This window comes from Amblyomma maculatum, chromosome 9 (genome assembly GCF_055883805.1).
Source record: "Amblyomma maculatum isolate TAMU_Amacu chromosome 9, ASM5588380v1, whole genome shotgun sequence".
In the NCBI taxonomy this organism is placed as follows: Eukaryota; Metazoa; Arthropoda; class Arachnida; order Ixodida; family Ixodidae; genus Amblyomma; species Amblyomma maculatum.
In genome coordinates, this window is record NC_139352.1 from 30,759,022 (window position 1) to 30,903,200 (window position 144,179).

The following is a 144,179-nucleotide window of genomic DNA, read 5'->3' on the forward strand; positions in this document are numbered from 1 at the left end:
GAGCGAATCGGTGTATCAGGTGTTAGTAGGCGCCGCATGGCTGTCATGGCCGGGAACCGAACGATCAAAGGTCACGTACGGCTTAACATTACGCGACCATATGGCACGGTTGATTTGGCAGGAGCTGCAAACTAAGGATTTCCTTTCCAGACGGGAGAGCGAGATCCGAATCACCCTTCCAGGTTCCGTGCCAGACACGTCACCCGAAGGCCACGTGGGTACGTTGCTACGGCTTGGCTGAACGCAGCTTCATACCTATGTCGGGTGTCATAGGACATAAGACTTTATGCTAGATATAATAATAATAATAACAATAATAATAATAATAATAATAATAATAATAATAATAATAATAATAATAATAATAATAACAATAATAAAGGAAAAGAAGATTGTTGATTGATTTATAGGAAGGGAAAGGTGCGGTAACTGTCTCGCTTGTTTTCTATGGACACCTCAACCGCGCCGTAAGGGAAGGGAGGAAGGTGGGCGTGAAAGTAAAGTGGAAAGAGAGCAAGAGGAGCCATAGTGGAGGGCTACGGAGTAATTTCGATCCTTAACGTGCGCTGACATCAAGAATAATTGGTTCACGTGAAAGGAAAGGCGCAATATCGGTTGCATTTCTTCCGTGGACACCTGAACCTGAACGCCGTAAGGGTTGGGAAGAAAGTCGGAGTGAAAGTGGAAAAAAAAGAGGCGCCGTAGTGGAGGGCTGCGGAGTAATTTCGATCACTTGAGGATTTTTAATGTGCACTGACAAAAAGGTCCCCAGTGCAGACTATAAGTAAAGAAGAGCAAGTGTGACAGATACTGCACCTTTCCCTTCCCGTGAACCAATTATTATTATTATTAAAGTAACAAATTAAGAGATTAGTAATTAGGACAGTGGCAAAATATATGCATGCGAGAAAGAATTCGCAAGGGGAGTTGGAAAACGGCAGAATTTAACGCTTTCATGTTATACCCGTAATGACGCAGTTTAAATGTCGCCGCCCCCTACTTTTTCATCATCGTCTCCTTCTTTCAACCTTCGTTAGTTAATTACCTTTTCTTAATATTTCGCGTGACACGGCGGGTTAAAACTTTTTCAGTTTTACCAAACTGTCAAACGTGCCGTAGAACGTTATACTGCGGTGTATATCGGTAATTATGAGCATGTTACTTACAGAAGTCGCAGTTACACGAGTAGCGAAGTACGTTTCCGCTACATTTCTTCTGCGCTCTGTGCACATGCAGAGCCATCTTGGGGCAAACACAGAAGAACCCCTCCTCGCAATGTGCGGTGCTGCCCCGACACGTGGCGCGCCACTCACCCCTGACGTTTCGCCGTGCACCCTCACGGGTTGTAGAATCAAGCGCCTTTCCTTTCTTTAGATCACTATCTTCGCTCACCCGCTTCTCCCCTTCGGGCCGCGCGGGTACCGGTGCGAAGATGCCCCAATACCCTTGCGTTTAGTAAGTTTCCACGACGAGGTTCAATAACGCTATCGCGTTCCACTCTTGAAGGCGAAGCTTAAGCGTCCTCCAAATTTTTGTTTTTGTCTGTCTCTTGATGCCTTCCATCTCTTTTCTCTGTATTCGTCTGGTGAACACATTTCGAAAACGACGAGAGAGTGAAGGAAGCTTCTTGCCTTCTGCTTCTCCTTGGCATTACCTCTTGTTTATACATTTATTAACTTGGCACGTACTATTGCGCATTTTGTTTATCTGACACTCTTTTCCTGTACATAGTATAGCAATTGAAAGGGAAATAACTAGGAAGATAAGATTGGGATGGAACACATTTGGCAAGTATTCGCAGATTATGACTTGCAGCTTACCGGTATAGCTCAAGAGGAAAGTATACTACAGTTGCAACCTGTGCTAACCTATGGGGCTGAAACGTAGATAGAGACTAACGAAAAGGGTTCTACTTAAGTTGAGGACAACGCAGAGTGCCATGGAACGAAAAATGGTAGGGGTAACGTTAGGAGATAGGAAACGTGCAGAGTGGGCTTGAGAAATAACTCGAGCTAATAATATTCCAGTGGAAATCAAGAAGAATAAATGGACATGGGCAGGACATGTAGTGCGAAGAGAGGATAACCGATGGTCACTTAGGGTAACAAACTGGATTCCAAGGGAAGGAAAGCGTAGCAGGGGGCGGCCGAAAGTTAGGTGGGCGGATGAGGTTAAGAAGTTCGCAGGGGTCAAGTGAATGCAGCTAGCAAAGAACCGGGTTAATTGGAGAAATGTGGAGAGGCCTTCGCCCTGCAGTGGGTATAGTCAGGCTGATGATGATGATGATGATGATGATGATGATGATGATGATGATGATGATGATGATGATGAATTCAGAAACATAGGCCATTATCTCAATGTAATCAACACCATGTCGAAGAAGAAGAACGACAACTACTGGTCCCGCACTCACTTCTCAAGAACACTTCCTGTGTTGAATCAGCTCCGTTCATCTTTTTTTCATTCTGAATGAGCGGGTACTATCGATCATGGAGACAGAGAAAAAAAAAAACAAGACTATAGGGACGTGTTTTTCATTCTTTGTCTCCGTATTCGATAGAACCCACCTATCCATCATGAACTGCCTACAACACGCCCTACTTCCCCTTATTTTGTTCCTGAGCTTGGCAGAGGCTCCACACAAGACTCGGGTTGTGTTCGACCGCGTTGAGCACTGGATATATGATTTGAAAGCACTTTCGGGGATCACGCCACTGCACTGCGAAGCCACTGCGTCTGTCAAGCACTGCTCTCGCAGCCCACCGGGCACGGCAGATAGTCATCCCTACATCAGAAAGGGGGGACAACAAGAAATGCCGGACCCACGCTGCAAAAGCGTTAAAAAAGCGACAGGAGCAACGAAATGAATAGAGTAAACCGGTGCGTCCACAGGTTTGTGGAGCTTTTTATTGAATTTCGGATATGGCTTTTTTACCCCTCAGGAATACGAGAGAATTCACCACTATGCGCAATTGATGTTTGTTATCCGGTGGATGGCACAGATTGTCCTCTTGTGGTGGAGCTGTGCCAGCCTCACCAGTAATGATGCGGTTTAATTAAAGTGCAGTTGTTATTTTTCTATAAATCAGTTTCTTTCGGAAACATTTCAGGTTAGGTTCGTGAAATAATAAAAAAAGGGTCAAACTTCGTACATTTTACGCAAAATTATTAAGAGTTGGCGGCTAAGGTCAATTGCAATTAAGACCTCACTTTACCCTTCCAGAACACTCAAACTAGTGTTACCGTGCTCTTCATGCCACTCTTCGATACCGTAAGATTAGATGCCACCAATCGTTTTTTTTTTGTTCCGTGCGAATCAGAATCATGCCATGAGGAACAAAATTACAGGGGTGGACTTGTCTCGTTACGGGCGGAGATGCGAAAGAGTAGCACGTTCTGTACCTAGCTGCCGGCATCCAGGAACGATCTCACTCAATGTTACGCAATGCGAGTTTTTGTGCCCATTCCAAATCTTATCTCGCTATTTCAAAATCCGATTATATTTCGACGTCCACAACATCATCTGTAGACACGTCACTATGACGAAATTAGCTCGTTGCTGTCCAAGTTCTATTTGGACGTCCGCAAGTCCATGTCTAAGCAAGTTTGATACTAATCTGACGTCGTCTGTACCACAAATATCTCGACCACGTCAATATTTGGACCCAACCACATGATTGCTCAATTGCGTCATTAACTATCGCCATTTTCATTAACTATATCACTATCACAAATTAATACTATCTACTCTGATTACGTCATGTATGTTTACCGCTAATGGTAACATTCCCAATGAGGTGCATTGTCAGTTTTATCAAGCTACCTTATCATGACTATGATGCTTCTAACTAGTAATCTGCACATAAAATTGACATGGCTTATTAACATTAACCTGGCTATTGTTAGTTATTGTTGTTATCTCCAGTACACCTCCTGTGATCACACACCCCGTCCACGCCATCCATGAGCCAAGGAATGAATTGCCATTAAAACATTTAAACCACACTTGAGCTATGCCTAGAGCATGACATTTAGCAGTAAGAGACCCTGTGCTGCGGATCCTTGCACTCATCCCGCATCATCATGCAATGTGCACTTTTGCTTATGACTGTCTTTCTGAATAGTACTTCTCCTACCTCACACACAGCAGGCATAGGCATTCAGTCATAAGACGGTATGTGAAAGACGTACGCGACACGGTCTATACGGGGATCCAACAGCCATCGACACCAAGGAAAGTATTGATGAATATCTTTCTTCGCTAATAACGAGTAAATATTAGAGTAATCATTTTATAACCGAAAAGTAAACATAACTTATATGAAGAAGAAGAAGAAAAAGCATGAATTGTTGTCGGTGGTCCCTAAAACCGCGGCCGGTGCTCTATAAACTGAGCTAAATGTTCGATCTTCTAATTCCGTGTATTTCAAGGAGAAAGCCTTTAACATTTCATGAGTGGCGCCTGCAGAAACAAGGCAGAATAGCGCAAGCTACACAAGGACACGAAAGGAAGACGAGACACACACAGCGCTGACTTACAACTGAAGGTTTTATTTTTCAGACATTTCGGCAAATATACAGCATCAAGAAAATAAGAGCGACCGCGATAAACAGTGATCGCCACCAGAAATCACACATGAGAACTCAGATCATCCAGCATTCAATGAGAACCGCAATTCTTTATCTATACGGGCTATGGAGGGCTCCTCCACTCCTGAGTTGATAAACACGAGCGTACTGCACAGATGCGAAGATAAAACCACGCGAGAGATCATTCAAGCCGTAAATATCGCGCATCTTAAAGAGCGTTGCGTTATCACCCCTCCATAGCCCTTATAGATACAAAATTGCGGTTCTTATCGGAAGCTGGATAATTTGAGTTCTCCTGTGTGATTTCTGGTAGCGATGACTGTTTATCAGACTCAGTTTCTCTTCTTATTTTCTTGATGCTGCTGTATATTTACCGAAGTGTCCGAAAAATAAACCTTCAGTTGTAAGTCGGCGCTGTGTGTTTCTCGTCTTCCTTTCTTGTCTGTGTGTAGCTTGCGCTGTTCTACCTTGTAATGAACCAACTATCCCGCAGTGTGTTATTCAAGACGGAAGAAAGTGTGTGCAGAAAGTGGAAGCGAGATGTTTGCGCGAGATTCCGCGGTACTCCGCGGGATATCTGTAGGGGTCTAGTGTATAGTGACCAATAGTTATAGATAGTGAGAGGTAATGATAGTCGGTGATGAAAAGAGAGACTCTCTCTCTCTCTTTCTCTCTCTCTCTCTCTCTCTCTCTCTCTCTCTCGCTACTTTAAAGTAGTGAATGAGAAAGTATTTCTCAGTCTTTCTCTATTTCTTTCTAGAAAGAGAAAGACTCACTCCCTCTTTCTCCCTTGAGGAATCAGGAGTGTTCCAACGATAACCGCAGGGCGGCCAAAAAGCTTTCGGCTTGCTGCACGTAAGGGGACTTAAGTGCTCCTCTGAAAACAATTTCATGCAGCGTCTGACTAGCCTTGAAAGTGTACTCCAGAGCTACGCTAAAGGCTGACGTGGTACGTACTGCATTACCGCTAATTGCACGTATGTAATCGAAATGGTAGGAGCTGTGCAATGGCCTTCTTAAGCATGCCTACGCCATCAAGGCTACTATAATGAACGCACTCTTGGACTATTCAGAAAATATTGAGAAATGAGCGGCTCGTTATGGCAAGCATACGAAGGGAACCAGCAGCCACTCACACCAAGGAAAATGCATAGTGGCTTAGCTCAGCTATACCAGTATATACGTAGCGAGAGGTACGTTTCTCTTGCTGAGCTTGTTGTGGTCAATCATGTTGAGCATTGAGAGACTATGCCATAGTGGGCACTTTGGACTACGAAAGTGCGATGAAGCGAAAGCGTCTGTGGCGCGGTGGTGCGAAGCCCTCCACTACGGCGCCTCTCGCTCTTTATTTTCACTCCCTCCTGCCTCCTTTTCCTTACGACTTAGTTAAGGTGCCCTCGGAGTTTGTGTCAGAACTGCTCCTTATCTTTCCTGCAAACGCCGCTGATGCCTTCTGCACTAAGTCTGCTTCTATTTGCTGTGTGGTGCTGAGTTCGAGGAAGCACTAAATGAATGGCGCCGCACGGACGCCTGGATCGAACACCATGCGAGGTGAACTTCGTATATGCGTGAATCACCTGGGGACTTCATGACCGGTTGTGATGACGTCACAGTCGATGTCGTCACCATATGATGACGTCATAGCCAGCCATTGTCATTACTCATGGCTATTTAGTCATGATAAATGACTAATTAGTGCCACTTAGTGATGGTTAGTTATTAGTTAGTACTGGTTAGTGACTAGTTAGCCATCAGTCATAAGTACTAACCCACTGATGTAGCTCGCCAGATGTGATGTAGGAGCGGTGCGATCACGGCTGGGCCACCGCCATAGCGAAAATGCGACTTTTCGGCCAATCTAGCTCTCGCTACAAACGGCCCAAGAGCCCTGTTTCAATTAAAGCGTTGAAACATGCATGTGTGACCTAGGCGCCGCGTTTCTGAATCGAACTCTAAGGGTCTCGCGTCCTATTTCCAGCTCACCCTAAATTTGCTTATAAATCACAATTTATTCACTTTTTGTACTTGCATGTTCTACTGAAGTCATTTTGGACCTTGAAATTGCGATTTATGTAACGCTTTAATAACTTCTCGTTTCCACTGCTCCACATTCGACGTCGAAGCTTTCAGACCAAACTGGGTGTTTTCTATCCGCTGACACCATGGGGTTCTTCACTGCAAGACAGCCTTGTCCACGCTGTCACAAATGTCAAAAACAGGTCAGGCACGTGTAAAGAAATTTCTACTGCACTTCGCAGGACTCAAATCAACGTCACACAGCAATCCTTGCTGAAACGCCTCTAATATTCCTGCGCGAAAAGACGAGATGAAAACGGGTAAACTTGCGTGCTTTTTTCAACTCGGCTAAAACATTAGCAGCGGTTCCATCCCGTGCATTTCAGGTCAGTATAGAAGCGTCCATATACGCGCACGAGGGGAACCATCAGCAGCGAAGTGCACCGTCAGGTCTTAGCTGACCTCTACAAATCTTCATTAGCGTTCCCTGTACCGTGCACTCCGCACGCTGCCATCCTTGACCGAATAAGCTATATAAGCCATCTCTTCATGGCCCCAGCGCTCCCATGTGAGGCAATGTAAGTAACAAAAACCTGCTGCACCCACACTGGCATGGTGAAGGTGGTGAAGACAAAGCAAACATGAAGGGAAAAGAAGGTTCGTGGTTCGCAGGAAGATAAAAAAGCGAAGGTGAAAGGGGAGCGGAGAGAAAGCGAGAGTTCGCGCCGAAGATGCGGTCACTAATTGGACCCGACAAGTTCATAATGGAACGGGCGCAGTAACGAGTAGTTCGGGAAGTTTCGCAAGGGTCCGTCTGGGCTCGGCTTATGCCTCTACCCTCGACATCATGATACTGCGTTGCGGGCTTGGCAGGAGCGGCACCCGGCGCCTGTTCGATGTTACATCCAGATGCATAGGAACGGGAAAAAGGGGGATTAGGCATTTTGAAAAGCCTTTTGTCCCGGGGCGTTCTTGCTCGCCGCTCGGTCCCAGTGTTTTGACATTTGCTCCATCCCCGTTTCTGAGAATGCACAAATAAATGCATGCGCTGTTGTTACATAACTGCTTCTAACTTGTACAATATGTTGATTGCTGTCGATGCGGATCAACCATCTTGTGTCGAGTTCGCCGATAACAATGCCTGCTTTTAGTTCAGTTTAACTCAGGTTATTCCTGGCATGTATTACACATACTTTCATGTGAGCTTCAGCATGAAATCTGGGTAAGAAGCTTGGCGGAGCGATAGATCCACATGTATAGGCAATGGTGCATTAAAATGCAGTAACATACTACTATTTATAATGCAACTAAGAGGCAATCAAAACAACTAATCTTCTCGGTGGTCAAGTACAACCACTCAGACTGCACGGCTGTGCACAATCATGTTATGCTATAGATAGTTAAATAGGGAGGAGGAGGGAAGACAGGGATGTTAACCAGAAAGGGTTCCGGTTAGCTACCCTAGACTGGGGAAAAGGGATGAGGGAGAGGAGAAGATAAAAAGGACCTGGAGCACAGTCACAATTTGTGACTCGAACCGGTGGCTGTCAGGTAACTAAACAGTGCCCTGTGTACCTTGACGGCAGTCGACTGTTGGGGCCACGGACCGAGGATCATATGCACCGGTAAAGCAAACATTCCAATTGCATCCTCAATAAGAGAAAATTGGAAACAAAGATGCACAGGCAATCATGCAACGTAATGCGATAAATCAGCGTTATCAGTTTATTGCTGATAATTACCTTCCATAGCGATCTGTCTTCCATTTTGCTTTGTCTTTGTTTTCATCGTCGCTTTCTTGTTCGGCCGCTAGGTGGGGCCGTAATGATTAGAAGCTTCTTATGGGAGACGCTTTCTGAGTTGGAAGGGGAAGGGGATGGTGAATTGGGGCCTTTTGAGGGTGATATAAGATGAAGGCTCGTATTGTGTAGGCGCAGTCGTATTCGGTGGGTGCCTGGAGATGCACTTGCAGGGTCTGCAATTTCCGGATGTGCTCCCTGGGAGACCTGCCTGGGATGCTTCGATCCGTTCCGATCTTCTCAGAGGATTGGTGGTCACAGCCTTTGTGCGCATATAGGCCACGCAGTTCCCCCCCCCCCCCCAAAAAAAAAAAAAACTGCACTGGTAATGCAGTAGCAATCACAAGCGAGACTAAGTTCTTTACTCAGTATTACGTTGTTCACAGGAATATCCAGAAAACCTGTCTCGAATTCTTGAACTCTTGTTTTTTTGTTGTTGTTTTTAATTCCGAATATGGTCGCGACAAGCTGCTTAGCTCCACCCTGCTTTAACAAGCCAGAGGGAAAAACTTAGGGCACAACGACGCCCGCTATATTAAGCCTGATCCTTATTTTGAATGCGGAAAGAGTAAATAGTGGGAACCGCACAAACTGCAACTAAAGGCAAACATCTTACAATATATCGTACGTTTCCGTGAGCATATTGTTCGCTGCTGTTCACGTGAGGCAGCTGTGCATTTAGAACAGCTGTGTAAATACCAGCAACAATTCTTTTAAGAGTCACGGTCGCTACAATTTCTTTCAACTGCGCAGTAGAGGACAAGTGGTGGTAAATTGTAGAAAGGTAATCTGAGTCCAATATTGAATACAAACGCTTCATGGGCAATGGACGATGAACGTAGCCAGTCGGCCTGACACAAATGATAGGGTTGCGAATGATATTTTGATGTATCATGTTTTATGGCATTTTCTGTGGATCAATAATGCTGAATTAAATTCTTTCGTTGCCGCCCCAGGTACCTCCTGCGCGCTTTCTTCGGTATTGCTGAATTCAAAGCGAGGCAAATCTTCGAAATAACATACAGTACACGAAAACCGTCAAGTAAGAGTGAACACCGGCCAGCGGGATAAAATTCCTCCCCTCCTATAACCAGTGATTTTTGTTTTCATTGACAACATGAAGCCGATACTAAAGTAGTGAAAACCGTCCGAGAGGAGGAAGCACTAGCTTGAATACCTTTATTTCTTTGAAACTATCAGGGCAAAAAAAGTGTTGAGTGCAATAAAAAAGCATTCATTTCAATTTTTACGCGTCGCACATCAGGTTTCGACGTAGCCAGAAGTTTACAGATCGCTGTAATTCCCTGTGGAATGGTTTCAAATTAGAAGCGTGACGTCTTGGAATGCAATATCGATGGCTTCCATCCTGACACCTTCGCCACGATTTCCCGCAAGGCTCGTCTTTCTCTTTTCTCGAAGAAATTCAATCTGGAGTCTCATTCGCCCTTAAATGACGGGAAACGACTTCTTCTCACCGCTCCTTAACACCCCCCCCCCTCCTCCTCTTCTTTATAAGGTAAAAAAAGGCCATTCCCGAGTCGACGGGGGTGCAAAAGTCATTTTCTTGCTATACAAAAATTAGCATAAGCGAAGACTTCAAGAGAAACAAGAAAAGCGGAAGGAGAGATAAATGTTAACTAAATAAACAAACTAAATACATGAGCGCTCTCGCGGCATTGTTGAAGTGAGAGCAGAACGCTGTTTACGGCACGCGTGCTCTGTGTTAGCGACGCGACGCGCCGCGCAAAAGAGGGAGCGCGCAGCCAGGCGTCGCGTTTTCATCAAATGCTAATCAGCCCTTCGCATATAGAGAAAGTGCGGTACGCGAACCGAGAATGAGGTTCCATCTTGCTCGTGCGACCGCCTTTCTTTTTTTCTTCAGCCCGCTATGTTATTTTTCGCTCACTCGTTCCTCTCCCTGTCGGCCGCACGCGGGAAACAATTACGCGCGAACGAGCCCACCCTGTGAGGCCCGCAATTTGTTCCTATTCATAAGAGAAAAAAAAGGAGAGCCGTGTAAGGGCGAGGTCGACCAGGTCTTATATAGCGCGTGGTTCGACGTCGCTGGCGATATCGCTGCCCTTCTCCCGCACTACCAAGAAAACAAACGAGGAGAATGAGCCAGGAAATAAGCCTTTCGTAATGGAAGCGGAAGTCAACAGAAATGAATGCATATTCGAAACCTTATTATAACGGGAAGAGTTAATTTTGAGAAGCCTTAAATAAACGGCTTCATCTGATCAGAGCGACTTCGCGGCGGCGCGGCGGTTTTTTTCATTTTTGGGGCTTCTCTATGTACTCATGCTGAGGCTTCGCTGGCTTTCTTCCCCCTGCTCGTTACCTATGCGAACTCCTTAAGGCAATGATTGTATGACGAGATCTTTGCGATACAACTTGCGGCAGTGGCCGTAAATATATAAAAGCCGTAAATAAATAAAAGCGATTTCAAAGCGTCCAATTTGGCACGGACATCAAGACTTTGAATAAACAGGAGATAGTTTTAAATTCACTATTCTAGCCGCGAAACTCACCTATTTCTGTCAGAAAAATACGTCATCCTAGACATAAAGATCCAGATAATACATTTACATGTGGAGAAATATTACATGATGTGACCCTGTTTCCCATCGAAGCGGGTACTTCCACACCCATGAGCACACTACTATAAACATTTCGAGGACTTTCTGTCAAGATATGGGAATTGTGGACGTTAAGTTATCGTCTATTGGTCTTCTTCTTATCGCTAGACTGACTGCTTCCACTGCGGAGTAAGTCCCCGGTAACCTTCAAATTTATACCTTCCCTGTGCCAGCAACTTTCTCCCTAAAACTTCTCAACCTCGTCCCCACATGCGACTCTCCCCACAATCCCGTCCGCACAAATGACTTCCTGCCAACCCGTCCATCGCTTTGTTCTCTTGTGATCCAAGTATCTTGCCTGCGCAACACATGCCCCGTGCATGCCCGTTTCCTATTCTAGATTTTACCTCTCATACAATTACTACGCTACGCATTTTCCCCAGGTTCACACGCCTAGTGCTTTCTCCGCGGATGTCCGTCAAAAGGCGTTAAATTATGACTGCTGTACAATACGTAAACGAGGTACGAAGAAACTCATTGAAATGTGTCACTTCACACTCGCTCTATAGACTGCACGTTAATGCAATCTCTGCAATAAATCTGTACTTGAACTGATCATATTTTGAGCACTCTTTGTACAGCGGAAGATAGTAGAGTCTGGTAAAAGCTCTCACTGCGTCACATACAGCGTCAAAAATAATATTCTTACGCTACCGTAAAGTTTTTATTATGCTGAACAAAAACTCCGCCTTATTGTACGCAGCAGCCTCACCCCCTGGAGCCAATCAAAAAGGAGAAAACAAAGCATACAGCACCTGAAAAGAGCAAGCGCAAAATGCACGCTTGAGCAGAAAAAAGGGCGAGCAAAACAAGGCACAGCCGTCCTCTGAAGCGCATAACCAGAACAGAAATTAGCTTTATGCCCTTAGTTTTACTTTCTTCAAATGGAACCTACTCGCCTGGCTGGGCCGCCTTTCATAAAAACGGCACTGCGTTTCCTGTCGTAATTTCCTTCAACTGCGCCATAAAAACGCCGGAACGGTGTCTCTGATTAAAACAAAAACGCGTTACTATGCAGCCCACGTAACCCGTCGAGAAGTAATTGGTTTTACACACCTCTTGTTTACCGTCGCTATTAAACGCAGCTAGCTGCCTTGACTGCCCTCGGCAGGGCGTGGGCCGAAATTAAACAACGGGTGACAACGCGCGGCCAATAAAGCAAACGCGACCGGTATGTTTGATCGCCGTGACGGTGACTTCAGTGGGAGTGGCGTTAACGGATCTATCCCTCCGCATTTGCCAATGATGTTCGGCGTCCCAATTTTTTTGCAGACGCACACACAAGGTAGAAGTAATTACGCGTCAACGACACGCTTGCGGCGGCCCCTAGATGACACCCTTCTATTACAAAAACGCGGAACGGAACACATTGGCAGCGGTCGTTTGATGTTTGCGGCTCTTGGCGTACTTAAGCACGGGCGTCGATGCAGGGATTTGTTGGTGAGAATGGGATACGAGAGCCCTCAATCGTGAAGCACTAGAAGGTGTTTGGCGCACACAAACACCCTAGCACTGGTTGAATGTAAAGTCCCTCGATGCGACCACTGCTTCCCTCTAGCGTGGGCATTCGTAAGTTGACTGAATACCGTGTGTGCTTTATACTAATGTGCATATACGGAGTGGCTAGTGAACAAGCTGCCGTGAGTGTGATTGGCTATTACAAAGCCTCTATCCGCAGTATGTCACACCTCTTCGTCGTATATATGTGCCTTTGTGAGTGTGTTGACACATACAGCGTATGTACACTTCGCGTTTTGGGCATGGTAGACTCGGTTCCTTATGTGACGCGAAACAGAACGCAACAACAACAGTGGGGAGCATGCTCGCTACTTATGCAACTCCATTACTTTATTCCCGATTACAGCAAACAGCGCGCATCGGATAGTTAAAGTGCGTAAAGCTCTCAGGAACAGAAAAGGGATCACAAGGAGTAAAAGGAAATTGCGCAGCCTTTTGCGCTCGGGAGAATCCTGTTTCGCAAACTACATGGCTGAATACAGTCTAATGGCGAAACACGCTTTATTCAAGTCCTCTTTAGATGCACGCGGCTAGGGAATGATGAAAACGGTCCTGTGCGCTAATATGGGTCTTCCTGTATGCCGCGTCGAAAAACGTTGGTCTTCCCTCCCGTAGCTGGAAAAGTAGCCTACAAAATCCGGTTCGCTTCAGTTCGGCACATTTTTCGCTCGCTTCTCTTATCCTAATCACCGCTATTTATTCTTTTCACCAACAGATTCTCGTTTGGTACAAATTACCTTGCCGCTTAACGTGTCTCTTGGCAATTCTTGAGCCCGTCTCGAGTAACACGGTCAGCCCTCATGATGGAAGTTCAACAGGATGGGCTCAGAACTTGCGGTCTCATAATACGGTTTACTGGGCCGGTATGGATATAATGAAAGTTATGGGAGAAGGAGGGTAGCTGCAGCCTTAAGAGTCACATATTGATGAAATCGTGTGCATAAGCCTTTCCATTTCTCGAACAAGTGTATGGGGGTAATCTCAGTTCGCAAGTCGAGTCAAAGTTTCGATAACAAACTTGTCTTCGTCTGGGATAAACGTTAGCTCGGATTGAAAACTGAAAAGCGTGACGTAGCACGTGATAATTAGGCAGGGCGGCATCTGTGCGAGAACCCTTTTGCGCTACCTATTCTGACCTTTCTTTTTTTTGTGTGTGTGATGCTCGCTAACTTGCGAGGGTCTCGGTTCTGGCGGTCTTGAGGTCGAAAATGGTAGCTTAAGAGCGTTCTCGCGCAGCTGCCACCTTCCCTAATGATCACGTCCTACGTGACGCTCGCGGTATAATAGGATGTTCCACATCCGCCGCTATGGATGCGGGTGGCGCTGGTGAACGCTCACAAAAAGAAATTTAACAATGAAGATGACGCATGTGCTGTATGTGGTAACTCCAGTGAAATAACTGACCATATTATACTCGAATGTAATGGTATCCTTCCGGAAGTTGATGCAGGCGCAGTCAGTGTTCCTGAAGCTCTGGGTTTTAGAGATACCAGTGGCCGGGTGAATAAACCGGCGGTGGAAACTAGCAAAAAACGACTGGAAGATTGGTGGCTTAAAAGCAGAGAAGTTATATAATGTCAGTAATGTAGGAACAAAAATTTAATAAATAAAATGATGGTTTAGTTAACCAATCTAAATCAATAATTAAGATATAGGGAGAAAAATGAGCACGACGGCTACTGCTACCACCCGGTTTCAAAGGGGACGCTCCGATATTCCATCCATCCATCCATCCATCCATCCATCCATCCATCCATCCATCCATCCATCCATCCATCCATCCATCCATCCATCCATCCATCCATCCATCCATCCATCCATCCATCCATCCAGATTTCGGTTACAGTCAATGCGGAAGGTTGGACAGCCGTCAATGCAGCTCAGTTGAGAGATCACTGGACGCGATATTCGAAGGTCGTGGGTTCGACTCCCACCACCGGCTCGTTTTTCCTTCCGCTTTGCATTTATTATTCTTTAACCCTAAAATCATCATAAAACTGATTCTTGTCGATATTAACAACAAAACAAACGAACAAGATATCCCAAACGTTTGCCTTAGTCTCGTAGACCGTTCGCTCCTTTAAATTGTATAATAACGAGCCCCTCATTTTCCCTTCAACGTTCACTGTTTAGAACATTTCAGAACGGCCTTACAAGGACAGTTGCGTTGAATTCCTAAGTGCTCTTATTACTTGGCAGCAATCAAGGTCAGGGAGCAAATGAGCTATTGTAAACAAGTTTAACCCTCCATGGCAGCCATTCTGCCCCGGCGAGAGAGGAAAGAACTCTACCCACGCTTCAAGAAACTCAATGACCTCGTTAGTCAGACCGGTGCCCTTGTAGGTACATGTTCTCAGTGCTACTAGCGCTTTGCCGGCCTGAATAATGATCGCATGGAAGAAGCTGCTCCTGCAGATGCAGTTGTTGTCAGTGTCGGAAGGCGGGTGTGGCTATTAATTAAACTGAAGCTTAATGCATGGACCTGACGGCTGGATCATTTGGGATGAAAAATTGCCTGTCTTCGGGCACATCCAGACGTTCATCCACTATTTATGTCTCAGCCTTGTAGGAAATGCAGAATTTTCATGGATTATAATTTTTCAAGACACCAAATCTCTTCCAGAGTTCAGAACTTTCTTGAAGAAGTCATGTCCACCTTTCCCAGCCATCCGCTACTAGCGCCATCTATTCAGCTCCTGCAGCAAATACAGGATGTCTCCACGGGGATATGTCAAACTTTTATTTCTTTGAAAGCTATTGTGTGCCCAGAAATTCTGCGCGAACTTTGGGATTACCACAATCAAGTCTTCCTCACCGCCGGAAAGCATGAACTATAAGATGCTAAGAGCGTTGACAAGCTATTTTCTACGCTCATAAAAAAATAAATGGGAAATACCAAGCATTCAAAATTCCCTCGCTGATATTGATGGATGGATGGAATGTAGGAGCGTCCCCTTTGAAACGGGGTGGTAGCAGTAGCTATCATGCTCATTTTTCTCCATATATCTTAATTATTGATTTAGAACGGTTAACTAAACCATCATTCTATTTATTAAATTTTGCTCCTACATTACTAACATTATGTCACTTCTCTTGAGAGTTCTAAGTCATGCGGCGCCTGGTGGCAGCCATGCAAAGTACAAACATTTCTTTTTCGAGACGTTTGGCATCAGGCATAGTGAAAAGGGAGCGGGAAGTAGAAGGAAGCTAGAAGAAGGAGTGTAAACACGTCTCTCTTAAATAATCGCATAAGTTGCTGATAAACTAATTGTTTAGCTTCCACGTCCTATAGTCATAGTCAAGGTATCACCGCAGGCCTACTTTCCGTAGGTAGCACTGGCTCATGGATATCGCAGCTGGGCAGGTCCACAATAGATGCCTCACATCGCACAGTTTTGGTGAAGCACCACAATGCGGGCACTTTTCGTCACTCCACAGATGACGCACACAAGGGGTCAGAGCCGCTCCTGCCCGAATCCGATGCACAGATACCTCCTCCTCCCGAATGAGATCACGGGGCAGAGGGTACGAACACGGAGGAATTAGAGCGCATGTTCACTGGCGCAAATATTCTTTGTCGAAAAGATGGGACAGGAACGGATCTGGGGGAAGAGGGGGAAGGTGGCGGGATGTCTAATGTGTCAAGGTGTGTCATTTTATCCACATGGATATTATGTAGATCGTGATCATGACCGCGAATCCATTGTATACGCACAGGACAGGGCCTCTTTTTTTTTTTTTTTTTTTTTTTTGCAGAGCTGGTGAAGGGATTGTGTAATTTTGAATGTGCGCCGAACAGCCTTAAGCTGCTTAAGGGCAGCTAGGGAGTCAGTGTAAATGTGAACAGTATCAAATGTGGGTTCGAGTGGGAGGGAACTAACTGCGTTGTGTATCGCCTGAAGCTTCAATGCCAAGGGGGTGCATGTGTCCACGCTATACGCTGCGCGAGAGTTAAGATGAGGATGGGAGGGACTGTACACAGTGGTAACTCCCTGCAGAGCTGTGAGTGATGCATCGGTGTATATTATGCACCCTGGAGGCGAATGTGCGGCTGATATCGGCGGCGAAGCAGTGGAGCGATTGTCTGTGAGTTGACAGTACGACCAAGTAGGAAGAGTGCGAAAGCGAGGGAGCTAAAGCGACATTTTTCGTGCTCTACTTGTCTCACGCTGGTCGATGAGATAAGCTAATGTATTACGTTGAGCGTATTCTTGCAGAACGGGTATGGGTGTAATACGAGGGAAATAGGTTACGGCGTGCATAACCTCGCGATTGATAGCTTCAAGGGAGTCCTATTGACGACGGGTGAGGCGCTGATTTGTGCCCGGTACACTATCCGCTGCTGAAGGATGGAGCGTACGAGCATACGAGCAGTATCAGAACGCGCTCCACCTGAGCGCATAGCTATGCGACGAATCAGACCAAGTGTAGCGTGAAGCGATTTACGGATAGCGTTTCAGTTAAAATAGCAAGAGCCCAATCATTAGAGAAATACTATTCCAGTCTACCAAATACAACATATGTGGACGCAGCAGAATGCCGGAATAAGAGAGCCTATGCCCTGGCACTAGTCGATCGCAAGTATCGCTTACAAAATTCAGCGACGATAAACGAAGTACAAACGCCAGAGGAGGCAGAAGAGGCGGCTGTAGCTCTGGCGATTGTCACGACGGACTCCAAATACATTTTTAGTGACTCAAAAACAGCCATTAGAAATTTCGCAAAAGGTAGAATTCATCAAACAGCAGCCAAAATTTTGAAATTTTTTGATTACTCTAAAAACGCACGTTCGATCAAAATTTTGTGGGTCCCCGCACACGCGGGTCATCCTGGAAACGAGGCGGCGCACCAGTATGCCCGAGGATTCGTCGTAGGCAGGGAGGTGCGTTACCCCGAACTAAGATCGGCTCGCGAGAGAGACCCTACGTACAGAGGAATTACTAATTGGTATAAAAACAACAGACTGAAATATCTGGAGCCCCACTAGACACTCAGCAAATCACAACAAACACTACTTAGAAAACTTCAAACAAATACCTGCTTTAATCCGTATAAGCTAGCACAATGGTATCCAGGCGAATACAGCCCCTCATGTTCACTTTGCGGTGACCAGAGGGCAGATCTCGAACACATCATGTTTAAATGTGTAAGCATGCATCCGCCGGATGTATGCTTTCGGAACAGTGGGAGGCCGCATTGCTTAGCTCTGATCCAAGCCGGCAACACGCAATCCCAGCTTGGGCCAAGGAGGTCGTCGAGCGCCATCGAGCGATGACCACCCCTGGGGCGGCTTGAGGAGAAGCGAACTCCCACGAAGACAGAACTTTCCTAATTCTCCTCAATAAAGTTTCCTCCTCCTCCTCCTCCTCAGATTTTTTTTTTATTTTCAGAAATGTATTACACAAATTAGTATGATTTATTTGGTACAGAAGGAGGTCCCAAAGCGAAGCTGTCAGGGGGACCTCCTATAACAAAATGCTTAAAACAAATTCACAAATATGGCAGATATTGAACATTAAAATATGTTAAAATCCATGAGCAACAAGAACAAAATACATAAAAAAAGAAAAACATAACTGTGTGGTTATAATTACTTCGTTAAAAAAATGTTTTGATGTTATTAGTGAAGAGCCTATACGACGGAACCGTTTTAACATATGAGGGTAGTGAATTTCACAGAGTTATAGCTGAAAACAAAAAGGTTTGTTTGCCATTAGTGTTAACTCTGGGAAGTACAAATTATCGTTTCGGGAACATCTAGTCAGATTACTGTTTATGAGGGAAGATGACGGAAGCGCCGCAATGACAATGTTACCATTGCGAGCGCTGTATATACGTGCGGCTAATCTTAGGTGGAGCAGACTCAGTAAAGGGAGGATATTAAGATTTCGATATATAGGGGCAGCTGAGGCAGTGGACGGTGAAAAGGTAAGTATCCGAATTGCAGAGTTTTGTAAATGACGGATGCTTGACATATGAGTGAGATATGTAGTTCCCCAGGATGATATGCGGTAGGTTAAGTGACTGTGAACAAATGCGAAATAAAGCATCCGAAGAATATGGGGCTGAAAGTAATGACGTGTTCGAAGAATCACCCTAATGCCAAAGGCAACTTGTTTGCATAATGATTCAGTGTGCATGTTAAATTTTAAATGTTCTTCTAGTAGGATGCCAAGAAATGTGGTACATTTAGAAAGGGGAATTATGTGGTTATCCAAATAAAGTGGAGCAATATTAATCGGTTGTTTATTATGCGAATGAAAGACCATAAAATGTGTTTTTTGGGGATTAATTTCAAGCTGATTATCTTGACACCAATGAACTAGAATTGCACGTTCAGCATTCAATGTTGTGATCAGGTCATTTATGTTTCTGTCGCTAGTATATAATGTAGTGTCATCGGCGTATAGAATGCAGTTAGGTTTGGTGAAATAACTAAACAGATCATTAATGTATATTAAGAAAAGCAGTAGTCCTAAAATTGAACCCTGGAACTGGAACATCCAAGATGTTCCAGTCCCAGATCTGTGAAAAGAGGACCTAGCACACGAACACTCTCTACTTGATGAATTTGAGAATTATCTGCCATAAAAGTGAAAGGTGCTGCTTTTCGTAAGCCAGATTTACTTCCAATGCGAATGAAATATGATTTATTACACGATAGGGACAGACCTAATGCGGCGAGTTGAGATGTTAAAACATCCAGCGACATTGTACGGACATTGTACGGACACATCTGGATGACAGGACCACAGGTTCATGCCGTCGGCATGCGCAAGAACGCGTATATAAGGCATGCTTTCTAAGCCTGGGACAACAAGAATAAAAGCCACGTTAAATAATGTGAGGGCGAGAACGGAGCCCTGGGGCACCCCACGGTTGGAGGTAAAGTGACCAAAAGGCCTCCCATGCACACGACTACTAAATGTTCTGTTTGTAAAAAAGGAGTGAATTGAGAGAAGAAAGCGATTCGGGAGACCGAGATCCCGATCACTGTACGAACCAAATGACTCTGGGGAGAATGGTTAAGTACGTCAGCAGCGAAAACTGCAAGGACATGTTCCGTTCCAATTTGAAAAGGGAACCCGATTTGAGATTCTGAATAGCAAGCATTTGATTCCAATCACCATGACAAGCGAGCTGCTAGAATGTTTTCGCAATGTTTGCAGATGGCGTAAGGAAAATAGGGTGGGGGGCCGTTAGAGAAACTGACGGTTGACCTGAATTCGGTATTGGTACAACAATAGGATGTTTCCACTCTCCCGGAATTACTCCATAATGCCACACTTCATTGAATATATTAAGCAGGGACTGTAAAGCCGACCCTTCCAAATTGTGAAACAAGGAATTGTCTGCCATCGCGTCCGGGGGCAGTGTTTGTTTTGGCGGTTTATGGAGGCCAGCAATTCATCCTTATTGGAGGAGGAGTAGGTATAAATTCATGGTTTGGGAAAAACTGGTGGGCTGCTTGTTGTGCAAATGAAGCTTTATCCATTTTATTATTTAGCTAGAGCCAGGCAAATGCTTTCGGTGTAGTCAGCTACTTGAGAAGGGTGTTCTATGGTGTGAAATACCCGCCAAAGATGCCGATTGCCCTGTGCACAGGAGAGGCGTTCACACCATGCAGCCCAGCGTTCACTGTTAAGTCGCTTTGAATAGCGCCGCGCGCGTGCGGTAGCCCGATGAAGGGCTGGAATAACTGAAGGGTCATCGGGGTTACAAAAAGCGTAAAGATCTGCCTGACGATGAAGAGCCCGGAGATTTAAAAAGTGCATATCCGGGTTCGGATCATTCTCGTTTAAAGTAGCGGAGAATATGTGAGCTGTCAAAACAGCCGAAGAGAGAGCTGTAGATGGAGTCAATGTAGACAACCGATTATCCGAACGAACAGCGTCCCAAAATGTGAAACGAACGCCGCGGCGTATTTTCCGCAGACGCGAAGTTGTAATGGAGATTAAGATAGGGCTGTGGTCGCTCCCCCAATTATCTGGTTCAACATCCCAACGAGGGTTACCGGGCCCTAACCACCATGACAAGTCAGGTGAATATGGACCTCCCCGTAGGCGCGTTGCAGTTTGCTGTTTATTTAGAAGATGGAATGAATAATCTATAAAAGTGTCATGAATGTGAGCTCCTCGGGAGGAATCCGTAGGGTAGCCCCACGAAGTGGGAGAGCCATTAAAGTATCCGCCAATTAAAAGGGGAGAACCCGAGCAGTTATTCCGGAGGAAACGAATCCAACCAAGGTTGGGAGATGTTGTTCCTGGGCGACCATCTCGACTAGAATCAGTGGTGTATGCACAGGTTTAACGTGAAGGCCAACGACCTCTTGTCGAGTGTTGCGCCACCGTAAAAGATCGATTTCGTTTTCGGGCACTCGTATGCTGAAGGGTGAGTGCGTTTACTCCATTTAGTACAATGTATTACCATGAACTGCTGCAAATACACTTGGACTGATTTTACTTTGCGTACATACGATTTCAGTCTGCCTCCAAAATACGCGTTATGTCCACAACCATAACGCACTGAACCACTACCTAACAGTTGTTGAAAGTAGGCGATGGGACGGAAAACACAGGATGGGTCCACAGTCACGATGGCTGTCGCTACTCGGAAACCAAATTTCTCGGGGAACTTGGAGACTGCGAGACCCGCTGTGCTGACAATGTTTCCGTGAAAGAGAAAGTTGAGTAACCACTCCGTTTTCTTTGTATTCTTTATTTTTTTAGTTATTGAAGAAGCACTGCCGATTTTCTGTGTCCCTATAATGACATTCTTTGTACAGCAAATAGCTTTCTTGTTTCTGCGGCCGAGCTTTTTAGGCTCTTGTCGTTTGGTGGCCTAACTGCCTGCATGCTCAAGCTCTGCCCCTGTAGCAGAAACAGGTAAATAGAAAATTGTAATCTGCAAAATTCCGATGCTATCGTTTAGGGTGAGCCGATTCACTCATAACAATCACTGAGACGAAATTGCGTAAGGAATGTTTTATACATAACTAACATTTCAACCTTTGAATGATCTCCCTTGATTGTTCTAACTTCCTTTATATTATTTCAAACTTTCAATTACAGATTTATTATTGGTAAATTCCACAGACAATTTCAAGCTTCTTTCTTGGCTTTTAGCATGTGGTCTGTTCTCAACATATATATGTATACATTATAGAAACAATCATATTAAAACTACGGATTAAATTCCGTCACGTGTGCTCGTTTTGCATAATGCAGTCTTACACAAAATCTTCCTCTACCGTGCTTCATTAGGGGCATGTTCTTTAACATATACCATGGTTTTCATCGCAATAAATTCTGCACTCACATTATTTCCTGTGTATATTGAGTTCTTATTCAAAAAACAATAACGTATTCTGCTATATAGTTCAGCAACTTCACGATCGGCAATCGGCTTGACGACCTGTTCTAGCTGCTTCGAAAATCTCGAAGAGGTAATGTCTCTCTGATTACCTTGGTAAAGCAGGGCTGATGTACGGTGACTTTCACAAGCTACAGTCATTGCCACCAATCGCTACAACAGCCGTTTTGACCACTTCAGTTAGCATGACATTATAACACCAGTAGAACACGAGTCGCGTATTAAATAATTTTGAGATTGTTAACATGATGGACGCCTACATATGGGCGACTTCATTTCGCAGTATTTTAGGTCGATGAGTCATGATGTCTCTCTAACTGTGAGCCCGGTGATCTTTATAATAACACCACGACCAGGACCATGCTACGAATTCAGCGAAAACCTCCCACCATTTCGGTGGTAACAGCTTCTTCCTTGCGCCCCTCTTCGCTCTGCCAAAGTTGCGCTTGCGATAGGTTTACGTTCGCAGTCGTAACGACTCGTAGTGCTAGTCTGAGCTTCTAGTGCTAGTGCACAGAGCTTGTGTTTTAGTTGGCTTACGCTTATATTAGCGGGCGGAGAGAAACAGGAGGATGTGACCATGTCTACGCCTTCCTGTGTTCACTGCTAGCCACGTCAGCCAGTTTGGGCAAATCAAGCCCTATCACCCAGCGAGTAGAACGATTCTGACCCACTTGATGGCTGTTACCTAGTTGCGGTGGTAGGAACAGAGCGACCTCTAACTGGTGAAACGTAACAGAAAATGAGAAAATAAAATGTTGCTCTCGTTATCGCAGCTAGGTAGATTTTTACAGAGAGAGGTGCTGCAGTGATACCAGAAGCGCACGCTCTGATGTGGCCCACCACTTCTTGCCGCTCCCTAATATGGCGCTACATATCGCTGAATAAATGAACCAGGCCCCGCTGTGAAATAAGCGTTGTAGTCGGCTTTAAAATAAATAATGCGCGCTGGAAATTTCTACGATCCAATTGAAGGTATGGAAATAAGTTCGTGTTTTCTTTTTCTTTTATTGGTAAGCTGCATTTTGTTTTGACTAGATCTCTTTTCATATGTGTTCCAACCGGCCTACTTCGTTCCCACGATATACTCCTTTTGGGCGTCGCTCGATTAGCCATTTTCAGTCTTCCGTTACACGAAGTGCGAGGCCTATCGTCCGTGCCAGTGGAAAGACGAACCTGCACGTGGGTGTCGGCCATGAATGCAATTGCTTGCTCAAGAGGTGTTGGGCGGAGTCGAGCAGGAGGAGGGGTTGGGGTTGGTGTGACTCGGTTGTACGCGACTGCACCGATCAAGCGGGATCCGCGCGTACCAAAGGCCCAAGCCGTGATCACCAAAAGCAACCACGACGCCCAAAGCAGCACAGTAGTGGTGCGCGCCGAATTGGGGGTGTACATTGTCCTCCGCTTCAACACTCAGCTGCGGGAGCGCCGAGAGACATATCTATATATTGGCCCTTATCGATCGACACGTGTGAAGAACTGCCGCGGGGGACTGGCTAAGGGAGAAGGGAGGGGCATTCAAAAGCAAGAGGTAAAGGCTATATTCTAAGAAAGGAAGATGAAGAGGAGCAGGAAGAAAAGAAGGTGGCGTAAAGAGATGGCACGTAACACAATTACACCGACGTCGAAAGCAGCCCCACCGAGAGCCCATTCACCGAGATAAAAAAAAAAGTAAGGAAGAAGAAGATCGTGAAGAGCGGAAGCTCGCGGTAGCTGTCTCTCAGGCACGCACGTCCTAAAGTGCCCAAGCGAGAGCCAGCCGCTAATGGCCTACGAGGAAACGCCGAAGAACAAAGACTTTGTCCCGTCGATGTAGTAGGCTGTGACAGGGCTGCACGTATACAGTCCCGAACAGGACGGCCGCCTTAACTTAACGTCGGGACAGGGACAGGATTGTGTACTCTGCGGCCTCTTGTCATATGGAATGATGAAGCAGGCTTTATTCTGTTTGCCCTTCTTGCTATTTATCGAACGTTCCGAAACTGGCTCTTTTTGTTTTCTCTTTGATTTGGAGAAAGCTAACGAACGCATGCGGGCTCCGCGTAGGGCTTCATGTCATTTTGAGGAGAAACAGCACCAAGAAAGTCGGAAACTGAGAAAGAAGGGGAAGGAGGAGCGAAGGGGGAGAGAGGAGGGCTATGCACACGCATGCAGGCACGCGCGAAGAGAAAGCAAGACGGGAGGACCTAGTGTACGTGGCTACAGCACACGACTGTTTGAAAAAGACTTCAGTCCAGAGTGCCCAAACTTGAGAATATATTTCACAGCGTTCTATGAATACATTCTGACGGCAAACCGTAGGTAATAGCTTGCATTCTACTGTTGGTGCCCATACCATCTTTCACTAAACTTTCTAAACACAAAACCTAAATCATCGCATTTTTCTTGTTTGGAAAATAAAGTCACAGAATACTTTGGCCCCGCCAGAAAGCCTTCATTTTTTGGGTGGTACGTGTCATTTTGAACATGAGGTGTAAGGTTATCTTTTTATTTACCTAAGCAAAAAGTCACTATGAAGTGTCGCTGTATATTTTTGAATTATTTAGTTATTTACTTATTACTTAAACGACTCCTATAGTCGGCGTTATATGGGCCAGCAAGTATAATGAAAATCACAATTAAATGTTTCGATGTACCGTTCAAATACTTTGGGATTCATAAGTGTAGCGAGTTCGGTGGGCAGGCCATTCCAGTCTTGTGCTGTCCGCAGGAAACATTACTGCTGAAAATTAGTATGCACCAGTGAGGGTACAGTGCATTAATGTGGATGGATCGACAGTAATGTAACGCTGCCCTTTACAAAAAAGAATCCATTTAAGTGTAGTGACCTGTACCTGCAATAATCAAACCATGCATATACAATAATGCCCTCGATTGACATAGGCAGCAGGAATAACGTTTCTTTTTTGTCTTTCAAAAAATGCTTACCTAGTTCAAATGCGAACTACGTTTGTACCTTTCATTTCGTTCGCGCTCTGTGAGCATGTCACAATATGAGGACAATATAACTTCTACGATTATATCTTTTTTCTACTGGATTCATATTGTATTCTCATTTAGACAAGCCATTGAGAAACACGTATTGAGACGGCAGCGCTCGATATCTCCAACAAGGGCGCCAAGAATGTTGAAACTTTTCGCATTCGTCTCGGATCAATCGATAGATATGAATGTCTTATTTGTCTGGCAGCTTTATTAAGGTTCACGTGTATTGGCTGACCTCAACAGCATTGTGCTAAAAGAAAAGTTTATGTCAAGCTAAATTTGCAGCCTTACTATCACGGTAAGCCAAAAAAAGCTTATAGGTGCTGTTAGCGCAAAAACCAGATACATACGTTGATAAATTTCAATCAGCAAGCCCTATAAACCCTGTCATGATCCAGCGGTCTGTGCAAAGCGGATGGTCGCGCGGGTAAGACGTGGCTACCGGCCGCGCTAAGCTGAAGGCTCGAAACCTAGAGTAGTACTGCTTTCGCAATAAAAAGGAAGGAAGGAAGGAAGGAAGGAAGGAAGGAAGGAAGGAAGGAAGGAAGGAAGGAAGGAAGGAAGGAAGGAAGGAAGGAAGGAAGGAAGGAAGGAAGGAAGGAAGGAAGGAAGGAAGGAAGGAAGGAAGGAAGGAAGGAAGGAAGGAAGGAAGGAAGGAAGGAAGGAAGGAAGGAAGGAAGGAAGGAAGGAAGGAAGGAAGGAAGGAAGGAAGGAAGGAAGGAAGGAAGGAAGGAAGGAAGGAAGGAAGGAAGGAAGGAAGGAAGGAAGGAAGGAAGGAAGGAAGGAAGGAAGGAAGGAAGGAAGGAAGGAAGGAAGGAAGGAAGGAAGGAAGGAAGGAAGGAAGGAAGGAAGGAAGGAAGGAAGGAAGGAAGGAAGGAAGAAGGAAGGAAGGAAGGAAGGAAGGAAGGAAGGAAGGAAGGAAGGAAGGAAGGAAGGAAGGAAGGAAGGAAGGAAGGAAGGAAGGAAGGAAGGAAGGAAGGAAGGAAGGAAGGAAGGAAGGAAGGAAGGAAGGAAGGAAGGAAGGAAGGAAGGAACTTTCTACAAGGTACTGAGGGCGAGGCTGTCTCCTCCGCACGTTTCGCTCAGCCTAGACCAGGCTACCACTTGGCGGCGGCTGCAAACGCGGTGGCAGCCAACCCCCGAACGTATGACAAACTGTTTCCCGACGTTGTGGATCCGTACTGGCAAATGTGCAGCGAGCCTGCCACCTTAGACCATATAATCTTGGACTACGCGGAGGACCCGCCTCCGGCACATCTAGTACCGTCTCCCTCGCTGGAGCACTGGGAAGCTGCTGTTGCCGGTCGTGACCCAGACGTCCCGTTCCGGGCCTCGGCAAGAGCGCAAGAAGTCGCTGACAGGACTAAACTGCCATCCACCTGGAGTAGCTGATTGCAATCGAAGACAAAAACTGTCTAAATCGCTGAAAAATAAGTTTTCTCTCTCTTTCTCTCTCTCTCTCTCTCTCTCTCTCTCTCTATATATATATATATATATATATATATATATATATATATATATATATATATATATATATATATATATTGTAAGCACTGTGAGTGACCTTCATCTTCATCTCAGCGTAATCATCATCGGTCATCGGGTCGTGCGAAGAAGACGAAGTGTTGCTAAGCTGTGGCTAGTCGGTAGCTGCTGCTTCGGCCTACCTGAAGTAAAAAGGTGAATTTGCTGGTGCGTTCTTCTGCCTCACAAGTGGTGGAGGTGACTCCTGATCCCAGCGTCCTCAACGCGGCACCCCCTGGAGCTCCGTTCCGGTCGTGTTCTTGGCGGCACATCAACCGCCATGGCGCAGTCACATCCCCCTGCTCTCACCGTTCCGGCGCCTGTAGCTACCGATGGGCATCCCACGGCTGCCCATGCCACCTCTGCACCACTGACGTCCCAAGGTGCACTTGCTCATCACCATTTGACCCACCCAACTTGGTCAGTTACCTCACGTCAGCGCGACCCTCCGGTTTTCGCCGGTCTCCGCGGTGACGACGTCGAAGACTGGCTACAGCAGTACGATCGGGTGAGCGCTTTTAACGGTTGGGACGCTTCTATGAAGCTACTCAACGTCTCATTCTACCTGAGTGACGTGGCTAAGACGTGGTTCCTCAACCATGAGGACGCCATTCCTGACTGGCCTCAATTCACGACACAGATCCGCCAGATATTTGGAACTGTTGGTGCTGGTCCGGCCTCTTTTCAAAAGAAGCTAGAGACCCGTGTGCAGCTTCCAGGAGAGACATACACATCCTACATTGAGGACGTACTCGCCCTTTGCCGGCGAGTTAACAATGGCATGGTCGAGGCTGAACGTGTCGGACATATTTTAAAAGGAATTGGCTCTTTTGCCTACGCAGCTCTAGCTGCCCAAAATCCCGTCACGGTGGCAGACATTCGTGCCACTTGCCAGCGACTTGACTATCTACAGTCGCGCCGCCTCAACAACACCTGGGATCCGAGCCAAATTCCCGAAACTGATCTGCGCACCATCATACGATCTATAATACGGGAAGAGCTCCACAATGATATTTCGTCGGTTCCTGCCTTCTCACGCCCACCTGCTCAATCTACTGGGTTGCGTGGCATTATCAAGGAGGAGCTTACTTCACTCAATCGTCCCATGGCTACAGAACCACCAGCCCCTCCCTACGCTCCGACGTATGCTGAAGTCACTGCGGCTCCTCCTCCTTGTCCTCCTGTCCATCACGCGCCTGTCCCACCCAGCCTCGCCGCCCTGTCCCCGCGACCACCGGTGTATGGTAATTGGCGGCCTCTCCCACCTCGTCCAGTATGTTTCTACTGCGGAATCCGCGGCCATGTAACACGCGTTTGTCGCCGACGACTGCGAGATGAGCGTGCGAGCTATGGGTACGTTCGACGTGACGACGCCTACCAGCTTCCTCCTCGCCAGTACTACACCGATAATGACCTCCGTCCCTCTTCCTCCCCGTCGACTTCTCCTGACCGGTCTAGGACAGCACGGCCATCGCGTCGTCGCTCCCCGTCACCCTTTCGCCGGACTTCGTCGCCCCTTCGCCCTCCATCTTCAGCTTCTGCCCGCCAAACGGAAAACTAACCTGTGCAGTTTCCGGAGGTAAAACTGCACCGCCTGTCGTCGCTCCAATTCCTCCTCTGCTCCCATCAAACATGTTGACTGTATTCCTTGAGGGACATGAACTGGAAGCTTTAATTGATACCGGCGCCGCTATTTCTATTATGAAACTTGACTTGTGTTTAAAACTGCGAAAAGTGCGCACACCTTATACCGGTCCTCCTTTACGTGCTGCAAATGGACAGAATATTAACCCTTGTGGAGCGTGCACAGCCCGAGTCACCATTGATGGCATCTTGCACTTCATTGAGTTTGCTGTCCTATCCTCCTGTGTCCATCAACTCATCTTCGGCTGGGATTTCCTCCAAAACGCCTCAGCAGTCATTACGTGTTCCCCTCCCACTATTGAAGTCACTGAATGCAACATTCTTGCCGATAGAGAACCACTTTCTTCCCGTGTAGTTATGCTTGCCGATCACGTCCTCTATCCGGGCAACGAAGATATTCTATCTGTGACTTCTGACGCCGTCACCGATGGCGACGTCCTGATTACACCCAGCCCTCGTCTCCTGTCAAGAGGTATTATCATCATCGTGTCCCTTCTTCGCTTCTCCAGCGGTTCTTCTCTTCTCGCCGCATTCAACACCACATCAGAGCCCATTCTTCTGCGACGCGACTCTACTGTTGCATCAATTGCTTCCGCCCAGCCTGTCACACTTCTTCCCATTTCCACCTCCGATCGCTCTGATTCATCCCCTGCCTCGCTCAGTGCAGCACTTCGCCACACGATCAGCACCGACCTGACAACAGACCAGACAGACGCATTGCTCGCTGTATTGAACAAGCACGCAGACTCGTTCGACGTCAATTCCGGCACACTGGGTCAAACCGCTGCAGCAACGCATCGCATACTCACCGACGGATCAAGCATAGTTAGACGCCGGCCTTATCGTGTTTCTCCAACCGAGCGCAAAGTTATTCAGGAAAATGTTGCTGACATGCTTGCACGCAACATCATACGCCCATCGTCTAGTTCCTGGTCATCGCCTGTTGTGCTAGTGCAAAAAAAAGACGGTTCGGTTCGTTTTTGTGTAGATTACCGTGCTCTAAACAGAATAACTCGTAAGGATGTGTATCCCCTCCCTCGAATTGACGACGCCCTCGATTGTTTGCAAGGTGCCCAATTTTTCTCCAGCCTTGACTTAAGATCAGGCTACTGGCAGATCCCCATGAATGAAGATGATAAAGAGAAGACCGCCTTTGCAACACCGGACGGTTTATACGAATTCAATGTAATGCCTTTTGGACTCTGCAACGCTCCTGCTACATTCGAGCGTATGATTGACACAGTTCTCCGCGGCCTCAAATGGAAAACATGTCTCTGTTACTTAGATGACATCGTCATTTTTTCTTCGTCATTTCCTGATCACCTTACTCGTCTCGATGAAGTTTTGACAGCACTTTCCAGCGCTGGCCTACAGCTAAACACGAAGAAATGCCGTTTTGCATCAAAATCCATTAAAGTTCTTGGCCATCTCGTAAGCAGCGAAGGAATTAAGCCTGACCCTGAAAAAATCGCTGCTGCGCTGCACTTTCCCCGTCCAACTCGGGTCAAAGATCTCCGCAGTTTCCTCGGCTTGGCATCATACTTCCGCAGATTCATCCGCAATTTCGCCTCTATTGCCTCACCTTTACATGCGCTTCTTCACAACGACACGCCTTTCATCTGGTCTCCTGCTTGCGAAGAAGCATTTGAAACTCTGAAGCGTGCTCTGACTTCGGGTCCCGTCCTCTGCCATTTTGATGATAAAGCACCGACAATTTTGCACACCGACGCCAGTAGCCATGGCATTGGCGCTGTCCTTCTGCAACGCCAAAACACCTCTACAGAAAATGTTGTTGCCTATGCGAGCCGAACTCTGACTTCTGCGGAACAAAACTACACTATTACCGAACAAGAATGTCTCGCCGTCGTCTGGGCTGTTCAGAAGTTTCGTCCTTACCTGTACGGCCGTCACTTCACAGTCGTCACTGACCACCACGCCCTATGCTGGTTATCCACTTTGAAAAATCTGTCCGGTCGTCTCGGGCGGTGGATCCTCCGCCTTCAAGAGTACGACTTTACTGTCACTTACAAATCGGGCAAGAAGCACAAGGACGCCGACGCTCTCTCTCGTTGCCCTATTGCTTTGCCGTCGCAACCCATGTCCTCGCATTCCTCTCCTGTCCCAACGGAGTCAAGCCATTTAAACCCTACAGTTATGCAGTCTTTGAGCGCCGCCTCTATTGCTCCCATGCCAGATATACACTGCAATCTTGCTCACCACCAGAGTGCTGACCCTTACTGTCAAAAGCTGATTGATAGTCTCAGCGGTGTTATTAGACCTCCAAATGCCCGTCTCCGTCGTCGGCTCAAAAATTTCAAGTTACAGGATGGCACATTATTTTGGCACAACTACAGCCCACTGGGCCACACATGGGTTCCCGTAATTCCTTCTTCCCTGCGTCCTCAAGTTCTACAAGCCTTTCACGACGACCCCACCGCAGGTCACCTTGGGTACCACAAAACCTACGACCGCATCAAACGTCGTTTCTTCTGGCCTGGCCTTTCAACCTCAGTATTAAAATACGTAGCGTCTTGCATCCCTTGTCAACGACGCAAGCGGTCTACGTCGCCTCCTGCCGGTCTCTTGCAACCTCTCCCATGTCCTTCCACACCTTTCGAAGTCGTCGGAATCGACTTGTATGGACCCCTGCCCTTGACTCCAGCTGGCAACCGCTGGGTCGTTACTGCCGTTGACCACCTCACCCGATACGCTGAAACCGCAGCACTTCCTTCCGGCTCCGCTTCCGAAATCGCCAACTTCTTCCTCCACACCATACTTCTTCGCCACGGCGCCCCTCGCCTCCTCCTTAGCGATCGTGGCAAGTCGTTCCTCTCCACCGTCCTCGCCGCAGTGCTTCATGCTTCAGGCACGGTGCATAAAACTACATCTCCTTACCACCCTCAGACCAATGGCCTCACGGAACGCTTTCATCGCACCCTCTCTGATATGCTATCCACCTACATTCACCCTCAGCACAACAACTGGGACTCTTTACTCCCCTTTGTAACCTTCGCCTACAACACTGCCGTTCAACGAACCACCACCTACTCTCCGTTTTTTCTTGTTTATGCCCGCCATCCTACCTTCTCCCTCGAAGCATCTTTCTTCACAGCTTCTACTCCTTCTGCCGCGCCTTCCCACGAACAGTTCGTGTCTCGTATCGCCCACTGCCGTGATCGTGCCCGCCTTCAAACTGAAGCCACTCAAGCTTCCAGGAAAAGCACGTATGATGCGACTCATCGCTCAGTGTCTTTCCGCCCTGGAGACGAAGTGCTACTCTGGACACCTACTCGCATCCCCGGCCTGTGTGAAAAGTTTCTGAGCCGTTTTATTGGCCCGTACACGGTTCTGGAACAAACTTCCCCTGTAAACTATCTCATCACACCTGCATCGCCTGTTCGCGATCGTCGGTGTCGCGGCACCGAGATTGTGCACGTGTCGCGCTTGAAACCCTTTAACCGCCGACCTTAAGATTTAATTTGCGACCAGGATGGTCGCTTTCGTTCGAGGGGGAATGTTGTAAGCACTGTGAGTGACCTTCATCTTCATCTCAGCGTAATCATCATCGGTCATCGGGTCGTGCGAAGAAGACGAAGTGTTGCTAAGCTGTGGCTAGTCGGTAGCTGCTGCTTCGGCCTACCTGAAGTAAAAAGGTGAATTTGCTGGTGCGTTCTTCTGCCTCACAATATATATATATATATATATATATATAAGAAAAGAAGGGCGCCGTATCTGTCAAGGTCATCTGAAGGTGAAAACTTCAAAGTCCGCGACGGCTACCCGAGGTAGCATATTAAAGCTTTATTTAAAATATCAATAAAATTATGAGATTTCTTTTTTCTTCTGGGAATGAAGAATAAGATTAGGGCGGGGTGAATTTGGCAAGTACTTTCATGCCACTAAAAGTAGTTTACCGAGAGTCTTCAACCCAAACGTATGCAGCAGCTGCGTCTTATCAGCACTCACCTATGGACGAGAAACGTGGAGGCTAACGCAAAGTTCCTACAAAGGTTGAGGACCACGCAGATATTGTGGAAAGTAAAATTGAGGGACGTTTGAGCTTCTACTTTAAAGGTAGGATGCAAGAGCATTAACGACTCCCACCGGTATCTCCCCTTGGGAAACCGCATTCCCGTGCACGCGCATTGTACTCGCTTACTCGATCATCCCTTATTTTGTAACTATTATCTGACACATACTGATTAGCATACAGTCCTAATCTACTAGATTATGTAAAATGTCATTCGATAGATATAAAGTGCTGCTTTAAAAAAGCCGTATGAACGTGGATTCGACTCCCATTCCACCGAAGGCGCCAGAGCTGGCTCTGCAGTTTTGTGAAATCACGCACAACACGCCTGTAAAACTATACATGGCACCTGCTAACCACCTGTCAAAGGCACGACCCTGATTCTGAAGGGAAAGCTTCACTAAGCTACCTTGGGCGAAAGCCAGCCTGGGTTAGCGATTCACCTTCAAGGAGCCAGAGGATCGCTTGGTTTTGGTGGCGTTCACCCTCCCAAAGCGACTCAGGCTATGAGAGACGCCGTAGTGGAGGGTTCGGAAAATTTCGACCACCTGGGATTTTTTGGCATAGCGGCCGCCTCGGCCGGGATCCAATCCCGCACCCTTGGGCACAACGTCGCGCTCCCTAACCACTGCACCACCACGGCTGGGCCGGAGCCAGATGAGAAAGTGTGGCTATAAGCAAAGGCCATACTGACAATTAAAAAAAAAAAAGAAATCTGCCTCCACCTAAAATCAAACCCCTATCCCCCCGATCCCCTCTGAGCGATCAAGTCACTACTCCACGACGGGCTCATGAGAAAACGATCGTAATTCTCATTGTCTAGCGCGAGGATGATGAGAATGACAATGTTGTCAGTGATAGTGAGTGATAATATTAACAGTTAGGTTGCATTGACGCAGTGGCTAGTGATAATGACTATGATGGTAGTCGCGATGAAAATGATGGTGAGAGTAGCGATAATGTGAGTAACAAGAAATGAAGCAATACTTCGCTTCGCTTGGGCTTAGCAGTGTTAAATACAAAAATATTTTCCGAAAAAACCACTGCGAACGTGTACGCTGACGCCAAAGCCGGAGCTTCTGGAAAACGGGACATTTATCTCTATCACGATATATATATTTTTTTTGAACTGATATATTTTTTTTCAGGAAGGGAAAGGCACGGTAACTGTCTCACTTGTTTTCTGTGGACACCGCAACCGCGCCGTAAGGGAAGGGAGGAAGGTAGGAGTGAAAGTGGAAAGAGAGAAGGAGGAGCCGTAGTGGAGGGCTACGGAGTAATTTGGACCACCTGGGGATCTTTAACGTGCGCTGACGTCGCACAGCACACGGACGCCTCTTCGTTTCGCCTCCTCTTCGTTTCTCTATCACGATCAAGTCATCAATTTAAAACTATGAGAGAGGAAGCCTGCAGAGTGGGGCACGGAACAAAAGGAAGGTGCTAACATTCTAGTCGAGTCCAACAAGAATATATATTAATTAGCAAAAAAAGCGATTGGAAGGCTAGTGAACAGATGATCGCTAGCAGTAACAGACTGGATTTCAAGCGAAGGTAAGCATACCATGCGACGGCAGGAAGTTATGTGGGCGGATGAGATAAGGAAGTCTGCGGGGATCAAGTGGACGCAGGTGGTAGAAGACATGGTTAATTGAAGTGATATGGAAGAGATATTTGCCGTGCGGAGTACGTAGTCAGGTTACTTGTTCTACTCCTTCTCCTGCTGATGATGATGATCGTGAAGGTGCCGGTGAATTGCCCGATAAGTGACTGCAGTTTAACAGTCACAGTTTATCGGTATCACATTGGACGGGTTAATAATCTCTAATAAAATCTGACAAAAAGGGCTGCTGTGGTAATTTCAGTCTTATATATAACATATCTGTCTTACAGTGCTCGCAAAACTACCGCCTGTACAAAGCGTGGTGTTTGTTTTCGGGCTCATAGAAGCTGCCACGTACTCAATTTTTGCATGGGCCACACACGGAACGAACGGAAGCTTAACGGTATCGTGCAGAATTGGCACCAAGATAAGCAAATGTTGAATGTCCTTACATATGTAGCAGCAATCATGGTTTGAACGAACCAATGAATAAAACTAAATCATAACAGCTCGATCGGAATCCCCAACTGGCAAAGATAATCTAACCTTTCCGGTCCAGCGCAGAATGCCCACGCTGCAGAGGATAAGATGGTTCGTTGGTTTGGTTTGTGGGGTTTAACGTCCCAAAGCGACTCAGGTTACGAAGGACGCCATAGTGAAGAGCTCCGGAACATTTGAACCCTTGGGGTTCTTTAACGTGCACTGACTTCGCCCAGCACATGGGCGCCTTGCTTTTCGCCTCTATGGAAAAACGGCCACCACGGCCGGGATTCCAGTCCGCATCCTTGGCCACACTAGTCGAACGCCGTAACCACTGCACCACCACGGCGGAGCGCACAGGCGAAGAATCCAGATCGATGGAGATCCATATTTAAGGGTAACTCCGCATCATCAACTTGCAATAGTCGACCGAAACCTAGAAGAAAGATATTGACCTGAATTTTACGTGGACTGTGATAATGGAAGCCATAAGCCGAGTACAATGATATCTTGTAGTGCGTAAGAAATTGAAACTGCTTAACGCAAGGAACCTGCCCAAAAGGAGAAGGGAAACTATCGACGTAAGAGCAGGGCCGGCCCATTGAAGCAAGATGATGTGAAAAGTGAGCCCTTTAGTTCGTGAGAATCCCGATGTAGCTAGCGACTAGCGCAGGTCAGACCTGATGAACATGACAGGTGAAAATACAAAAGAAAATTCTGACCGAAGAGATGTTCACGGCTGTAAAAATTGAAAGGTTATCAGTTACAATAATTACGGCACTTTGCTAACAGTGCATTTTTCCATACCCAGAAAGATCATCCGAAGTTCCACGTTTGAAACAAAGGAGCAACCAGGCAAGCGAAGTGAGGAAGCCCTGTCCAGCACTAAAGTATTAAATGCCTGTGCGCCATGGAGCCATACACCGCCATTGGGTTCCTTTCTTTTTTTTTTTTTTTTGATAAGTGAAACCCGTTTACAAGTCCACAACTTATGAAAAGCCAAATTTTGCTGCCATATTATTCAATCATGCTACCGAAAAAGAAGTCAAAGCAAATATTAGAAAAAAAAACGTCAAAGAAGACGTAAACGAGCAAATGTCTTTGAGTTGAAGACAAAATAAATATCCTCTAATGAATCACAGCAAGCGAAGTCAGGTACTTTTCAAAAGATTTACGAATCTAAGCGACAAACAGTGTCACACAGAAATGAAACCAATATAACCATCAACCGCTAAGAATACTCTACCGGGAAATAATTAAAAAAACTGAAGAAATGAAAATAAAATAACACGCAGAGGATAAAGGACGAGAAAACGAACAAACGAAGAAACTAGTGAAAATAGCGTAATGTCTACTCTAGATTCCTGAGCCCAAACATACGGATAAGGGGTGATTGTTACTTTTCCTTTCTCCTCCCAATATAAGCCATCCGTTTAAACATTGTTTTATTATTATTTTTTTCAGCCGGAACAACAGTTACAATATTCTATTAAATTTTATACATAATTGGCTCCTTTCCCACAAAGCGCCTTGTCGCGGGCAGCGAACTATCCCATCAGGCACCATCTTGCATGTCTCTTGCTTCGGTCGTTTCACGTTCGACTCGAACAAGATGCGCCACCTTATTGAATATTTCTCGGTCACGAATGCAACGCTTTTGCAGCGTCTGTCGCCTATTGTACGGTCCTAGATACAGAGGAAGAGTAAAGATGATGCTGAGGAAAAAAAAAATTGAGAAAGTGCCTCATTGCCTGCGTCTACCTTTAGCGATGAAAAAGAAAAACTAGGTTACATGGGTGCATGCCAAACATCACCAACAACAATCTTGGCCTTAACAGGAACGACTGTATGCCCGATATCATCTAAACAGCACCGATGCAGTCTGGCAAGGTGCGTTGCGTCAGCTGCCATCACTCTTTGGAATCGGAGAACGAATTGCTGTTTTTATAACACACGAGCCCTTACCACCCGCTAGGGGCTCAGTTCTTCTTCTTCCTCTCCTGACTTTTGTTTTTTGTTGTCTTTATCTTCCCGTTTGGTAACCTTGTAGTGTAGTGTGTAATGTAGTGTAAGGCATGCTTTCACGAATTTCCATTTTATGTAGTCATCTCTTTGTCCACCACACATTTTGTGTCCTACCTCTTGTCGTTCTGTCTAAAACGTTGGCTACTTCTCAAAGGGACCCTGAACGACCTGGGTCGCAGTGTTGCAAGCGAAACCTGTTTCGACGTACAAAGAAACAAACCGACCACCTCTGCGGCAGAGATGTTTCAAGAGCTCAAGCGACATCTCTATTTTTTTTTTGTCTCTCCCTCTGCAATTCGACGAATCGGTGATGAGTCAAAATGCCTTCGGTATATTTCAAGACGCCGCGGTGGGCTTCTGCGAAGTGGAATATTGAAATGGCGAACGCGCGAACGGTCGGTTTCTTGGAAGGAAAGTAGTTGCACACCTTGCGGCAACTCTTGTCTTGAGTGATGCATCCAACGCGATTTTTCGGAATGCTGGCGCCACATTGAAATATTCGAAACAGCCGCACATTGAAACACGCATATCCATCTGCCTGCCGTTTCTAGCATTTTTCCTTAGATCGTCCCATCAGCGGAAGACAAGGACGCCTTGAAAATGGCTCCACTTTCAAGACGAAAGCCTGTAATGGCTCATGCTCCTGTGGACAAAATGTGTCCCGCTTTTGCAGTGGCTCTGATTGGCCGAGGCGGGATGACGTCATAGAAGTTTCGACCAATAACAGAGCCCCATCGCAGTACGCGCGAATGCGTGTCTTATATGGCCATATGTCAATCAATAATTAATTACTAATATTGACTAATTAATAATGTAATTACTAATCGATAACTAATTATTAAATTTCTAATTATATAATAATGAATAATACTTTTATTAATGACATATTATTGATTAATAAATAAATACCCACTTAATGGGTAATTAATTATTCAATTACTAATTAGTGTCGGCTGCGTAGCAGAATCCGGCACTCAGGCTTTCGCCTTTCGCTACTTTAGTCGCTAAAGTCCCTCGTAATTTTTTCTGATTAGGAGTCCCACAACGTTGTGTGCTCTTCTGTCTGTGGCATACAAACGTTATCATTTACCTCGGAAATAATTATTTGGAAATGTGTAAATCCCTCGATTTAACTGGCTCCACTTTTCTGATTAGGAGTCACGCAACGTTGCGTGCTCTTGTGTCTGTTGCGTACAAAATTTGTCATTTACCTAGGAAATAATTAATTGGAAATGTGTAAACTCCTGGATTTAACTAACTTCTTTAAGGCAATTTATTTAATGTGCCCATTTTACAGAAATTGCAGCGTCATGGGGGTTCTGTGCAAAACATTGTGAGCATGTCTCTGACAGGTGCTGACTAGAAGACAGATGATGTGGCATGCTGAGTAATAATGTGATGGCTTAGGACTGTATGCTAATGAGTACATGTAAGATAACAGAGACAAAAGATAAGAACTTAGTGATTAAGCCAATAGCGAAGTACATGAAGCTTACGTGTTCCCGCAAACTTTCTTACGGAGAGAATATTAGCTCGGTAGCCTGCGTAAGTGCAGCCTGGGTTGAAACGACACATGCATTTCACGTTAGACGCGACTATCGTTTTTCTACGCCTGCTAGTAGAAACGAGTGTACTAAGCACTGCTGGCGAGACGCTGTTTATGTCCGTTGATCTCCTTTTAGCGCTTAATCTAGAACGCCTTGTTACGCTTATCGCCACCTGAGAGCCAAAAGCGTAGCGACGACCCGACGTCTTAACGACTTGTGGGCTTAAGCGCCTCGGCTGTTAGTGACGGCACATTAAACTCGCGTTTTCTTTCTGCGTTAGGAAAATGTTACTGTGCCTTCAGCCTTCTCGTTAAGAGAGGAGTCTGTTTCTTTTTTTCGTGTGCCTTTTTTTCTTATCTGGTTTAGGCGACACTTGCGGACACCGAAGTGTCACACTCTGGACCGCCTTATCTTATCGCAACCGCCTACGCCAAGGGTTACTAACTGGGCTCAGAATATTGAGGACGCTGTGTCGTGTCGGCTTCCCCGCAGGACACGAGAGGCGGCACTCGGGGCAGCAGCAGCGGCGGCGACGGGCAGGTGTGAAGACAGCGGAACAAGCATGAGCCGAGTCCCATGACGCCCACGCGTCTAGACGATCTCAACATGATCTCCAACAACGTTATGTCCTTCGTCAAGAAGGTGAGTTGAGCGTGATCGCGTTACGCTTTACGCCTGCAATGACCTCGGACGCCATAATATGTACAGACCACGAGTTCGTTCTCAAGATAGATGTATTTATTGAAAGGAAAAGGCAGAAAGGTTGGCTGGAATAATTCGAATCTGGCCTGCTACTCTGCACTGGGGAAGGGGAAGGAGAGAAGAAGGTCATGATGGGTGATGATGTGGGAGAAGGCATATGAAATACATATACAGGCACAGTAGCTTGCCTCACAAGCGCGAATAAAGCCAGCTGGCGCACAAAATACGGCTAAGAGCACGCACTTCCTGGAAACCCTTCCCCTTGTCCTTCCAAGCGCCCAGCAGCAGTTCCTCCGACAGAGGCCTCTTGTCTAAACGCTTCAAGGAAGCCGCTAGCACACTTCTTTCGTGCGAATACGCTCATACGGTCATACGCGAATACGTTCTCAAACAACACACGAAGAATCTGAGAAGTTTGGACAGGAGAGCCTGCGAAAAGAAAAAAAACATTTCTGCAGTGTCATACATGCCAGTCACTTAAGTACATTTGACTAGCTGTTTTTGAGAATTTAATGAACTAATTATTGAGCTCAGTCAACTCAAGACCAATACATAAAGCTATCAGGTTAACGCTGAACTTTGCATAAATTTATTCCCCGAAGGCGCACATCTTAAACGAGGAGCAACCTATATGAATATCGTTTGTTATGTGGCGAATCTACTTTGTATGGGAAGCTTCCCTATTTGGAAGAACACACATTTTGGAGGTAAAACTTTTGCTTTATTTTCTATGCCTGAATAACCGTTATACACGTACAATACATGCTTCATTTTTATCTAGTATCACGTTTAAGCGATGACTTCGTGAAACAGATTCCATTAATTAATTTCAGAGGACATGCATTCAGTAAACGTTTGTTGCACACTGCACGAAGACACATTACCAGCTTTTCAAGCGCTTAGAAGCACACTCATCGTGTTCCAAGGTGTTGTGAATAGACAAGGTGTGCTCGAGCTTACCCAACCCGGCTTATACCCAAGTGACTCTGTAATGAGATCTTTTGGGGATTACTAAACGCTTACTAAAATGCCCAAAGAATACCGGTAAGGGTTTTGAAACACTCACTGCACAACAATATGATCGTGTCATGTGTTGTCCCTCGGATGAACAAAACTTAAAGCACATTTTTCTTTGTTAACATATATTTGAAGAAGCTTGACTTTTATTTGGCGACCTCTGTTTCTAGATTCGTTAGCCAGTAAATACATAAACTGATATTTTATGCTCCAAGAAAAACATTTTTGCGCTAGTTTGGGGGATTCCGCTAAATATTCGAACAATACTGTTCCCACTTCGAGATATGTATCAATTCACTGCCACGCTGCCATCTGATCTGCTCGCCGTCTTGGTTAGCTCATTTGGCGGAGCGACTGCACAAGAAAAGCTGTGGTCCCAGTTTTGCTCCCCGGACCACGACCACTTTTCTTTACCTACGAAGTTTCTGAGGAACCTGTGTGGCATTTTTGTAGCCGAACGGCTGCACCTGAATGGATATCAATGCGTAATTACTTCTTATTATTACTCTACCTATGAGGAAGACGATTTCGATCGCGCACCCACATTTATGCCGGTATAAACTTCGCGAAATGCTTGCTCTCTTGAAAGGGCAGTGCGGGCAAAATTGACAAAGTTTTGTTCGTAACTAAAGTCACCTTTTCGTCGAGAATTTCAAATTGAAATTGAAATATTTTTTTCGCCACTCAATTTGAACTTGTCAAGTCAACACTTAAAGCAACTCCGTGTTTTTCATTTGCACATTACTGGTGGTGCTGAACGGCTTCAGTCATCCGCGCCTAGAAAGCAATCACACCACATGATTTTTTGTGAAAGTGGCCTCTATCTTCGATGCTAGGATTTAATTTGTTTCGTATTTCTTAATTTCTTAGGGCTCTTTTCTTTTCGCAAAAGTATGTTCACTCTAATTTAAACGTTGAAAAAAGTTGAAATTCATGATGATGATAATGAAGGCTGCCAGCACCGTCATCCTGGCAGGCCTTGATGACAACGACCTTGTGAATCATGACTACCCTCACTCGTCATATTTCCCTTTCATCAAGCATCCTCGTATGCGTTCTCCTCCTCTTCCACCTCCTGGACAGATGGTGAAGAGTGGCTCGGACGAAGACGGAATGCGGATAGGCAGCAAGTTTCGAGCCACCGTGGCCGGCCTCAGTCCGCGGGCGTCGCGTGCCGACCTCGGTCACCTGACGCCCGAGGAACGCTCCATACTTGCTAGGGTATGGCAAAAGGAGGATGAGTTCGAAACGCTCGTCAAGTGAGTACGCCCTAATTCATCTGGCAACCTCCCCGTCTCAATCTTTTAAGGCGAAAGCCTTTAATGGCTCATGCTGTCGTGTACAAAATGTGTCCCGCTTTTGCGGTGGCTCTGATTGGCCGAGGCGGGATGACGTCATAGAGGTCTCGACCAATCACAGAGCACCACCACAGTATGCGCGAACATGTGCCTTATATGGCCATATGTAAATCAACGAGCAATTACTAATCAATAATTAATTACTAACTAAATGAAAACTAGTGAAGCGATTCATTTATTAACTAATAACTAATTACCTACCTAATAACTAATCAATTATAATTACTAATTAGTGCCAGTTGATAAGTAGAATGTGGCACTCAGGCTATAGCCTTTCACTACTTTAGTCGCTAAAGTCTCTCGTAATTTTTTTCTTTCTGTCTTTCACCCATTTTGGTGCAGTCTTGGGATCGAGAAGAAACAATAATACGATTTTACTTTTTTGTATTTTAAATATCGAAACCCAAGTTGTCTGCTATTTTTAGCGAAATTCCCGGATAATATTCAAGTTTTAAACATATACCTGCTCATTTTCAAGGACACAGCATTTTAATTTGGCAATTCACTGGGGAAACGGGCAGTGTGTTTTGTTTGCAGGTAATTGAACCGTTGGCTCTAAACTATTAAGTCGTTAAAACTGAAGGTCTGCAGGGCTTCAATTAAGCCGCTTTAAAGTGCTAGCAAGAAGGCTAAGCACCAGAGAACAGAAAGCCTGCTCTTTCTTTTTTTTTTTTGTCTCGACGTTATTGATGACTTCTTTTTCTGAAATAAGTACCCCAAACGCCAGAGGCTCCCCCAAATTTACCCGCTCGCGGTCACTGGTAGTGATATTCGAATCTTATTCTTACGCCGCAAAATATTGCTTTCAGGCCTGCAGTGTTCTTCACATCTTTTGTTGCTGCAAATAAAATAGTACTGCAATCTTCGATAGATGTTCTGCCAACCTTAGCACAGAGGCAATTAAAGATAAACTTAGACATTAGAGTCATATCGTGCAATATTAGGCTTGAGCGGAAGCATTTTTTATTTTTTTAGTTTTATTTTATCTTGATTGTAATTTTAATTCATAATAGGTGGTGACGAATGAAAAACAGCTGCGCTGAATTTACTGATGCCAACTTACTGGCTATTTTCACTCACGTCAGATAGGACTGAGACCTTTCATCTCAATGCGTTGAGTTGTGTATGAATCAATTCATCATGTGATCTCAACGTTCCTTTTTATTCGAATGAAGGATTTGCTAAATCGTACCTCGCTGCGAAAATTGTATTTGGTATTTAAATCAACCTGGCCTCTTTTGAATCCGTGTTAAAGAGAACGTCACGCACACACGGCTCTGATCTGCAATATACAAACTCGAAACTCTTATTACATGAAAAATAGAACTACACGCCTGCGACAGTTACAAAATTTTCTCACTACGTAACCACTGGGGAGGGGGGGGGGGGGGGGGGGGGGGGGAGTCTCTAGTCTTTGTGTTTTGGTAGGCAAGAAAAAAAAAAAGGAAAAACACGGACGCATTCCGACTCTTATATAAGGTGGCTTCCTCTACAGTCTCGAGTATATGCAGTGAAGTACCCTTTCCGGTATTCCTGTAACAAGTAGCTTTGTGCGCAGCCGTGGGCCAGAGTACAACCATACTGGGGGAAAGCTTCGCTGGCGATAGAGTCAAAGTTACAGGGCCGGAACTTTATTTGCAGTGTTACTGAGCCAAGTGGTTAAGGCATATCTGGCCTCACTCGCGGCTTCAGTAGTGTGCCTTCACTTTGAAATAATATTTTCCCAGCTGTCAACTACGCAGAGATAGGTTCCTTTACATAGCTTTAGAAAGACTGCGTCAACATAAGTTCACGACTGAACAGCACTCCTCACGACTCTCTTATCGGAACAAGCTCTTTTCGAAAGCATACAAAATCAATGGTATGATGAGTCAGGCGTCGTCCGCCTACGCTTCGCGGGTTCGACGAAAGGCAGTGCAGCCTGAACAGCATGAGCATGACGGGTTATCCTCAACGCTGTACAGGATATTTTAGCAGTACAATCCTGAAGTAGTCATAAAATTATTTATTCTTGAGTCACATGAGCAAGACCCGCAAAATTTCAGGGTAGGGATGATAATGTGCTGCAGCGTGAGCTGGTGCCTGTCGGCTCCATAGGTTTCTATGTATTGTCACAGAATGTCGTCTCCTGAATCCGATTGTTTCAGTATAATTGTATAATATTGTTATCGCGGCTGAAGACGCGGATGCACATGAAAGCGGATACACCCATTGTTGCCGCTTCACCCTACATGGAAGGTGATAGTTGTGATATTTCGCAATAGCGTATTGGGCTCGTTGTGCTGACAAGACTTCGCCGTAACCTGGCTTCACACCACTCGTTGCCAAACGGTTCGAAAAAACTTCTCATTGGTTGGCAGGCTCAAGACGTCGCGACCATACGACTTTGCGCGGCAATTTCAAACACTCCGAATTTAAATAAAGCTAATGAGTGTATAGATAATCCAAGTATAGCCAAAATTGGCAAGGATGTTCCTCTAATGGGGCTACTTCACAACAAGAAGTAATTAAAATAAAATAAATTTGCCCTCAATTGGGTTCGAATTCAGGCCTTCTGCATGCCAGGCAGGCAAGGAACGAATAGGCCACGAAAGGGCGTTAGTACCAAGCGTGTTAGAGGGACACCTAGCGAACGCGTTGCGGTGCGTACAACGAGAAAAGATGGCGAATTGTTTTAAAACTAAAAATGAGAAAAAACTATTTGCTGTCGCGTCAAAATTGAGGCAAAGCATAAGCATCTCTAAAGTTTTATCTATGTAACGAGCTGCTATATCAGCAAAACAATTATTTGGGCTTGTCGGTACTGGATTCCAGAATTTTTACTTGCTAGCGGAATCAAAACAAGCAGAACAGACACAACACAAGGTGGTTTAGAATTGGTAATGGCAGCGTAGAAAAAGATGTAGGAGTGGGTACATAAACCAAAAAGAAACTGAACAAGCGTTGAGAAGGTGTCTAAGCTCGATAAACTGCATCTACTTCAGCCCTGCAAACTTCTTAACCGCATCCGTCCACCTAACTTTCTGCCGCTCCCTATGGCATCAATGGGTGAGTTTGGATCAAAAAATAAATATTGTTTATCAGGTTATTTATCAGAGAATTATGAATTATTCAACCTCTTCCGTCCCTAGCTGTTCATCTTTCAGCGTGCAATGCGCTCTCCATACGCAGAAAAGCCCAGACGCCTCCGCTTACTCCACCAACGTCTCAGCCAACGTCGACGGCCACGTCTACACCGGAAAAGGCCTGCGACAAGGTGTTTCCCGGCGTCAGCGTCCTCAAACCTGGCTGCAGCAGTGGCTCCGTAACCGGGGCCCTCGGCACAGCGTCAACAGCGACGACAGCGGCAGTGGCGGCGGCGACCAACTCGACTCCGGCCTCGGCGACACCGCCACCTCCGCCCGCCAGGCCGTGCCGCATCTGCCGCAAGGGCATCCAGGCGGGCGAGCCGTGCCACACGTGTGACGACTGCAAGCAGCTGGTGTGCGACGACTGTGCGTCGTACTCGCGCGATCCCCAGCACGCGGTGTGGCGCTGCTCGTGTTGCCGACGCCGCATGAGTCACGACCGCCTCGGACCGCCGCCCGGATCGGGCATGCACAGGGTGCCGTCGGTGCGGAGAATGGTGAGGGAGAGATGACCAGCGAGGATGTGAGACAGCTTAGTAGGCCTGATTGATTTATAGAAAGGGGAAGGCACGGTAACTGTCTCATTTGTCTCCTGTGGACACCTCAACCGCGCCGTAAGGGAAGGGAGGAAGGTGGCAGTGAAAGTGGAAAGAGAGAAAGAGGAGCCGTAGTGGAGGGCTACGGAGTAATTTCGACCACCTGGAGATCTTTAACGTGCGCTGACATCGCACAGCACACGGACGCCTCTTCGTTTCGCCTCCATCGAAACGCAGCCGCAGCTTAGTAGGCCTTATTTAGCTGGCCTCTGTTGTGAGCTTAATGCGAAACATTTCGGCGGGCAATGTTAACTATTCCCAGGTGGTCGAAATTACTCCGTAGCCCTCCACTGCGGCTCTTCTTTCTCGCTTTACACTTTCTCTTCCAGCTTCCTCCCTTCCCTTACGGCGCGGTTCAGGTGTCCACAGAAGCAGGTGCGACAAATACTGCGCCTTTCCCTTCCTGTGAACCAATTTAGTATTATTAACGCGTCTTTTTGTCATTGAAATTTTTTTATTATCCAACTGCATCTGAATTACCAAGAAGAGTAAGAAGAAAAGTCAAGACGTGGAATAAGTAAAAGAGCTTGTATAGCAGCAAAATTTGTATTAATAATAAAAGAAATACAATCCATTCCGTGCACTATATAATCATAGATTTCGGAAGAATACATCTTTTTCTTATACTTTGTCTATGGTACAGTTTCTTCTGCACGCACGGCTCCTAAATTTCTTCAAATACTAGCCATTCCAAACATTTGTCCATCGAAACAAAACCTATCATCAACAAAATAAAAGCAGCTGTTACGTTCGCTTTATACTTCTTCCCTTTGTCCGCTCTAGTGACCCAGTCGTATGTTCTCAATCATACCGAGCCAAGCGGACCCTCATCGTACTGCCTTTGATTTCAGACGCGTTTACGAAATTAAGTTTCTTTTTGGGCCATGCAGCGTTGACTTTGCTTAGTGGACGCTTCAGTTGAGGCTTCGTGGTGACGCTGAAGGTGCCACTGATCCCTTTGCAAGATGCCTCTTAGGGCGTTCCGAACGAGCCACTGTGCCGACTCAAGGCTATAGATAGGCTAGAAAGCTCTCGTACAAGCAGCTTAGCAAGCTAGAGGAATTAGAGATAGTTATTGCAGCTTGAAATAGTCGCGGAGTAATCTCAGTGCCACAGTATGCTGCACATTTGGCGTGGCTTCAAAACTGCTCGTTCTGTATTCTACAAGGCAGTGTGAACCATCACATTCAGGAGGAGTCACTGCAATGCTTCAAGGCTAACAAATATTGCCAGCTTAACGTCATCTGAAGGAATGAGATTTAACTCTCTCTGTGCAATCATGACGCAAGTTTACACCTTTGTGTGTACTAACGCGCCAACAATACTTCACTCTTTTGCCCTTATTATTAGCCGGAGCGAATTCAGCGGTTTGAACCATACGTCTGTGGTCTGTCTCTAGTAGCAACAAGTCTCTGTTCTCGCTTTATCATTACCAACAGATTGGTAAGCAGCTTACGCTGTTTGCGAGCCATTGTCTGCCACGAAGTGGCGTCGTCCCGTAAACACCCAACCAGCATCCCAAGATTTTCAGAAGGAAATGAATCAGAATTCAATAAGGAAGATAATAACAGCCATAAGAGGACCGTAAACAATGTTACAAGCTGACCATGCTTTAGGCGGCTGGCTACAAGAGTGATTCGTAACGACGGCGAATTTCTGGCGTAGTAATGATAGTTAGCAGTGACGCAAAAAGCAGGGTCATCTAAATATACCTTTTTTTTACCGTAATATCCGCAGCGCAACTCCCGATACAAAAAAACTCACTTATAGGACCCTGGTAAGACCGGTGCTTGAATACGGGAAAATTGTGTGGGACCCTCACACCGCATCTGACAAAACAAAAACTGAAACAGTCCAAAGACTTGCTTCCCGTTTTATCTACAATAAATACCTAAGAACCAATTCACCAACCGAATTGTGCAAATCAGCCGACCTCGAAAAGCTAGAATGCCGCACTAAGATAGAAAGGCTGAAGTATCTCTTTCTTCCAATCCATGGTCACTTTAAGATGAACACATCACACTATTTTGAAGTACACCCCGATGAGTCATCAAGACATCGGCATAGTATGTATATTCCTGTGCCGCTTTCTCATAATGATTGTTTTAAATACAGCTTTTTTCCTCGTGTGATTAAAGAGTGGAACATGCTGCCTGACTGCATTGTAAAAAGCAATACTCTAGATGCCTTTCTTGAAAGCCTAAAAACATACTTTGAACAAAACGCGCCTATATAAAAGTTGTCCCTCTGCATAATCTGTTTCCCTTTGTTTCTTCTGCTGTATTATTTGACGTTCTGTTTCACGTCCACTGTATTTGCTTGTATTTTTGTGTCGGACTTTTGTAGTTGTTGAAACGTACTCCTTTTTTTTGTGAATTTTGTTTATTTCCACTCCTGTAATAGCCTGCATAGGCTGACAGTATTAATGAATGAATGAATGAATGAATGAATGAATGAATGAATGAATGAATGAATGAATGAATGAATGAATGAATGAATGAATGAATGAAGCGTGATTTACTGGCAGAACCAGCGGCGAGTGCCTCTCGGCCACTGACCTTTCCGTTCCGCTTTGCAGACGGAACGCATCGTGCAAGACAGCGGTGGCCTCGGCTGCAGCACGGGACCCCGGGGCAGCTTCATGCTCAGTGAGCCTCTCAAAGAGGCTCTCAGGCTCGAGATGCAGATGCAGGTGAGCAGACGTCTTGTTCTGAGCGCGTGCGCAGGAGCGCCTGTTATCCTGCCGCGAAGCTGCACTCTTGCGCCACTGCGCAGATGGAATGGGATTGCCGACCACGTTGACTGCACGGGGTTTCACCGTGGTTTGAAAATAAACAAATATTCGAGCATCAAAGCAAACATCCCATTGATAGCACGCCTAGAGCCAATTGCTCAATTTAAATAATTAGTTGAATAATCCTTCAATCAACATATCAATGAATTCAATGTCCGCCGTGCTGGCGCGTTTGCGGCGTTTGACTGTTGTGCCCAAGGATGCGGGATCGAATCCCGCCCGCGGCAGCAGCGTTTCGATGCAGGCAGAAGGCAAGGTACCTGTATGCTGTGCTTTGTCAGTGCACGTTCAAGACTTCCAGGTAGTCGAAATCTCCAGAGTCATTCAGTACGCGTCTCTCATAGTCTGAGTCGCTTTGGGATGTTAAACCCCATAAACCAAACCAAACCAAACCAATGCATTAAATGTTTACGAGAAAAACACATACATCAGCAGGTCCTCAATAAAGGGCTCCAAAGGAACCTAATACTCAAATTGCGGGCCAAAATGGACACATGTGTCACATCAATCAAGATCAATTTTCAATATCTCGAAGAATAGACTTCACTGCATGCGTAAGGCAACAAAAAGAAGAGAATTGGTCGTTGAAACCGATTAAAAACTTATCACAGCGTGTCACTGTGTCATATTATGTTCAGAATCTGCGTTGCGCGTGCGTCAACAGCGCTCACCCTTTCGTTTGTTGTGGCCGCCGCCACCACTGCTCCCCTCCTCTCCCCTCCTCCCTAGCTCACGTCAGGCACGCCAGAAGCAAGGTCACGTCTGGAGCACGCTTAAAGATCCCTTGCGATTGGCTGAACAGGGCTGCTATAACTTCTACAATGCTACAAGCAGGTGATGAGATAGAGTATGGACCAAGGCAACATTTCAGCTGTCTTTGGGAAAGAAAACTAACACTGCACATGTGTATTACGGACACCATGGTTATCTTTGTTAGAACGTTAAATCGTTATCGTTATCGTTATCGTTATTAGAAGGTTAAAGGTAAGAGCAGACAATTCAGAAGTCATGAAGAATTCTATGTTTTTGCCCTATAATTACATAGATATGATAGCGAAAACATAAATTGATTTACCATAATTTCTTCTAACATCTGGAAAGTATGGAACGTTGCGATAATAGCGAGTTATGTTGATTAGTGATAGCATGTTCAGGAACTATTTTCACTTATATAAAAAATTGTAGGCAACATGAACGACATAGATTATTGACGGGCGTAATGTTATTACCAGCAAAAGCAGTGACGAAGGTGTCATATAACGCGAAAACGTAACATTGCACCGTATATGAGCTACCTATTGAAAGTAAATGCGTAGTAAATAAATGATTGTTTATTGTGCATACACAACTATGGTTCCGATAGCAGAGATAAAGGTGATCTCAAAGCTGTGCTTCAGTGCCAAGCGTGATGCTGAGGTAGGGATTGAAGTTCACTGCTAAATATACTGCGACATTGTCGATACCGATATCAAGCAATTCAATACGACAGAAAATGCGCTGTCTTTGCCAAAATAAACCAGGCTGTATGTTTTACTGTACGCTTGTATTCTGAAGCCCCAACATGGATTCCCACAGAATCACAACTTGTTAAGAAGTGAGGAAACCAGTAGGGAATTCGTACCACATCTGAAGCTCTAAATCTGTGCAAAGTAAAGGACAGCAGCTGACATTTACTTTGCACAGATTTAGAGCTTCAGATGTGGTACGAATTCTCTACTACCTGATTGAGAAGCGGAACACGCAGCCTTGTTTCTTTTGGCAACGGTGGTACATGAAGCATGAGTGTAGGTTAACCTAAGATCACAACATGGGTTTCCGGGCGAAGGGTACGGCTGTGTAAACGAGAAGCAGGCTTAGCGCTCGGGAGCTGGGCCTAATACACCGGGCCATGCTTCTCACCCACAAAGGCATGAAGGTTGTTTGTAGGGCTTCTGGGCTCTGAACGATATGCTGCTCTAGGTTATCGTTGGGTTTTATGCCTTTAATGCAACGGGTCAGGCCACAGGCGGTCAAGGTTAAAGGGGGGACAAGTTTTTGTTGCGGAGCACAAATCTGGCACTGCGATGCTTGCGCAGGCTTGCCTCCGAAAGTGCAGGTTCGTGATAGTGTTAATTCCGCTTCGCTCTTCCTTCCTCCATAATATCTTCACGCAGGTGGACGGTGGCTGCCTGGCGCCCCCCAGCGCCCGCACCATCGTCAAACGCGGCTCGTACGCGGGCCAGACAGAGTGGCAACGGAATGGCTTGCGCTCCTCCTCTCCCGAGCGCCGGCACAGCTACCAGAAGCCCGGACCGGGGCCCGACAGGGATCGGGGCGGTGCCTCGTCCGACAGCTCCCTTGAGGACGACTACCTGCCCCGGGCCGGAAGGCTGCGCCGGAAGTCCAGGCTCCAGAGGCACAAGGGACGCTCCACAACCGCAGATGTGAGCTTTCGCTCTAAAAGTAGCCATCATCATCATCATCATCATCATCACCACCACCTCTATAATCGCCTAGATTGATTCAGCTTCAACCTACTATCGCGCAAAGACGACGACACAAGAAAGAAAAGGACTCCACATGCGCACACTACCAACTGTTTGTTGAAAGAAAAAAAATGAAATATTTAAACTCTACACAAAGCATGTGTTCAAAGCTTAATCGCTCTCAATCCTGCCGGTATCAAGAATCACAAAAATGAGATGACTAAACACATATGACTAAACACTTAAAACAAAAGGCAACGAAATTTAAACGAAAAAAAAAAAACTTAGCAAAAACAGTCAGCCAATCATATCAAAAGCAGTGTCAAGTATTCTAAGCAATAGCAGTCAAAATCAGACATAAAAACAAAACAAGCAAGAAGGTAAAATAGCAAAAACAAAGCTAACTCACAAAAATCGTCGCAATAGCAGTGAGTCACTCGTAGCAAAAGCAGTGTCAAGTGTTCGAAGCAAAATATGTAAAACGTAAGAACAAAACGAAAAAGGTAAAATAAAAAAAAATACACGGTACCACCAGACAGGTTCCGTGCTGTGTATTGTTTTTTATTTTACCTTGTTTTTGTTTTGCTTTCACATTTAGGTTTTGACTTTTTTTGCTTCGAACACTTGACACTGCTTTTGCTACGAGTGACTGACTACTATTGCTACGATTTTTAGTTACCTTTGTTGTCGGTATTTTACTTTGTTGTTTGTTTTGTTTTGATGCTTTAAGTTTTGACAGCAATTGCTTCGAATACTTGACACTGCTTTTGCTACGATTGGCTGACTGCTACTGCTAATCTTTGTTTGGTTTATAATTTTACCTTTGTTTTAAGTGTTTAGTCATGTCATTTGCTGATTTGTAAGAGCAATGGTTAGCCTTGACCGCCTAGTAAAGAGCAGAGACATTAGTCTGCCAACCAAGATCCGTATAACTCGTGCTATGGTCTTTCCAGTTGTGATGTATGGATGCGAGAGTTGGACTGTGAAAAAGGCTGACCGCCGAAGAATTGACGCCTTTGAATTGTGGTGCTGGCGAAGACTCTTGAGAGTTCCTTGGACTGCCAGAAGATCAAATCAGTCGATATTGTCGAGCATAAACCCTGACTGCTCATTGGAGGGTAAAATTCTAAAGTTAAAGCTCAGCTACTTTGGTCATCTGATGAGAAGAGAGGAGTCGCTGGAGAAAGATTTGATGTTGGGAAAGGTTAGGGTTACCGGAGAAGGGTAGGCAGCGAACGCGATGGTTAGATGGCATCCTCGAGGCACTGCAGATGAAGTTATGTGATGTTAGGAAGATAGTAAGAGACCGGAAAGCGTGGCGTGACATGGTCCATAGGGTCACGAAGAGTCGGACACGACTGAACGACTGAACATCAATACCGGCAGGGCTGACAGCGGTTACGCTTTGAGCACATGCGTTGTCGAAGGTTTAAATATGCCCCCATTTTCTTCCCATTAAGCAGTTGGTAGTGTGCGTAAGTGGTGTCCTTTTCTCTCTTGAGTCGTCGTCTCTGCGCCGTAGTGGTCTTCAAGTCATGAACCAAATCGCGCCATAGGCCTTCATTCTATTGATTCACCTGTTCACCAAATGCCTCAGTCTTGCACCTCTTATATAGCTTTCTACCATGCCATTACCGATCGGCTTACCTGCTGAGCATAATATGCCATCTAAATTGTTTTTTTACGCCTCACAGCTAAGATCTTGAGTGCCATAACGGTTACAAGATTCTTTTTTTTTTTACAATTACGGTGTCCTTTAAAATAACTATGTTTAGAAGCCGCATATACATTACTCTCTCTCTCTCTCTCTCTCTCTCTCTCTCTCTCTCTCTCTCTCTCTCTCTCTGGGCAACAGTTAGACAAGCGAATGTATCCAGAGGATCATGATTGAAGGGATCGGCTAAAGTTTGATAGATGCACTCTGTGGCTAAAGTTCAAAGTTTCGTGGGTTCTGCTTCTAATTCGTGTAAAAATGTTCCTTTGTAATTCATCATCATCATCATCATCAGCCTGATTATACCCACTGCAGGGCGAAGGCTTCTCCCATATTTCTCCACTTAACCCGGTTCTATGCTAGCTGCATTCACTTGACCCCTGCGAACTTCTTAACCTCATCCGCCCACCTAACTTTCTGCCGCCCCCTGCTACGCTTTTCTTCCCTTGGAATCCAGTTTTTTACCCTAAGCGACCATCGGTTATCCTCTCTTCGCACTACATGTCCTGCCCATGTCCATTTCTTCTTCTTAATTTCTACTAGAATGTCGGTAACTTGAGTTATTTCTCTGACCCACTCTGCACGCTTTCTATCTCTTAATGTTACCCCTACCATTTTTCGTTCCATAGCCCTCTGGGTTGTCCTCAACTTAGTAGAACTCTCTTGGTTAGCCTCCACGTTTCAGCCCCATAGGTGAGTACAGGCAAGATGCAACTGTTGTATACTTTCCTCTTGAGCGATGCCGGTAAGCTGCTAGTCATAATCTGCAAGTTCTTGCCAAATGCACTCCATCCCAATCTTATTCTTCTTGTTATTTCCTTTTCATGGTCCGGATCTGCGGTTACTACCTGTCCTAAGTAGACATATTCGCCTACTACTTCCAGTATTTCGCTACCTAATGTAAACTGCCTTTGTAATTCACGGTAGTGCTTTTCATTGGAGAGGATAGAAAAATAACTATTTCAATTTCAAGAGGTTTGGAAAATTGTAAATTGCATTGCGAGCCACGTGAGGCGATCAGAAGCAAACTTCATGAGCTCTAAACTTTTGACAAAAGCTGTACGAGTACTCTGGTACCCGTAGACCACTCTAGAGTGTTCAGATGTGCAACGACGTTGTCGGGACAGCGCTCTATTTCGGAGAGACGACTTTGCTCCCATTGTTCCATGACAACGAAGAAAGCTTTTTGTTCTTTATTTTTTGCTCAGGAGGCAGCATGTAAATGCGGTTCTACTGATTGGCATCAATGTTTTTTTTTTTTTCTCAAGTTAAAATGTTAGAATCTTTTCTGTGAAACAAAAGCCATTCTTGCCAACCCGTTTAATTCAAATTGCCTCATGCCATCACGAAAGTTATTCTCTGACTAAAACAGCTGATGTCGTGTAGGTGCGTATTTATGTGCGTGTAGGTGCGTATTGTTGTAGGCGCATTTTATTCGTTGCTTTCATGCCCAAATTTGCATCACACCGGATAAAAACTTACTGCTGCGTGCTTTCTGAAATGTGTAAAGTCGGACTGCTCGATGGCTTCTGCAAACTCTTGCGCAGTCACCTTGGCAGGTGCATCTGGGACACTATCTGCGCGCGTGACCAATTAGCAAAATTTCGATTAGTCTGAAAAGTCGACTAATAACAATTCGCAAATTGCCATATTTTGAGCTTTCGAGCAAAGTCGGCGCGGAATCTTATCGAAGCCTATTAATTTCAGTGTATACGCCAGCCAGGAAACGGAACCTGAGAGAAAGCGGTTGACTGGACACTCTATTTCGACGACATCCAAAAAACACTTACTCACTCCAAGTCGCCCATTACAAACAATGCACAGAATTTTTCGAATACGCTTTCTGGTCTCTTTAACGCTTGAAGACATGAACGTTGTGTAGCATCGAAGAAAAGTGTCGGAGTTCTCATTATGTTCTAAGGAACATTGATTTTAAAGACTGAAAGCAATTCGGCAAGACCTTGCACACTTTCCGACATAATGTTTTACAGTGGTTCTCGATTCGGTACTTGGCAGCCCGCATACTGTTCAGCGTGCCAGAAAATCGTCCGTTTCGGTTTGAGTCGGTGTCTGGCCTGTCGCGTCGTGTCGACTTCATAAACCAAAAGCTCCTCTCGCACTCCAACAGGAGGAAGACTCCGAGGGCAATGAGTGGCGCAGCAACACCTCTTCTTCTTCGGCGCTGGACAGCCTGGAGGCGGACGGCGGCTGTGCGCCGCCTCACTCTTCTCAGCGGGGCGGTGGTCGGCTGGGCGTGCTGACGCGCTACAGTTCGGAGAGCTCTGACGTGAGCGACCTAAGCGGCGGCCGCGGGGCCCCGGAGAGCTCGCCGGACGAGCGCCGCAGCATCCCGAGCGTGACGGTGGACGCCATCGGGCTGCCGCCCCCGTCGGTGGGCCTCTACGAGGAAGTGCGCCGGTGCTCGACGGGCAGCGCCCTGCCGCGCATGCCCATCCCGGAAAACCAGGTACAATGCGCATCGAGTGCGATTCGAACGCTAGAGTCAAGTCGCATCGAACTCTGATGCCGCGTAAGGATATCGAGAAAACAGTTGGACGCACTAGTAGTCTCCGGCCCATTTTCTATCATTTGGCAACGAAACACTAACAGACAATCTATGTCCGGGTTCAGTCAATTCGCATCGAACACCAGTGCTTCTCAAAGTGATTTCGAGAACATCCACAAGAGCTTACTCTCATATTTAGTCTGTTTTCAGTGGTCTAAATAAAGAGACGCTATATTCACGCTCAGCAGGGCCGCATCTAAAGGTAATGTCTAAACACATCGAAGGTTAATCATGTGTGAATAAATCAAATAAACACATTCTGAGCGTGTTTCTGCAAGTTCACCCAGCTCTGTGTGAGTGCACGTTTCCTTCAATTGCCCGTCATTGCCAATAGTGGCATATTATATACTTATTTCTGATTGCGGAGGTCTGCGAAAACTATGGCATTCTCCTCGCCGTCAAAGTGTGGTATGAGTGCAATCACGGTGCCAGAGACTCTGGACTCAAGTGACCACGTGTCCTGCGAATTCGCGTGCATTCGCAGTTGTGCCTCTTTCCGGGCGCCCCCCACGGCACTGGCAGCACTCACTCGCTGGACCTGCCACGTGAGGAGCTGGGAAAGCCCGAGCGGAGGGCCTCGGCCCCCGAAGGGGACAACATCAAAATCGTCATCGACGACGTGGACTCCCAGGGCCCGCCGCCGGCTCCGCTACGCAAGAGGGTGCTGCTCCAGAGGGACCCCGCCGACACAGGAGCACGCAGTGAGTGAGCGCGTCCAGCCGTGTGACATGCGGTCCACCGGTAGGGAGGCGTACTTCCACACCGCATTAAAGTAGCAGTGGATGAGGCAAGAGGGGAGAGCTTTTCTTCTTTCGGTACCAATTTCACCATTCTACCAGAGCACATGTCCTGATGCTACAAGCAAGCAACCTTTCATTTTAAATATGGAATGATAATTACTCCTGTACGATTCCACAAGAAATCAAAACTAATATTTGACAATCTAACGACGATTCCATTTACGCCGGGGCTTCAGGAGGTTCCGTCTATCGTACGCAGCTGGAATTTTTCGCAGTAATGACCTCAGCATGACCAAATGTGACGTTATCATGACGTCACTGCCAGTCATGACCGATGTCTTCATCAAGCTGACCCCATCGGGCGTCCGATCCAGGCGTCCGTGCTGCACGCCTTTCATTTCGTACTTTTTTGAATGCCGTACCACACAGCAAACAGAAACAGACGTTGTACAGCAGACATCAGCGACGTTTCCAAATTGGTTTACAGCAAAGAAAACGCGCGCTCTCAGTCTTACTTCGCCAACGAAAACAGATCGACATGACGAGTCTCAAAGTATAATCACGGATAACTTAGTCGAACCAAACGCAAACGGTATCGCTGTGTCATCAGTCTAATTTGAGAGTGCAATCTGCCCTAATTTGATTTGGTTTTGTAGGTATATTATGCAAATGTTCAATGTGTCAATTCAAAAATAATTTTTTTTGTAAGAATAATATTTCGGGAGTAAACAGGTATGGACGATGTCATGTCAAAGACAGCTCGTATTAGCGCTGTGCTCGGGTTTTGCAAAGCCGTGCGAGTGAAGTTGTGCACGCCCTGAGGAATATATGTCGCGTATTCAAAATACATTTGGAAAACAGTAAGTTAGGCTTCTTTTGATCATTTTAAGGAAGCTTTTGCTTGCAAGACGCAATTTTAAAAATTACAGTGAGGAAATATTCGGCCCGATTTAGAATTTTTTGTCTTCTCGTCTAGACGTCCCACCTTCACGCTCTTAGAATTGCTAGGCACTTATAATAAAACGTGCACTGCCTTTGCTTGCTATGCAGCTAAGGGAAGCATAAGAATTTTTTTTCTTAATATCATCATCATCATCATGAGCCTGATTATACCCACTGCAGGGTGAAGGCCTCTCCCATATTTCTCCACTTAACCCGGTTTTGTGCTAGCTGCATCCACTTGACCCCTGCGAACTTCTCAATCTCATTCGCCCACCTAACTTTCTGCCGCCCCCTGCTACGCTTTCCTTCCCTTGGAATCCAGTTTGTTATCCTCAGTGACCATCGGTTATCCTCTCTTCGCACTACATGTCCCGCCCATATCCATTTCTTCTTCTTAATTTCCACTAGAATGTCGGTAACTTGAACTATTTCTCTGACGCACTCTGCACGCTTTCTATCTCTTAACGTTACCCCTACCATTTTTCGTTCCATAGCCCTCTGGGTTGTCCTCAACTTGAGTAGAACTCTCTTGGTTAGCCTCCACGTTTCAGCCCCATAGGTGAGTACACAATATAGGTCTTAATATAGGAGTTCTTTTCTAAAGTGAAGTATAAAAACCCATCTCCAATTCTCTCAAATTTCTTCAGACAATGCTCAAGAATCAGGCACAAAACGACTTAGAAAGACGTGTTGCATTATCTTGTTCTTTGTCATGTTCTTTGTCATATTATGAAAGCTCGAACATCTCACTTTTCGACCATCAACAGAAGCATCCAAACGGCAGTCGCAAAGTAGCTGCCACGCCGTCTGCTCCTCTAATATTTCCCGATATGCTATGTTTGATGTATATTCGAACATCTTAGTGGATAACCAAAATGTAATATTCTTTTCTTAGCGCAAATACTGAAATTTTGGCATCCAAAATTAAATGGCAAGAAGTCAACGCATAAACACAAAACGGATTTCAGAAAAGAGCGCATATATGCTCGGGATTGGTTTTTCCTTTCAATCATTTGATACTCTCACTGAGGATGAATATCAGTCATAACATACACGGAAAATGTAGGGGAGGGAACGGCGTAGTAGCCGGTGCGTGACCGCCGTATAGATGCTTTTGTCGAAGCAGGAAAAGGGGCAAGTTTGCGCTTTCTACCAGCATGACGAACAAAGTATTTCAACATGTTTCTCCATATACTTTTTTTTATGTTTTGCTACTGCTTGAGCATTCCTTGAAGAAATTTCAGAAAAATTACGGACGGAGTTTTTTTATACTCTACTTTTGAGAGATTCCTTTAGTCAAATATGCAATATCGGGCATAAGATTGCTAATGCTTCCCTTTGCTGCATAAAATGTAAAAATGAGGGCGCGTTTTCATAGCACAGATTTCTGTCAATTCTGAAAATGGGAAAAAAGCGTGGCCTCTAATCGCGGAGAAGGCAAAATACTAAATGCAGCCTTATATTTCAATACCATATTTTTTTTTTAATTTCTTGATGTAAATACTAACTTTGTTAGAATGACGGCAAGAAGGCAAACTTACTTTTTGCCACGCATACTTTTAACCCACAAAATATATTCTCCCAAGACTTGCATAACTTCACTTATGCAGGCGGCTAAACACTTAGAGAGACTGCCGTGATTTAAGAATTGCTGCCGCCGTGAGCTGATGAAAATGGGCGACACCAGGCCACACCAGGTGTAACGCGTAATGATCACTCAAACGTCCTTATTGGCGTACACATGACGCCAGTTCTACTCGGGTTTCGGCGGCACTACTTCATAAAGCGCGGCCGTCACGTGCTTCCAATTTCCCCCTCTGCGTGCAACAGCAGCTTACCGGTATCGCTAAAGAGGAAACTATATAACAGTTGCATCTTACCTGTACTCACCTATGGCGCTGAAACGTGGAGGCTAACCAAGAGAGTTCTACTTAAGTTGAGGACAACCCAGAGGGCTATGGAACGAAAAATGGTAGGGGTAACATTAAGAGATAGGAAGCGTGCAGAGTGGGTCAGAGAAATAACTCAAGTTACCGACATTCTAGTGGAAATTAAGAACACGAAATGGACATGGGCAGAACATGTATTGCGAAGAGAGGATAACCGATGGTCGCTGAGGGTAACAAACTGGATTCCAAGGGAAGGAAAGCGTAGCAGGGGCGGCAGAAAGTTAGGTGGGTGGATGAGATTAAGTTTGCAGGGGTCAAGTGGATGCAGCTAGCACAGAACCGGGTTAAGTGGAGAAATATGGGAGAGGCCTTCGCCCTGCAGTGTGTATAGTCAGGCTGATGATGATGATGATGGTGCAACAGCCTGCATGTCATTGCAAAGTCCGGACACCGCGATGTGTGCTGAAATTATGCCAGCGCCGTGACATATCATTCACATTTTCTCACCCGAAATATAAACGTTAGGGAAAAAATAATTCCACTGATGACATATTGAATACTGCGTGCATAATACATATATCCAAAAACAAGTGAAGTTTTAAATGTCAAATAATTAGGCAGTTTGACCTCGCGTGGAATCATCATCCTGAAGCTTTGTACCGTGTTCGACAACGTAGAAAATGGATAACAAAAATATATAGCGTGAAATACGTGACCGCCTCCAACCTGACGTTCATATGTCAGTGTGCTAGTGGCTGCGGCCATCTACTCAGCCCTACGGATGAACCACTGCTGGTGGAGTCGCAGTGTTACTGCTTAATTATCTGTCAAATAGCAAAATATCAATAGGTCAATAGCAAAATATCCAGTACTGCCTAACCATGTTTCGGACTTGGTCTGAAAGAGCGTAGGTATTATGCAGGCGAAAATAAGGCTAGGAACGAGGTTTTTCGCACGTATATGGTGGTTCGTGTTTATAATGAGCAGTTCTCAGTCCGACTGAATCTGAGCTGTCGTTGTCGTACCTGTACGGCAGCTCGTATATGTCTCTCCCTTTTCCGTGTTGCAGCTCGCGGATTCGGTATGCGTGTAATGGGAGGCAAGAAGGCGCCCGACGGCCACCTGTATGCTGCCGTGGCCTGGGTGCTGGCCGGCTCGTCGGCCGACCTGGCTGGCCTGCAGCAGGGTGACGTCATCCTTGAGTGGAATGGAACGTCGCTCGTGGACCGCTCCTACGAAGAGGTGTGCGCAGTGCTCGACAAGTCACCGCACAGCGTCGAGTTGGTCGTCGAGACCGGCAGGAAGATGTGAGCTGCTACTCTGTGACTCCCTCTTTCCCTTACCACTCCGCTCCAACGCCTCATACCGATCACGCATATGAATCCATGGGAAAACGGAATTCGTGTTATATGACACATATGCGGAAATCATAAGATTCTCGTAAAGTTTCCGTGCAGTTTTCCCGTTATTGTCACGTGAACTGTATAGCGTCATGCGAAGCTCACATCTGTTTCAGATTGTCGGCATGCTTCATATGGACTACGCGCATTTGGTATGACTTTAATAAGATCCGTGCAGAAAATAAAGTAGTGGCGATTTTTTTCTAACTGAAACGTTTTACCAGATACCGTTGACGCGACAAGGTCTGTCTATCGTCCTCCACTACGGCGCCTCTCATAGCATGAGTAACTGAGACGCTAAAACCCCACAAACCAACCAAAATAAATCTAGAGTAGTAAAGGAATTTCGGATTGTGAACCGATGCGTATAACTATGGGTGTGTCTTATGCTCCGTCTTCTGAGGCTACGAAGCAGAGGCGCCACACAAGTCTAGACGACATCTTGTGTTTCGAAGCAAAACTTTTGAACCGATAGCTTCATTGTTTGTTGTTGTTGTGGCTGTAAAAAGAAAGAAAAGAAAATGCCCGCGCCTGCTACTGGCTGTGTAGATGAGCCACCACCGCCGCCTCATGCAGACGGAAAGTGGAGAAGAAAGAAAAAGAAGAGGTAGAAAAGGATGCGTGCCGCAACAGCCGTCGTCCACCACCTAAGCGGTGGCGGGTGCAATGACAGCCTACAACAGATAAAAATTCGGTGGCTGGCCAGTCCCCGCCGCAAACGGCGCCGACCCACCAGTCCCAGCCCCGTAAGGCCAGGAACAGCTCGTGATAGCTTCATTACGCGATGCAAGGCCAAGGTCTCCGAGTACAGGAATATGACTTCAAAGTGAGCCAGAGGTCAAACGACGAAACACTCGTGGTGCCGCTATGAGTAGCACCCCATGGTAACAAAGGTCAAAGGTCATAGCGATTACTATGACGTGGCATATGGTTCACTGTCACGTGATATTTGACGTCACATTGTGATCGAGTGTATAAAAGGGAGCGCGCCAGGCCACTGCTACAACATGGAGACCGAGAAGAGGGACGCGAATGAAGATATGGCATACACACTAGATTTAACTGTAGCTGAACCACGGGCAATTTTTTAACATTGTTAAACAAGAACTGAGTTACAGAGGTAAACCCCAAGTTAAGCTCTGGCTAATACAGCTTAATGTAAAATTTAGCTCTACCGGCCGCTTGTCTGTGCTATGTCGGTTTCTTCTACTATAGCCTAGACGTTCTTGCCTAGCCTAACTGCTGATTAATGACCTATTAAACCTAGCGCCAAGTTTACTGTTCTAGTTTTCAGTAGTCTAGCTTTTATGTGATGTGGTATTCTGCCCGCATAAAGACCGTTATCTTTTACGTGAAACCTTTGCCTGCTGCGCCCGATTATCGCTCTCTAAAGCAGCCCTAGCGTGCAGACCGTTTATCGATATTTTTGATGGAGAACAGCTGCAAGAAATGTCGTCACTAGCAGAGCGTTTCGAGACCTCTCTCTCTCAACGTAGCGCTATTGCAACAGTGGTAACACGTGTTCTTCAAGCAGAGTACTCCCTCGTGCCGTGGCAGGCGACGGTTCTGGATGATTGAAGGAGGTAAATGACGTGTGCTTGCTCCTACCGAGGCTCCCCTGATGCGGAGCAAAAAGTGCGAACACGTTCGAGTCGGTCATAAGAACTCCGCCGGCAGTTAAACATTTTATTGCCTCTGCTATTCCGCGGCGAACTGATTTACTCTAGGCCGTCTCCTTTATGCCCTCTAGGAACGCTTACTCGAACCATGCAGCGTTACGCCTTTGTGTGCCGCTCAGTTAATAGAACTTTAGAAAACGGACACATAAATTCGTCCATGTGCGGTGTTACGTCATGCTGCGAGCAGCCTCGGTAGATATTTCGTTTTTCACTTCTTTTCTGTGCCCAATATGTATTCTACCATGCAGGCATTTTTTATTCCTGCGTGAATTACGAGGTTATGTCAAAGCTTTGAGCAATCATTAATAAAATGAACATGTACAACCACGTATATGAACCTAAGTGGGCTAACTCACACGGCGGTCTGTGGAGATCCCATAAAGACCGCTCCTTCCCTCTCCATTACAAATGCATGCGCTCTTCTCCTTTAGCTGTTAGCATGCTTAGACGCTTATTATTGAGTAGGCCTCCCACTTGATCTCTGCATATTGCAGAGCTACTGAATACTGACAATGACCATGTTAGACACGTTCGGCGTCCGCAAAGTAATGCATGTAGATGCAAAGATTGCAGGTTAACCGCAAGGAATGATGGACAAATGGAAATGGACCTGAGAGACCGGATAGGGGTAGGTCAGACACGTCGAAGCAAAAAAAAAAAAACATTATAAGACTGCACTTAGCTTCGCTTCATATCTTAATGGCGAAAGCCTTTCCATCTTCTTCTTTTCTTCTTATATCTTGCATTTTTGTGTACACGTTATAATTTCATTACTTTCTTTTCTTTGGCTTCGTCGGAAATTACGTTAACTTCGAAATCTATTGCTACATCTCGTTTACACATCTCATGCGATCTCGCTGACACATCTCGCGGAATCTCGAAGGACTTATCTCGCAGACGCGAGATATTCACCATGAGCCTATTAAGACTTTCGGCTAATATTGCGCATAATCTATCTGGTTATTCAAAACTCCCAATGGTCGAAATTAAGACGAATCTTTCCATTTCCTCCAGTTTTATTTACCCTGCATAACCATTGCTTGAATCTAGCCCGTATTGTTGTTCTCTTCTGTGATTCAAAGTAGATATCGGTGATGCAAGAGGATACTTCAGGTTGCGAGTTCGTTCATTACACTCGTTTGTTTTTGTTTTTTTTTTGTTTTTTTAACTTCCACTTCGTAAAAGCGCCTTTTTGATCCGGGACTGGTATTGAACAGTTCGCTCGGCTTAATAAATTCTTTTTTGTACCGCCCAGCAGAGACGCCATCTTAATGCATGGAAAATGATACCATCTATAAGAGCTTCCTACCCTTACATCGTTTTTCCTAATTATTCGCTTGCCAATTGCAGCCTTTGTACATTAAGCAAGCTGTTTTGCTACTATATCCATTCGACTCGAAGGGTTTATTTTAGATTGCTGCTCATTTTATTATTTTACGTCGATTGCTGTTATAGACATGATTCCCAGTTCTGCGGCGTCGTAAACATAAAGCCTCGCTATGCTGGTTGGTCAGTCTACAGTGAAGTCACTTGTGACAGAACAGTGAAGTCACGCGCATTCAAGCAGAGATAAAGACAAAGAAACAAAAATCTGGCTCTTGCTAACGCAAAAATGGCAACGCCGCCGATCGCTCTCTGATCAATTTAGGCTGGTAGCGTTTTCGCTGTAAAAGCTACGTTCTATTTATCAAGGTTATGCCCAATGCGAAACAGATGGGCTAGCCAATTTCCCTGCGAGGCTTGATTTTGAAGGCTAAGCAGGCTTCAGGCAAAGATCGGCGAAAGCGGTTATTCGGGACATTGGTAGTAGCTCACTATGAGATTTTGAGGTCGCTGAACGTATCTAAGTATGGCCCAGCCACGGTGCCCCATTGGTTAGGGCTCCCGACTGCTGCGCCCAAAGGTGCGGAGTCGAAGCTCGGCAGCGGCGACCGCTTTTCGATGGAGGCGGAAATCAAGGCTCCCGTGTGCTGTGCGAGTCAGTGCGCCTTTAAGAGCCCCAGGTAGTCTAAATTGCTGGAGCCCTCCACTATGGCGTCTCTCATAGCCTGTCGCCTTGGGACGTTAAACCCCCATCAACCAAGCCAAGCGTCACAGAATACGATAGGCCTGTTTTTTTTTATCTACTGTGCACTGATAGAAGTTGGTGCAGATAATGAGTTGCACAAATATAATTTATTGTGTACATACATACATACATACATACATACATACATACATACATACATACATACATACATACATACATACATACATACATACATACATACATACATACATACATACATACATACATACATACATACATACATACATACATACATACATACATACATACATACATACATACATACATACATACATACATACATACATACATACATACATACATACATACATACATACATACATACATACATACATACATACATACATACATACATACATACATACATACATACATACATACATACATACATACATACATACATACATACATACATACATACATACATACATACATACATACATACATACATACATACATACATACATACATACATACATACATACATACATACATACATACATACATACATACATACATACATACAAAACGCACACAACTCAAAGACCAATAGCACTATACAAAACACTATAAGGTATTATAAACTCAAATACATGATTCCCCAGAGAGGGGTACACAATAGAAAGGGGGGGGAGGGAGGGGAGAGTTCAAAGAGCAAAATGAAAGACTTGCAGGTAAACATTCGGGATGCTCAGCTGTGGGCACGGCACAGGGCTCTCATGTAGTGGCCAGCGAAGCTGAGTCGCTCACGCGCAGAATCAAGACCCGGTCGCGCTCATAAGTAAAAGTAGAGCCTTTGTACAGACGAACATCGGCAGTATCTGAGACTAGGATTTTTAGTGCTAGCGCGCTGAAATGTAATATTGTCATGGGTTCTTTCGACGACCCGAGACGACAGTCCAGAAAGACAGGGTCAAATGGTAGAGCCAATGCGTTGAGGCGCAGAAAGCAGAAGTAAGAGCTAGAACCGGGGAAAGCAGCGGTGGCCGATCCTACGCTCACTCCGCGCGTATCTTCCTCTTTATCGCTGATCTGCATCATTTAGGCAGCAGCAACTGTTGTTATCACGGGTGACAATATTACTGGCATAAACTTTAACTTGTGTCTGCATTGTATTGTTTCCAGTGCCTAAAATCCTGCTGTGCGTTCGGTCATGTCTGCCTATTTTTATCCCCTCATCCGCCCAAGAGGAAACGTGCATATGTGGGAACGCTCATCTAAATTTACAGTGGACATATAGGTTGCATGTTCTGTACACACGTGAACCTTAACGGTCATCCCGCCGGGGTGGCGCAGTGGTTACGGCGCTCGACTACTGTTCTCAAGGACGCGGGACCGAATCCCGGCCTCGGGGGCAGCTTTTGGATGGAGGCGAAAAGCAAGGCGCCCGTGTGTTGTGCGATGTCAGTGCACGTTAAAGAACCCCAGGTGGTCGAAATTTCCAGAGTCCTCCACTACGGCGTCTCTCATAGCCTGAGTCGCTTTGGGACGTTAAACCGCACAAACCAACCAACCTTAACGGTCACCAGACTTCTCCAAAGCGGAAAAACGTTCTTTGCACACATACGCTGTAATGCGTGGTCTTCAGTGAGAGGCCGATAATACGATAATACGCGTCACACGATACTAGCAGCAGCACAATACTTCTCGCATTGAAAGCAGATCCGAGAACATGGATTAGAAGATTCGTGTCATCGCCTCGAAGAATACGTGGACCTCTGTTGAGAGTAGCGCCAGATAAAGTAGCTACTAAACTTTCTGCAGCAGGATATTTCAGGCGCACTATTTCTGCGTCGAGATATTTCAGCTGCACTACTGTACTCCACTCTTTTCCACAGCAAGATATACGAGGCGCGCTATTGTACACTGCATAAAGGCTTGCTTGCGTCGCTTCTAGTTCGTCATGAGTTTGTTCTTCGCTTTTTGCTTAGTACCGCTGCTTTGTTGCACTTTCTGTTAACTGCCAATCACGTGATCTGTTGATGACGCCGTGACTATCATTAACTATCCAAACTATCAATATCATAAAATTAATTATCACCGGCTGTGATCGCTATCGATCATTGCCTTATCACTGTTACTAACTATCAATGTCAATATCACTGTCTATCTAATCTGATGACGCAATACATGTTTATCGTTAATGGTGACCTATTGAAGTGATCTATCAATTTTATCTGTCTTATGCCATCATTAGTATTATGATAATCATGATTTCCATGACTAAGTAATAATATCTACACAACGTTGGTGTGACGTGTGTCATTACCATTATCGATCCTCTGTTAATTGCCTCGTTATCGTTGGTTATCGCAATCTCATGTACACATCTGTTCGCACATCCTGTCCATGCCACCCATGAGTCAAGAAATTATTTCGCATTAATGATGGAACATCCCGTGGTTGCATACTCAGGAGCAATAGGGAGCTGCGTGCGTCCACGGGAAACATCCCGTCGCGCAAGTCGTCCACGTGCTCCATCGGCGGTGGCGGCGGCGAAGGCTCAGCTACTCGCCGAAAGCTGCCCAAAACGCCCGACGAGATCTGCAACAAGGCGCACGTCCAAGGGGAGCTCGGCGTCCGCTTGTGGTAAGTCCTATTTCTTTTTACAAGCTGCGCACGCATTCAGCATACTCCAAACCACCAGATAAAGCTTCTTTCAGCTCTCACAAAGCTGCCTATCAGAAGCGGGCAGAGATTTCACGCTCACATTCCAAAATTATCTTCGGCTGCTTCTCCAAATGAAATAGCACAATTTTGATCACCTCAAAGACCTTTAGACACCATTGCAGGAGAATTTTAAATGACTCCAGGGCCAATTGAGGGGACCTGTTGATATCTCCCCTCGATCAAGATATACAGGGTCACATTTCTAAAGATAACAACTATGTATTTTAAAAATTTCAGAAATACGTCAGAACGGTATCTTCAGGCTGACTGCATAGCACGGCGGAAAATGTGTGTTATAAGTAATTTAGCAACTTTAGTTTAGGCTGCCATCTTATTTTTAGTTTAATATGCAGAATTACATTACGAAATTGAAGGCCGCCACCATCGAAGATGAGATCAGTTTAAAATTTTCTTAATCAGCAATGTGGCTCGAACTATCCCACGTCAAAAATTTTAATTGAAAGCTTGTTGATTTGGCTTCTCGCAATGCTTGCCAATAAAATAGTGGCTCTTGCATTTCTCGTGTATGAAACCAGGACCCTTTTTGCATATTCCATGATGTAGGAAAAATAAACTTGAATTCGGTGTCAATTTTCTTTCATTTATTTGGGCACATTTACAAGTAAATGGAGGGGGCCAAGGTATAAGCTGCTTGTTCGAAGCTTGATGACTCCTTGGCCTCCTTTACAAATTGGTGAACAGATGGCAGAAAAACGCATTAGACAAGAAAAATAAGAAAAAAGAAATATATTTACATTGTAAGGTCATAATTTAAGCAATATATAGATTTCACAAGGCAGATGAGCTCCGATGGTGTTAATGTATGAATGTCTATGCCGGTCTCGAGGTAGGAATTTAGTAGTTTCTGGCCACCGGAATACTACTGGCGTCCAAGCAGTTCTATAATTGCACAACGTAGGAAAACAATATGAACGAGCCTTTAAATGTGCATATTTAACGTTTAGTATTTGGAACCCATTATCAATAAGGAAGCATTAAGATAAGGGTAACGCTTCATCTTCAGTGTCATTTTATTCCGTAATGTAATTTTACTCTCGAGATCAAGAATACAACGCTATCAAGTTAGTTTTAACTACGTGCCAAATTATTAAGCTCTGTGCGTACATAACGTCCACATTGCTGTACAGTCCACCTGAAGAAGCCATGCATAGCTACTGACTACTTGCGATATAAATATTTGTGCACATAAAAATCATTCGGTAGAAGGAGACGTTTCTGAATCTGTGTGTACACAAAAATGAAGAGACACTTGTAAACACATCTTGAGACAGAAGAGACATTGGGGCTAATTGGTACGATATCATAATGCAAAAACAGCGCTAAAGACAGGGACGAAGATTGTAGACGCAGTCAGGATAGATACTGACTCTCAGCTGAAGTTTATTGAAGAAAACAGAATAACCCCCCCCCCCCCCAAGCCAGTCCGCACCAAACCACAAACTAACCAAATATCAAACACCAAGTCATGACAACCCAGTACATGCAATGTTCAAGAAATAAACTCATTATCTGTTAAAGCAACAGACGGGTCACTGACACATTATTCACCTAATCACATGATATGCCTGGTCTCAATAATTTTCCGGTTGATCTGCGCCGGATGTGCATCCAAAACATCTGTCTGTGAAAGAAAAGGATGGCAGCCCTTGCAATACGCAACCAGATTAGACCCCCTTCCAGCAAAGGCTTTATCAGAGAGTTATCGATCCGCGATTAGTTACCATGATCCGCCACCGAGTGTTCCACTGCGCATGCCCAGATCCCCTTGACGCCAATAGATGGCGCCCCAGGCTGGAAGTCGGTAGGGAGCCTACATATTGCGTCGCCACAACATCTAGGCTCCCTAAATCTCGGCACATAGACCTTCCGTGTCCGGACCAACAAGCGCTTGCGCACCGCCCGCGCGCTGTAGAGGGTCATGATGGTGGATCACGGATCGCGGATCATGGTATCCTAAATCTCTCTACTGTTTACTACTTCTATTTGCAAATATAGCGGAGTTGCCCGCAGGCAATGCGATGGGCAAACCTATCAGCGTCGCGTCTTTGCTGCGCAGGTACGACGGTACCGACCTTGAGGTGACGGTGCTTGGTGCCCGAGGCCTGCCTCCTCGGCGCTCCTACGTCAAGCTGCGGCTGCACGACCCCGGCTCGGGCCTGCGCGGTCCCGCCATGAAGACGCCCATCTCTGAACCAGTGGCCAACCCCGAGTGGAACAAGACGTTCGTGTTCCGATCGCTGGAGTCCCTGGACGGCCTCTTTCTTGACCTGTCTGTCTGGGACCACCGGCCCGTCGGCTCGAACGCCTTCTTGGGCGAGGTACAACTTCCTCTCGGCCGCTCGCCGCTCAGGGACGTGCCCGAGTGGCTCCCCTTGTCGAAGGGAGCCGGCAGCAGCCGCAGCCGATCCCAGGAACTGCCGCCCGATGACCTCATCAGGAGCTCGTCTATGGATTCCATGCGTAAGCGTCTCGCCCGATCGAGTCATTGAGATTTGACCATGACGCCTTTTTGACCATGACGCCGAGGTAAAGAGACCCGCTTTCGGAGAAATTAATAGTACGCGCTAAGCGGAGATCGGTGTCGGGGTAAAAAGGAGAGATGAAGGAAATGAATGGGAACAAAGCACTACCATACTTTTACAGACTGTTATTACATGTTAAATCATCTACTTGGCTCAATTCATATGCGTTTCATTGTCGCGAATACTAGTGGCATCATGAAAGAATGTAGAGCTCAAGATAGAAGTAAGAACTGTAGCAAGGATAAGAGAGAGCCGAACAAAAATTTTCATCACAGCATGAAAGGTGAATAACAAACCATGCCGTCGATTGCACACAAATGGCTGCCCGACAGAAATCCTGCTCAGCGAAAGTACACGTCACCATGGAATACGCTACATCGTTAACAGAATGGCCAGCTGGGCGATCGAAGTGGTCTTAACAAATTTTTCTAGCCACTCCTGTTTGGTATAGCCGGTATTTCATTTCATTTCAGTTTATTTCAGACATTTACAATGGCTGAGGAGAAAGGAAAAAAAGCCGCGCACGCGGCTTGACAAAGCTCCCATCTCCCGCAGTGGTTCGACATGGCGATGGCGAATAACAGCAAAAAAAAAAAAAAAAAAAAAAAAAAAACACGAACAAGAGCAGACATGGAATAAAAATGCATACAAAATTTTCCGATGGAACACAAAATAGTTTCTGCACAGTTGCACACAAAATCAAAAAGATAACAGCTTCATCTCGCATGGTTACTTAGCATTTCTTACTGTCACATTCTCTTCATTTCTATGTAGGAACATATTTCTTATACTGGTATATAAAACTGAGTGAATGGATTCATTTGTGAAAGTGTAGCGGTTTAGGAATGACGGCAATACATATCTTAATGTTTGGAGTCCGTAGTTTGTGCGTGGGCAAGGTACATTTGATATGGTTTACAATCCAAACTTCAGAAATTCTGCGTGAATATATGGATTTATTTATGAGTTCACATATGGAGTCATAGGCTAGACTCCGAGGCAGGACAGTTTGATTTTCACCATCATACTACTGGCTACTGTCTTCCCTCTTCATAGCGCTGAAGTACGTTCATTATTTTTTGCAAACTCTCTTTCTCTCATTTGAGGTATAAGCACGAAAGCTCTGGAAAACTTTATGCCAATCTGAAGAAAAAGCGTATCTGCCTTACAATATACAGTGGCAATTATGTAGAAGCTTGCTATAGTTGTTTCATTTATCGAAACTCGGGAAAGGCGGCTCTTAGTACCCTTATAAAGATTCGACCTGAATATTGGTCCTCAGCGGCTTGAAACGCCAGTAGTTGTTAAGTGAGCTTTCTTGATTTTCTGTGGCACATGACTCTCTATCAGGTCCTTTTAGGTTTCTAGAGAGTAAATAGCGTATTTTTTTTTTTTTTTTTTTTTTACAATCTAAAGGTGGCGCACCACTGAAGCCAAGACGGATATCATAGTACGACGGACACCATCTATGATCAGCCTGAATGCAATAACAAGTTTCCTCGACTGCATGATTGAGTCACGTTGTTTCGGCGATGGCGAGCGCCTAGTTTTGTCAACCACGTTGTATTAGTCGTTGTAAAGGAAAGCACAATTGACAAAGTGGAGATCGTCGGCCCGCATGCGCAAACATCCGCCGTGCAAGCAAAACCGCACATGACCACCGCCCTCCTCCTGGGCGCTCTTTTTAATCTATGCCCAGGTTTCTAGCTCTGAGTGCTCCTGCGTGGCGGGAAATTCAGGAAAATACAAGCACGCCTCGAGTTTAATGTTGCATTCTTACCTCGGAGCAAGAAACATTTAGGAGTAGACACTACGCTGTTTGCGGCGACCAGAAAAGGTCACAAGCCCGCGGCACCACCATCATGCTGGCGGCGCCTGTGGGCGTGGAAAGAAATTACCGCCGTTTCGGTTGCCAAGGCAGCCAGTCCAGGTTTCTTTTTTGTCGCTACGGCTTCCACGACGTGCCGCATGCCGCCGCCACTGCATACGACCGCGTCATGCTAAGTGCCGTCGGCTTTACAATTGTGACTTTATCTAGTCGCCCGCGCTCGCACGCGTTGACGGGAGTCTCACCTCCTAAATGGTTTCTTGCTCCGTGATTCTTACTAGTGCTGTCATGACATGTTAGAATCTTGGTTGCAGTGAATTGCAAGAGTACAAGATTTGGTTAACCGTAAGTGAATACTAATAAGATTAACGGCATAGCATATTATACAGAAAACATTTTGCTCCCCTGCATAATGCGCCATTGATGATGCGCTATATATTACATCATAAAGTATTATGGGCTGCATAATGCAACATAGAATACAGATTGGAACAACCGAGATTCAGAACAAGAGAACTTAGCTTTCAGCGATTGTTTCACTGGTGCACCAACGAAATGCCTCAGGGCATTTCGTTGGTGCACCGATGCACCGGCCAATCAAAATGCTATACCTGAAACATAGACGGGCACTCTTTCAACGAACTTCTGCTCGTTTCTCTGCCTGTCCTGCAGTGCTGCATCCGGACGACGCTTGGCAGGGCAACCCCGTGGAGCGGAAGTCCTCTGCGCCATCAGTTTACTCAGTGTCCTCAGGAGGAGGACGCAACCGGCAACTCCTCGCCCAGGACAGCCTGCCTGGTACGCCTTGCCTCCAGTGTGATCCTTAACAACGGGACACGATTATTATCGCATTGTTTATTGTGGAATCTTGATAAATACAAGCCCCACTAAACACGACTACAAAGCATTATAAAGTTTTTCGTGTAAAATTACCAAACTAAATTTAGAAGATAAAGGCAGCACGGGAAGACTGTGTCACTTTGAAACTAACGACGTTATTTCTGAAGGCATGCTTCACATTTTTAAGTGATAGAGACGCAGCCTAGCATCTAAACTGGGAAAGCAGCTCACATGTCGGTGACGTCGGCAAAGTCTTGCGCTTATTTTAGTTCAAACACAGGAAAAACAAATTTCATTTTTCTTTTATTGTCTGTCGCAATCGCGGCTGTCGGCGCTTAGGATACTAAAAGACTCTTTATTCTGAAACCTTTTACTAGGCTACGTTAACAAATTCACAACAGTTGGTTTCCCAGCCCGGTTTCGCTGCTGTATGCTCTATATTGTCCCTCGTCTTTCATCGTACAAATTTTGAAAAAGCTAGCGCCATATCACACTTCGTTTTATTCTTGGCCTGACCGAGTCAAAAGCCGAGTCACTGTGCTAGGTGTAGGCAGAAAAGGCGCTAATTTTGGGCGGATTTCAATACACGAAGGTGTGTCAAGGTAGGTATTGCGCAGGCCAAGAATACTAACTGTGTCAAAAAAGCTCGGCGTTCTTTAAATCCTTTTCACAGCCTCCACGTTACCTGTCGCCAGGGTTCAAGAACGCATTGGCGTTTCAAAACACCGATACGCAAGCCGCCGTTTTGCGATCACACTCACGGAGAGACACAAAAAATGCCGTTGTCATATATTCTGTTGTAAAGTGCCTCGCAACTTTAATGGGCGCTATCCATTTGCAGAGTTGTACACATCTTCGCCGACACAAACCCCGGAGAGGGCCAAGAGTGCCAGCTTCAAGGTGCGCCGAAATGTTAACCTTCCCGACACAGCAGGTGAGTGAGAGATGTGGTTATTACCACGCAGTCGTGTGTATTTTCCAAACACCACCCGGAATATAAAGTTTCGAGACTGATTTATTTTCTTCTCTAGAAATGATTCCCCGAAGCAAATGCTGGCGCGAGTATGTGTAGGGCCATCCTTCCGGGCTAATCTGAGCTATTTATGTTAAATGCTGAGCAGCCGCTAGATGACACTACACGCAGAAAAATACGTTGTCACTAGCTGTCTGCGAGTGAATGTGGAGAGATGGACATCCACCTCGATCAGCCTGTAAACATAAAATTCTGTGTGAAGCTTGGAAAGACAGCCACACAGACGTATGAGCTCCTTCGTGACTCTTACGGCAAAGAGACATTATAGTGGCGGGAGTTTTCCAGTAGCACGAGAGTTTCGTTTCGGGGATAATGTCGGTGGAAGACGACACAAGGGAGGGGCGTCCTTCAACCTCACGGAACGAAAACAACGTGGCTCAGGTCAGGAAAATCGTACAGCAATACCCCACCTTTACAGTCCGCATGTTATCAGATGCTCTCGACATTAGTAAGACAACATGCTACCAAATTTTGCGTCAGAACTTGGGGAAACGAAAGCTGAATGCCAGACTTGTGCTGCACTCCCTCACACAGAATCAGAAGAACACACGGGCATCAGTGAACGCTGATTCGCTTTCCGAGGCACAGAAGGATGCTTCATTCGTCAGCAGCATCATTTCTGAAGACGAACCATGGCATTCTAGTGGAAATTAAGTAGAAGAAATGGGCATGGGCAGGACATGTAGTGTGAATAGAGGATAACCGATGGTCGCTTAGGGTAACAAACTAGATTCTAAGGGAAGGAAAGCGTAGCAGGGGGCGGCAGAAAGTTAGGTGTGCGGATGAGGTTAAGAAGTCCGCAGGGGTCAAGTGGATGCAGCTAGCACAGAACCAGGTTAATTGGAGAAACATGGGAGAGGCCTTCGCCCTGCAGTGGGTATAGTCAGGCTGATGATGATGATGATGATGATGACGTGCTCCAACAAATGCGTGATGCCATCGCCCTGACTTATAGGCATCTGGACAATGGAGCCTTCTCCACGATAACGCACGGCCTAACACTCCTCTCAGCGTGACAAAATTTCTCGCCAAGCACAGCATTACTGTATTTACCCATCCGCAATACTTGCCTGACCTCTATCCATGAAATATTTCCTGTCTCCACGTGTAAAGAGAGCCCTAAAAGGTCGCTGGATGGAGAGCGTGGAGGCCATTCATGATGCCAGGACAAAGGAGCTGACAGCCCTGCCAAAAGAGGCGTTTTTCAACTGTTTCCAAGACCTCAAGAGGCGTTAATTGGAATCGCTGTATAGACTACAAGGGAGACCATTTCGAAGGGGGGCTGCATAAATAATTTCAATGTTAAACGCAATTTTTTTAATGGACTCAGTCTCGGAACTTTACGGACAAAGGTTGTGTAAAAGCCTTGCTTAACTGAACTGTACTAAGGTACTTGCGTGGCCTATATGCATAGCATGTCTGAATCAGAATGTAAGGGTTCTTCCTAAAGGGTTCTGTTCCCGCACCATCTCACCTGAAGTTAAACCCGAGGTGGCAACACCCACCAAACCGTCTACGTCACGTGACTGCCTGACGTCGCACAATCCTATGTCCAGTCAGTGTCATGCCAGCTCCCAGCTGCCACCTTGCAGGTACCACGCGCTTGATTTTCGCTCACAACGTTGACGCTAATAATGCCAGCGCTTGATTTACCGCACAACGGGACCTTGAACGCTATTTCGTTAGAAAGGCACTCAAATTTAAAGGAGTTAATGCCCTAAAACTGAGACGCGGTATGAAAGACAGATATATTTCGGTCACCAGGGAGGGGGCTTGCTTAACATGCACGGACATCGCAGAGTACACGGTAGCCTTGCGTTTCTGCTCCCTCGAAACAAGGGGACTAGAAAACTGGTTTTTAAGGTCTGTCATCATTGAAGACTTTACATAACCTATTAGCTGCACTCGACATCTCTCTGTGCAGATGGGGTTGAATAACAGCAATGAAAGGCACTCGGAGTGGGTTCAATCTGCTAATCTGCACGGATCCCCGCCACAGTGGTGCAGTGGTATACAGGTGCTCGACTACTGTGCACAAGGAGGAGGGAGCGAATCCCGGCCGCGGCCGCCGCTTTTCGATTGAGGCGAGAAGTAAGGTGCCCGTAGGCTGTGCACGTTAACGAATCCCCGGTGGTCTAAATTTCCGCAGCCCTCCACTGCAACATCTCTCTAATCTGAGCTGCTCTGGGGCGTTAAGCCCCATATCCAAACAGACAGAGAATAACCTGCACAGAGGTTTCCATAAACAACACAAACATGAGGGGGAACTCAAAACTGATTCGCGAAATTCAACAAAAAACTTTTGTTCCCAATAGGTTTCAATCTGTATCCTGTTCAACGCAATACACAAGCGTGCGGCGTGATTTGTATTCCCAAATCATAGCCCACAGTACGTTCCACAACATCAGAAAGGATAAGTCTATACTTGGTCTTAGCGTCTCGAGCTTTTAAATTTAGTGTGGCTCTACTGCCTACATTTCTACAACTTATACTTATAATTCTTTAATCAGCTGTACTCAACTTTCACTGCTTCTCTTTCTGCATCACGCCGTTTTTTCCTGACTCCATGAGTTTTCATAAACCTCGTGGTTGGGCTATAGAGCGTCAAATAAATCATTCTTACCGAAGGCAATCGAAGGGGTTCGCATGTTATCTGTATTATTTGGTATAGTGCTTGATCCCGTTACATTTTAGGTGATTTTGACTTGCCATTTTAGGGATGATATTTTCTTGCTCTTTCTTGAGGTCACTCCGGAAAATCAGGCTTTACTTATTTTTTACATGCATGTACTCTGAGTGGTGGGGAAAGAAGTGAGGTTGAAAAGAAAACTATGGCCAGAAGGCAAAAAAAAAAAAACAAATGATTACAGCATAAAAACGCGTTCGTTCACGGTTTTAGACTGTTAGCTTTGCTCCTTCCATGCACAAACTTCAAGGTCAGCGGTTAGTGCAGTCATGATTGGGAACTCTTGCGCTGAACATCGTCGTTTTCATCGACGTGTCCAGGCGCCCGACCATGCCTCGTGTAAAACTGCAACATACCCTCGCGCTGTGCATGGAACTTCGCCGTGTTGATGAAGTTCCATCTGTGCCACTCTTTAATTTCGCCTAAGAAAATACCCCACCACTTCCGATATCTGGGCGAGGGTGGCCAAGACCGCGAGCATAGTGTCGGGCAAATCAACCAGATGGCGTGACAAACAGAGGCTTCGCGCCGTAGAGGAAGCAAAGGCAGACAGCAACCGTGCCAGATAGGTTGCCGAGACCATGGAAGAAGAAACCAAGTAGCCGTTGCCGAGAAGCTTACCAAGCGCAGAAACGAGCAAAGCTAACGCTTTTTAAACTTAGTTTAAGGGTAGTTGAACCCTTACATTTTTTTCTAGATGGTGATAACACGTAGAAATAAATTTTGATGAGACGTTTAGAACGTACAGTAGATAGCCTGTGTTCTATTAGATTTAGTTGCTTGCGTAACAAGTAAGGAAAATTGTACAGTCACGGTTCGCAGAGCATCAAAATATGTAACGAATCAAGTGTAACGAAACGAGATCAGTGTTCGCGTCAGGGAGTAGTAACATGATTTTCCTGGAGAAATAAACACGATAGGCGATGACGATGACGATATACTACCACTGTGTGTAATGCTTGATGGCCTCCGAAAACCGTTCAATATTCCTTTCCTGTCCCTGGTCATCTTCCTCTCAGAGTTGGTCGCACTCATAATGTTTGGTGACAGTGCAAAGATGTGGAATAATTTTATCAGAAGTGCGCATGAAGTGATGAGTACGTCTAATGCTTGGACAACTGAGGTAAACTCGTGTTCCAGTTGCATTGACAATAGCCGGGAGCTTCAGGAGAGGAGCGAAAAAATTGAGCAAAACGGATTCAGAAGGGCACCGTGACAGAGGAAAAAAAAAAGGTTGGCAGTAGTTCAACTCGGTTAAAAAGGAGGTCGAGAGCTCTTCGCGAGTTTGCTGCTACAGGTTTTACTATGGTAACGAGCTCCACGGTCCAACGTGCTCTGCTCCTTATCCATCGCGAGAGAGATGCTCAATGAGCAGCTCCTACAACGGATTAAGCGATTTCTTGATGTCATGCACTTACTCTTCGAGGTATTAATGTGAAGGTGAAAAGCTATGGGTCATAGAATAACTCATGTTCTGGTTTGTTTTTGCAAGTTGACCTTGAGGTTGGCTGAAGGTCAAATTCCCGCGCACACATGAAATTCGGCTTTCTCAAGAGTACAGCTATCGCCTTAAAAAGAGTTCTTGATTGGCATATGAAACAGGCCGGTTTGGAATTCTGCGTCCTGAGTTCAAACGACTAACTCGCCGCCACTGCGCTCTCTTTTTGTGTAGCCATGGACGAGAGGCGGTCACTGCCGAGGCGCAAGCTCTCGCGCGCCGTCAGTCTCAAGTCGGAAGAGAGGGTCAACCATGTCCCTGTCACTAAAGGTGAGCCACGTAAGCGATGTCTGTTCACTGCAACCTTGGCCAAGGCGGGGTGACTATTTGCATAGGGCTTCGGTGCAACTTAATTACATTAATTACGTCACTTGAGAGGGCATCAGGTTTTTGGCGGACTATTTGCTGACTTAATAGTACCGGTATTTCTATTTTCTTCATTCTGAGTTTTCCTTTCATTTTTCTTTCCTCACTTTTTAATTATTCCTTTTCCATGCTAGTTTATTTCTTTCCTTTCTTTTCCCTCTTTTCGTACTTTCTTTTTTGTTCTCGCATGCACTTATTCTCATTCTTTCGCTTTGATTTATCTGCAGACAAAAAACTAACCGCCTATTGACTTCTGAACGGTCGCTTGCTAAATCGTGCATTATTTTGTGTTAGCGAGAACTCGTGCTATTGAATAAAAGTGTGCTGCATGACATGATAAGCTTATAACCCACTCTTGTTATTATTGCTTATTTTTGCTGTAGCCTTTGCAGCTTGTGTCAAGCAGTCTCTTTCTTTTCTCTCATATTATGCTTTCATTGCACTACAGCAGTACAGCAGCTTGTGGTCTTGCAATGCAGTCGTATAAAGTTTTGGTTGAAAATACAGTTGCCGTGGCTACAGTGATGATTTATTGACTACAGCCGTTGTGTCGGGTAGACACCCTGTTGGCGCCCCAGCAATGGGAGGTCACCAACTTGCGCCATCTGTTGGCTACCATTCGTAGGCAGTGCTTAACTCGATGGAAATATTTTCGGTTGCAATAGCGAGAAAACCAAAGCATCTCGTGAGATGATCGATGCGCGAAAGTGCTCATTGAACCGCTTATAGTACTGCTCCGTTTGAACTCTATCGATCCAATGTAATGAGACCGCACTATATGCCTTTGAAGTTGAAGTATAATGCTGTGAGCATGAATCCCAAGATATTATGGCTGTTAAGATCGCACATTTGCCTTATAATTAGAAGCATCCGTCATATAAGATAGCAATTAGTGTGCTTTTAATATATGTACCCCTTTTCAGCAGCATTGTTATTGAGTGCAGGGACTATTTTTTTACGATGGGCCGACCTAGAGCCTCAAGAAAGGCCCAATGTTGGCCACGGTTTGGGAGGACTTCTATGCTTCACGCCACCCTCATCCCTGATAAAGTGATCCGTAGATTTTCTTTTTAAGGATAGAGTTTATTTTCAGGTGAGCTAGCTACATGAGGTGACACTCCGAACGGTAACATTTTTCTCTTTTCCAGTTAGCGTCTGTTGTACTGCGGTCGTGTGAACGTCATTCGTTAGCCGTCGCGTTTCCTGATTCAGTGGAAGCACTTAGTTTTTCAGTGGTAACATCTTATTGCGATTGGAGATTATAATTGTCACTGTAAATCAGCAAAGGAGCAGAAATTATTCACGTATCGAGAAATCCGAGCTAAAACTTCAGCAGAAGGCGCATCCCTGGCTGGACAAAGCGGGGAGATCCTTTCCTTACGGAATTGCTCCTCATCCACGATTTAAAGTCGTGGTATCGATTCAAATCGCTAACTGAAACATCGTTTCGTTTCATGAAGCAAGAAATTTAAAAATGCGTAAAGGTCTTCTAATGCCGCAAGAAACATGTGGTGACGCTTGACTATATGGCTGGCGTGGAACGATGTTCGCATAGGAAGGCGCCGGCGTTCTGAAGAGGCTATCGGGTAATAACAAAAGGAGCCCCAATGTGATGCGCAAGCTCCGTGACATCATTACCATGGCACGTGTATGATCGCCACGCGATGTGACCACCATCATCTTGCAGGGGGAGGAGGTGACGGCGGTGATAGCAGCTCCGGCTCGGAGCGTTGTCCCCAGGAAGTGGGGCCTGGCCAGAAGAACTCCCGGCGAGACCTGGCGCGACTCGGCGAACTCAAGTTGGGCTTCATCATGACCAAGGGCCAACTGGAAGTGGAGGTGGTCTGCGCCAGAGGCTTGCCTCTCGGGTCAGGTGGAACTCCGCCCGGTGAGTATAAAACTTTCGAAAGAAGGCCACTAGAACACGTGTACATAATTTGAGGCGGTTGTGCATCTCAGCTTCGTCCTGGCCAAACAGTGTTTGGGTGCCGTTTATAACTGTTTTGCGAAGATCCCGGCATAGTTTTGAGAAAGTCAGGATCGGTCGAAAAGTCTCACGTCTTACTTGATTCGGCGGAATCAAAAGATAAATGGATTGTCCTAAAAATAAAACTTGGGCATTTAGACTGAGAAGGTAATCGAAGGTATCAATATTAAATCCTGAGTCTCCAAACACGATACCACGGGCACATTCTCACGGACTGTCTAAAAAGGCTCCTCGTACCTATGTCCTCACTTTCTATATTTTATTTCCCGCAATTTATTTTCTATAAGGATTCTATGGGCGCATATGGAACATATGTAATGGTTATATACTATATAGACCACGCATATGAAAATATATGGATTCCATTACTCTATATGTGAACATGGAAATCATATGAAGAAGATCTGGAAAAAAAATGAATATAAAACATTTCTGCAGTTATGGTATTCCAGATAATGTACTAGTTTATACCTATAAGCTCTTTGTTTCATCCGTGGCGACCGTGTGTTATGCGGTGCAAGTGCACGTTTTGCATACACACATTTGCGGCACAATTTTAATACCAAAATCGCACGATATATCTGAGCCACCTTCTTCCCTGGACGGGATGAGCGAGTAGGGACTACGATCACTTGTGTCTGGAGCAGTCAGACATTGGTGGAGTGGAGGAGGGACAGAGCGGCAGGAGAGACCAGACCTTTAGCGAAATTACAAATTGCAGATTTATATTTTCTGAAGATGGTTTCTACCGACGGCCATCGCCAAGGCTATGGCCGCCTCTCCATTTGATTCGAAGAGGATAGAGATCGCAAGCAACGGCCGTCCACGGTGGTTTACTATACCATGTGCAAAAAAGCACAGTGATCAGAGTATTCGGCGGTGTCAACGTAGACCGCTGTCCTATCTGACAAAAACGCTTTGTGCAGTGACTCAGCAAAGCTGTCCCTTAGGTGAGCGACACGATACTCAGGGTGCACGTTTTTATAGACAGGCAACATGGAGGTTACGGAAGCTTGGCCTTGTTGGCGAAGGTAGCTTCAAAGTTGAATCTTATCCTGTAGTGTATGGTACGTCCCGTAGGGGTGTGGGCAAGGCGCTCATACTGAGAAGAAAGCTGGGCTTCCGCGAGTTCCGAACATTTTGTGCATGCGACATTTGCGTCCAATACAGGGTGGGCTATAAAAGTACAGTTTCTGTCCAAAGCTAGTTATGTCCCTTTACTTCTATAGTGTTGTTTTCGGAAGGTTCAATTTTTTTTTTTTAAAGATGTAACAGGCTTCAGATAAATATTAGTCCTGGGGCTATATTGCGGGCTAAGAAAAAAATACGTTAATAACTTTTAACAGTATATTTTAGGGGAAATTTTGTATTTGCAGAACTAGGGCTCGTCCTCCAAATAGCATATAGCCGCGAAAAACAAATTTCTCAAACATTATTGTAGCGTGAGTTACAAGGCCCTTAAATGTCCCCTAAGCAGAAAGGTTCTCACTGTAACACAGCGCTATCGGGCGCGTCCGGCGTACATCGCTCGGGGAGTAGACGATTTGAGGCGAGACCGCAAGCGCGGTGACTGCGCACATTGGGTACCGACGCGGCGGCTATCAGGTGGTTCCAGCTGAGTGACGAAATATATGGGGGGAGCGATCTACGTCACTGGCACTGTGTTAGTTTGCCTTGTAACGCTCGCTACAATATTCTTTAAAAAATTTGTTTTCGCGGCTATACTATCTGTAGGAAGAGCCCCAATTCTAGAAATACAACATGCCCCTTAAGATGTAAATGTTTAAGGTTTTGTACTGTATTTAGTTAATTGGCGAACTAACTGAAGCACTCTGCCTCTTATCTGGGCACGTATTCCGAGTTTGCGTCGTTATCGAAAGTGTCGCTATGGCCCAAACCCCGAGTCATCTGATTGGTGGAAACGCCGGAACATGATTTTGCCACCTCTTCTGGTTCCGTAGTGGCAACACCCGGTTCCGGCGTTTCGACCAATCAGATGACTCGAGGTCACGCGAGATAGCGACACTTCGATAACGACGCAAACTCGGAATACGGGCCCTGACGTCCATCGTAGACTCCAATATAGCCCCATGGCTATATTCAAAGTTACATTTGCCTTAAAATTTTCAGCCTTCTATAAAAAACACCCGGTATAAAGGCACTTCACCTCAATGGACCAATTAGGGCTTCAGATTCATTTAGACCCCCTCGGGTTCAATACGCGCATTGACCTCACGCATACGTGGTCTCACTCTGCGTTTCATCACCATCTAAATGTCTTCTTCACGGCTGGGTCGAACCAGCGTAAATTTCATTTCATTTCATTTATTAATACTGTTAGCCACCATAAGGGGCTGTAACAGGAGTGGAAAATACAAAACGAAAAAATGAGCAACATAGAACACGATGAAAATCAATAGTCAATCAAAAATTGTCTCTGAATGCACACACAATCAAAACAAAAAAGAATTCACGACTTTGAACAGCATTTATGCGCCCGCGGAGGGTGTCACACTGTTATTGTCGAAACATGAATCGATTAACAACTAAAATATCGATTATATAAGGTAGAGGGTAAAAAAAGAAGTGCGTGCGCAAATCTTTGTTCATATTGAGTAATTAGTTATTTAATTACAGCAAAAATCAGTTAGACGTCAATGTAGCCAAGGACGTCGATATAGTGTTTAGAAATCAAGACTGCCACAGACGTCGAATTTGTGCAAAACACGTCAAAATTGGGCAAGAACCGTATCCACACTTGGCAATAGAGCAAGAACTTGGAAAGAGAAAAGAAGCAAGTGGGTGAAATAGCACCAAATTAGTGCAACGAGTGGCAACAAAGGCCTTAACCTACTTGAGAGATCTAAGTGCCTCCAAATAAGCTTTTAAAACTCCTGGAATCGGAAGGCATGCTCCGCGATTTACGCCTCAATCAACTTCTAACGTTCCATGCAATGCAGTTTAAGTCTTGTAACATGTGTTCTGGATCCTAAACTCGTGACATGACAATGCAAACTCGTGGTAGTTCGATATCGATGCTTATTTGGCGTCAAAAATGCGTGTCTTATTTTTCTGGCCTTTCCTTGCGCGTAACGAAAGTACTACTCTTATTAGGCTTAGTCGGGAAATACGGCCTGCAGGCGCAGTCAGACTTCCAAGACGCAAATGTTGCACGACCGCTTTGGTATGAAAGCAACTATCGCACTTTGTCGGATTAGCTGAAAAAGCGGCTGTCACGAGGTGGAGTAGTCGGACGCTGCTCGATTTTAAGTCTTTGCTAAGCCGAGCGGGAAAGCGCTCAACTGTGCATCTTAGCGAAGAGAAGCTTTCTCTACGGCAGGCTTCTGGTTGTCAGTGATTTTAGTATATAAAGTCCACAACGCGACATTATTAACTCTCGCTCCAAACAAAACCCCCCGGGAAGCCGATGCGATGGAAATGAAACATTCGCCTTGCCGAGCAGCTCTATGGTCGAAAGCCACTGCTAGTTGCATGACCGTCGCAACTCGCAAAGAATCTACGTCTTTCCACAAACATTATGTGAATGAAATTCCTTTGCTTTCAGACACCTACGTGAAGACGTACCTGAAAGAAGGCGACCGCCAGATGCAGAAACGCAAGACCAGGGTGGTGCGCCACTCGTGCGAGCCGCAGTATCGCCAGACGCTCAAGTACACGGCCGCCGATGTGCTGGGCCGCTCACTGCTTGTCACTGTGTGGGAACGTGCCCGTGGCTTCGATCACAACCAGCCGCTGGGTGCCGCGCTCGTCCAGCTGGACCGGCTCGAGCTCAGTCGCCTCACACTCGCCTGGTACGCACTGCAGACGCCCGCCGGACCCGCCTCGGCCTCGGGGCCACGAGGTAACGGCGACGAGGATGACGACGACGACGACGATTCGCCGTGAACGATGTAGCCGCTCACCACGGTGCACGTTGCGGGAAGAGTACACGTGATAGGGTCCAGCCGGAGTCCCTTTCCAGGTGGACGTGCTTCGTTGTCCTCGACGTCAGGAGCTGTACCATCTTCGGTCTAAAACCGAGTTTCCCTCTCAAGAATGCGCGGAAAAGAACCGGTCCCACCATTCTTGCTACTACTACATGAGAAAGTAACCACCACAGTGACGACAGGCATGGTGGCCATGGTGTCCGAGGGGTGTTGCGCAGGCCCTAGCTAGACATCTATTATCTGTCTGAGAAACCTGGCCGGATAGGAAACACTATTTGCCTTGCTAAGAGATGAGAAATTCTTGGTCACGAGGAAGCACTTCGTCTTACTACAAAAATTAGGGGACACATTGTTTATATAATGTGCGGTTGAGTACTTCGCAGTCCTTTTTTAGGGTTCACATAAAGGTCGAAAGGAGTTTAAAAGTTACAAAAATACCGACGAAGCCTTTCCCCTTTCTGTTACAGGCTTTCCTTGCGCCATGTCGCACTCATACATTGTTTTATTTTCTAGACAGGTTGGCTCAGAAGCAGCGTCGAATGCATAGCATTCACTTACTAGAAGGTGTAGCCTCACTTGGTAGAGATACGTGACTGTTATAAAATAGGACTTAAATAAGGTTAACGATTTGTATTCTTCTCCTGTTTCGTTTTTCCTGGAGATACGCGTTTATCGTTTCGATTTCTTTCTCTCTCTTTAGTAACCTACGTCATCTCTGAACAAGAAAGATATGAAATTCTGTTTGAGGCATATATCTCAATCTCACACTGCCAAACAGTTCTATTTTGCGCGCAACCCTCTCGAAGAGGAATACTACTGTACGGAAATGTTAACCATGGCATGACTTTGAGGGGACAATAAGGTGATGAAAGAAGAGACTTGAGAGAGGAACAAAATGAAACACGAACTGACCTGTCGCAGGGAAAAACTTGTGACGACCTGTTTCCGATCTTCAAAGTGGTGTAAACGGAATCCCGCAGTGCCATTTGTTGTAGACAGGCGTAGTTTGCTAAGCATAACAGAGAAATATCAGTCGCACACTACGCCAAACCATGGCTGCGTTTTCACGCCAGCCATCCGCGACGACCCTTCGTAGAAGGCAAAATTAAAACGCCCCTAGAGATACATTCGACATATGATGCCAGGACGGCACACCTCAAAGAGTACGTCAGCAGTGCATTGAGTGCAATACTACTCTTCGCAGACGAAAACGAATGTATGCGCAGTTGAACGTCAACTTCTGCCTCGACTTGTGGCTATGGTACAGCTTCCTGTTCGGAAGCTATGGAATCAGCCAGCCCCTAAGCCTCAACCGACGGCAAGTCACTCGCACATGGCAGGCGAAGCTGTGTCGTACTCCATCGACTGCTGTTCCTGTCATTCGTGCGCCTTTTTTGCGTCGTCCTCCAGTGTCGTATCCACGTTCTACGTACTTTGTGTTCTTGAAAAGTTTGCTACACTCAGCTGACAAGGCGTCGGACCTGTACGCACTCTTGACAGCGCCATCTTTACGCCCGCGGCGTTTGCATCGGCAGCGTAATTGTGTGTGCGTGTGTGTGCGCGCTTTCTCAGACCTCCGAGTGGTGCACCGGCCATCGGGAGGGAGAAACTGTGTCACGTGGCTTGCAAGATTCCTTGCAAAGTGTGTGGTGTTATCGCTACGTTGTGAGCGCATCCTTTCAGCCTTGCCTTTCCCGCCAGCGATATTTTCCCGCCTTTCAAAGACGGCGCTGAGCTCTTTGTGAATTTCTTGAGATCATTGCTTCCGTGAAAATACCTGTGGTGAGTCATTCGACTGTCACTAGCATTTGTGTTTATTTTTTATTTGTATAAATGCCAAGATATTGCGGCAGGCGTGCCGCAATATCTTGCAACGTGAGTGCAAAGCGGAGCAGCTAGTATTGACGCCGCGAGTATGGGTGCGTCCCCGAAAAGCAAGTAAAGCTTAACGCAATATCTGCCTTAGAAACTGCGTTTCACGGAACAGACAACAAAACACAGTCATTGAGAAAGCTCTAGTTACAATGCTATAAGCGCGCTTCAGCCACTTTAGCAACGCTTGCAGCCAACGCGGTTAGCGCGAAGGCATCGTGTCCGTCTCAGCTCGCTGTATTATGATCAAGTTGCACAGGACCCTGCGAGAAATTTGCAATACGTGAGTATTGCATTGTATCAAGCACTTGACGTGCCAAGAAAAAAAGCCACAAATTTAATATGCTCAAGCAGAATCAAATGAAACATGGGCAGCGAGAGCAGGAATGTGAAGGATACAATCTGCGTCGTACAGGGTGTTGTTTGTCTTTGTTTCGTAACAAGAGCTAGTGACTCTTCGTAAACACTGTTTTCTATTGACGAATGCGTACAGGTGTGTTCCAGGGTTGTCACTACTCCCCAAGTTCCGTGCACTCCACTTTCAAGCACCCATAAGCGAAAACCGAAACTTCGCTTGCAATATCAATAGTTCTCAATGTTATGCCCGTTTGTATAGGATATACGCGTTACTTTTAATCTGATCTTGTTGTATTCTCGCCATTTATATTTTGCGTATAGGCGCCCTCTGTTACACATCTCGGACCATGTACTAAGTTTAGAGAACCGGAGAGGTTCTGACCAACTGGACGGTATGCACACTCTGAAAGTGCGCATTTAGATGAAAGCAGCTTCGTTACGTCTGTCACATTTCGATGTCTTTTATTTCTTCACCCGAAGCTCGTTAATTGGCTCCAGGATGAGATGTTGTACTATGTAACAACCCGGTGCCTCCTATCCTCACCTCATTGGTCGCGACGACAGTGACGTCAGCACTAGGGCGTGTGCACGTTTTCGGATGGGTAGATGTACATTTACCGAGTACGGGCAACGGTCGAGGAGGGTGTATTTTTGTTGCGCAACCACCACAGATAAAGAGAGCGTTATTTTGACGGACTTTACAGAAAAGGTTGTTGTAGAGTAAGAAAGAGAATATAAGGGTACCTGTGCCTCCTCCAGAGTGAGCCTGTACAGCTTTATTTTGCCAGCTTGTAGGGAGCTATCTCAGTGTGCTAAGTTTCGCTCGCTGTTTGTCGTTGGTGCATGGCCCACACTGTATTTATCCCAGGAACCTCAACGCCGGGTTACTAACGGCGTGAAAAGTGTTATCTAATTCGAGCACCTGCATTCAGTATTTTGTACGTTCTTCCTGCTTTATGCCCTTGTGGCTCCTTCAGAATAGCTGTTGTGCGCGAGAGCGATAGTGTAGCAAATACGAGTACCTCTCTTACCCCCCGTACCGGGACCCGTCACCGCTTAGAGAAACTCTCGCTCTCATCTCACTGGTTATACACGGTCCTCAGCTGGAGTTCTTTTGAAAATCTGTCGAAGTTAACCGGGCAAGATAGGCCGCCAAATATGTAATCTCTTGCATATGCCCCCTTCCGGCCGGTTAGGTAGCGTTAGAAACGTCACGAGAACATGCCGTGACCGTGAATTGGTAATTAGCTCCACTGACAGGCTCTCTGTACGAGAATTCTGTAGCACACGAATGCATAACTTTATTAATTATTACACATAATTAATTAACACGGAACTGTAACCGCGTGGAGTTAGCTCTCAAAGTGCATGAATGAATGGTAATATTGGTGGGAACAAAATACATGCCCACATGGTGTGCGACCCAACTCTCGTTGTTTAGTGGTATTTTTCTGGTAGACATATTTTTCGCAACAATTAAAGCTTGATAGTTCCCTACAACAGTCAGGCATGAGACATCGAGTTTTCAATTGAGTTTAGAGGCCTGGGAGGAATATTAAGGTATGCCTTAAAAAAGCCTTTAGAAAAAGCAGTGGCTTTTCATACCTACGACCAGTCCAAATTTCTTGTAACAGTGCTGAAAGAAGAAAATAAAAAGATAAAAAGTGAATTCCATCGTCACCTGTCAAAGCAGGTCGGAATAGATATACCAACCCCTTTAAGACTGCAGGAAATATTCAGATTACCATTAAACCCCAAGTAACAACATCTGAACGCAAACAGGTCTGCCATTCTCGTGCTGAATAAACTTGGGATGTCGGGAACAAACATAAATCATTCGTGCGCGCGTTCCAGCCATCAGTGGACGACAGATTTGAAGTCATACCTGTCTATGAACCGCTAGACGAATCCTGTCCCAGTTCGGGAAGACGAGGCGCACATGTTCAGGTGCATTCGCACGCTCAGTGTTCATCGTCACTTTTCGCTGTTCTCTGCATGTATCCCACTATGCAACAAAAATAACGGTAAGAACTATGGCGAGGTGAAAACCGATGCCATTATAAGAAGTATGCTTGAGCGTGTGCGAATGAATGGCTGCAACATTTTACATTTATCTTGCGTTTCTGCCCCTCACGAGACCAAGTCCAACGGGGCAGACTGCCCTTGCCTCCCTCAAGTCTTCAGCAGTGCGGACACTGCAAAGAAAAAAAAAAGTGATCGCTGCTAGCCGGTCCGCACATGCTCAACCGTGCACACAGTCCGTCGATATCTATATTACATTCCGTGTATGAGCACACAGCAAATGCCTCTCTCACCTGATTCGCTGCGGCCTGGCGGGCGCACACGCGTGACGCAAGTGGCACGCGGAAGTGACGCCCCGTGACGACCGGAAGTGGGCGGTAAGCAAGAAAATTGAAGGCGCTTCCAGTCACTTTGAGTGGTAGAGGGTTATAATCTCGCGTTGATGGAAACCGCGGACTGCGAGTGTCTAGGCAAGTGCACAGACTCTGCCAGTTATAACTATAAAGCCTATTCGATCTAAACTAATTTCCGGTGCCAAATTAGTTTTCCGATCCAACTAGGGTGTCCCACGGAATGCAAAGGGACATGATAGATGTGTTCCGTTGTTTGTTTGTTTTTATTTTTTTAGAAAAATGTAATCGGAATTTTTGAAAACCTTTTGCGGGATCGAGTGAAATAAAAACGAGACAAGTGCTAGGTGTAGTTTGCTATGTCCTTTGATACTAGCGTCAAACGCTGTGTGAGTTGGTCTGCGATATTTAGACTAAAAAAAAAGTAAAAAATTAAGTATCAGAAGAGAGAGACAAAATTTACAACCTGTTGTAAACTGCTCAATGGATATCTACTTCTTGAAGTGTACCATCTTATTAGTTAAGAATAACTTGTGTTTTCGAGTGCAGGAGTGGCTTGAAAAAAGAATGTCGAAAAGTGTCATAACCCCACTCGTAAGTGTCACACATCGTAAGCTTGCCATGCAGTGTGGTACGCAGAAAGCCTTCCTTGATTGTATTGAACATGTTACTTCACCGTTCTTGGTATTCACGGCATGAAGATATTTTTGTTCAGTTATACTGCACGTACAGATTCGAGCAGTCGTAGCCTCTTGTATTTGTCACTGATTTTCTTTTCCGAGCGGCGACAGTGCAGCCAATCCGAATGCGATGTCGTGTAAAACAATGCCGCCTTAGTGAGCAGCTTTTTTTTTTTTTTCGCTACAACTGAACAACTAAATTTGGTACAAAGAAAAGTATATTTCAAAATTGGTAGCATAGTCTCATCTACACACCGCCTGCAAGGCTGCAAGCCATACTTACCTAAATGCTCCGGGAAACACTTGAATCTTAGTAGGCTGTAGTAATTCCTGCGTCACTATTAGCCAGGTGCGATCTTTCTTTAGGAAAAAAAGACTATATATAACATCATAGCTGTTACCACCGGACAGTAATTTTGACAAATGCTGTCATCCCAATAACAGCAATCACTTCACTCAAACCTGCAGCGTTTCTTTAAAACTATACTGTTTGTCCCTGACGTAAGCACTAGCTTACGTCAGCACTACCTGCCTAACGTAAGCACTAGACGGGCGCCATCTTGCAGTCCAGCGCGCAGCTCCAGCTATGCGGGCAGAGGTAGGTAGTGATAGAATTAGTCACGAGAACAACATTTTCGTGCGCTCTATAGTATACAACATAACGGCGGCCACTGCTGTAATATCGGTACGCGGACAGAGGCGTAGAACAGTCGTTTCGTGGCTTTGTGGCAAATACTTGCGTGTCCTGGGAACTTTTGGCAGTCACTTGATCTTCGGACTGTTGAAAAATGTTTCGAAGGAATTTTTTTGAGATGTCAAATCCGCTCCACTGCGCTGAATGCACTTTCCTTCCGAATGTAACAATACCGCCCACTTCCGGCCGACTGTGCACCAGTCCTGCGCTGCCTTTATCCATGTGATTCTGTTCACCGAGCACCATTCATGTAATAATCCTTATTTTTCCACACACTGTACAGATATAAATAAATATATATATACATATAAATATATACAAAGCCGGCAAAGCAGTGTATACGGCACACCAGGGACGCGGGGTCTGCATGTTATATTTCTTGATATATATATATAAGTATACACTGAGCGTACAAGGCCATTCTGTATTTTCAACTTCTCTCCCTCTCTCTCTCTCAACATATATAAAGGTCTATATTGAATTATATGCCATATATATCTATACACGTTCTAAGACTGTCAACCAAGAAGGCGGGTATTTTTGTTTCTGTGTGCGTGTGTGCTTCTTACGTGTAAGGAACTCGCAAAGAACTCTTTTTATGGCCGTAGTGACGTGCATATTCTGGGTCGCGCACAATAAAGGCGACTTTTTCTCGCAAAAAAAAAGGCAGAAATAAAGAGCTACAAAATACTTCGAAGTCCACCTCCCGCCGTCATCAGTGCGTGGTCGAATTCTCCAGTGTTCACGACACACAGCAGTGTTCGTATTTTACGCAAAGCCCGCTTTCGGCGAGAACGGTGTTCGCGCGGCAGCTGCGTGAAATTTCTTAGCCTTTCCCGATTTTACGTGGTGGCAGTTGTTAGCTGTCGGTATCTTATCAATCTAAATATCATGCTCGAGAGCAAAACAAATGTAGCGGTCAAGCGATTAGGCTGAGGTTTTCGAGACCTCCGTAGTTCGACAACGTGTTTTTGCAATTTAACGTCCAGTGATGTACATATATTCAGTGTATATGTTTTCCCGGAATCAATGCGTTCAGATCGAGCGCTCTATTATGTCAGGTTTCACCAAGGTCATCGGGTGGAACAATTTGACCTTAAAGTCGGGAAGATTTAGTTTAGTTTAAAGTTAAGTAGTCTGCTTAACACTGCTTTAACTAATTATCCCAACGACCTCTGACTTTGAGCTTGACCTTTGACTTTTGATTACATAGAACCAGAGCCCTCACCTTCTATCTAGCTTTCAAAGACCTCCATTATATTCCTGTGCCATGATGGCGGATGTCATCTAACACCAAGGATCTGCCGCGCCGCACGAAAGCACCACGCAGATGTCTCACCATCAAACTGTACATCCGACATGTAAGAACAGTGTGTAATGTCTTGTCATACGAGAGAATAGAGCAGGCACTGAATAGGCGGATCTTAGCAAATAAGCGTTTCGAGAAGGCTCTCCTTCATTGTGCCGCACCCCCTCCTCACCAGGTATAGTTTGCTGTGTAAACTGTTGTGTCGTTTGTCTGTGCTCTTGATGTTGTTTGCTGTGAGACGCCGCAACAATGTGCGTCATCGGCGCGAGCCCAGCTCTTTTGTTGTACGTTTATTCGTATGCTCCCGCATGTTAATTATTGCGCTGTTTACCGCTACTTGTAAATGCATAATACTCGGCCGCGTGCTGTTTGTTGACGCGAGAGACAATGGACGAGGAAAAAATATAAACGTCGTTATGAGGGATGAAGAAATAAACGCGGACTATATAGAATGTTGTCATTGGTGTTGGTGTCTGTCTGCCTGATCACCGTTTCACTTCGTTTCCACCCATGCGCAAAGACTTCAAGTTGTCAAGGAGCCGGTGTATTACGGCACCTGTTGCATGCTGGTTGTGATTGTGATGGCGGGGATGGGAAGAGCCTCACTAGAGGTTCAACACACTACGTGGTATCTACGACCTGGGATGCCACTGAACAGGACCGCCGCCCATGCAATCGCGACCAATGTTTTTACCTACTCCAACCCTACGTACTAAGTAGGACTGGGAGGCAACGGTGCTTGGCTGCTCCTGCCTATAAGCTTATTGCGGGGGAGGTGGAAGTCTATCCGTTGTAAACGTAGTCTATTCAAGGCCACGGTGACGGTTGTTTTGGCTGTAGGAAGAAGGAAAAATTGGCAGAGGCTTAGCTTGGTTAAGCCTGGTAGATTGCGAAAGCAATATCCATGGCTACACCCAGGTTCAGCTAATGTTCGGCTGGTGGTGGTGCTTATGAATATACTTGTTATTGTTAAGACTGTGGTGGTTATACCATGATTCACTCTGGATACGATATGGCGTCACTTCTTCGGCGCGTCTCTTCCTTTGGCGTTCATTTTCCTTACTCCGCGACGAACGTTCCTTCTCAAGCCGCTCCTGTCGTTGTTCCTGGGTTTACTGGGCACGTTGTAGTCGTTTCGTCAAGTTCCAACGTTCATCACTGCTGAGACTACACCTGGCTTCTACATCACTGTCCATAGCATTGAGCGAATCAGTAACATCCGTCACATCTTCCACTGTTTCCACTGAAGAGGTTGCACGTCCACGCAAAGCTGCATACTGAGCACGCCTCTTAGAAAGTCTTCTCTCGCGCTGTTCCTCCGTCTCTGTAGCTCGCTGCTGTCTCTTACGCTCATTGCGATGAGCTTCCCTAGCGGTAGGTGGCATCGTCGAAGCATATGTTACACCGCCGGCGGGGGCACCACCACTACTCGCAGACGGCGCGAGATGGTCGCCCAGCTCTTCGGCGTGACGTCACAACACCTGTTACGCTCCTGGCGAACAGCGCGGGAGAGGCCGCCGGTGGTTGCACCGCCACTACTCGCGGCGCGATATGGTCGCCCAGCTCTTCGGCGTGACGTCACACAGAGGTCACGCGAAAGGTCAATGGTGGCACCGCCACGGTACGGCAAAGGCTTGAAAGTCCAAGTAGTATTGCTTTCTCAATAAAAGAAAATGCACGGGCCTGCTACTGGCTCTGTAGCTGAGCCGCCTCCGCTGCCTGATTGATTTATAGGATCAATCAGGCTGGTGTGGACAGAAGTGAAAATAGAGAAGAAAGAAAAAGAAGAGGGAGAGAAAGACACGCGCCGCAACAACAGCCGTCGTCCACCACCGAAGCAGTGGCGGATGCAATGACGGCCTCAACAGATAAAATCGGTGGCAGGCTAGCCCCCGCCGCAAACAGCGGTGCCCTACATGTCCCAGCCCCGTCAGGGCCAGGATCAGCCACCCTTCACCACCTCCCCCCACAGAGACGGTTCATTTTGGTCTTGAATACTTTCTCCGTGAGTATGAATGTCAGGTGAACGCGGCTCAGAGCGGGCTGAGCACATTGGAAAAGGTGGCAAAAGGCTCTGCCCTCTCTGGACAAATTGGTGGTGGTACATCGTAAGTGTTAAGTCTACAAGTGTGCTATAATTAGAGCCCAAAAAAAGGCCTTAGATACAGTGTTTTTATCCTTCTTTGCTATTTCTCTTCCGGACTATTTCGTTCTCACAAGCACTGCCAGTAACTCGAAAGCAGCACTTAATAATAAATAATAATGCTTGGTTCACAGAAAAGGAAAGGCGAAGTATCTATCACACTTGCTTTGTGGACACCTGTACCACGCCGTAAGGGAAGAGAGGAAGGTAGGAGAAAGCAGCAGTTACATTTCCAAGATTCCTGTCCTACGCTTTCCCACAGGTTGTCGTCCTAATATTTAGTTAGAAATGAAAAATACAAATTTCATTCCTGATAACAAAAAGTAGTTGCTGAAAAGCAAATACCGGTTGAACACCATGTTAGGAGTTGGGAGGAAGCCTCAATGGAATTCTTCGAATAATAGCAGTGTGGAATTTCGGGAGGGGAAATACGTTAGAACATAGAGAAGGAGGAGACAAGGAATGATGCCTCACTGCTGTGGAGCAGAGCTTAAAACGCCCGGCTAGTCTGCAGGAGCAGCTGGATTCGAACCCGATAGCTGGCGGCTGCGTTTCGATGGAGGCAAAACAGAGAAATGTTCGTGTGCTGTACGGTGTTGTTGTGGCTGTAGAAAAAAGAAAAAGAAAATGCACGGCCTGCTACTGGCTCTGTTGTTGTTGTGGCTGTAGTAAAAAGGAAAAGAAAATGCACGGGCCTGCTACTGGCTTTGCAGCTGAGCCACCTCCGCTGCCTCGCGCAGACAGAAGAGAAGCTAGAGAAGAAAGAAAAGGAAGAGGGAGAAAAAGACGCGCGCCGCAATAACAGCCGTCGTCCACCACCGAAACAGTGGAGGGTGCAATGATGGCCTACAACAGATTAAAAATTCTGTGGCAGGCTAACCCCCGCCGCAAGCGGCGGTGACCCACCTGTCCCAGCCCCATCAGCGGAGTACCAGCTAAGCCACCTCCGCTGCCTCGTGCAAACATAAGAGAAAATAGAGAAGAAAGAAAAGGAAGGAGAGAAAGATGCGCGCCGCAACAACAGCCGTCGTTCACCACAGAAGCGGTGGCGGATGCAATGACGGCCTACAACAAATAAAATTTCGGTGGCAGGCAAGCCCCCGCCGCAAGCAGCGGTGACCTACCTGTCTCAGCCCCATCATGGGAGTCTGTGTCCGTCCTCATGTGGTCGAAATTACTCCGCAGTGCTCCATTATGACATCTCTTTCTCCCTTTCCGCTTTCCCTCCCACCATCTTTCCTTTACCTCACTGCGCGGTGCAGGTACCCGCGGAGAAATCAGTTGGCGAAACGTGACAGATACTGCGCGTTTCCTTTCGCCCCCCTCCTCCTTCTCCTCCTCCTTCTCACCACCACCATCATCATCATCATCATGGGTCGAGTTAAAAGAGACATCACTTATATGCCGATCTAAGTGGTATACCATCTCGTATTTTAAATTTAAATATATCATTTATTAGCTTGGTCGCTGCAGATGCGGGTGGAGTAAGGTTAAAGGCTCCAAGCGTGGCAAGGCCCTAGACCTAGCCTGCACCCACACAAAATAATTTCTAGGTTTCAAACATGAACATGGCCGCAGTACACTTCAGAGGCTGACCCTGCAGGAATAGAACTGCAGGAACCCAAGAACACCTCTATTAACAGACAAGGCTTTGCTAAGTTGGGGTTTAACGATGTACTATGATCCTCAAATCAAACGCGAACAGGATAAGTGCAACTCAAAATTTAAAAAAAATGTTGGCGGTGGCTTATGGAAGAGAAAGCAGTGTTATACACAGACAATAGACTGTGTTCAGCGTTCTTTATTTTTCTCGTTTGTTAACTCTTAAATGGTCAGCAAAGTAGTTGGCTGTCGTATAGAGATTAGGTACACGTTAGCGAGATGCCTAGACGCTAGAGAGCCTGGCGCAGCTGGTGCACCTCCTCCGTTCGGCGCAGCTGGTTGCCATTGCAGCAGCGGATGCGCAGCTCAAGACTTGGCCGACCACGGCGAAATTCACGGAGCTATACCAGTAAATCTTTCGCTTTAAAAACAGACCTGGCGGTTGCTCACAAATACTTAGATGCAGGGCCGGATTAAGAAAAATGGGGGCCCTGGGTTAATGCACATGTGGACCCAATTCCCTTCTCTTGGCTGTCCCTCCTCGCCCTGACTACACCGATTTCACTTTAAGTACAATAATACTTTTAAAAAAAAGCACAAAATGTGATCAATGCGATTCACGGGACCGCAATCATTAGCTTTCATCTTAGAGTGTCCAAATGCAGCCACTAACGCATAGCAAATGAGATAACAAAGGGACTTGTTCTGGAGGCACTGTGGCACATCCTATTTCCCCTTTTGAAAGCAGAAGGGGAGCAAAGGAACCGTTTGAGAGAAGCGAAGTTAGAGCAGAGAAAAAGGAAGATTTTTATCGCCTGAGGGCATCAGTAGGGTATGAGATGAAGGATTTATAAATGATTAAACGCGAGGAAAAGGGTTGGCTAATTTTATGAAGTTCAGGAGTCAGCGATGATGAAGTCCCCGAGTCCAAGCGATATATGAGGCAGGATTGGTTGCTGCAAGGCCAGCTATCGTCAGGTGTCGGATTCGTGTCGGTTTCAGTGCTGGGCAGTCCCACACCAAGTGATGAATATCGGTTTTAGCATTTTCGTTTTTACAGAGACACCTTAGGCAGGATATGTCTTGGAAATGAGGCCATGTCCTAGTGACAGCTGGTGCGAGAGCAACACCGACCCGGATCCTCCTAAGCGCAACCTCCTCTGCACAGGTGACACCGCGGAAGAGGGATACCGCACACGAAGGGATTACAGCACGTGTGCGGCGCAGGAGGTGTTATTTTGTTGATAAAAGAAGGGTAGCATCGTCCACTTCAAGGAACTGTGGCATTGAGTCTTGGTTCACGAGGCGGATCGCTGAATCTGCTTGACTCTGGGAAGTCAGCAGGTCCTGTGGGACCCACTCAATACGTACTGACTGCGGAATGCGCGCAGGAAGCTGGTAGATGTCTTGACATATTTTGGGGCAACGGCTGACACGTCAGAGCAAACGTACTGCTTGAAGTGCGTCAGCGCGGATACCGTAGGCCGCAGGGAGCATGGTTATGGTTGCCACGGAGCAGAGTGCCTCCTGAACTGCCACGATCTCAGCGGAAAACAATGTAAGCGGCTCCGAAAGTTGAAACGCAGAGGTCTGATTTAGGCTAAGTTTCCACGGACAGTAGATTGCTGTTTTTGCTTCACAGCCTTGTATGCTTACATCCACGTATACTACAATGGACCCTTTAGGCAGGTGAGCATCTTGCTCTTCAAATCTCTGGCGAAGCGACGATGCCGAGTTGGCAGACGTTGGTCTGCGGTTATCAGTCGGCTTGTTGTCGCCTAACTGTACAAACTTCCAGGGAGGGAGAACTGGCGCAGGTGGCTAAAGAATAATGTGTGAAGTTGCATACGCCCTCAGTGCTTGCCTGGAATGTGATAGAGTGGCCTTACGTCTGCGAGCATAAAAGCGCTGCTGCACCAACTCATCGATGGTGTTGAGCCGCGCATTCTCTTGTAACTCTACGACTGGTATTAGTCGTGGAAGGCGTGTAATGGTCCTCATAGCTTCTCGGTTTACGGCTTCAAGGCGATCCCATTGTGATCTTGTAAGTTGCTGGAACTGCACCTGATAAGCAATGCGTGACTGCAGAACTGTCCACACCAACTGGCGTGCAACAGATGATCCAGCGCCACCTGTTTTAAGAGTAATTCTTCTAATCAAACTCAGCCTGAATTGCTTGTTTGTTTGTTTGTTTGTTTTTTGCCTGAGAAAGCCAAGCAGTTGCTGATCCTGAGCAGTTGCTGAGCCCAGAATTTTTACGCTCGGAACTTCTTGTAGTGTAGTGTCTGATAGACAGAGACGAATTGAGTTTACAGTAAGTTTACGGCGTCCCCTGCTGTTGGCGGCAGACGTGTACGTAGTTTGACACATGGAAAGCTGAAGGCCAATTGGAGGAAGCGTAATGAGAGGTAATATCTAATGCTAATTGAAGTGCGGCCTCCTGAGGGTGCAGATCCTGGTGAATGCTCCATACCATAACATCAGCGTATGGCAAAAACTTGATGTCAGGGATGTCATATCAGCGCCATGCCAATGAGATGAAAGTAATATTAAACAACGTCGAAGACAATACTGATCCCTGGGGCACGACGCGTAAAGAAATGAATGAACCAACTGCGTCACCAGCAAATTTTCTTCGTTCCAAAAATGTTTCGACAAAACTGCGTACTTTCGGAGGGCGATGAAGAATCTCAATGGCATTCAGGATTGCAGCATGACTGATGTTGTCATATGCTTTTCCAACGGCTATAGCTAATATGGTACGCACATTACGGCTGCGGGTAGATGGTAGAACTTGATGCCAAGACCGCTGGCCCGTCTTCTGTACCTATATGAACGAAATCCAATTTGAACGGAGTGATGAAAACCGTGCTTTTCAAGCCGCCAAGTAAGTCGTGTGGCTAGCATTTTCTCTGGAAGGTTGCACAGAATTATTTTTAAGGAAATTCCAACTGACCTCGCCAACTTACGACCAATCTCCTTTCTCTGGAAGGTTGCACAGAATTATTGTTAAGAAGATTGGTTTGGTTTGGTTTGTGGGCACGTTAAACCCCACAAACCAAACCAATCTTCTTAACAATAATTCTGTGCAACCTTCCAGAGAAAGGAGATTGGTCGTAAGTTGGCGAGGTCAGTTGGAGGCTTTTCAGGTTTGGGAATAGGGATCATGACAGTGATTTTCCAGCTCTAGGGTACGATACCATCCAGCCATACTTTGTTTATGGTTTCTAGTAGTTGAGGGAGTGCAACGGTACACAGGTTTTTGTAAACCTCATACTGAATTTGGTCCACGCCGGGCTATGTTTTCCGTTTCGCATCATCAATTGCAGCCAGCAGATCAGGAATAGGAAAGAGACTCGTAAATCCATCTGCGTCGGCAGTAGATGGTAGTTTCCATGCATCTGCAGGGATACCTGCCAAATTAAAATTAGAAGCTGAAGGAGACAATGCATCGTACTTTGAGAAACATTTTCGTGCTGCTTCTTTGGCGAAATCCCCCGGCGACAAATTAGTCGCGAAGCATGCTGTTGCCGCTGCGTCACTAGAACGGCGACCATGTTCCATTGCACGGAACGTTCGCCAGAGTAAGGCATTCGAGGATTTAGCAGAAACTTGTTCCATCCATGAATGTCACTGGCGTCGCGAGTGATCGTGTTCATATCTCCGAGCCTTCTCAGTAAGATAATACAATCGTGTACGTGCCTGCACCGAAGTAGGCTCTCGCGTAGCCGCCAGCTCGGCTTGACGGCGGGCGGTGCTGGTCAACCAACATCAATCCAGGTAATAGTCATAGCCCTGTTTAGTGCTCTTTGTATGCGCTCAACAGGGAGTGAAGACGGATCTGAAGACATGCTGTCGAGTCATGTGCGAAAGCTATCCCAGTTGATCATAAAACATTTACGGCGTAAAGGGCGGAGACTTGAGGGATGGAGACCGATGATGATCGGGTGGTGATCGCTTGTGTGATCACTTGTGTGATCACAGGGTGTGTAATCAGTCTGGCTCACTGTACCACGAGGGAGGTCCCGCGTCCGACCACCACGTCAAGTCTGGAGCATAGGCAGCACTACGTATGTGACGTAGTGCCGTGGCCATGCTGCTGTGCCATGGTGATTAAGTAGAACATAAAGGGCATCCGTGAGGTGTCCCGCACACGCATACCACGAAGGCTTGCAGTGGGATAGCCCCAAACCGAATGAGGGGCGTTGAAGTCGCCTTCGACTAAAATTGGACACCAGGAGTATGCCGACGGACACTTAATAAGCAGACAATATTAACACGGGAAGGGGCCCCTCCAACTGGTCTGACTTAATATGAAACAATCACAACGGTTCCTTCCAGACATTTCGCGCCTACTGCTACTACCAATTGATATGATGTGCACCAAATTTCTAGAGAAAGGGCACGAGGAAAACGCGTATCTACATATGCTGCCGTCTTTCCCGGGGGAGAAGCATTCTGCATGGGTCAGTTTGTCATTGAAGGAGACACGTAGCCACTGAAGCCCGGAATTAATGGCAAGGAGTTTGTTGTTCAGCAGGAATCATGGTAAATTAAACGAGACGTCATCGACGTCACTAAGTAATTAAGTAGGAACAATACCATAACTATAATCTATCATTAAACAGCAATTATTTATTCTATCTGCACCAGGAATCGAACCTTTATCCTTCGGATACCCAGCCGAGCGCTTTAACCAACTGCGCCAAGCCCGGGATCATGAAACGCACGTCATAATCCTCCTTGTCTGCCTTGAGAATCACAGTAGCAATTACAATGACGCTACAGGTAGTGCTAATAACAATGATGATATTAGCGGCTATAACAACTGTGCGTTTAGTTGATAATGATAATGAGCGCCAACGTGATGCACCGTGTGCACCCGCAACGCTTAGGTTTTTCCACGATGCTCTCGGAATTTAAACGTCAGAGAGTTAGTGTTGGTGGTTTACAAGAATTTGAGGTGCAGTATCTGTCAACGTTTTTCTGCGGGCACGTGGACCGCACTGTCAGATGGATGGATAGTAAAACTATTTTCATCGGTTTTTAGAGAAGACGGTTAATTAGGATTGTTGGCCGCACAAGATGGACACCGGTTGCGTCCTCGCGACAATCTCTTCGGCCCACTCAGTGACCGGAGCCTGGATGTTCGGGTTCGAGCAGCGCAGCATGGCCGCCCACTCCTCCAGAGATGGAGCTGGCAACAAATCGTGTGGTACCGGATAGGCCACGCAACCCCATGTAATGTGGTGTTAAGTGGCATCGACACCTCTTACTCTTTGCATTTGGGGTCAGCCTGCTCTTTGAATATATACGAATATACCTTGGGACAGGGGAAAGAGCTTGTCTGTAGTAGCGCCAGAGTGTCTTCTGGGAATTGCTTAATGAATTGTGTGGGGAAGGAAAGATGCGTCTTCCCAGGCTAAAATGGCGAGCTATATCATGGAATGACCGCAAGCCCTCCCTCGCGCCATGGGAGACGAGGATCTCACCGCCCGGCCGACGAAACCTCGAAAATATTTGTGACCCTTCTCGTTCCCGGCGTTGCATGAGTGAGCTTGAACCCATATCAGTTCTATCATCCTACCAGGGACTGTGCGATATCTTTTAAGGATATTCCTGGCGGCAGCCGATAGATGGCCTCTCCCATAATTTAAAGTTAAATAAGTTAAATTGGTTCACAGGAAGGGAAAGGCGCAGTAACTGTCACACTTGCTCTGTGGACACCCGAACCGCGCCGTAAGGGAAGAGAGGGAGGTGGGAATGAAAGTGGAAAGAGAGAAAGAGGAGCCGTAGTGGAGGGCTACGGAGTAATTTCGACCACCTGGGGATCTTTAACGTGCGCTGACATCGCACAGCACACGGACGCCACTTCGTTTCGCCTCCATCGAAACGCAGCCGCCGTGGTCTCCCGTAATTTCGTATAGCTGTATTGGAGCTACTGGCTTTAACATCTGCTTTGGTAGAAGCGACGGTCAGCGCGATGGCTGCTTTATTTGCAGCCTCGGAGGCTTTAGTGCATACAGTAGCTGAAGCTAAGGTATTGGAAGGCGTGTACTACAGGCCTGTCACCGCCGAAATCGCAAGCCCTCGGTCCGTCTCTTCACATTAGGCCGCATCTGCGTAAGCAACCGACTGGTTTCCTTTGTAGTTGGTGTGTAGTCCACGTGCGCGTGCTAGTCGCCTGGTCATGATGTATGAGGTGGATATCCCAGTTGATGGGTGTTTTTATCTGCGATCGTCCGCCATTGGTTCGGTATTGATGACTAGCCACAGCAAGACAATTATCTCGCGTTTGTTGCGCACCAGTCTTAGTACTGCGTTATTAAGGACGCTTCCTCGACTTTATCAAGTGTTTCGTGAATTCCAAGAGTTAGGAGCCTATCGGTTCAGGTGATTTTCGGTAGTCCTAGTGCTGTCTTGTAAGCATGCCGGATAAGACACTCAATATTTTTCTTTTTGTCATGCATATAGCAGATAGGGCAGGGTGGAGAGTAGCCTGGTGATGACGACAGCCTGAATGAGCCGACAGGTGTCGCATTCTTTCATGACCCTCTTCTTATTGGCTATTCGCTATATCACTCTGGCGGTGGGGGGACTGTTTTGCTCAGACTATCTAATGTTGCTAAGTTTCTGTGGTTATTCTGCATGAATGTGTTAGGATTCGGATGGTGTCCACTCCTTTTTTTTTGGCACTCTTACTTTGATTGCAGGAGGCGGATGCCTGTTCTTCAATTCGGTACTTCACGGACTACCAGAGGTTCAGACTAGGCGTGTGAGCATTCGAGACCCGCCCGTAGAGCATAAGTCTCGATGATGTCGACTGCTTCCTGAAGCACGCTTTTAATTTGGGCATTATTTCCCCTGTTCACCTACAGAGTAATGCCGTCTGCGTAAAACGTATGCTGTAGCCCCTCCATTGCGGTGAGTCCGGAGTGGGCAGTGTTATGAGTGAAATGTTGAAAGGCAACGGCGACATGACAGAAAATTGGGGTATTAGCGTTCCGTAGAGAAATATGGGCTCTGATTTGATCACGCCGGGAGCGAGCTTGGCCATGTTGTTGGAAAGGAAGGACCGGACGTACCCGAAGACGCTCTCTCCAGGATTCAAAAGTGACAGGCTTTTTTAATATCGTCTCGCGCGATACGTTATCAAAAGTTGTACAGAGGTCACATCCAAACATTGCTCTCGTTCCATGACAGTACCTGCGATTCTGAAAAAATTAAAGACCAATTAGCTTACTCTTTGTTACGTATAAAGTATTTCCTAATGTAATGGGTAATAGAATAGGACAATAGGACCACCTTAGACTGCAGTCAAGCAAACGATCAAGCGGGTTTTAGAGAAGGTTACTCTACAATCGATCATATTCATACCATAAAACAGGTGAAATAAAATGCTCGGAATATAATCAGACCTTATATATAACATTCATTGATTACGAAAAAGCATTCGACTCAGTAGGAAAAAAGGCGTTCATGAAGGCAGGGGCAGTGAAAAATCAGGATGTAGACGAGCCGTACGTGAAAGTACTGGAAGATTGTGTGTATATATATATATATATATATATATATATATATATATATATATATATATATATATATATATTGTCACGACTGAAGTCAGAGGGAGCCGTGAAAGTACACATAGCCGAGGACCCGAGAATAAGGTCGGCTTGTAGTTCCGAACACAGAGTCACAGAGTCCAGCACCAGCGCGCCGCTCGTGCCAACCACCGCTTCGTCGTTGTCGGCACCAAAAACGGCTGTCGCGCGGCGCTAGGCACGTGGCAATATATATATATATATATATATATATATATATATATATATATATATATATATATATATATATATATATATATATATATATATATATATATATAGTGGCTGGACAGCAATCATATTCACAGTTTTATACAGGAAGTATTCAGAGACAGAGACTTGGATGGGGAGCAGTTAAGGATAAGGGTAGATGGAAAATACCTCAGTAATCTGCGCTTTGCTGATGATATTGCCTTACTAAGTAACTCAGGGGATGAACTGCAAAGACTGATTGATAACCTAGACAGAAAAGTAGAAAGGTGAGCTTGTAAATCAATTTGCAAAAGACTAAGGTAATGTTCAACAGCCTCGGGAAGGAACAGCAGTTTACGTTAGGTAGCAAAGCACTGGAAGTAGTGGGCGAATATGTCTACTTAAGACAGGTAGTAACCGCAGATCCGGACCATGAAAAGGAAATAACAAGGAGAATAAGATTGAGATGGAGCGCTTTTGGCAAGCACTCGCAGATTACGACTAGCAGCCCCACTGCGTCGCTCAAGAAGAAAGTATCAATAATTGCATCTTACCTGTACTCACCTAGTTAGCATGGATGCTAACTAAAAGGGTTCTACTTAAGTTGAGGGCAAATCAGAGGGCTATGGAACGCAAAATGGTGGGGTAACGTAACGAGATAGGGAGCGCGCAAAGTGGTCCAGATAAATAACTCATGTTACTGACATGCTAGTGGAAATCAAGAAGAAATAGGCATGAGCAGGACATGTACTGCGAAGAGAGGATAACTGATGGTTGCTTAGGGTAACAAGCTGGATTCCAAGGGAAGGGAAGCGTAGCAGGGGGCGGCAGAAATTTAGGCGGGTGGATGAGGTTAAGAAGTTCGCAGGGGTCAAGTGGATACAGCTAGTACAGACTGGGTTGATTGGAGGAATATAGGAGAGGCATTCGCCCTGCAGTTGATATAGTCAGACTAATGATGATGATGATGATGACCTGCGATCCAAAACACCCTTCAACAGTTTGATCATGACATCCTCAGTCGAAAGTTTGCGTCTGAATCCCTCCATGGTTGGGAGGATGAGGTCGTTGTCCTCGATATAACCCTAAAGCCTGTTGAAAACAACGCGCTCCATTAGTTTGCCAAGGCACGACATTAACGAAATGCGCTTAGGTGTTCTGTGTTAAGCTAGCTTCTTCCCTGATTTCGGTACGAATGTCACTTTGGCGTATATCCATTCCTGTGGTACCTCTCCTTTCGTCCAGTCTGTTAAGAGGTCTGTTAAGACCAGCATTGAACCGATGTCTAGATTCCGGAGGATTTTGTTCGAGACGCCGTCCGGTCCCGCCGCCGAAGTCCTCCGGAGTTGTGCTACCGAACACCAAATCGCTTCAATAAATTCCTCGGTCATCTGATCGCCGTAGAGTCATCCGTACATTGGGAGTTGGCTAGTGCTAGGTGTCGTGTTGAGGTACATTTGACGTAGTTCATTTAGGAGCTCCGCCTCCTTACCTTCATACCTGTTTACAGTTTGGGCGAAATAGTCCAGTACAGCAGATTTTGACCGCGTAGGATCAAGCAGGTGTCAGCCAAGAGCCAAGTTTTCTTACTGCCGAGCTGCCCGTCCATTCCGTCACAGATTTATCCCTGTTGTCTGTCCAGGTCGCCGGACAGCGTTCTGTTGAGACGCTGCTTTTTCCAATGGCAGAGAAAACTAGCGTGAGCCTCCTACATGTGCAGTAGCCTCGCGTCCGTGGTTGTGATCTGCCGATTCCGAATCAGCTGTGATACTGGGAGGGTGGTAGTTCCTAGCCCTACGGGGCTGGGACGGTAGATCAACGCCGCTTATAGCGGGGGCTAGCCAGCCACCGAGTTTTTGTTGTAGGCCGTCATTGCACCCGCCTCTGCTTCGGTGGTGGACGACGGTTGTTGTCGCGGCGCGCGTCCTTCTCTCCCTCTTCTTTTTTCTTTCTTCCTAAGGACTGGCTCCTAAGACTTCCAAGGAGCCAGTTGGTACCCCCGCATGTATTTAGATGACATGCTAAAACACGCTTGTAACATTCAAAAGTTAACGTAAGTATTATGTTTCTTTTCTACATTTTTATTACAATTTTAATTTTTAAATGCATGGACTGAAAACAATTTTATTGCATCTCCAAGAACTGAGGATACATGCTCATATACACACTATATACTATACACTCAGTCCAACACTATATCAATCAATGAAATACAAGCTGCAGGTCCGTCCTGCACAACGACCATTGCACTAATACCAAGCTAGAAAGCACACAACATACACATGTTAAGCCTTCAACATCCCTTCCCCCTCCCCCCCCCCAAAAAAAAAGGGGAGGGGGAGAGGGGGGGGGGCGTTCAGAAGAGAACACCACATGACACTTTACAACACTCAATACAGCGGTGTCAACATGGCGAGACCATCCGGACGAACAAAAATTGGAGGCCGCTTAAGAATGGAACGTGATAGCGTTATCGCGCCCCGTTCGCACCGTCTACTCATTTCCTTGTTACACTTTTGAGTGGCACAAAGACGTAGTTCACATGATACAACACTCGTTAACGCGTCCAAAGCATGACTGTTTGGTAATTACTTGTTCTGAAATGTGATTCTGGGACGTAGAAGCGCTGCCAGCCACCTTGCCGAAACTCGCGGGCCTCAAGTTTCAGTCGTAGTTCGTCGGCAACATCGTTGCCGATCCGAGCCGGCGCGATGAAGGTCTCGGAGGTCATGCCCTGTCTATCTTATTCTGTGCGCCACACGCATGATGGCGCTACGTGCACGCCAAGCGAAAAGGAATAGAGCGGAAAAGTAATTTGCCACTCACTTAACTGCGTGTTCTGTAATTCTGTAATTTACTTGCTCATAAATATTATTATACGCCACAATACACTTCTCTAAGGGACATGTCTGAGACCACCGCAATCAATAGACGCGCCTTTGTCCATTTCAAACCATCTAGCTGGCGTTTGTCGATGATAATCCTGAGTGGTTGCCAAAGGTAGAACCTTTGATGGATCTAAAGGAATTTTAGCATGACGAAGCCAGCCCCTGGCAGGCTTATTATATCAATGCCGTGTGTGTGTGTGTGTGTGTGTGTGTGTGTGTGTGTGTGTGTGTGTGTGTGTGTGTGTGTGTGTGTGTGTGTGTGTGTGTGTGTGTGTGTGTGTGTGTGTGTGTGTGTGTGTGTGTGTGTGTGTGTGTGTGTGTGTGTGTGTGTGTGTGTGTGTGTGTGTGTGTGTGTGTGTGTGTGTGTGTGTGTGTGTGTGTGTGTGTGTGTGTGTGTGTGTGTGTGTGTGTGTGTGTGTGTGTGTGTGTGTGTGTGTGTGTGTGTGTGTGTGTGTGTGTGTGTGTGTGTGTGTGTGTGTGTGTGTGTGTGTGTGTGTGTGTGTGTGTGTGTGTTTTGTCTTGCAAAAGTCGGCAATAAAGAAAAAAAAGCTGACGTGGCCGAGTAGGTTAGCGCGCTCGTCTCGCAACCCGGAGGCCCACGTTCGATTCCTCAGGACGGCGATTTTTCCTACTCGCTTTTATTTATTACTGCTTCTGGGATTTTTCGCTCACGGCCAACGCCGGACGACGCGGGACGGTGGCCGCCGACGACGACACCGACCTTTCTGCGACACGGGGCCCTTAACGCAACCGCGTTAATAAACGTGTATGCCAGCGATGCAAAAACAGGGCCTCCGTATCAGTTTCCAGACTCTCGGAACTTCCTCCACCTATTTGAGTAGCGCAGCTGATCGTCGGAGCCGAGTCGCAAGCATCTATGAGGCTCTTCGCGTAGAAACTTCCTGAGGAGCCAATTGGTAACCCCCACACATTTAGATGACATGCTAAAACACGCTTGTAGCTGCGCCACGTAGTTGTGGACCTCGGCTAATGTGACCTGAGCGCACAAAAACCACAGCCTTCTAGGTAGTGCGTACAGCTGTTATCACACTTACTACATGACCGTTGTGAGCGAAAAATATCTGACATGGCTCTGGTAGGGGATATTCGGCTATTTATATCGCCGAACACTGATTCATCGATGGGTCTGTGAAATAACGGTAAAATATTCTATCAAGTTGGTAGCTGCTTTTATTGCGAAAGCAAAACTACGCCAGGTTTCACCTTTTCGCCGTCATGTGACGACTGACGTCATACCAGAGCGAGAAACAGGGTAGCAAGTCGGCTCTTCAGCGCGCCGTAGCTGCGGTCGAGCGACGGCGGCGGTCGGTCACGTGACTACTGACGTCATATCAGAGCGAGAGACGGTGGACCAAGTCGGCTCTTCAGCGCGCTGCAGCTACGCTCCACGGCCGGTCGACTACCTCCGAACGGCGGCAAGCGATTGCCGTCATACAAGTTGCAAGACCTTGCAGGCCTTGCTGCGGTGATGGATGTGCGTGTTGCAGCGTGTGGTATGACGTGCGTTATCAGTGTGTAGAGAATAAAAGTAGCGCCTACTCGCCGGTTCCTTCAGTATAGCTAAATGAAAGACTGAATGTGTTACCGTTTAACCTGATGGAGGCTATCGAAGGTGCTATGAATTACATCACTGCACAAGACCGTGCGAAACACTGCGTAGCCAAGCCGACATTGCTTTCGCAATTTCCAGGCTTAAATAAAGCTAAGCCCCAGCTAATTTTTTAATTGGTGCAAGGAAAAGGAAGGTGCAGTATCTCTTACACGTACTGTAGATTGGTTGGTTCACAGGAAGGGAAAGGCGCAGTATCTGTCACACTTGCTCTGTGGACACCTGAACCGCGCCGTAAGGGAAGGGATGAGGGTGGGAGTGAAAGTGGAAAGAGAGAAAGGGGAGCCGTAGTGGAGGGCTACGGAGTAATTTCGACCACCTGGGGATCTTTAACGTGCGAAATTACTCTGTAGCCCTCCACTACGGCTCCCCTTTCTCTATTTCCACTTTCACTCCCACCATCATCACTTCCCTTACGGCGCGGTTCAGGTGTCCACAGAAACCCGACCCGTGCTGCAAGGGAATGGAGGAAGGCGGGAGGTAAAGAGGTACCGTAGTGGAGGGCTACGTAGTAATTTCGACCGCAAGGGTATCTTCAACGCGCGCTGACATCGCACAGCACACGGACGCCTCTTCGTTTCGCCTCCATCGAAACGCAGACGCCGGCGGTCGAGATCCAACCCGGTGGTAGCGTTGAACTTTTTTATTAGGCCCAGAACAAGGAACCAGTAAAAGACCGGTTGCGCTGGTTTAAAGGAGGTCAGCGGGAATCCCTTGGGATGTCGCGGCCTCCACCGCGCGCGGAATAAGCCGGCATTGGTCTGCTGGCTCAGAACTACACAGGAGAAACTCCCACGTCTCTGGGTTGTTTTTCTTCTTTGGGCTGCATCCCATGAGTCGCTCAGTGGGAGCACCCAGGCGCACGCTCTCGCTCGAGTTCTCAGCTGCTAAGACGAGAGTATGATCAGCCACCCTGCCTCTCCTGACACTAATATCTCACGCGCTTCTCTACTCACCACTTACACAGACATACTCCAGCACTACCGACTAGAAAGATGCTCATATCATCCCGCACAACGCGATATAATAAGACGCGAGGCCGTCTAATGGCGCAAACTGCAAACTGGCAGCTTCCCACACCCCCTCTTATACAGCAGCATCTTACCGGAACAGATAGCCCCCATGTGTAAACAATGCTCAACTCCGGCCACTCTCATACACATGGCGTGGATTTGTATACACAACACAGACAACTCAGATCGAACCCGGCTACTCCGGCACAGTAGTCGGGCTTCTTAACCACTACATCATCGCCAACTCGACTTTTAGTGCAATTGCACTATTTCACGATGTCTAACCGGGCCTTCAGGATGTGCGCGACAGATACGGGGCCTTCCTTTCCTGTAAACTAATTACTAATGAAAGCATTAGTAGGCTATGTAAAATGATAAATAGCGATAATGGTAAATAATAACAGATACGAATAAAATAACACTACACAGTATTTAATAGCATAAACAAATAAAAACTAAAAATAACAAAAATAAATTTAATATACACAAATAAAAAGGAAAATAACTATAAAAACACAAAAACGTCATACACTAAAATTGCAAAAGCGTCGTGGTAGCATTAATGCTTACGCATTCTCCCAATGCAGTTTCTGCCGTGATCTCTAAATTTTAGTGCGGGCTATTGCACGAAGTATAGCCAAGCCTTCAGAATGTGCGTGGCTTCACCTTGATTGCGACCTTGCCAAACCAAGCAGCAACAGCTCACCCGTAGTCGAGCGTGAACTGAAGGGTACATCTAGGGCCCAATAGAGGCTGCAGAAAAGAATTTTGGGAGGGGGCCGCGCCCTCGGCGTCTTTAATGGGTGTGTCGACGGACACTGAAAAAAAAATCCTGTCGTCACATTTCGGGACAGGGGTCATTATCGGATTAGCCGGACAACAGGATTTCCTCACTCGTGTGACACCGACAGTGACTCAGCCGCGACGCAATACGACTGGCATCCTGCTGCGCGCCAATGTTGCCTGCATAGGTTCACCGCGCAATTGCGGCACGTCAGACCACTCCAGGATGGCGAGTGGGGGTGGTGGTGAAAAACGTTGAGGGATTCAAAAGGGGTGTAGGTGTGCATGAGCCGGATCTTTGAAGGTCCGGACTTTACAGATACTAGGTGAGGTCCCTACTATGGGACCCCAGTGGCTTCGGCCGCTGGCCGGGCACGCTCGACGAAGGCCTTTTGGGCCTGCAGGTCACAGCAGCCGAGCAGGGTCGCCTCCCAGTCCTCCCGAGTGGGGTTGGGGTGAGGAGGAATAGCTGGGTTGGATGGGCAAGCCCACACCGTGTGGTAGATGTCCGAAGACTTCTCCGCACCGTGCAGACAACTGCCCGTGAAGGAAGGATTAAAATGTTTGAGTGCTGCCGGGAACAGCAGAGCGTTGGTATAGACGGAGTAGAAGCCGCTCCTCCGTCTTGGACCTTTACTCGAGCGAAGGTAAAGGCTATGGCAAGATTAATAATAAAGAACATTGACGCGCTTCGTTCTGGCTATCGAGGCACCCTATCGGGCATCGGCGTTTTACCTAAGCAATGGGCAGTTTAATAAAAGCGATTCCGAAAAGAAATAATTACTTTTCCTGCGAAACTATTGCCCTAAAGTAATTCATCATTTACTAAAATACTGGAGCATAAAAGGAAATAATTAAATTACGAATTACCAGAAAAAGTTATTAAATTACAATAATTCAATTACTGCCATGTCTGCGCCTATAGGCCACGCAGGCACGTTCACATGAGGTTATTAAAGGGGACGTTTAATCAATGTCCAGTGGTCACTTACGACCAGTAGATTTGGAATGTGGCGACTTACCTGTAGGTCTGTATGTTAACGGGGGTGTGCGAGATGTTACAAGGACACGCTAAGGGACTAGTAATTAAGCGAGCAGAGACTACATGTGAGCAAACGAGGCACCTCACGGGTATCCATAGACTACAGCTTTTACCGCTATCGCGTCATAGCCTTAAAGGCGGAGCCTAAGTGCCTCCAATATTTTTTAATGTTTCCTTCCTCCGCCCCGTCCCATCTCTTGCAAGACCACTGAACGGAAGGATAGATGGCGTACTACAAAAAAATATGGAGGCCTAACTTTTGTAAGCCTAGACACAGAGCGAGAAGCTTTGCCTGGCTTGGTTACGCTCGTTGTTAAGCTTCCATGTGAAAGGTCAAGGTCGTTTATGGCGTTATGATATTATTATATTATGGATATTATGAGCGAATCGGTGAGCCGGTATCTGAAGATGAAAAAGTTCCTACAGGCAGGAAATTCATGCACCCGAAGTTCCAAGATCTGATGGAGGGAGAGAGAGAGTAAACTTTAATTGTTTAACGGAATAGCGTGGGTGGTTTCCTCAGTCCAGGATACCATTAGCCTCGCCTGTCTCTCGGGTCCTGGTGAGCAGACTGCGCTGCTCAGAGAGACCCGTGTGGGCCAGCTCTGCCTCCCACTCCACTTGGCTGAGCGCTCGAGCTTTATATTTCTCTAATTGCTCTTTGCAGTTCCATATCATGTGAAGGATGTCCGAGACTTCACCGCATGCAATGCATGTGTTATTTTTTAATTTTTCGGGCCTGATTTTGTGGTACTTTGCTAGGTTTGGGAATGTCCTAGCCTGTATGTTATTCCAGATTACTGTCTCCTGTCTGCTGAGGTCTTTGTGCGGAGCATACTGGAGCATATCGTGCAGATCCTTAAACCGCATGTTTCCATCAGATCTGCGTATCAAATTAGAAAGAAAACGATACGCAGATGTGATGGAAAACATGCAGTTTAAAGATCTGCACGATATGGCGAAGGCGGCGGGAACATCGATGGAGAAGGCGTGGAGCCGCCTTAACTACGTGCCACCCCCTCCTCGAGGTAGCCAAGTGGCCCAAGATCTAGCCTTTATCGACCACGTCGCAGCAGCCCATTGAGGCGGACAAAGCAACCAGAGCTCTTTTAATGTCGCTGCGTATCAGTGGTCTTTGCTCTCATGAGCTTTGCAAACTACCCTTTTCGCAAAAATGGCAGCACCACGTGACTGCTGGCAAAGAACAGTGGGTAATTCCACCACATTTCTTCCCAGCAGTATGCGGTGGCATCCAACAAGCAGCACGCCCGAGGCACCTCGACAGAACTCGCAGTAACAAATCTGCCATTCTTGTGGAGGTGCAGGCCACTCTTCTAGGCGTTGTGCTACGAGGCAGTCAAGAGGACAGCCCCGCTGCTTTCGATGCAACATGCAGGGCATACTAGAGCCAACTGCCCGGGAAACGCTCGGGTGTAGGTGCTGCTCCAGCCGACACCTACACAGCAACGCCTGGAAGGAAAGAGTCTCTGCTTGAAAAAGCGGTTGTCGATCGTGTATTATTCACACTCCTTGATACCGGGTCAAGTGTAAGCCTTTTTGGTGACTCTGCTATGGCAGCAGCCGAGTTAGCAGGTGCCACACCTAGAGAAGAATCTCATTCCTTCCGTCTAGTGACAGTGTGGACTGGCACAACTCGGTCGGTGCGATGCAGGATAAGTTGGGCAGGGGCCAGTCGCAAACAACGCTTATTGCACAAGCCGGGACTGTGTAAGGATGGGGTTCTAGAAAGCGACTTCCTCGTAGCATCAGACATGTGTATCCATATGGGCTGTGGTGGGTAGACAGTTGGCACAAACCCGTAATCTCTCGCCAAGTTCGTGCGCATGCCAGTCACTGACTAGGCCTACACAGTCAGCGCCGACTGATAATGTGTATACCCTGGACACCCTCTTTCAAGAGCTAGTGCCACATAACACGGAGAGCAGAGTGAGCAGCTAGCCAGAGGACGTGGACATTTCTTAACAGTGTTGGGTATTTTAAGGCCCTCTTTAGTGCAAAGCCGGTCCTCACACCCTCGTGGAGCATAAGATTGTCACAAAAAACAACATACCAACACGTTGCAAGCTCCGCTCAGTGAATGCTAAGAAAAGAGAGGCTATGGATCAGTGTCTACAAGAGCTGCTCAACGAGGGACTTATAGAACCCAGTACCAGCTCTTGGAAAAGTGCACCTGTCTTGGTCCCCAAAAAATCTAGTAGACACCACGTAGCAATCGACTACAAAAGTCTGAATGCCAAGGCAAGGGTACCAGTGTACCCTATGCCAAGAATAGACTATTGCTCGCCCAACTAGGAAGAGCGCAGTGGTTTACCAGCCTCGATTTGTCGCAGGGATTCATCCAGATTCAGGTTGCTCCGGAGGACATCTCCAAGACCGCAGTCTTATTCCCTCAAGGCTAATTGCAGTTTTAGCGGATGCCATTTGGTCTGGCCGGGACCCCAGCAACCTTCCAAATGCTAATGGACAAGATCCTGCAAGCCATCATGCACAAGTACTGCACGGCCTTCCTTGATGACGTGTTCGTCTACTCTGAGTCCTTCGAGACACACATTAAACATCTGCAAGAGGTGCTAAAGCGGATACAAGCAGCTGGCCTCACAGTAAATCCAGCGAAAGTTCAGCCTGCAAACAAACATTGAAGTTTCTTAGACATATTATCTCCCCTGGAAACTGGTGCCCCGACCCAGAAAAAGTGTGGGCAGTGCAGTTCAAAGTTCACGCGTCAAAGTTCACCGGCGTTCTATAATTCGCTTACAGGAAAGGAAAAGCGCAGTATCTGTCACTCGCGGAATCCTGCTGTCATCCTCACAGTCGACAAGGGGAATTATACTAAGAGCGTTCGATTCGCGGTGGAGACGAGGTTTATATTTTTAACTCGCTCTCGAAAGCGTGACACCTCCGCTTACAACCTTCTGTCAACAACCTCGTGTCGACAACGATGAGACAATAAAGGCTGTCGCCTTAATACGAACGGTTCTCCGTTGGCGCCCGCATATTTCGCAACCACCTCCTCCGAGAATGGCGAAGGAAGCGGCCATATAGCCTTTTATAGCAAATACATCCTCTGATATTATATTCAGTGATTCTTTACAGCCATTCACAATTTCGCGAGGGGCTGCATCACATTTACCCCCCTCCGTACCTGTTCCAATTAGAGAAATTGAACTAATCTAGGGTCCCGACTCACTCGCCTAATCCGGGGAAAGATCGCGGCTCATGCCCAAACTACAGGTTTTGTCGACCTGGCAGTGAGCGCACCCTCCAACCCGAATTTCACGAGGGAGGGGTGATTTCTTTTCGTATCATCCACCACTTCAGATTGTCAGTTACCTGGAGCCGACTACAAACACGCTCCCTCCAAAATCCGGCAGTGCTTGCCCTCATGTGCTTGCCCTCAACACAAACAGCAGCAAATGCGGCGAATAGCGAAATATGGCCTCATTCTCTGGAACTGTGCAAATGGACTGCCTGCGGCGGAATGAATACAGCTACCTCCTCCTGAGCGATGGGAAGCCGTGCTGGTCAGCTCGGACCCGGAAATCCAACTACGGGCCATCAAGCGTGCTAATGTCGCCGCCAGCCATGGACTAGCGGTCGTCTAGTGCGTCATCTACTTAGACTTGCTTGAGCGACAAATAGTTTTGCAATCAAATCCAATATTGGCGTTCGTTGCAGCGCTACATATAATTATATTTGGTTCACACGGAAGAAAAGGCGCAGTATCTGTCACACTTTCTCCGGCAAGTGTGAGTTTGGAAGTCCCGTAGCGTTCCTTGGCGCGCGTTCAAGTGTGGGATCGCAGATAGCAGGAACGCTAGACAACACATATCGCTGAATCCCGCGGAATATGACAGACCTCGCGCACGGGATTTCGTTCCATCAGCATAGAAAGGCTTTCGCATAAAAATCTGAGGCTTGAGAACCTATCCAGTAGACTACCGGGATACTTTTCATGTTCGCTCTGACGAAAACGCGCTTTGCGACGCCACCGGATTGCACATGTGTTTATGTCGGTGGGGAGAGCGGGGGAGCTGCAACAGCGTTGTACAACTGCGACGTAAAAGTAACTCTTGATTATTATTATCAAAGTTGAATACCATATATTGAGTAATACAGATGTGACAACGGAAGGGTCCTTCACGGAGATCTATTTACGAATGTCCCAATGAAATGCGTTTTTAATCTGAGCGCGCGCCATCTAAAATCGTGATCATGATGATGATGGGTATCATTTTGTAGGAAAAGAACTCAAGGAAAACGAAAAACTAAAGCGTCATGACGGACGTTAGAGTACGTTGAGGTCATGTAATTCAGGTTATGTATTGTTACTATAGGTTTCTAATTGTAAGCACACATTTTTGAACAGCTGTAACAACTTTGAAAGTAGGCACTGCACGCATATGCAAGAAGCACGCAGTTGGCTGGTTATTTAGAAATTGAATATAACAGATAACAATATGCATCAATACCATGGCGTTTCTTGTTCAAAAACATCAAATGCCGGTGGCCACATCTACAGCCTAGGTGGCACTGCATGCGCTAAGCATGTCTGTTGTTGATCGTTATAAAAGCGCTTGGTTACCCAATCAACCCAATCACCCAGTCGGGTTTTTATCTGCCACTGACACGATGGCCAGAGACGTATGCTTCACGTAGCCTGGCAGTCCCGATGCCAGAATTGTAGTGTGCTGAGTGATCGTTCAGCGAGGCTCTTCGTCAAGATGATTTTCATACGTTTACCGAAAGCTCGGACCGTGATGTGCGTCAGGTGCGAAGGGCCCGGCGTACGTGTGGAGACACTTCTACAAGCAGCTTCTCGGATTGAGGTGAGTGTCCCTCTCAAATGTGTTGTCGAATGGATGAGTGTTGTACCATACTGCGAGGTTATTCAAAACATCAGGCAGAACTATACATCGTGGAAACCCCGTGATCCAGAAGCCTCGAGAAGCTTCGGCTGACAGGTCTGTAGGGACTTGTTAGACGTGACTGCAAACAAAATTTGCCGTTCCTATCGTGTCTGCTCGTTTATTCGTGTTTGTCCTAGGAGGTGATAAAAATCCAAATGCCACCACGGCCAGCACCAAGGTATTTTCAAATATATATACCTGCAGGTGTTGCGTTACGTTTCGTTGTGGCTTTCAGGGGATACCCGCCTCATTCTTGATCTTGACATGCGGCGGCCGACGGGTGGCGGATGTTTCGGTGGCGGACGGACAGTGGCTGACGTGCGTCCTGACCGGACTCGCTGGTGGCAAAGGTGGTTTCGGCTCCATGCTACGAGCCATTGGCGCACAAATTGAGAAGACGACAAATCGAGAAGCTTGCAGGGATCTCAGCGGACGGAGGCTGCGCGACATCAACCACGAGGCTCGGTAAGTGGCATGCTCCTCTTAAATGATGTTCACGTGTGTTAACTGCCTAATGTTAATGTGTTAACGACCTAAGGAGCTGTGGCCTGTGCTTGAGTAGGTATTCATGCATGACATAATGGCCCCTTCTGCATATTGTGGTGAGATCATGAGGCTACCGAACTGCTTGTGTAGGAGTTCCGTGCCATTCGGGAGTAACAGACAGTACTTGCAGTAGAAGTGAATGCTGCTGTTAGATATCCGCTGGTAACATTGACGGTGCTGGTTAAGGTGCTAAATTTGATACGTGGGGAAACCAAAGTAGGTTGCTGTTTGTTGATGTTATGTTACAGTTGGGGCTTTAATAATGCATGGAAATTTATTTCTGCCTGAGATTGCCAGCGAGAAGCTGCCTTGTTGATTGTCGCTCCAGTGATCCAGAAGTCTCGAGAAGCTTTGGCTGACAGGTCTGTAGGGACAGGATTCTAGGAAATGGCACAGTGGTATCATCTCATCCTAGGTGTGATCAGGTCAACATTAACTTCGCACGCTATTTAAACATTAATGTGCACGAGTGGCCATATGGAAGGTGACAAAGCTGGGCCAAATTTACCACAATCCATGTAAAAGAGGCCAAGAACAAACTCAGTATAACACTGCTTCAGGTCCTGGTTAAGTAGTGACATGAACGGAACATGAACAGCACTGACAAAAAAACTGAATGTCATTTCTAATTTCACGCACACATGCATGCCTCCACATTTTTGCTTCAGTCTGAAGCGCTGGGTAGCCAAGCAGGCTGAACGGGAGAGCCAGCGCAAGCAGCGAAAAGAGCTCCGAGAGCCCCAGCACAAGCTCGAAGACCCAGAGTATGAACGCATCCGGGAGCAGCTTCCAGAGCGCGTTCAAGATGCTGTGGCACAGGGTACGTGCACTTTTCACTTGTTGGCCAGCAAGAGAAAGATAACATGAGGGGCCTAACATTTGTAGTGCTGTAAAGAAGATACATAGCAGCATAAAACCGCTTGAAGTTAGACTAATTTACACTAAGGATGTGTGCTTGCAGTATCAAGATTTTTATTCTTGGGACTCTCCTGAAACTGTTGCTTCAGTTGCGAGCAGTTTTTCTTTGACTGACTAACTCATTAACAAGTGGCACATATGGCTGAAGTTTTCAGAAGCCATCACATTGCATTTATCTCGCTGCCTGCCGACTTAGCCCTGCCAAAATTTTCAATGTTTCTTTATGATTAGCCAGACTGCAGGCCATAAATGTTATCTTAAAAGAATGCTTACACTCAGTTCACATAAGACCTTTTCTTGTCCGCTGTGCAGGACTGGCGGCTGGCACCAAGCGACCTGCCTCCACCAGCGGTGAATGCAGTGCGAAGAAGCGCCCCGCATCAGCCTTGTGGTTGCCAGATGTGCCCAGTGATGTGTCTTCAGGTGAGAACTTACAGAGTTCAAACATGTATGGAATCCACTTCAGGTCTCGAGTTCTCGATTCATGCACAGTGGGCAATATTCAGTGTAGGTGAACTTCGAAGTGTGTTTTCCGAGCTTAGCCGCTTTCATAGGGTGAATGGTGCGCCGAAAGTCGTAAAGCTGCAATGGGGCTGAAAACCTACTAAATTAGGATGTGTAGCAAGCTAATCTTATAAAAAATCCCTCACTTTTTTATATTTTCTTCGACTTTTTCGGTCGAAATTCCTCGACCACTGACGCGGTGGGAAAACATGGTGGCCGATGATATTGAATGCCATACATTAAAGTTAAAACTCCAGAAGCCTGAGTGGACATAGGCTAATTGGTCGTGTTTAAGAGATCTATTTCTTCCCGAAGGAAGAAAAAATTGTTGCTTTTCTTTTAATATGGGTGGCCACCCTTTTCCTTATTGCTGTGTGCGAATGTCTAATTTTCCATAAAGTTTCCACGAATGTGAGGAAAAAAAAGATGCCTGCAAAAATTTGATCTGAAAAAAAAATTTAATTAAAGAAATAGCAAACACTGTTTGTCTTGTTTATTTCAGTTTGCATGGTGTTCGTAAATGAAGTTAAACTAAAATTGCTCAGAAGTGTATTATAGCCTCCTGAAAAAATCCAGTACGAATATTACACAGGATTCCCTAGATTCCCTATGCCACCAGTATTCTGTGCAAGGAGGACTTGCATGAAACCAGGTGTTTCTATATCGGTGCTAAATACCATAGACTCGTTAATTTGACTTTCAAAGGAACCAAAAAAGAATGCTCGAATTAAAGCTGAAAGTGAGCGGCCTGACCAAATTGGGAAAAACTGTGTGCATTATAGTATCTTTAACTGACGAATAGCTGCATGATTGATGTCTGCATTTGACATGAAGCAGAGACAAGAACTTTTTTTTCCCAGTTTCGGGACATGCTTCTCAAAACGGCCCTGTCACGTTTTGAGGATGCATTGCTGCACATTTCATGCGCTCAAGCACCGCGGTGAAGCGCTCAGTATGGTGGGGAAACTGAGATGCATTCGGTGACATTCTGCACAGTTCACGCGCTCAAGCATTGCGGTGAAGCGCTCAGTATGGGGGGAAACTGAGATGTATTCGGTGACATTCTAATATTCGGGAACTTAGGAACTTTTCAAGTACGAATCGGATAACAAACATATTCTATTCATATTCCAAACTTAAAATATTTGTGCGCCCCTAGCAGAAAACCAACCAGAATTCTGCGATAGTAAACTGAAACCGTGAGGGAGAGCATGCAGCATGTAAGAAAAAAAAAAGAAGTAAAGCTGTCTACAAATATGGAAAGAAGGTGGCACGGTCCGTTCAGAAAGTAAAGAAAAGGAGTAATAAAAACTCAACGAGAAACAGGGATGAAGCAGCACGAGGCAGCGGTGGCGAAAACTGGAGGCGCGGCGTTTGCGATTTTGCGGCACTTAACTGGTGCGCGGATTTCTCTGTCGCCTCTTAAAATACAGAAACAATAAAAGATGATGCCATGTTAGTGAAAGGCTTTGATTTTCACATGAAATCAAACTCTGTTGCATTCGTAGCCAATTTGCCGTCACGTTTATTAGGTACTTTCACAGGATTTGAATAAAACAATTTTGTAACTGAAAAAATATTATGAAGAGATGAAGAAATGCCATGACAAAGAGAGAGAGGTAGAAATTTTAGAGCCTTTTTTTTTTTCATTAAGACAGCATCTTCTGGACCATGTCATCACCAACAACTGATATAGTAAATACCTAAACCGAACAAGATGCCATGCTTTATTAGGAGCACAAAGGTGTTATACCAATCTGAAATGACTGCATACTCGGCAATCGCAGTACCGTCAAAGTTCATGGCAGAGTGTGATAACTTCAACCTGTTTTTTTTCTCCCAGACTTCAATGAATTTTTTACAGTATCTCCGATGATTCCCAGATTTCTCAGGTCACCACACACACTGTACAGTAGGATGGTAAAGTGAAACTAGTTCATGCATGTCGTTATTCTGGTGGTTAACACGACCTTAAAAATGAAATCCACAGACCTTGGAGACTACTGTGAGTGAATATGTGCATATGGTGATTGCTGGAGTGGAATATGCAATATTATAAGTGACTGCACGCATAGTGGGGTAGATTTCACAGAAGAAACAGTGCTTAAATGACAGTACAGACAAGGAAGTATCACCATGTTATATTTGCCTATTACTGCTGAATAATTTATAATCGAATTTCGTTTCTCACCTGTTTCGGTTTCAACAGCCGTATAATGCTCACAGCAGACCATACAGTTCTACTCTTGACCAGAGACTTGATCCAAGTCCATGTCGACACTGCAATCGCTGTCTCCAGTAGCATACTATGCAGAACTCATTGAAGCCGAAGTGCCTAGCAGCCCGGTTGCTATGCTGTAGCGCGTACTCGAAAGCTTTCAGCTTAAAAGCAGCTGTATAACTTGCGTTCTTCTTAATTTCCACTAGAATGTCGGTAACGAGTTATTTCTCTGACCCACTCTGCACGCTTCCTATCTCTTAATGTTACTCTTACCATTTTTCGTTCCATAGTCCTCTGGGTTGTCCTCAACTTAAGTAGAACTCTCTTGGTTAGCCTCCACGTTTCAGCCCCATAGGTGAATACAGGTAAGATGCAACTGTTGTATACTTTCCTCTTGAGCGATACCGGTAAGCTGCTAGTCATAATCTGCCAGTGCTTGCCAAATGCGCTCCATCCCAATCTTATTCTTGTTATTTCCTTTTCATGGTCCGGATCTGCGGTTACTACCTGTCCTAAGTAGACATAATCGCCTACTACTTCAATGTAAACTGCTGTTCCTTCCCGAGGCTGTTGAACATTACCTTAGTCTTCTGCTTATTGATTTTCAAGCCTACCTTTCTACTTTTCCTGTCTAGGTCATCAATCATTATTTGCAGTTCATCCCCTGAGTTGCTTAGCAAGGCAATGTCATCAGCAAATCGCAGATTACTGAGGTGTTCTCCATCTACCCTTATCCCTAACTGCTCCCATTCCAAGTCTCTGAATACTTCCTCTAAGCAAGCTGTGAATAGTACTGAGGAGATTGTCTCTCCTTGCCTAACACCTTTCTTTATGGGAATTTTGTTACTTTCTTTATGCAGAACTATGGTTGCTGTGCATCCACTATATATATCTTCCAGCACTTTCACGTACGGCTCATCTACCCCCTGATTTCGCAATGCCTGCATCACCGCCGATGTTTCAACTGAGTCAAATGCTTTTTCGTAATCAATGAATGCTATGTATAAGGGCTGGTTATATTCCGAGCATTTTTCTATCACCTGATTGATGGTACGGATATGATCGATAGTAGAGTACTGTTTCCGAAAACCTGCTTGATTCTTTGCTTGATTGCAGTCTAAGGTTGGCCTGATTCTATTAGCGATTACCTTAGTAAATACCTTATACGTAACAGACAGTAAGCTGATTGGTAATCTGTAATTTTTAAGATCCTTAGAGTCCCCTTTCTTATGAATGAGGATAATGTTTGCATTCTTCCATGGTTCCGGTACCGTCGATGACACCAGGCACTGCGTATACAGGGTGGCCAGTTTTTCTAGCACGATATTCCCCCAGTCCTTTAGCAAATCTGTAGTTATTTGATCCTCTCCAGCTGATTTCCCCCTTTTCATAGTTTCTAATGCTTTCTTAACCTCGTCCTTCGTCACTGGTGGAACGTCTGACTGTTTTTCCCTGCCGCTAATCTCGTTACGGCCCTGACTACTTTGGCTGCTGTAGAGATCTGTATAGAACTCCTCGGCGACTTTGACTATCTTGTCCATATTCGTGATGACGTTGCCCGCCTTGTCCCTTATCGCATACATCTGGTTTTCGCCAATGCCCAATTTCTTCTTTACCGCTTTAAGGCTTCCCCCATTCTTTACAGCATGCTCAATTTTCTCCATGTTATACTTCCTTATATCAGCCACCTTGCACTTATTGATTAGCTTTGATATCTCAGCCAATTCGATCTGGTCTGTTGGATTGGAAGCTTCCATACTCTGGCATTTCTTAATCAAATCTTTCGTCTCCTTAGACAGCGTACCGGTATCCTTTCTAACTATCCTACCGCCTACTTCTACCGCACACTCAGTAATGATATCTCTGAAATTACTGTTCATTGCTTCTAGGGTAATGTCGCCATCCTCAGTTAGAGCTGAATATCTATTCTGTAGCGAGACCCTGAATTCTTCTGCCCTCCCCCTCACCACTAATTCGTTGATGGGTTTCTTTCTTACTAATCTGTTGCGTTCCTTCTTCAGATTTAGGCTAATTCGGGACCTCACCATCCTGTGGTCACTGCATCGCACTTTCCCGATTACCTCTACATCTTGCACAATGGCGGGGGTTGAACACATTATGAAGTCAATTTCATTTTTAGTCTCCCCATTAGGACTTTTTCATTTCATTTCCGGTTCTTCCGTTTGCTGAAGAAGGTATTCATGATTCTTAAGTTATTGCGCTCTGCAAACTCAACTAGTAACTCCCCTTTGTTATTCCTAGAACCAATGCCATAGTCACCTACTGCCTGGTCTCCTGCCTGCTTCTTCCCTACCTTGGCATTGAAGTCGCCCATTAGTACAGTATACTGCGTCTTTACTTTTCGCATTACCGATTCTACATCTTCGTAGAAGCTTTCAACTGCCTGGTCATCATAACTACCTGTAGGTGCATGGTCCTGTACAACCTTCAGTTTATACCGCTACCACTTAAGCTTATTTATGATGCCTGTCACCCTCTCATTAATACTATAGAATTCATCTATATTACCCACTATATACTTATTGACAAGGAAACCTACTCCTAGTTGTCACCTCTCTGGTAAACCTCGATAACACAGTACATGGCCATTCTTCAGTACTGTATATGCCTCATTCGGCCTCCTAACCTCACTAAGCCCTATGACATCCCATTTCATACCCTCTAGTTCCTCTAACAGCACTGCTAAACTAGCTTCACTAGCTAGGGTTCTAGTGTTAAACGTTGCCAGGATCAGTTTCCAATGGCGGCCTGTGCAGCGGAGCCAGGAATTCTTAGCTCCCCTTGCTGCGTCACAGGTCTGACCGCCGCCGTGGTCAGTTGTTCCGCAGCCGCTGGTGACTGAGGGCCTGGGTTTTATGGAGCTTATCATGAGAGGTTGCGGCCAATTACTGCACCAGGGTGGCCAACTCCTGTTCTGGTGAGGGAGTGCGTTGCCGGAGGTATTCACCGGCATCAGGTCGCACCCCAAACCTGTTTATGCAATTCCATCGACACGCAGAATTTTTTTTTTTCTTTTTTTTTTTCAAATCCGGTGGAGAATTGCGCGCCACCGGGATTTGAGCCCCGGTCCTCTTGCATGCAAGGCGGATGTTCTACCGCTATGCCACCGCTGGGCATGGGCAGGACATGTAGTGCGAAGAGAGGATAACCAATGGTTGCTTAGGGTACCAAACTGGATTCCAAGAGAAGGAAAGCGTAGCAGGGGGCGGCAGAAAGTTAGGTGGGCAGATGAGGTTGAGAAGTTCGCGGGAGTCAAGTGGATACAGCTAGCACAGAACCGGTTTAAGTGGAAAAATATGAGAGAGGCCTTCGCCCTGCAGTGGGTATAGTCAGGCTGATGATGACGGGACAGAATGAAGGAACATTGACGAGACGCGGAGACACCTCGCAAAATGGCAACTACGAGTGTCATGATGATGATGATGATGATATACCCGAGCATGCTATCGCTGCCTGGTAGCGCATGCACACGAGGCCAGCTAGGTTCAGCAGCCCTCCAAAGATGGCGCTCTTTACTACTGGCAGACTCTTGCTGTGGTAATATTGGTGGTTTGATGGTTATGCGAGAAAATAAAATTTTCAATTTTTGACGGCCAATGTTGAGGGTGCGACCATTGTGCGTGTAAATATGGTATACAGTAATGACATACGCATCATAAATAAGAAGAAAAATTCCACCAAAATTTGGTGTCTATGTCCTTGAAGGCTTTCCTTTGCTGAAATGGTTAGTATTCAGTTCAGTAGCACACAAAGATAAAGACTAAATGTAGACGACTTTACACTTGCTTTGTTCGTACATGCATATGTTGCAGTTGTTGATAAACGTTTCTTGTGGCCAAACCTCAAAAGATTGTTGAAATTTTCATAATGTAATATTTTGCTCGACGGCACACTCAGTTTCATGCATTAATGATGAGCAAAATGGACATTGCACACTGGTACAAATGACAAGCTGGAAGCCCTTTGGTTGAGACGACTAATGCCATCTTTCATTAAGTTATATGTCATGCGCCTCTAACTTCTGCATTATTTCTGATATACGTGTACATGCTTTGTTGGAATGTGTAAATACAATGAAGCATACATACAGTGTTATGAGGGCAGCAACATTTTACTCCCTGAACAAAGATAGCATCCCTTCTGATGACTTTATTCACCTCAGAAGATACCGAAAAGTGGAAGTGTTTTAGCAAAAAGCTTTTAGAAGTCACATACATGGTGCGTTGTAGCCTGATATACAACTTGTCTGCAGTGACCATTACGGAGGATTCCTTTCCGACATAAAACAGTCTATTTACTCTAGAAAAAGATTAAGAGCTCAAGAATTTTGACGCTAAAGTCAAGCTTATTTTGTATAGTTGGACCACGGAGTAAGATAGACGGGAGTGCCGTCTCCGCTTTTGGGAAGGGCGAAATTTCACTACATCGTAGCAAGCTTGGTGGAGCATCCGATTGGTGGCGCTAAGGTTTATCGCCAGTGCTGTTAAAGCATGCCGCCACCGCGTCTGTCGTCTGCTTCCTGTCGCTGCCCTTGCATATCGCATGCATCGCCGCGGGAATATATCTCTTGAAATCGCGTTATCTGCATATTTGAACTGCATTGAGGTGTTGCCTACCTCGTCGCTGGCATACATATCTTTCAGTCGTGTTGTGCTCGCCTGCTTCATACAGCTCACCTGTATGATGCAGGTGATGCATAGATCCCCATGCAGAGAGCACTTTTTACGTCTGTGTCCTCTCTGGCATTCTGTGGATGGAAGTATTGTATTATGATCAGAAAAATGGTACGGGATGTCACGTTCAGTGCCTGGCGCCTGCAGTATGCGAACGGAGGCCGAAGTGGATGGTTCTGGGTCAATTTAGGCCACCTAGGGCTCTTGACTATGCGCTGACATCACACAGCACGCGTGCATAATCTGAGTAGTGTTTATTAAATTTCCGCAGCATCGATGTAAGAAGGATAGTTCACTACGGAGCAAACAACTTGGTATTGCTGTAAATTACTGAGGGCAAGTCTTGCAACACAAGAGTGAGCAATGTTTCGGCCATGATTATTTTAATGCAGAGCCATCGCTGAAAGTTACTGTGAATATTTTAGTTCATTTATTCCAAAAAGGAAACTGGCCACTGCAGTGTGCACTGACGTTCACCTATCATACAAGAGCAGCGACTAACTAGGACACTCTAGTAGATTACGATTGTTTTGTGCACGACAAGCGTTATTTAAAGTTTTCTCCCTGATGCTGAGCACACAACGGCTTTGGGTTCTTGATTTTGCTGAATTACGGTGAGAACTGCGCCCTTGACTAGGTGAGCCCATTTTTATTCATCAAGTAATGCATTTCTTTCATAGCTGCTGTAGTATTTTAAGGAAAGGAATTCATGCTTGAAATGCCGTGCACACACCCTGTGCTTCTGAGTTAATTCTCTGCCAATCTGGGGAATGTTCCGCTTCCACAGCTCGAAATCAGATGGCACCCGGAACAAGGGGACTTCTTCGTCTCTTTTGCCGTATCCTGAATTAGAGTCAAAGGCAAAACACTTCACCTACCCGACCATCCGCATATAAAAAAAAATGAATAGTGTGCAGTATGCGCTCCTCTCGCGTCAGCCGTGCTGTATGCCATACAGTCTGCGTACTGTTGATCTCGCTGTGTGGTTTGTCGCCTGCATGCCCATGTTGACTCATTCTCAAGGGAATATGCAGACGACAAAATAGAAACATTGGCAGAGCTTTATCTTAAAAGTTGGCATACGTGCAATAATGCGACAAAATAAAAACAACATTGGCAGAGCTTTATCTTAAAAAAAGATACAGGTTGACGTACGTGCAGTAATGACCACGATTCTACTTGTGCATTTTCCTGCTAGCAGACGATGCACATAGCTATCGCTCCATTTGCTCTTCGCCTGTTTGCGACGCTCGCTCGGTCGCGTGGATCGAGCTCGAGGGCATTTCGTTTCGCAACAGTGTCAAGAGGTGGCGCGTTAATTTGTCACATTCTGCAAGGCTGCAGAGAGAGGAGGAAAGGGGTGCGGAGGGAGAGAGTACAGTGCGAAGCTGAGCACTGGATGCGGGCTCGGCATTCGCGTAGCAAAATCTCCTTACGCCGAATGAATTGCAGCGCGCTAGAGTCGGCGCTCCTGTCTAATCTTATTCCGGGAGTCGGACATAAAGAAGCTGATTTCATTTATTGTTGCATTTGGTCAGCAGAGTAAAACAGGACGCTGTAAGCGGTATCACATTACCACCTCAGCTTTGTTGCATTTGCTATGTCTTGCTCTACATTGCATATACTGAATTGCAGCCATGTGGCGTATTTTTTGTCTGAGTCATCTGAACCAGTCATGTCTTAACCCTTCGTGAGTCAGCGGTACACATACATCCCAGTTTTTTTTTTTCTACAGAAAAAAATTTCTGCGCGAATTCCCGTCACAATCAGCTCAATGATCAAGTGCTGCCATCTAGCCTAAGTCTTTGTAAGCTTGAGTCAGATTGTTTTCCTGCGCTTTCGACAGGTGGCAGTTGTGCCATAATTCAGTTGAAATTTGTTCTGTTCTGTAAGTAGGCTCCTGGATTTCACTCGTGTTTATTTGGAAGAAGCGGCCGTCAAAAATGCCGAGTGAGTTTATATTTGTGTCGTTTTTGAGAGGCATCCTCCTAGCTCCGAATCATTGTGCTTTGATAAATTTGTGCGCTAGCTCTGTCGATAAAGGTTTTGAAGCACAGTCGTACGCAGAATCAACACGTTTAGCTAAGCCTATTTGTAGCTATGGGTGCATAGAATTGTATTTTTTGATTTCGTGCGCTTTAATGCATTGCAGGTAACTCGCTTATGAGCGAGGAGGCCTTGGAGTTGTTCTTTAGCCTTCCTGGTGACTCTGAGTCCAGTGACGATGAGGCCGAAAGTAGTGAGTCTGACTTCGTGCCCGAGCTTGCGCCAGCTGAGAGCAGCCAAGAAAGTGATGACATGGATGCACAGCCAGCAAGCAAGCGGAAAAGGTTGCTGACAAAAAAAAGGTCCAAGAAATTAGTAGACACCTTGCAGCTGAGGGCTGAAGATACCGACAAGTCAGAAGACGAGGAAGATGAGACTACTCAGTGGAGTAGTTTGGAACCTTTGAACATTGTCGGCAGCCTAAAAATATGGGATACCCAATTTTTTTCGAAATCGCCTACAAATGCGGCTGAAGCATTTGCTCTCTATTTCACCGATGACCTTCTAGAAGCCATATTAGAAACACAAATCGCGAGGTTGCCCAAAAGTACGGACAGAAGTGGTCAGTTCTGACCACAGAAAAACTAAAGGCGTACTTCGACACGCTTCTGCTGATGAGTTTGTCTCCAAGGCATCATCTCTACCACTATTGGAGCCGTGACGGCTTGTTCCATTGCCCTGAAATATCGCGAGTGATGACATTCAGGCGATTTCAGACAATCATGAACAGCCTGCACATCAATGACAAGAGCAAGGAAAAAAAACGAGGGGAAGAAAGCTGACAGACTTCTCAAGGTACGCCCGCTCCATCGGCGCCCTCAACAAATCTTTTCAAGCTGAATATACCCCCTCACTTCATCAAGCTATTGATGAGAGCATGATTCCTTTCAAAGAAAGATCCACCATGAAGCAATACTTGCCACTCAAGCCTATAAAAAGGGGCTACAAAGTTTGGTGTAGGGCAGATTCCGAGACTGGTTATCTTGTGGAATTTCAAGTTTACGAAGGAAAAAACTCAAATCGACCATCGGATTTGGGCCTGGGCAAACACGTAGTCATTTCGCTTTCCAACAATGTACAGCCTGGGAGCCAACTTTATTTTGATAACTATTTTACGTCTACGAAACTGATGGAACACCTTTCAAACAAGGGCATCCTTGCAGTAGGGACTGTGCGCGTAAACAGAAAAGATCTCCCAGAGGAAATCAAAAAGGCCACTAAGCTGAAGAAGGGTGAGTACATATGGAGGTCGAAAGGCACAGTTACAGCTTATCAGTGGCGTGACACAAAGAACGTCCATGTGCTGTTGAATTTTCACGACCCGGAAGACACTGAGGAGGTATCACGCAAACTGTCCAATGGATCATCCATCGGTGTCACATGCCCAAATGTGATAGCTGATTACAACTGCTGGATGAATGCGGTCGACAATTTTGATCAAAAGAGAAATTCGTACCGCACCGACAGACACTCTTAAGAAATCCTGGTACAGAATTTTCTATTTTCTTTTTGATGCAGCAGTTGTGAATGCATTTATTCAGCTTGCAGCAAGGAATGATATTTCCTACATGTATTTCCGAGTCGTTCTCAGCCGTCGCTTGATAAATGGACAGATATTCAGAGAGAACAGCAGTACTCAACCCTGTCGACAGCAAAAGAAAGGACAAAAAAATGGTTGGCCTGTGTGATGAGGTGAGGTTTGTGGGAACTGACCACAACCCTATGGCAGTTCCCAAAAGGCGCAGGTGGTATTCTACGGCTGGGAATGAGGTGCGCACGAAGTTTCTGTGCACAACCTGTGAAGTGCCCCTCTGCGCCACGTGTTTTGGGCCATTTCATGCCAGGAACACAGAGAAGAAATACCATGATGGTGCCTTCACGAGTCAACGGGACATATGTGTGCCACTTTTTTTGATTAAAGTACTAGTTTGATTTCGATGAAATTTGTTTTATACTATTTCTTTCCTGTTTATAAGCATATACCGCAGCCATTTTTTTTATATTATTGTGTGAAAAATATAGGTGAACCTACAAACGGTTAACAGAAGCCCACTCATAGATTGACCTCTGTTAGCACAATTAACAAAATGTGCAAACAATTTTAATGCACTCGGGTCACTCTTATACGTACGAGTCCAACATTAAATTAGTTTTATACGCTGCAGTTATAACTGTGCCAGATAAAAATTGAGGAACACCTAGATAAATACATCCAACTCCAGAAATAGTTGAGTCCTTGTTTTTGCAGATGGTTCAATAAACTGAATATCTACTGGAATATGGAACACTGCATGCATTCGATTTTCCAGCTTTGGACTACTAGCCGACAGGATGTAGCGTTATGGTCACATGACCTTGCAAGCTGCCACAGTCTGCTTTAGCAGACAATGCCAATCATAAGCCACCATGATGCAGTTTTTTCGAAATGATGTCGCGCACACATTTACCTCCCGACATTCGTGCAATACTAAAGATAACAGAGGTGAATGGAATGAAACATGCCTGAATGTAACAGTCAGTCTTCGGGGCTCTGGACACATCTGTGCGTAGTGAAATTCAAGATAACCGAAGATGAGAGATTGAAATGTCTTATACAACACAGTCCACATGATACCATTATAACTACATATCGCTTATAACAATCAGATTCTTGCTTTGCCATTGCCCCCATTTAAAAATAAACCAGATATAGCAATCGATTATCGGCGGTACCTCGGATACAATAGCTTTATCACCGCCTGGTAGATGTTTACTACAAACATTTGTCTGTGTTTGATAAAAAATAAAATGCTAAGGAAAGAATGATGTGAATAATCAACATATGTGGCGAAAACGATCCGGCGTGGAGAAAGCCACACAGGCCATTGTACTGTCGCCGCATCATCGCCAATTGTTTGTTCATGAAAGATAGTTCTCGAAATTAAACAGGGTTTTAAAGTTGGATGCTTTGCAAAAAAATACAGGCATTTGCAGTTGACGATTTTAACTATCATCAAGGCTGGAGATGTCCCGCAGTACATCCAGTCACAGTTTCATGCACAGTACTGCCGCTGCCCTACTGGAAGCCATGCTCACAGCGATTGTGAAGCGAGCACGAATTTCTGACTCTCGCTTAAGTTATTTTATGGCTATTGATGTATCCTGCAATAAAGTATTCAGTGCTCTTTACGATGATTAGCATTGTTCAGTTTAATTTACTCGTCGCTCGTAAGTAGGCAAGCCTACATGCATGGCAAAATACATAGGTGTGTGCTTTTCTTTTCGCTGGTCCAGATATAACGATAATTGGTTATAACGATCTAATTTTTCGGTTTTTACAACATCTTTACATGGGGACTGCACTGTAGCTGCTTAGAGACCAGCTGCGATGCTTGTGTCACACTTTAGCACCCGATGTCGTCTGCAGGAACACAAAAAGACCTCAAAGTGCACGGAGTCTACTCAGTAGAGCTGCCGGAACAGTGCAGTCTTCTAGGGGAGCTGTACTGGTTGGCGGAGCCAAGAAAAATCGAACGTCCGACTCATGTCAGCAAGTAGTCCAAGACTGAAGATCAAACATGACTGATATTGATATGTGCAAGGTGCAACAGTGACATTGCTGCCTTTCTAATCTTGAAACAAAAAATTCATCTGCAGTGGTGTTATTGTAGTGTAAGGAGCAAAGCTCTCCAGACAGTCTGTTTCTATGCACTTTCTCTGGCACAGCTTGTTGTTTCCCCTTCCCCAGCGTACTGGGGGGAAAGATAGATTTGTGCTAGCAGTTGCTAATTGTAGATGATGTTTCTATGCCAGCACTGCAGAGCACAAAACATAGTTGACCTGATTTTAAATATAAGCCCAAGTCCACAGATTAGAATGCATAAGAACACAGACTGGGATTTTTACAAGTTTATTCTGAACTATTCACTTAACTCTGAGTTTAGTAAATACTATACTGTTCCATATGAGTCTTGTACATATCGGCTCAGCCCCTGTGTCTATTCCTCTGAAAAGAACAATGCACTAAAAAGGGCCTTTTGTGTGCGTTTCCTTCCAGATGAGGATCCAGATTTATCTTCCGGTGAAGGAGAGTCCTCCAGGGCAGAGAGCTCGAGTGAACAGGAAGGTGCAAATGCAAGAACTGCCTCTGAACCAGCAGAGTCATCCGCTGCTTCGGGGGAGTCCGAGTCAGGTCAAGAAAGCAACAGCAAGTGCGCAGAAACCGATCAAGCTCCGAAAGGAGCGGATGGCACCCTGGTCGCACAGGACCCCACAACCTCTGAGGCATCCTCTTCACAAGGACAAGAACCACAGTCGACAGACAAAGACAAATAAAAGCTTGCCTTTATTGTTCTCTTTCTCGGAGTTTTCTCTCCTCCTTGACTACTGCATGCACTCCCCACCAGTAGGAGACAGAGAGAAAGGTTATACACACACCCATGAGCGGCCTCTGAAGTGCCATGGGGCGCCACCAGCTATTAATTTGCGTTGAAGGGACACTGACGACAGCTCCATCACAACTTTTTGCTGGCACAATCCGATGCTACAGCATTTCATGCTTTTTTGGCCGCTTCTCCGGCAGCAAAGGATGCATTATGGCAGAGACATCTCGATTCGAAGTTAGAAACAGTTTTTCCCGCTGCTATGATTCAAACTGTTTTCACTTGCATTTGCCACGGGCAGAAAAACAAAGCAAACCATGACGTACACGTGGCCTCTGTGACTGCTGGCGGGCAGAGCATGTATGAAGCTAAATTATGCATTATGCTACAACTGACGTGCAAAAAATTATGACAATGCATGTTAAAATTTGAATCTCCCGAGATATAAAACAACAAAATCTGATGATTATTAATGATGCAGGTCATCGCTGCTCCCACCTAATAACCAGAAGAAAAAATAAAGATTAGCACACTCTCACGGCAATTAGCTACGACCGAAAGCAATTTCATCTTATTGGGTGAAAAAAAAATGCAGTTATGCAACAGAAGTAAAAATAATATAGGCAGTTTCATTGCCTGGTATTAACGCACTTGGCGATGACTGAAGGGCAGTGGTTCAAATGCTGGGAATCGCTGCTTTTTTTTCTCATTGAATTTTTTTACTAACTGGCTGTGGTATTTCACAGGTTATAACCTTTTCTTCCAGCCTTTTCTCCCCCAACAACCATGGCCACCAGAGTTCTGATACAGGGCCAGCCTGTATGGCAGCTCCACCGTTTCATACAGGTCCATCCCATACAATAAACCGGTATACAATCTTGTATAGGAATCATACGAGGTCTTTCAATAGGGAGGCAAGTACTTGCTGAGGCATGAATTCTGTCCAAGAACTCCGACTTCCCTGCTGCTCAATAGTAAACTGAGGCATGTCAAAAACAAAACCATACGGGTATGCAAAATGCCTTGTGCGCCATGGTGCTCATTACTGCGAGAATGGGCTGTGAAGGCGATACCTGCATTTTGGTTCTTGCTCTATTCTACCTTAAAAGAGCTTTGTTTTCAGTAAGAGTGTCTGTCGATGAGAGCTGACTGTTTTCTGCTCGGTGTCTATTTGAAAATCATCGAGACCTGCATTCTCTCTCTTTTAATCGTGGCATGAGAAACCTCACCTGCCGCCCTCACAAATGTCAATTTCACTATGCTACAATGTAAAATCATTAAAAACAATAAAAACGCAGCAATTTTACGCAATTCTTAGAAACATGTAGACGGAAGTGAACCATTTGACGATGAGGGTAAATACAAAGATCCAATGCTCTTGGCGATTCGGATGCAACACATGTCGCCGATGCTAACGAAAATGAAGAGGTTTTGAAGAACATAAACACCACAGCACTTTTTGTTTATATATACCTTGTTCAACAAGTAGCAACTGGCCTTTGTGCAAAACGTTTATGTGGTTCATCCACTGCAATACTCCTCGATGATGCTAAGCGCCTTAGGCCGCATCCGCTCGAGAACTGCAGAGTCGTAGAATACTAAGAGATAAAGAACATTCTTTTTAACCTATTGCGTGGTCACAATGCGTTATCACAGCAAAGTGAAAGCTGCTTTGCAAATGCTGAAATTGGTAATGTCACTGCCTACTACTAAAATGTTCTCCTCCCATCTTTGTGCATAAGGAATTGCTATAAACTGCACTTTGGCAGCAACACTGGAGCAATGCTGACTATATTAATTACTCGATATATGACAGCCAACTCTTGGGTAATAGTGGTAGTCTGTAAAGTGGACATACAAGAAAAAGTAACTACCAATTGCAGCATTTCGCCACAAGGGAGCATGCCTTACAAGGCGTCCCAGCATAGTTGTCGGAAAGAGTGCCTCGCTACTCGCAGCCATAAAAAGTTACCGATGTGTAAAAAAAAAACTAAGCGACAAGAGAATAGCAAATGCTTATTATTAGCACTGCGCAGCGCAGCCAACCTCGACAGGCTTGAGATGGTCAGATGTCACAATAAATGCACAGTCACACAAAATGCACAAATACTTTCAATAACAATAATCAAGCCTATACCATCACTGCCACTGCACTATGGATAGTTTCCAAAGCTCACTCATAAAAGAGAGAGAACAACCTTGACCTATACATTACCTATGCACAGAGGAACGAGCTAGCTCTGCAGAAATATATTCTTTCTCTTTTCTTTTAGAACGTACTGGTGGCCCCCCATGGCATGTTTCAGAGGTTTCCAACAACGCGGTTGCAGTAACACCCTCGTGGGGTGCTCATCAACAAAGCTGCCCTGCTCACCGGGAACCACGAGCGTGCCAAATGCAGGCCTTGGACCCCTCAGCCGATCGATTGCCTCTGGATTCCCAGGCAACACACACATTGGCCCAATATTGGTACTGTGTTCGCAATGACTGGTCCGACACAGAGCCAATGCGTTGCCAACCTAGTGCCAATATCAGGCCAATGGTTTGTGCCGCCTGGGTTGGCTCGAGGCTAAATAACACCATATCGCTGGGCAAGTGGCTTTCCTTGGCAAGAAAAAAAGCCATTATATGAAAAGATATGGGATCACGTCATCATTTCGTTGCTTACGGTGTGCTCATGATATCAGCAGCTGCCGTTGCTTGTAACGTGTACACTTCCCGCTGACAGTGTCCCTAGTCTGCTCCAGCCAAATTTTTCTTGTCGTCTTAACGGAATGTATATGTCTCTCTCTCTACGTTTCTTTTTTTTGCCAGTATACTGGTAAATAATGCTGCTCAGGTGAGCATAAATCATTCTTCTTTTTTTGTTTGCTCTGCACATCTCTCTTAAGAGCTGTCTGTGGCGTTTTCTTTTTTTTTTTTGCAAACAGGCACCAGTTAATATAAATGTCACGGGGTCATTGGGGCTAAAAAACTAAAATCGGGGGAGAGGGAAAGGGGAGAATAAAAGCGCCACGCACGGGCGATGGAAGAAGCTGTCTGTACACTGCCCGTGCAAGGAAGGAGGAGGAGGAGGAGGGGGGTTCAGCAGCCAAGTGTGGGTATCCGTGGCGACGACACACCCGCCCGGCGTGTTGAGAAGTGGACAGTGCAAGCACCGGTATTGGCTTGGCCTAACAGTCTGTCCGACAGTGCTGCAACGGGGAAGAGGCAGGAAGAAATAAATCATTCCACTTCATAATTTGCGATGCCAAAAAAGAAATAGAACAGGTGAAATAAAGCCAGGATGGCAAGGCGATGAACAAGGTTCCCCAGTTTCGGCAAAGTAATATTATTACAGTCAAACCTCGTTATAACGAAGTCTCTTTTTGCGCGGAAATTCGTTCATTATATCCGATATTCGTTGTAAAAGTACACACAAATTCCTATAAAAAAAATTCTGTTCATAAACCCAAGTAAAGGCTACCCTAAAATGGAAAGCACAGAGCTGAAATAAAGCATTTTTTTTTCTTTAAAGCATGGTATAAGCACGCGAAACCTTACCTTTCATTTTGCACTGCCAAGCAAAAATGAGCACACAAATCGGGATTTAGGCCACGCAGAACTGATTTATTTAAAAAATGACGTAATCTTCATTTGGCGGCACTTCACACTATTCGATAGAATAAATTTCTCAACGAAATCGACACTGTGCAGCACTTTCCCAATGTCAGCTGATTTGGCCACAGGTAGGTTCTTAAGGTACCTTCTCAATTTCCTCGCCATATCGGCGGCCTCGGTGCTGCTGAGAGCTCGCTCTTCGCCGCCTTCTTCACTCTCATCGCTGCTCGTAGCATCATCTGTAGGAAGCAGCTGATCGACAATTTCTTGGTCGGTCCATTCGGGCGCCACAGCCAAGTTGTCATCGGCAGCAATAAAATCCTTGAACGTAACATTCGGAACCGCCAGTTGACGCCATGTCGTCTCGTCGAAATTGTCCGCTTCACCTTCAGAATCGTGGGCGTCGTTGAGCTCAGTCTCGCTGATGGATGGGGTTCGGCCAGCATCAACAAAGCAATTTCTTATTGTCGACTGTGCCACTTTGTTCCATGCACCGTGCAGCATGTCCAGTGTAGTTTTGAGGTTTATGGCCGTTGATATGCCCCTGTCTATGTCAAATACGAGCTGCATAACCAATCGCTTTCGGTAGCAGCATTTTAGTGAGCGAATGATGCCCCTGTCTAATGGCTGCAGCACTGAGGTCGAGTTTGGCGGCAAAAAAACTAGGCGGACCGCTTCAAGTGGTACAGACACCTTATGGGCAGAGCAGTTGTCCAATATAAGGAGCACTTTCCTGCGCTGCTCTGCCATGTCTTTGTATAAGGCCTTCAGCCATGCTTCAAAGAGTGACGACGTCATCCACGCCTTTTTGTTCGAGCGATAGTCCGCTTGGACATTCCGGGAGTTGCGCAGGCACCTGGGGCGAGCAGATTTACCAATAACAGTCAGCCGTCTTTTATCTGACCCATCCATGTTGACACAAACAACAACGGTGACGCGGTCTTTGCTTTTCTTACCTCCTCGGCACAGTTCGTTCTTCGCAACAGGTGACCTTTCCGGGAGCAGCTTAAAAAAAAAGCGCAGTCCGTCCACGTTGTAGACATCGCGCATCTCGTAGCCATCCAGTTGCATGCGGAAGCTTTCTGCCCACTTCTCGCAGTTCTCTACATCGACGGCTGCTTCTTCTCCCGACAAGGTGTGGCAAACAATCTGATGGCGGTCTTTAAATCGCTGCAGCCAGCCACTGCTTGCATAGAAGTCATCGTGGCCTAAGACGCAAGCGAGACTTCTTGCCTTCATTTGAAGCGCAGCACCAGACAGGCAGGTTGCGCGCTTCAAACAAGGCATCTTCAACATCCTGGTGGTGACAATACCTGACACGCTTCCTGTCGTTCTTCACGGCGCCTGCAGAGTGCACGTTTTCTATCTCCTGCCTTGCGCTCAGTATGGTTGACAGAGTGCTAGGCGCAACGCCGAAGTCTGCGGCAATCTCTTTCTTCTTGCGCCCGCTGTCGACCGCCCTGAATATTTTTATCTTTGTTTCAAGAGAAACTGCTTTGCGTTTCGGCACCGCCATGCTGCAAGACGACGGCACGACCTCGAGGAAAGTGAGCACACACGCATGTCGGCAAAAAGTAGGGGCAGGGGCACACGGGCGATGGTTCGATCACGTGCAGGTCACATGCCAGGCAGCTGTTGATGCTAGATTCACTCGCGGTCCCTAGATGGCGTGGTGTGCGAAAGCGCGGTTGATTCAAACACATTTTAGGTGGAGGCGAGTGATAAAGCCGAAATTTAGCGTTTTGAAAATTTTTTTTTTTTGCTTCTTTGCGGATTTTGAGTCGTGTGAATACGAAATATGCTTCGTTATAACCGACTTAGTGCCAAACTTTCAGTTTTTCATTTCGTTATACAGATAGAACTCCCATAGAAATAAAGCACAGCCAACCAAATTTTGCTTTTACTTCGTTATATCCGATAATTCACTGTATCCGTGTTCATTATAACGAGGTTCGACTGTACACTAACACAACAACTAATAGCTCTGCCACAGAAGCTCGGTAATTTAGGGCACTCGGCTACCGACCTGGGAGACCTGGGTTCGAATTCCAAGTCTGCGTCATCATCAAAAGTGTACAACTTTTGTTCCCGATAATACATATGTTGTCAAAGTCCCTCAGGTGGTTGACATTATCTGGGGCACTCCATTACGGTGTCCCTCATTGCCAGAATTGCTTCGGGATATTGAGCCAGCAACCAATAATGAATGCACTCGCCATTTATGCTGACAAATACTATCACCCAGTGTAAAAAACACCCCAATATTTTCACAAATGTTCAGGACCAGAAGATGGCACCATGCAAGATCTCAAATGGTCGAAATGTCCTCAAGCCTTCAAAAAGATCCTCAATATGTCCCCATAATAGTTTGTGGCAAGACTGTCTTGAAAGCGCCCTCAGAATGATATCCTCAGGTCGTACCGGCACTTCGTGGCCTTCAACATGCAATTTCGAGGACCATGTGTTTGTACACTGAATGAAACTTCACTCGCAACTGAAATACATAAATGTACGCATCAGCGTATACTACCAGGGCTATATGCTTTCTGAAATGAAGTCTTCGCCCCAGTTGGTCATAAAGAGAGTACGGTCAGTTTCCTATGTGATTAGTGAAAGTCACAGCTCACCCAGTGCGGAGTGCCTCATTTTGCCTGTGACTGCTGCTGGATCTCGATCTTCTCGACCGTCATGTCTGGGTTCATCATGGTAGCCTCCTGAATGGCCTGCGCCAGCGCTCGGTCATGGTCGATGGGGTCACCATCACTCTGGATGGTGATTTTCTGCTCCACCCGGGTCTCGACGACACCGTCGCGCTCCATCTTGTACTGCACCAGGGCAGCAAGGCACCATGAAAAAGTTTGCCACACAAGAACAGACACACCAGTTTTCCCAACAATTTGGTGTCATTTAAGTGATTTTGCTACATCTACAGTGGTGGACATTTTATGAAAGCGAAGAGTCTGAAGATGGCTTGACGAGCTTTACCTTCAGCCTGGACGCAGAATCAGTCAAGTACAGCTTGGAACTTCAACTAGTGGTCCACGGAAGGCAATTTTCAATTTAAGCCCACCCTTGAGCGTGATTGGTCTGTGCTTCCATTCTTTTATTACCCATCACTAGGGTTTTGGCAACAAGGAAATTTCGACTTTGGCAAAAAGAAAAAAGAAGTAAAATTTTTTTTACCTTCATGTAATCAGCTTGTCTCCAAACTAATGTCCACATAAAAAAAAAGGAACGCCGATTCATTATGCGACTGTATGTGATAGATGACTTAAATTTTTCAGAATGTGATCTCGCAAAGTCAGACAGCCGGAAATCCAGACTTGCCCAGGAATGCAGCGATCCTCTGAGAAGTGAACTTCATCAGTCACACGGTGAACCTTTACGTCTTTCGACACGCTGGTTTAGAGCGTTTCGCAAGTGAAACTTCAAGGCTTTTCTGAGATTTCACGTGTGCAGGACACAACTCATTTTCAGTTTTGAACTCTGTGCAACACGGTAACTCGAACCACCTTTGCAGGCTATTTTGCCCCAGAAGGAGCGCAGCGGGGTTTGCGGAGCCTCTTCCAAATGCACACCCCTGTGAGAGCTGGGCGCCAGGCCGGGGGACGCTTGTACCCATTTTTACCGGTGGGTGTCCGGGTAAAAAAAGAAAGTATTTCTGTACTTTGCTCATCTCGGAACTCCATTTATCTCTACTCCTTTTTTCATGATTTCAGGTTACTAAGTGTACAGCAGCTAACCAATTTATTGGACTTCGCAGAACCCGTAAAATGATCCAAAAAATGTAACCAAAACATTTGTGAAGATAAAAAAAAAAAGAAAAAAAAAGGTTTGAAAGTTGCTAACTCTTCAGCTCCCCATGATTTGTTCACGTTATACTGCAATATGCTTCCGCAGGTTGAGAGTGCACACATGCAGATGGGTCCCAACCCCAACGTTGTAGGAGTGCATGCCGCCGGGAATCATGCGCCCTCCTAGACACGTCGTGCAATCCGCAGCGGAGATGGAGGCTGCTACCGCAGTCACGCCGCGCCTCGGCAAAACCTTTCATAGCTTCTATACCTTCAAGTCACTTTGATTAACTGCAAATATTTTCAAATACTTTCAAGGTGGTTTTCTTTGCATATAAATTGCATATAATGAAAACATGGATGTAAAAACAAATCGTGGACATTTTACAATTTCGTTATAACCAGGTTTAACTCAACAAAAGCAGGTGTCACATGAAGCAATAACATTCACTTTGCACGCGCAACGATGGTCGTGAAGACTGCGAGACAGAACCCACGGGAAGAACACCCCTCCCGCCCTGCGGGTGGCAGTGGACGCTGCTCATGTTCAATTTTCGACCCAATCGTACGCTCTTTGTAGGCCACTTCGTTGACAACAAGGAGTAGCATACCGTTATATTACCACTACTTCAGATGGCAACGAGGAACAAGTAGCCAAGCCAGTACCTCCAAGCGACTCTGTTTAAATGCAAGAAGCTGCCTTTCAGGACCGGGTCGAGACAGCGATATCTGCTCACATCTATGTCATGTCAAAAACACACGCTTTCAGCTGAGAAACGATCGCCACAGCAGTGCTGGTGCCTATTTTATTCCGAAAAATCTAACTTTCGTCCAAAATATCAGTCGTAAAAATGTACACATTACTAAGAGGCGTGTGACTGTTCCTGAATGAAGTCCAAAATATCGCACAAGTCTGAATTATTGGAGTCCGAAAAATCGGTCAGTTACTGCAGCGCATAAAAAGCTGCCAACAAGGTAGCTGCGCTGGAGTGAGAATATATGTGCTTGACTTTGAGAATATATGTGCTTGAGGAGAGAGCATACAGCTACGTCTGCAGGTCATAAACCCCTTGGTAATAAACCCACAGGTAATAAATCTCACAATAAAGAAACAAGCTATTACCTACTTCTTTTGTAAAGCTCCTAGTCCCCGAGTGGCAACATGAAACTCAGCTTAGAAGAAATTTCTCTTACAAGAGACAAAAAGTAAGACGAAAAGTCCTTTCCACTACTGTCTGTTATAAAAGGGTTCAAACGCCAATACATATTAGGGGTGTGCGAATACTGAACGTTTCGAGTACAAACCGAATAACAATATGGACAAAAAATGGCATCGAATATCGAATACCTTATCGGAGAGAAAAGAACGAAAAATTAAAATAGCAAAAATTTTTCATCTTGTTTATTTCAGAATTCATATGGCACTCGCAAATAAAGTTAACCAGACTTGCACAGAGGTGTGTACCCTGTAAAGCGTATTAGTTTTATACCGGTGTCACACGGGCATTTAGAAGGCCCTCGAACCGATTGTCTATCGACTCGAAGGCCTTCGAGTGAATAGACAATCGGTTTGAGGGCCTTCGAAAAGCCTGTGGGACAGCTATATAAAACTTATACAGTTTCCTTTTTTTATACACAGGCATTTCGAATGGCCATTGAGTTAATAGTCTATCGAGTCAGCGGAACAGCCCAAAGTCTAACAAGATCTCGAAGGCCTTCGAACGTCGCGCATGGTTGCTAACGTTGCCTCTAGGAGCGCTACGTGCACTCCTAGAGTGCACGTAGCACTCCTAGTTTGAGTGCACGTAGCGCTCCTAGTTTGATACTTTGAGCGCGCTACGGTTTGATACGAAACGGAGCGCTCCTAGCGCTCCGTTTCGTATCAAAACATAGCGCGTTTTGATACGAAACCACGAACAAGCGTAATTAGTCCACATCTTTAATTTACATGATAAAATATTAATGTGCGTACAATTTTAAAATAGCATCGTTCCTTTTTAAAGGGGCCATGACAGCTAACAACTGAGCATAAACTGATTATTGCATTTAATTACTCACACGTTAAATTAAAAATCCTCGAAATTTGACTCCATTCCATACAGTAGATAGCTTTAAAATTATTTTTATTATTAATATCGGAATCAGCTTTCTGGTCTGGTAATCATTGGTCGCTGATGTCCCAATGTCAACGCTGACGCAATGTTATACTGACACAGAAGTATAAAACGGCTATACATCGAACGACCCTGTCATCGCCCCTTTAAGGCACATTATTTTTGTACTCTCTACCACTGTAACCTGCGCTTCCAAAAAAAGAAAACACAATGAAGAGCACAGCCATTTTTGCAGTCCTCAAACTGGGCGGTTAATTGGTCACTTGCAACAATATTTTTCTAGCTTTCCTTTGTTAAATTCTTTTCAGGTTTCATTTAAAGCGTATTCTTTTTTTTTTTTAGAACAAGCGGTTATCACAATTTTTTTATTTTGTGCCTCTTTTTTTCTCCTGAAATGACGTCTGAGCAAGATAAAAAAAACGAGAGCATTACAAAACTGAGACAATATGTATGAACTTCAACGCGGTTAAAAAAAAACGAAGTTGCCCTTTAATAACAACAAACACCTGCAGTTACTAAAGAAAAAGGTAACAGCTATATTTTATTTTGCATTTATAGAAATATTTTAGTTCTTTAAGTAAAACCGAAAGCAATGACAGTGGCGCCACAAAAGTTTGGTGCCAAACACCAGAACTATTTCAACAACCTTTGAGTTCTGCTGTGTAGCAGCGGCACAACTCCTTCGAGTTCAATCACGATTAAAAATCTCTAAGGCTATCGACTCAATCGCGGGGTGTTATACAGAATTCTTTACACCACTTTCTGTACAGCAAGGACCAGTATGAAACCAGGTGGACCTGTCATATTGCTGCTGAATACATACAGTCGAAACCCGCGATAACGAAATCTAGGGAATACGAAATTCTCACCGCAACAAAATATTTCCGGATCCCCAGCATATGCCCATAGAGGCCAATGTATTTCGTATAACAAATTTGCTGCAGTGCCGGTCCGCATACTCTCTCCAATATTATAACAGTGTCAAAAAAAACGCTCAAATTGACTAAACTGCCACAGTGCGCTTGCGTGGCTGCAGCGACGGTGTTGGCGCCTGGAAACCTTGCAGCCAGCGCGACTTTAGCCACCTATAGCCGGCGCTAGCCACTATACTGGCGCAGCACGTGCCCTCTGCGATCGGTTTCACAGGATGGTGCTTGCAGAGGCCCTAATTGAAGATGCTCAGAGCATGACCTTCGAGATCACCCGAATGCTTTCGCGCGCATATCTTGGAGGCTTTGTTCAGGGGAGGCAGCCTTGCAGCGACACCATTAAGGGGCGACACTAGACTTATCATCGGGGCTACACTTTTAGGCCTGCTGAAGTGATGCACGTGCGTTCGTTGTGTGCGTTGGTTGTGGTGTGTGTGTGAGTATGAGCAGCAGTTGGCACGTTTGTATTTTGAAAGATGTCTCCACCAGATAAAAAAGCGAAGATTTTTGTCGCTACAAGAGAAGGCTGCCATCACTGCTCAAGTAGAAAAAGGCAGGAAAAAAATTGATATCAATGAGTACGGGATTGCGTGCAGCTCTCTGTCCACAATTTAAAAATAAGGCAGCCATTCTCAGTGTGCTTGAGAATGGCGTCCGAGCACAGCACAAAACAGTGACGGCTGCTTCGTTCCCGGACGTCGACAAGGCGGTGTTTGCCTGGTTTTGTGAATAGCACGCGAACAAAGTGTCTTTGTCTAGCAAAGTGCTGCAACAGAAGGCCCTGGGCTTTGCTTGCATGCTCGGGCATGAACAATTCAGAGCAAGCGCTGGCTGGCTAAGCCGCTTTAAATCCCGTCCCGATATTGCGGCTTGCAATGTGAAAGTAGATCTATGAAGTTGTTGCAAGGCAAGGCTCGGCAAACCAAGCTAACTGGCTTTTGGCAATAAATTTTCTTTTTGCGGGCTGTTTTCTATCTTTTCTGTCTCATTTTCATGGCAACGAAATTCTCGCAAAAGCGAATTTTTTTGCTGTCCCAGACGATTTCGTTATTGCGGGTTTCGACTGTACTACATAGAAGAAGACAACCTACCGTGACGGTCTCGACGGTGCGCGTCTTGCTGGAGATGGTCTGTGAGCTGACCACCTCGCCCTCTTGTTCGACAATGTCGTGCGGTGGCACCGCACTTGTGGTGACTGTGGTGGCCGCAAAGTGGGCCCCCGCGGGGCCCGGCCCCTCGGCCACCTGGTAGGCCACTTTGCGTGTCTCGGTGGACACTACGGGCACGCTGGTCGTGCTGCTCGTCTGCAGGGCCACGCTGGCCGCTGGGTCATACTTGAGGGCCTCCGTCTTCACAATGGCCCTCTGCACAAGTTAGGTTTAATTTTCGAATAAATTAATCAATGCAAGGCCATTACTTGCTTTCCCATAAGACTCGACGTGAAAAAAAAGCCGCATACAAAGAAATGTGTGCTACAATTATGTTCAGTTAAGACAAACTTTTCGAGTGACCAAAATCATTGCAACCCCAACGTCGACTGCTTCATCTTTACCTTGCTCCACTGGCAATGGCGTCATGAAGATCATTTGTACATTCATTCAGGCATGACGTTACAGTGATGGCAATAATTGGCTACAAGATGAGTGCTTTCCACTGCAGTTTCCTGGCGCGTTAGGCCACATCGAGCGAGCGATGCGCTTTTTTCACCCGGCGGGCCACACGTTGCTGTAGGAAGCGTGCCGTCAGTGTTGATAACCCCCCCCCCTTCCGATAATCCCATATGACTACCGAAAATGGTACATTTATGAAGCATGGGTTAACATAAAACATACTTCATTTTGACAGCTTGAGAAGTGGGTACATTTATGATGAAAATGTGTCCAATGCACAACGTTTTCGATTATACAATGTCTAGATTACATGTGACTTTTGCATGGTCCCGTGAAAGATTCTACCGCAGTGGCATTACAGCAACAAAGGGGTGGGGGAGTCCACCTTAGATTCATTGCACCTACCTGTTCAGGTGAGGTGGCCTTCCTAGAGTCTAACATTGTTTTGGACTGCAGTGGAGAGGTAGCAGCACCCGGTGCCCTGATGCCAGACTTTTCTGCACCACGGCCTTCGCTGCCCCACGATGACGGCTGGCTAGGCAGACTTGGAATGCGAGACTTAGTATCCTGGGAGAGAGAGAGAGATGGGTGACCCTGTTATCTCAGATTTTACAATGCATCTTTTTTTCTTATGTACAGTCGAACCCGGACACACTTAAGCCTGGTCATACTGAAAATGTAAGATGTCCGCAAATTTTCGTTGCATCAAGGTTTTCGTTCTGTGCAGTTTTCCCATGAAGACTCATAAGGGTAATGCAGAACGAAAACTAAGTTAAGAATTGATTGCAAGGGATGATTGCAAGGGAAACCACCTTCAAAGTGTTTACAGTAAATACTTCGAGGTTATAAATGCGGTGAAACGTTTCGCGATCGCGCTGAGGAGTGGCGCGACTGTGGCAGCCATGGAGGAAGAAAAAAATTAGGGGGGAGCGCTACGGGGAACAGGTGAAGCTTAGTCATAAAAAATAAAATGAAAAGCAATATGGGAAATTGGCCGTCACGTGACAAGGCAAGAAATAGGCGGTACAGTAAAACCTTGTTACGAGAGACGCTCAAGGGACCCGAAAAAGATATCTCTTGTAACCAAAAATTCTTAACAACTCGTATGTGTGGAAGTTTAGATTCCCTTATCTAAATTGTGTTCCATATCAGCATCCTGTTTTGTTGCAATATGTCAGGAACTAAGAAGAAGTGCCTCCTCTCGAATGGGAAGTCAAAATGTCCCCTTTTTTTTCAGCCACTGTCATCACATTCCTGTGTGAGTGAAACAACAGGGACATTTTGATTTCCCAGTCAAGAGAAGACACTCCTTCTTGGTTCCTGACATCTTTCAACAAAACAGGCACTGATATAGAACACAATTTAGATAAGGAAATCTAAACTGCCACACATACGAGTTTGTGCGAATCAGCTGCATTGCATGAGCGCACCTAAATTGTGTCTCTTCTAAATAGTGAAGAAGTTACTTTAGGGACCTGCAAAAGTTGTCCATAGTAACGGAGTGTCTCTCGCAACCATGTCATTTGTATGCAATGTTGTTAGCATGGCAGACATAGGCAAACCAAGCAAACCATTTTCACATATCTCTTATAACCACGTCTCTTGTAACGAGATTGTACTGGTGTCGGTTACGGTTCGTCCTGTTGTTCTTCGTGTTCTTGTGCTTCGCGCTTTGTCCTTTTTCTCGTGCTTCGTCTTTGTGGAAGCATAGAATCAAACCCACTAGCCTACAACACGTACCGCCATATGAAATGCTGCGTGCCAGGATGCTAGAACTACACAGATATACAGCCTAAGACTATCGCTCCAACTTTGAGTATCTTACTATGCGCACTCGTCGAGGCTAAACGTTTGCTTGTCAGGGTATGTGCATGTATTGTTCGAGACGAAAATCGTCTGCTTCATTTAGGAAATGCAGACCTCAAATACATGTACAGTTGAACCCGGATATATCGAACTCGAAGGGGATCGCGAAATAGTTTGATATATCGATAATTCGATAAACAGAAATCGACTTGAGACGCAGCTTACAATCGTGAACAATGACGCCGTATTTGTCGTGTAATCAACCTACTCGCATAATGAACCCAGCCTCCCCTTTTGCCTCATCAATTTGAAAAAAGGAAAAAAAAAAAAAGCATAAAAGCCGGTTCACATGCAAGCAACAGAGCGAAAAAAATTAAAGGGCACTGCAGAATCTGCATTGGAGTAATGCGAAAGCACGGATGCTGCTATTGGTTACTTCTAGTTGCTTGATTCACTTCTTGTTTACCCATTTTAGTCTTTGGTACTTTCAAATTGCGCACCAATTCCTTTCTATGCCCTTTTCCAGTTCTACTTCCGGTTGCATGTCACATCCTCGAAGTCACATTAATTCACTTTTTGTTTACCCATTTTAGTCTTTGGTACTTTCAAATTGTGCTCCAATCCCTTCCTATGCCGTTTTTCAGCTCTACTTCCGGTTGGGTGACGGTCACCCTAATTGAGTGACTTTAATATTTTAGTCATTGGTACTTTCAAATTGCGCGCCAATCTCAATATCTGTCACTCGCGGAATCCCGCTATCATCCTCACTGTAGACAAGCGGAATTATGAAGAGGGTTTCATGATCTGGGGCGTGGCACAGCGCTAAAGCGCTTGGCTGGAGATCCAAGGGATGGAGGTTCGATTCCCATTGGAGAATAATGTTTTTTTTTTTTTTAATGAAGAGGAGTCAGAGCTTGGCGAGGGGGCTGGCAGCTGGACTTGGCTGTGACATCACGCGCATGCACAGAACTAGGCTATGTGGAGCCACGCGAAGCTGCGGTCTGACACGGGTAGTGAAGTTTAAACTTGTTGAACCTGCATTGCTCTCGCCGCTGTGACAGCTCAAAACAGGATTTTGCATCGTCGCAGCAGAAATCACGAGCGTTTTCGCTTGCATGTCGGTGGCGCATTTCTCCGTCTCATCCACAGCTCATTTACTACTGGCAACGCGCCAAGATGCTGCGCAGCGATAACGTCGTGGAGTGTTTATCTTTTGACAGCTTTTGTGGTGGGGAGCTACTTTTGGCAGAGTGCCCATGATGGCTTGATTGCACAATCCTGGTTCGATTTATCACACCACATTTGGGGCGAGTGTAGCCCCCTGCCACAAAAATCATTGGAAAGCGTGATAGGCGCAAATGCTGTTTGAAGCGAACAGTGCTAAAAGTCGGTGTCATGATCGCAGCAGACCGCGTGCTTTCGTTGATTCATGAATGCAAAAAATGGATGACTCTCACAAAAAAAAAAAATCTGCCGGTTTTCGATTTATTTTGCGATCCCCTTCGAGTTCAATATATAGATATCTGGGTTTGACTGTACTACGAGTTTCTGGTGGAAAAAGAGGATATTCCTGCAGTCCATTCCAGCAGGGCAGTGCAGCCAATTCAAATGCTAGGTCGATGCCAAGGAGCAGCAAATTGAGGTGAAATAAGGGGCTCCCTATGAAATATGAATAAAACAA

At 45.9% G+C, this 144,179-nt stretch overlaps 3 protein-coding genes across 4 annotated transcripts in view; 2 read left to right on the plus strand and 1 right to left on the minus strand.

Annotated features, from left to right (window-relative positions):
* Positions 1 to 38,345: 38,345 nt before the first annotated feature.
* Positions 38,346 to 82,832, plus strand: Fife (regulating synaptic membrane exocytosis protein fife). The gene is made up of 15 exons (XM_084579797.1): positions 38,346 to 38,411; positions 40,572 to 40,747; positions 44,018 to 44,471; positions 47,149 to 47,262; positions 49,518 to 49,787; positions 53,672 to 54,010; positions 54,594 to 54,810; positions 58,750 to 58,987; positions 65,264 to 65,437; positions 67,596 to 67,999; positions 70,562 to 70,687; positions 71,571 to 71,663; positions 76,121 to 76,216; positions 78,000 to 78,200; positions 81,865 to 82,832. Exons 1-15 carry the CDS (start codon positions 38,346 to 38,348, stop codon positions 82,203 to 82,205), a joined length of 3,309 nt encoding a protein of 1,102 aa, XP_084435923.1. The 3' UTR covers positions 82,206 to 82,832.
* Positions 82,833 to 113,000: 30,168 nt separating this feature from the next.
* On the plus strand, positions 113,001 to 128,612 carry LOC146178746 (splicing regulator SDE2). Its single transcript, XM_084578509.1, has 5 exons — positions 113,001 to 113,274; positions 113,591 to 113,820; positions 114,570 to 114,721; positions 115,132 to 115,242; positions 128,321 to 128,612. The coding sequence occupies exons 1-5, from the start codon at positions 113,092 to 113,094 to the stop codon at positions 128,596 to 128,598; spliced, it is 954 nt and encodes a 317-aa protein (XP_084434635.1). The 5' UTR covers positions 113,001 to 113,091; the 3' UTR covers positions 128,599 to 128,612.
* Positions 128,590 to 144,179, minus strand: part of cora (erythrocyte membrane protein band 4.1 like coracle) — a 47,067-nt gene continuing 31,477 nt past the window's right edge. For both annotated transcript variants that reach the window (XM_084578506.1, XM_084578508.1), the window contains exons 15-18: positions 141,098 to 141,259; positions 140,174 to 140,446; positions 134,873 to 135,070; positions 128,590 to 131,839 (exon numbers count right to left, since the gene is read on the minus strand). In XM_084578506.1, the coding sequence (XP_084434632.1) occupies positions 134,888 to 135,070; positions 140,174 to 140,446; positions 141,098 to 141,259 (618 nt within the window). In that variant the 3' untranslated portion in view covers positions 128,590 to 131,839; positions 134,873 to 134,887. The remainder of the gene's footprint in view (positions 131,840 to 134,872; positions 135,071 to 140,173; positions 140,447 to 141,097; positions 141,260 to 144,179) is intronic.

Bases quoted from the DNA above. Each gene is read 5' to 3' on its own strand.
- Fife (XM_084579797.1), top strand. From the start codon at position 38,346: ATGACGCCCACGCGTCTAGACGATCTCAACATGATCTCCAACAACGTT. The intron at 70,688-71,570 runs GTACGCCTTGCC...ATCCATTTGCAG, and splicing joins CGCCCAGGACAGCCTGCCTG to AGTTGTACACATCTTCGCCG. The intron at 71,664-76,120 runs GTGAGTGAGAGA...CTTTTTGTGTAG, and splicing joins TAACCTTCCCGACACAGCAG to CCATGGACGAGAGGCGGTCA.
- LOC146178746 (XM_084578509.1), top strand. From the start codon at position 113,092: ATGCTTCACGTAGCCTGGCAGTCCCGATGCCAGAATTGTAGTGTGCTG. The intron at 114,722-115,131 runs GTACGTGCACTT...TCCGCTGTGCAG, and splicing joins TCAAGATGCTGTGGCACAGG to GACTGGCGGCTGGCACCAAG. The intron at 115,243-128,320 runs GTGAGAACTTAC...GTTTCCTTCCAG, and splicing joins GCCCAGTGATGTGTCTTCAG to ATGAGGATCCAGATTTATCT.